This window comes from Schistocerca serialis, chromosome 10, assembly GCF_023864345.2.
Source record: "Schistocerca serialis cubense isolate TAMUIC-IGC-003099 chromosome 10, iqSchSeri2.2, whole genome shotgun sequence".
Lineage (NCBI taxonomy): Eukaryota > Metazoa > Arthropoda > Insecta > Orthoptera > Acrididae > Schistocerca > Schistocerca serialis.
In genome coordinates, this window is record NC_064647.1 from 162279586 (window position 1) to 162423764 (window position 144179).

The window sequence follows — 144179 nt, forward strand, 5'->3', positions numbered from 1 at the left end:
CACATACTCGTCAACAGTGGTCATCCGAAGGAGTGCAGAACTGCAATTCATTGCTATTCGTCAGCTGTCCATGCTTTGTGCTCACACCACCGTTCCAAGCACAGCTATTTGTGTTGGGCTGTTCCTGGCAGCCTACACAGGGGATGGCAATTCCACTGTCCGGTTGCTGCTGGTCTCATACCAATAGTGTGGGATGACACAGTATGAGGCAGGGAGTTCATTTGTATGTAACACAGCTGTAGTGGAAATGTTTGTATCAGGATTCTATACTTCTGTACAACCTGACATGTCTAATACCATTCTGTTAAATGACAAGACCAATAAATATTATTATCACCACCACTGCTACTACTATTACATCCAGGTAACAAAGAAAACACACACAACAGTATATAAATATTTATTTATAAAAAAAATCTGTAAATACAGAAGCAAACTGGCCTTTCAACACATGCAAAATTATTGCACAGAGCTCACAAATGTGCTCTGTGTAAGCTACATATGCTTCTGGTAAAACTTTACGGATAACAGAAATCACAATTTAAAAAAAAGAAAGAAAACATCACAGATTGTCTTTATGGTAACAGTGGAGAGGCACAAATTTTACATCACAGTTTTGTACACTGGCTTAAAACTGGGTAGCACAGAGTTTCAATTATTCAGTATGTTCCTTAGTAAATACAAGTCAAGACATTTGTACTTTCCTGTGCCTCGTAGTTTTGGTTTCCACTTGTTTTTAACACGCATGGAATGGTCGTCGAGATATGGTGAACTACCGAACTAGTGATTCTGGCCACATCATAAAGAAATAGCTTTTATTACTTAGGAACAAGATACCATCCACAGCACAAAATGCTATTTGGGGTAATTGACACAGACACACTTTCCAGTTGCAGAAAAAGCATCCACTCCTGTCCTTTTTCTGCGCGAATATAGGCTTAGCAGATACCTGGACTGTCGGTGTGTGTGTGGAAGACTGCTATGTCGGGGTCTTCAGTATCGCAGGTAACGAGGACATCACGGAACTTGTCCAGAAGCTGGAGCAGTGTGGATCGGCGCAGGTTCTCCTGGTACATGATCTCTTCCAGGTGGTGTTCTCCACGCAAATAGCCTGCCCTGTCGACAGAAAACAAATTGTGATGTAACTCTGTTGATTTCTCTGCACTTTATGTCAATCTGAGATCAATTGCAAGCATTCCTATTAGGCCTAATCACTGCTCAGATCATATGATCTTTGATCGTGATAGCCTAAACTTTTGTATACTGAAAGTTGGGTTTCATATACCCTAACAGACATTTTTGTTTTCAAATTACCTATCTCAATTCGTATTAGTCAGACCAAGGCAAGCAAAACAAAAAGTCTTAAATGTAAGCAGTGCTCAGTGTTTCTCAGTCCACTAGCAAAATATCCAGTCCATAAGAAATAAAATGAAACAGGCTACTGATAGCTCACTAGTTTGCATAACAGAACAATGGTGTGGGGGATCTCAAATAACACATGTAGCTCCAAACTCATAACATGTCATTATACTAGACATTCTTGAAAAATAAATCACAAATAGCTGTTGTATGATCCTTTTATAGTACTACTGGTTTCCAAATATTCGAACTGCACCTTCAGGTACATCTAAATAAAGAAAGATAGTACATGAGTGATTTAGGATATAAAACTTCCAAATTCCTTTTTAGAAATGGCAAGAATCTACAGAGAATAAAACATGATGCTTGATATATGATGCGTAACTGACAAAAGCAAATATAAATACAGTAGTCAACTTATTTTCAGATGATTTACATGAAAAAGTTGAACGCATTGGATGTCCCATTATTCCCAGTCAAAATGGCTATAAAAGCAGGTCACCTCAGAATGGACAATAAAGTTGTAGAACAAGGGAAATGGGCTTAAAGATGTACAGTGATATTAAATAGTAGTTGCAATCAAACGACAACACAGAGTGAAAAGCACAAAAAAAGCACAACAGAATAAAATCAGAATTGAGAAACGAATGGTAAAGAGATGCAAAATAAATAAAACGACTCATATCGGAACAGAACTGATGCACATCGGTAAAAAGCATCGCAGGTAGCTGCTAGCAGAATACTGAGCATGTGTGCGAGTGACAAGTAAACAGTGGACACGGCTTACCCAGAAGAGAAAGAAAACTAAACAATTTCAATTTGGGGAGGCGTCCTGAAAATACAAATATAATGTTAAAAAGTATGGTAATTACTTGGTGGGCTAGAGGTAGCATCTCTGATTCATAATCAAAACGTCTTCGGTCCCGTGTTCGAATCTTGCTACTGCTTAAATTTTGATTAATAATCAGCATTGGTGGCCGAAGGCTTCCGGCCTAAGAAGTCACCCTCATTCTGCCAACGGCCTTATCAAAGAGGGCGGAAGAGCGGGCAGAGGTTCAGGGCACTCTCTTGTCCTAGCGATAGAAACTGCGCCTAAAGGCGGAAGAATCAGCAATGATCAATAGTATGACGATGCAGAAGGCAATGGAAACAACTGCATAAAAGACATGTAAAGTATCCATAGGACATGTGGCCTGTAACTGAAGAAGTGTCATGATGATCTCTCCATTGGCAAAAGATTCCGGAATAATCCTCCATTCAGATCTCCAGGAGGGAACTGACAACAGGGAGGTTACCACGAGAAAAAGATTGAGTAAGCAACGGAAGTATAATGTTCTAAGAGTTGGGGCATCGAATGTCAGAAGCTTGAAAGTGGTAGGGAAACTAGAAAATCTGAAAAGGGAAATGCAAAGGCTCAATCTAGATATAACAGGGGTCAGTCAAGTGAAGTGGAAAGTAGACAAGGATTTCTGGTGAAACGAGTATAGAGTAGCAGAAAATGGTATAAAAGGAGTAGGATTTGTTATGAATAGGAAGGTAGGGCAGAGAGTGTGTTACTGTGAACAGTTCAGTGACAGGGCTGTTCTTACCGGAATCAACAGCAAACCAACACAGACGACAGTAGTTCAGGTATACATGCCGATGTAGCAAGCTGAAGATGATGAGATAGAGAAAGTGTATGAGGATATTAAAAGGGTAATACAGTAGTTAAGGGGGATGAAAATCGAACAGTAGTGGGAGACTGAAATGCAGTTGTAGGGGAAGGAGTAGAAGAAAAGGTTACAGGAGAATATGGGGTTGGGACAAGGAATGAGAGAGGAGAAAGGCTAATTGAGTTCTGTAACACATTTCAGCTAGTAATAGCAAATACACTGTCCAAGAATCACAAGAGGAGGAGGTATACTTGGAAAAGACCATATGATACGGAAGATTTCAGTTAGATTACATCATGGTCAGACAGAGAATCTGAAACCAGATACTGGATTGTAAGGTGTACCTAGGAGCAGATATAGACTTAGATCATAATATAGTAGTGATGAAGAGTAGGCTCAAGTTGAAGACATCAGTCAGGAACAATCAATACGCAAAGAAGGGGGACACGGAAGTACCACAGAATGACATGATACAGTTGAAGTTCTCTAAGGCTATAGATACAGCAATAAGGAATAGTTCAGTAGGCAGTATAGTTGAAGAGGAATGGACATCTCCAAAAAAGGGCATCACAGAAGTTGGGAAGGAAAACATAGGTACAAAGAAGGTAACTGTGAAGAAACCATGGGTAACAGAAGAACTACTTCAGTTGATTGATGAAAGGAGGAAGTACGAAAAGGTTACTGAGGAATAAAGTAAATAGGAAGTACAGGGGAGCTAAGATGAAATGACTGCAGGAAAAATGTGAAGACATCGAAAAAGAAATAATTGTTGGAAGGACAGACTCAGCTTACAGGAAAGTCAAAACAACATTCGGTGGCATTAAAAGCAAGGGTGGTAACACTGAGAGTGCAACGGGAATTCCACTGTTAAATGCAGAGGAGAGAGAAGAGAGTTGGCAAGAATACACTGAAAAGCCTCTACGAGGGGGAAGATTTGTCTGATGTGATAGAAGAAGAAACAGGAGTTGATTTAGAAGAGATAGGGGATCCAGTATTAGAATCAGAATTTAAGAGAGTTCTGGAGGATTTAAGATCAAATAAGGCAGAAGGAACAGATAACGTTCCCTCAGAATTTCTAAAATCATTGGGGGAAGTGGCAACAAAATGACTATTCAAGTTGGTGTGTAGAATGTATGAGTCTGGCGACATACCATCTGACTTTCGGAAAAGCATCATCCACACAGTTCCGAAGCAGTCAAGAGCTGACAAGTGCGAGAATTATCGCACAATCAGCTTAAAAGCTCATGCATCCAAGTTGCTTACAAGAATAATATACAGGAGAATAGAAAAGAAAATTGGGGATGCACTACATGACAATCAGCTTGGCTTTATGAAAAGTAGAGGCATGAGAGAGGCAATTCTGATGTTGCAGTTAATAATGGAAGTAAGACTAAAGAAAAATCAAGACACGTTAATAGGATTTGTCGACCTGGAAAAAAAGTTCGATAATGGAAAATGGTGCAACATGTTCGAAATTCTGAAAAAAGTAGGGGTAAGCTATAGGGAGAGATGGGTCATATACAATATGTAAAACAGCCAAGAGGCAATAATAAGAGTGGACAACCAAGAATGAAGTGCTCGTATTAAAAAGGATGTAAGACAAGGATGTAGCCTTTCCCCCCTATTGTTCAATTTGTACATTGAGGAAGGAATGATAGAAATAAAAGAAGGGTTCAGGAGTGGAATTAAAATTCAAGATGAAGGGATAGCAATGATACGATTCCCTGACTACATTTCTATCCTGAGTGAAAGTGAAGAATAATTACATGATCTGCTGAATGGAATGAACAGTCTAATGAGTACACAGTATGGATTGACAGTAAATCGAAGAAAGACGAAGGTGATGAGAAGTAGTAGAAATGAGAACACCGAGGAACTTAACATCAGGATTGAGGGTCACAAAGAAGTTGAAGTTACGGAATTCTGCTACCTAGGCAGTAAAATAACCAATGACGGATGGAGCAAGGAGGACATCAAAAGCAGGCTAGCTATGGCAAAAAAGGCATTCCTGGCCAAGAGAAGTCTACTGATATCAAATATTGGCCTTAATCTGAGGAAGAAATTTCTGAGAATGTACGTCTGGAGTACAGCATTGTATGGTAGTGAAACATGGACTGTAGGAAAACCAGAACAGAAGAGAATCGAAGCTTTGAGATGTGGTGCTGCAGGTGAATGTTGAAAATTATGTGGACTGATAAGATAAGGAATGAGAAGGCTCTATCCAGAATCGGAGAGGAAAGGAATATGAGGAAAACACTGATTAAGGAGAAGGGACAGGATGATAGGGCATCTGTTAAGACACGAGGGAATGACTTCCACGGTAACAGAGGGAGCTGTAGAGGGCAAAAACTGTAGAGGAAGACAGACATTGGAATACATTCAGTGAGGATATAGGTTGTAAGTGCTACTCTGAGATGAAGAGGTTGGCACAGGAGAGGAATTAGTGGCAGGTCGCATCTAACCAGTAAGTTTAGTATACATTACAAATGACAATTCCTATTTTGCAAAATTTGAATCTCTTACAATTATTTGAGGTATGATGGCAACTGCCAGTGACAGTTCTCACCAACATGCATCAGATCCATTCCATTAAGTCTTGTTTTATTTGTTTTGGATCTCTTTACCATTCTTTTATCCGTTCTAATTTTCGTCTATCTCACTTTTCTGGCACTTATGACTACTTACGTCTTTTGAGTGCAGCTACTGTTAATATCTCTGTACATCTTTAAGACCCTTTTCCTTGTTTTACAACTTATTGTCCTTTCAGAGCTGACTTGCTTTTATGGTCGTCGTCTTCATTCCACCTGTTTTAAATTATGACTTTCATCACTATTTCAATGAATTTATTATAACCTGAATGGGAATTATGGGACATCCAATGCAATCAACTGTTTCATGTAAAAGATGTGAAAATAAGTAAGCTGACTACTATATGTAAACTAGATTTTGTCACTTCGACATCTTGTATCACATTATAATTTTTTCTCCCTAGATTCTTGCAGTTTAATAAAAAAAAAAGTTAAGTAGTAATTCCTATATACCTTATGTACCACTATCAATCAAACAATGGAAAATCCAAGATTAAATGTAACAATATTATGAAAGGAAAAGTTGCTACTCACGATATAACGGAGATGCTGAGTCACAGATAGGCACAACAAAAGGACTGTCACAAATAAGCTTTCGGCCAGCAAGACCTCCGTATAAAACACACACACACACACACACACACACACACACACACACGGTGTGGTCTTATTTTTGACGAAGGCCTTGCTGGCCGAAAGCTTATTTCTGACAATTTTTTTGTTGTGCCTATCTGCGACTCAGCATCTTGCTATATGGTGGGTAGCAACTTTCCCTTTCATAATATCATAAACTACTCTTCTTTATTTAGATGTATCTGAAGATATTATGAGGGTCACTGCAGAAGTCATGGCAACTATTCTTTGTCACAAAAGTGGCAACATATTAAAAAATTCTGGAATACACAAATGGAAGGTTAGTTCTTATGTAATCATTACACGTAGGAAGATTGATGAACACACACTGCCATAACGACACAGCACGAGAAAAATTATGAAAAAAGTTTGTTGGGGCAAATGTGTCAGTTGCAACAGTAGATTACAAAGTACACTCATTCCATGGCGTCAGGAGTCTCCCCAAGAAGCCACAGTAACATGACATGACATGACATGACACAACATGGCAGTCCTTTCCAGGAGAAAAAGCCATTGTGTGGAATACACTTTGGAACACATGAAGATGTTACCACAGCAGTGATGTGTAAGATGCGACCATTCGCTCATCTTCGACAGGGTTGACAGTGTGTGACGGATTCATTGGGAGACCGTTTTGAGGGACTCTAAGATGTCACAAGCCTGTGATCCTGCCCTGTACTATTGTATACTGTTGCAATTGAGAGTAAAACACATTTGAAATGACAAAATTTGTTTCTTATTTTTCCTTTTCCTATATCTTCATGGCAGTATGTGTTCATCAACTTCCCTACAAGTAATGTTTACATATGAACTAACCTTTTATTCTTATATTTCAGAATTTTTTAATTCGTTAGCATTTTTGAGGCAAAAAATAGTTGTCATAACTTCTGCAATGACCCTCCTATAATGTTTGCATTATGGTAGAAGCATTATGAGACATGATGGATCAAGTATACATGTACAGGAGGAGTTTATGTCCCAATTTACAAGTAATATTATTTCGTTAAGTGAAGAAAAGCATTGCGGTACTAGCTATAGAGATAAGCAAGCCTGTCATGTTCCATAGGCTACCTATACTACGTTAAAGCCACTAAAGCTAATTAGTAATTACTTTCATGGGAGAGTAGTGTGTTCAAGAATATAACTGTACTTTTGCATCATGTCGTCGAACACAGGAACAATAACACAGCCGAGATGTATAAAAAGATATGGCATAGCACTAGAACAAAACCAAAGAATAAACACATCGTAAATAACATTCTTCACAGAATAACATTCTTCACAGATGTCGTTGTGTCACCAAGCGGTTCCTACAGAACCCCCCCCCCCCCCCCCCCTCCTCCCTGTAGAGTGGAGTTCCGGGCACATAAGGATACTTGTATTTTATAATTCTGCCCGCCCTAGAGCACTTCCCTGAGAACGGTGGGTCTTCCCGTGTGGTTTCCTGCTTCTGGCTTGGTATGTTGCTCTCTTCTGGCAACACCTCTTCATCATTTTGTGTAGGCGGCAGTTCTTCACTGGTGTCATGATTTTCTTCGGCAGCTGGTGGCCACATGTGCGCTGGTTTAACTCTCTTAATGGAAACTGTTTGGCGCTTCCCATAATGATTTATCTGCAGCGTATGTTCACCTCTCGTGAGTACTTTATACGGCCCAGTATATGGTGGCTGAAGAGGTGTTCGTACAGCGTCTGTCCTCAGCCACACATAAGGGCAATTGCTAAGCTGCTGGTAAACGAATGGTGTGTTGGTGCCATGTCGAGAACCAGGTATCAATCGTAGCTGTGCCATGTGGTTGCGGACTTCCTTGTAAGAAAATAAGGTATGTCGCCCACTGTCGCTTCCGTCGGTTCAACAAGAAATTCTGCCAGCAGCCTGAGGTTCTCTCTGTAAACCAGTTCAGCCATGGATGCACCTAGGTCTGATTTGCAGGCAGTTCGGAGACCTACAAGCACCACTGACAATGCTGAAGTCCAGCTGTCCTTATGGCACAACAACGCTGTCTTTCATGTCCTGTGCCACCACTCAACCATGCCATTACTCGCTGGGTGATAAGTGGTGGTGCGGTGATGGCAGGATCCACTGAGCTTGGCTAATTGTTGGAACAAAGTGGATTCAAATTGTCGTACTTGATCGGTTGTCACATATAGTGGACATCCAAAATGGGAGATCCAAGAAGCCAAAAATATTCGAGCTGCCGTCTCTGCTGAAATGTCCGATAGTGGAGAACCTTCTACCCATCTTGTATACCGGTCCACCAATGTCGACAAACACTTGTAGCCTTCCAAAGATGGTAGAAGGCCCACAATGTCCAAATGAACGTGGGAGAACCTCTTTGTTACCGAGGGAAAATCTCAAATTGCTTTATGTACATGCCGTCCAATCTTGTTCCTTAGGCACAGCATGCATGTTGTTACCCAACCGCGGCAATCCTTCCTTATACTCGGCCAGACAAAATGTTCCGTGAGTAGTTTGATAGTCGCTCTGCTACCCGGATGACTGAGTCCGTGTATGCTGCCGAAAACCTCTTCTGCTGTCGAACATTTTCACTTATGGAGATTTAAAGATCAACAGGATGAGCTCCAACAGACTCCGCAAAACATTCATGAACATTACGTACAGCTATAAGATATCACTATCGATTAACACTGCTACAAGGGCAACATAGCATTCAGTTTGAATCATTGACCAGTAAACTGCCATAGAGAAAGAAAGTTGTCATATTGTTGCAGGTAACTATGACCTTTCAGAGCATTCCACTAAGATCTTACAATTAAACATTTCTGTATAAAATAAAACTAAAACAAAAAGGATTTTCTCTAAGCTGAAAAGAGTTGAATTTGCCATGACAAACAATGAAACTTGGGAAGAAGTGTACACAGAGACTAGCACATATGGAAAGTTTTCAAAGTTCATATCAATATTTAAATTCAAATTTGAAGAAGTATTTCCAAAAGTACTACGAATCATTAAAGCACAAAGCAAAATACACCACATTACCAAAGCAGGATAAGGAAATCCTATGTAACTCTTAGGAACGTCCATATTCACTTATTATGTACATACAGCAAATGGGAAGTGTCATGTTTCCGTGTCAGTACAAAAGCAGAGCTGCCAACTTGCCTACAGAGCCGTGCCAGCAGCCGCAAGTCCTCGGGGTTGGCAGCTGCCGGACATCGCAGCACGGCGGCTCTCTCGTCGTCGGTCAGCTCTGCGAACGGTGGCTGGTCCACCACGGGGGTCAGGAGGTCGGGGACTAGGCTGCCGATGCCCTCGTCACTCACAGTTGAACTCAGGTCACTCTCGTCCGGAGTCCCGCGGAAGCTCCCTCCTCCGCCTCCACTACTGCTTCCCGCCTTAAACAGAGGGCCGGTCGGTTTGAAAACACTGTCCCTCACTCCCTCCTTCATCTGAGGTTGGTTGCATCTCCTTGGTAAGATATTTAAAACAAAATCTGAATCTAATGATCACGGAAATGACAGTGAAGGATGGTGAGGCTAGGTTGGACATACTACCAGACATCCCTCTGTAACAGAAATACATTTCTACAATATTAGGATGACAGACTGCTCTCACTGTAAAGACAACCTACTGAATTGTAGACAGGCACAACAAAATGACTGTTACACATTACAGCATTCAGCCAAAGCTTTTTTCAGCAAAGAAAACACACATTCACACAAACAAGCACACAAACGCACACATGACCAGCTCTGACCGCAGTGCACTGTCACCCTGCTAGCAATTCAGGGTGGGCCAAGCAAGGGGGAGGGATAGTAGGGTATGGGTGGGGATAGAGAAAAACACTGTCTAGTGTGTGTGTGTGTGGGGGGGGGGGGGGGGGGGGGGGGGGGGGGGGGGGTTGCAGGGACAAGAGACTTCCAGGCGCAGTGTCAGGAGGTGGAGTGTAGGGGGAAAAACCAGGCGCAGCAGAAAAGGAGAAGAGCAGGGAAGTGGAAAGGACAGGCAGCAGGCAGGTACACTGGCAGAGGGTGAGGGAGTCTGAAAAGGGAAGAAAAGCTAGGACGAGAGGAGGAAACTGTTGGGTGGAGTGTGTGGGCTACCATAGGTTTGAGGACGGGATGATTTTGGGATCGGAGGAAGTTTTTTAAGGATACCCTCACCTGCGCAACTCAGAAAAGCTAGTGGTGGAGGTACAGGTCCAGATGGGCTGGGTTGTGAAGCAGCCATTGAAATCAAGCATGTTATGTTCAGCTGCAAGTTGTGCCACGTGGTTGTCTACTTTGCTCCTGGCCACAGTTTGGCTTGGCCATTCGTCATAGTGGACAACTAGTTAGTAGTCATACCAATATAAAAGGTTGTGCAATGGTTACAGCGGAGATGATATACAACATGCTTATTTTCACAGAGGACCCGGCCTTTCACAGGGCAGGATAGGCCTGTAACAGGACTGCTGTCTGGGTGGATTGGGCAGGTCTTGCACCTGGGCCTTCCACAGGGATGTGATCAGTGTGACAAGAGGTGGGGATTGGGACTGCGACTGGGATGGACTAGGATGTTGTGGAGGTTGGGATGGGCGATAGAACACCACTTTAGGAGGGGTGGTAAGGATCTTGGGTAGGGTCCTTATTTCAGGACATCATGATAGATAATAACATTCAGATGAAAGATGTGTTTCAGTTGTTCTAGTCAGAGGTGGTATTGGGTAACAAAGGGGAGACTTTTGTAGCTACTGATGATATGCCATCCCTGGGTGGCAAGGCTGTCTGGGAGAGACTCTTTTGGTGGTGCAGAGATGCCAGCTGTCAAAATGCAGGTGCTATTGATGGCTGGTGGGTTTAATGTGTCCTTAGCTGTGGGCAGAGCCATCAGAGAGGACAAGGTCAAAATTTAGGAAGGTAGCACATTGGGCTGAGGAGGACTAGGTGAAGTGGGCGGAACAGAAGGTGTTGAGGTTTTGAAGGTATGAGGATGGAGTTGTTGTGAGTCCAAATCATGAAGATACCATCAATGAACATGAACCAAAGCAGGGATTTGGGTTTATGGGAGGCTACAAAGGCATCCTCTAGATGGCCCATAAACAGGTTGGCATACGGGGGTGTCATGAGTGCCCACAGCTGTGCTGTGGGTTTATTTGTATACCTTCCCATTGTAGGAGAAGTAGTTATGTCTTAGTATAAATCTAGTTGGGTGGATGGGGAATGAGGTAGCAGGTTTGGAGTCTGAAGGACACTGGGAAAGCAAGACCATGAGTATGAGGGATGCTGGTGTATAGGGAGGTGGCACTGACAGTGACGAGTATGAACTCAGGAAGTAAGAGGGTGGGGGTGGTACAGAGTTGGTGAAGGAAGTGATTGGTATCTTTTATTTGAGAGGCAAAATTACAGGCAACTGGCTGGAGGTGTTGGACAATGAGGGCTGAAATCCTTTCAGTGAGGGCACAATAACCAGCCACAATGGGGCATCGATGATTGTTGGGTTTGCTAATTTTGGGAAGCATGCAGACGGTTGGTGCGCAGGGTGTCACAGGGGTGAGGAAGTAAATGGAGTCATGGGAGAGGTTCTAAGAAGGGCCTAAGACTTTAAGCAGGGATTGGAGGTTATGTTGGATTCAGGGATGGGATCACTCTGGCAGACTTTATATGTGGATGAGACAGGCAGTTGGCAGAAGTCTTCCACCAGGTAGTCACTGCAACTGATCATGGCAGTATTGGAGCCTGTCTGCAAAGACATTTAGGTCTGGATCTGTTTTGAGACTGTGTTTGGGTTTCCTTTATTCTCCTGAAAGGTTGGTGTTCTTAGGAAGGGAACTGAGGAAGGATGGTGAGGCCAGGTTGCAAGTAAGATTGGTTCAAATGGCTCTGAGCACAATGGGACTTAACATCTTAGGTCATCAGTACCCTAGACTTATAACTACTTTAACCCAACTAACCTAAGGACATCACACATATCCATGCCCGAGGCAGGATTCGAACCTGTGACCATAGCAGCAGCAGCGCAGTTCCATACTGAAGCGCCTAGAACCGCTCGGCCACAAAGGCCGGCTGCAAGTAAGAAATTCCCGAATGTTGACCTGGGGGTGGTTAGGTGGGAAGGAATACAGTTGGTTGGTGGTTTGAATTGGGAGAGGCAGGGTTCAATGTTGGAATTAGGTTGGCTTTGGTTAAAGGGATTGCTGGCAAAGAAGTGTTTCCATTGCAGGAATTACAAAGAGTGCAAGTCATTGAAAAGCTGTGTTCTCAGGTTCCACAGTAACTACAACCTCAGAAATAGCAACAACATATTTGGCGGAAACAGTCAAATAATTGTGACAATGAAGATATAATTTTCACTGCTATCTTGTCAGGATGATGACAATGATGATTAAAAGTACTGATACCACAGATGACAGACTAAGTAAACAAAAATGTAGTGAAGGCTGAAAGTGATATAAACAATTTCTTTTTGTTTATTTAATTTCTCCTTGTATTATAAAAACATAGATAATTAATAAAGGGCATAAATTTAGAGCAGGCATAATTTTAATTTTATGGACAGACCCCATACATTTATGTAAGTTTGCAATTTGCATTATTCAGTACATGTTAAAAATAATTTTTTTTCAGGGAGCCTCTAAAATAAAAATAGTAGGGGGAGGGGGGTGATTCAGTGGTAAAGTGCCAGGCTGCAAATCTGAATGTTCAAGGTTTGATCTCCAGTCATTCCTAGTATTTTTATCTGTCACTTATCACTTCTTTCACCTCTGACAACAATTGTTGACGTGAAAAATGTTGAGCTGCTCTGTGGTTTGCAACCCATGTTAAACAGAAGGTCCCCCCTATCATCAGCCGTGCAAGTCAGTGCAAAGGCCAGAGGAAGGCAACGACATACCGCCTCTGACAGGGCTGTGCCTAGTAAAACACTTTGATGTTCAAAAAGATCTTTGGATTGATGACTGCTTTACTTTCATCACATTATTAAAGCCTTCTGCTGACCATATCTTCTTCAAAAAGTTGCCAACAATTTCAAGCAGATCCACAGCTTTCTTTAGGCTTACAGCAACTCTTTGGAGAACTTTGCTGACCTGGTTGACCCTGAACATGACTACATACAGACCACTGTACAACAAAAAAAGTTTTCTTGCAATACATCTACAATTATCAAGCAAGACGGTTTGTTCACCAACATGTTTATTGGACTATTTTTGCTTCTATTATTGTATACTTTATACTATGAAACACACTGTCACAGCAAACATGCAACTATTTGGCACCTGTTGTCTGTTTCTCACACTCAACCTTTCCAAGGTTGCCCAACAAATTCAGACTATACTGGCTTTATTGCTTTAATATAGCAGAGACATGGAAAGCAGTTATAATTCTGTCAAAGCCGCAGTTACCAGTTATGTTAGGTGCTTAGTTAAGAGCTCGTGGGACTTCTTGCTGTAAAATTATGGTTTTGCAGTACTTTAAAAAAAAAGATAAATTCATTAAAACAAAAATAAATTAGAAGTTTTTATTGCAGGCCAGAACTTCATGACACTTGCCATCTGCTACCTGGTTTGATTTCTCCACTTCACTTAATTTCAGCACCAGCTCCTGTAACTGATTGGATGAGAATTTACCACCCAGAGCTTTTTAACTCTCTTGGTTTGCAAATACAAATGAAAGAAGATTAGGTTCTAAGGAAACTCTTGACTTGCATTCATAGATGCAGAGCACAAGTTCACATTTCTTAAAATTTCAAAACAGGGCCAGACTGATTATATGTAATGTACAGTTAACATGTGAGGACATTTAACAAATATTAAGAGAAATAAGAATTTTCATATAAGACAAATAGTTCGTGAATTTTTATGAAAAAGATCACACACTTTATCAGAAATGTGAAATCTGTAAAAGATTTTGATGTTAAATTTTAAATGTTGAAGGATCATAAACAGACACAAAGAAAGTAACAATGAAAGCATGGGATAATGAATGTGTGGCTGAAAACCGCAATTAACAACTTATTATTTCATTAAATACTGACAGCTGTTCTAGTGATCACACAACCAATAGTGAAAGTGATTCAGATATAAGCATTGTGCATCCACTAGTGGTTGTGTGTGTTATGGAAAATTCAATTGATTTATTTGGATAATTTGTTACTTTGCAACATGTGTGTACGTGAACACCCCTGATTACAGTATCGTATGCTTCACAGATACACTGATATTATGACCATTTTATAACACAATTACAGTAAAATGCTTCTTTCATTACAGAAATAAACAGGGTGACTATTAGTGATTCACTCACTTTCAAAACTCTATATTTTACAAAGTGTTACATGTACAGGTATGATTGGTGCATGAAAAGAACTGTAATCTCATCCCAAGTTTGTATTTGGAACACTGCAAACATTCTACGAGTGCCCCTCTGGTCACAGAATACATATCCAAAAAGCAACCAAGTTTGTTCCACACCTAATGTAGCAATGTCCTGTCAATGGTCACCATAGCTGTATTGATGTATTCTCTGAAGTGTTTCAGTGTTCTTCAAAGTGGGGGTACATAAATGTAATCCTTCATGTACCCCCAAACGAAAAAGTGACAGGGGGATAGGTCAGGCAACCTGAGAGGCCAAGCGAACGGAGCCACACTGTCTTTACCACTGTGCCCAATCCGGTGATGTGGAAGTTGTCATTTAGGTAGCGACAAACATCAATGGTCTGGCGAGGCCGTGCCCCATCTTATCGGAGATGAAATTTTTGAAACTGGCTGTCGGTTGTGGAAACAACCACAACTACAATATATCAAGGTAAGAGCTACACTACATGATCAGAAGTGTCCGGATACTCCCCAAAACATATGTTTTTCATGTTTAGGTGCATTGTGCTGCCACCTACTGCCAGGTACTCCATATCAGCAACCTCACTAGTCATTAGACATCGTGAGAGATCATAATGGGGCGCTCTGCGGAACTCACGGACTTCCAATGTGATCAGGTGATTGGGTGTCACTTGTATCATACGTGTGTATGCAATATTTCCACACTCCTCAACATCCCTAGGTCCGTTGTTTCCGATGCGATAGAGAATTGGAAACATGCAGGGGTACGTAGAGCACTAAAGCGTATAGGCCAGCCTCGTCTGTGTCTGTTGACTGACAGAGACTGCCAACAGTTGAAGAGGGTCGTAATGTGTAATAGGCAGACATCTATCCAGACCATCACATAGGAATTCCAAACTGCATCAGGATCCACTGCAAGTACTATGACAGTTAGGCAGGAGGTGAGAAAATTTGGATTTCACGGTTGTGCAGTTGCTCATAAGCCGGTAAATGCCAAACGATGCCTCGCTTGGTGTCAGCAGCATAAACATTGGACGACTGAATAATAGAAAAACATTGTGTGGAGTGACGTATCACGGTACACAATGTGGCAGTCTGATGGCAGGTTGTGGGTATGGCGAATGCCAAGTGAGTGTCATCTGCCAGTGTGTGTAGTGCCAATGGTAAAATTCGAAGGTGGTGGTGTTATGGTGTGGTCGTGTTTTTCATAGAGGGGGGCTTCCATCCCTTGTTGTTTTGTGTGGCACTGTCACAGCACAGGCCTACATTGATGTTTTAAGCACCTTCTTGCTTCCCACTCTTAAAGAGCAATTGGGGGATGGTGATTGCAATTCTCAACAAGATCAAGCACCTGTTCCTAATGCACGGCCTATGGTGAAATGGCTACACGACAATAACATCCCTGTAATGGACTGGCCTGCAGTGAGTCCTGGCCTGCAGTGAGTCCTGACCTGAATCCTATAGAACACCTTTGGGATGTTTTGGAACACTGACTTCGTGCCAGGTCTCACCTACCAACATCAATACCTCTCCTCAGTGCAGCACTCTGGGGACAATGGGCAGCCCTTCCCCAAGAAATCTTCCAGCACCTCATTGAACGTATGCCTGCGAGAGTGGAAGCTGTCATCAAAGCTACGGGTGGGCTAACAACATACTGAATTCCATCATTACCGATGAAGGGTGCACGAACTTTTAAGTCATTTTCAGACAGGTGTCTGGATACTTTTGATCTCACAGAGTACCATCACAGTCTTTTCACAGAAGAAAAAAGAGCCCATACAGCTTTGTCTGTGACATTGCAAGGAAGCATTAACCTCCAATCAATCTCATTTGTGTGCCACAATTTCAGAAGGAAGTACTGGACCCGACCCAACACACACACACACACACACACACACACACACACACACACACACACTGTGGAAATTAACATTTCCAGATAAGAAAGCTGCTTTGTTGCTGAATATCACCTTGAAGGCGAAGTGTTCATACTCGAGTGCTTCCTGCATTGTGACGCAAAACTGAAGAAGTTGGTCATAATCTTCCAGTTTTAGCTATCGCAAAAGCTGGAGACTGTATGGTCTGAAATGTAACCAATATCACAAAATCATCCACACAGTTTGTTGTGGTGGTCCAAGTTTATCGGCCTGCGTGGACCACTGATTTTTGTGGACTGCGTACAAAACTTTCCCTCGCCCTCTTCAACATTGCATCTGGCACATTTGGTCGACCAGTACTTTTCTGTTTACAAGAGACAACCAGTGCTCCTGAACTATCAATACCAACATACAATGCTCTCTTTACATGGTTGTCAAGTTTTGTAATTCCTTCTGAACACACACTCCACTGTTGTAACTGATAAACATCTTGCATATTCCAACATACAAAAAATCTTTTCTTGCTCTGTTGCCATTTTGTCAAGGCACTGCACTTGTAACACCAGCTGTTGGGCACAAAGCAAACCCACTGATTATACGATTCTATTCATACATCAATCACATCTGTACATGTAATACTTTGCAAAATATAGAGCTCTGAAAACAAAACCCTAGAAATTTTAAAATTCAAGTTCTTTAGAAATTGACAAACAAATAAGATTTTTGCCATTTTGTTTAAATATTTTGACACAAAGGATAACAGAAAGAAAAGGCTCCATAGAAATAATGGAAGGAGTCAAAGTAATCAATCACTGTGTATTTGACATATAAATGGCTGACCAGTTCATAAACAATGTTTGAAGCTATTACAAAAAACAGCACTACAATATGATCTCACTCTAACACAGAAAAAAGTTGTTGCATGTGGTACATAAGGAAGAGGAGGAGAGCACCAACAGAAGGAAATTTGAGGGTAATCCCAAAAGTAAAGTGTTCTCTTATTTTTTTTTCTGAAATAAAAAAAAATATATTCTATAATATTTAGATCATGTTCTCTTATTTTTTTCTGAAATAAAAAAAAATATATTCTATAATATTTAGATCATCTTAAGGTTGAAAATTTATTTGTTTATCTACATAACTGCCATTTCAGACAATACTAAGGTTTTGTACCTTAATCAGTAAAAACGGAACCCTTATAGAATCACTTTTATGTCTGCCTGCCTGCCTGTATGACTATTAAAAGAAAACCCTTCTTCTGTTGTTCGTTGTTTGTCTGTCTGTCTGTCTGTCTGCCCATCTGACTATTTAAAAAAAAAAAAAAAAAAAAAAGATCCTCCTTCTGAGGAAAGAGTACATGGATCAAGTTGAAATTTATGTCACACATTAAGGTCTATGGTCCCTTGGTGGTGTACAAAATCAAAGCTTCTAAGTCGATGCAATTAAAAGGTACTGCCATTTATGTTACATATTTTGACACTTGCAAATTCACTTATTAAAACCTATAAGATACTTCCCATTGGCCAAGAATGAGGAAATTTGGCAGGAAGCAAGGCTTTACAGCAAAAGTAAAGGGGAAAAAAACCTGAACACTGTTAATTTGTAATCATATCACATGAAATAAATAGTTCTTCTGAAACTTGTTATCGAACTTCAGGCTTAAAATTAATCAATCCTCGAATGTCTTGGAATTCCCATGATTAGTATCTTGTCAATGTCAATGCTGATAACACGCAAAAATCATTGAGTTTCTCAATTCCCAGTATGGATAACCGGTCTATAAACATAATTAAGTTTGTATAGAAGCCTCAAAGCACGAGTCCTACTCATATCTGGCCAGTTTTTTTTTTTTTTGTAGATGCTGTGACAGTTTTTGTACATCCATGTAATATCACCTTGCTTCCATGTCCTCGAAGGAGCATTGAACCTCACCCATTACCTTGTTGCAGGGACTGAACCGGCTTCTGGCCAAATGTTCTTTCAACTAATGGAACAGGTGGCAGTCACTGGGTGCCAATTCTGCACTATTGGGTGGGTGGCTCACAATGTTCCACTTAAATGTTTACAGGAGAGCAACAGTTCTACATGGGACGTGGGAGGGAGCGATGTTTTGGGGAATGCTTATGCCCTTGCTCAATATTCCTCTTCTCCAGTCCTGAATTGCTGATCTGAGTTTTTTTGGAATTCGACAGTACCTGCCTGGACCTACTGTGGTCCCAGCAGGTATAAAGTCTATCAACAACACCCACTTCCTGTTCCAAAACACAACTGGAGAGACTTCACCAACAGACTTTGTGTGTTTGAGTTTTTGAGGCTCAAGCAAAGAGGAGTGCCACCATTCATGTTATTGTTGTCTGATCTCAGGTGTAAAGTGGAACACTCAGGTTTTGTCACCCTTGAAATAGAGTAAAGCAGTGAAGAAATTTGTGGAAAGGAACAAATCGCTATTTATGGTCTTCCATAACAATCTGTGGTACCCAACACACCTTCAGATACTGCATTTTTTCTGCTAGGCAATGGATTTCAATCAGTACACCCACTTGTGTTTTTTTTAAAAAAAAAAAAAAAAAGAAAAAAAAAAAAAAAAAGAAAAAAAAATTGAGCTCTGACAAGAGTGCCATTCTCAATGGCTGCCAAGCTGAGAATAAGTGTCATGTGAGGCACACGCATATCTGTTTGGAAGTGTGACAAGCAGCAATCACAACTATGTGACCAACAGCTGCACGAACTACTGGGTTGGCACTTAAGTTTGTAAGGTTTTCCATAAGTTAAATAAATATAACTGAGATTTAAGTCAACAATAATATATTCTCCTCACTATTTACAATATTCTATCAAAGCTGATGTACTTTTCTGATTTAGCAACTGTAGAAATCACGTGGTTTGGAGGTGAAGAATTCATCGAGCTATGTTTGGAGCACAATTTTAGTCTGGAAAGAAAGTTTCTCGACAGTTGTTTGATAGAGAGTGGCAAAGGTCAAAACCTGAGGGATCAGGTGAATAAGATGTGTGTGGAACAACTCCTGTATAGTATTTTTTGTCAGTCTAGCAGAGTGTGGGTGGGTGTTATTACTGAATAGCATCACTTCACACAGTCCCTGTGGTCATTGTTCTTGGACTGCGTCTGCAAAACGCCTCAGCTGTTGGCGATAAATGTCAACAGTGATGGCTACACCATGGGTTAGCAATTCGTAGTACACCACAACATCGCTGTTCCACCAGATGTAGAACATTATCTTTTGCGGGTGTGTACAGGTCTTTCGTGTGTACAGGTCTTTCTAGGGAGAGTTGCTACTTTGTTTGGGCATCTATTCCTTTCTTTTCCTTCTGTTAGCATACAGAAACCCTTTCTTGTCACCAGTAACGATACAAGATAGCATGAGCCAACTCGTGGCGTGCAAGCAGAGGTGCACATATGGCCTCTGCTGATTTTTGCTTAGAACATGCCTTATCCATACACCCGATTTTTGAACCTTCCCCATTGCAAGCAAATGTTGCTTCACAGTAGAATGCTCACAGTTCATCACATTTACCAGTTTCTTGAGTACAATGACACAGATCATTTCGGATTAATGTGTTTAAACAATCTTCATCACACCTCGAAGGTATTCCCGAGTATGGAGAGTCACTAATGTGAAAACAATCCTCCTCAAAACAAGACAACCATTTTCTTGCCATGCTCCGTCCAATGACATTATGCCCACGCAGGGTGCAAATGTTTCTGGCTGCCTCCACTGCTGTCACCCCTCTACTGAATTCGAACTGAAGAATACGTCAGAAATGCTCCGACTTCTGTACTTGGTACTCTTGTTTTCTAACATCCAAAGCTCCACTCACTCTCCAAATGACAAAATGACAAGACATAAACTCAAATGGCAACACGCAACTAAAAAAATAAAAAATTACACTCAATAAATAAACTCATAGCAACAGCAATACCAACATAAAAAACAAAAATGCTACGAAAAAACAAGATTGCTATGAAAAAAAAAAAAAAAAACAAGATTGCTATGAAAAAAAAAAAAAAACAAGATTGCTACGAAAAAAAAAAAAAAACAAGACTGCTACAAAAAAACAAGACTGCTACAAAAAATACAAGATTGCTACAAAAAAACAAGATTGCTACAAAAAAACAAGATTGCTACAAAAAAAACAAGATTGCTACAAAAAAAACAAGATTGCTACAAAAAAACAAAAATGCATGTACCTAATATTTTTCTGCATCTCCAATGTTTTGGGAGACCTTTCTTTCAGGATTACCCTCGTGTAACAGAGAAAGAGGGATATTGCAGAATGGACGGTATCAGCGCAGGAAGTGTTAAGTTATGGTCATACGGCAGGTGGGCATGCTGTGCCCAGCAGCGTGTTCTGTCACCAAGTAGTCAACTCTGTTCTCAGACACAGTTTGGCAGTGGCCATCCATTCAGATGGACAGCTGGTTGGTAGTATTGCCCACATGAAAAGATGTGCAGAAGTTACAGCACAACTGGAATATGACTTGAGTGCTTTCATAGGTGGCTCTGCCTCTGATAGGATAGGATAAGCTTGTGATGGGGCTAGAGTACGTTGTGCTTGGTGAGTGCATCCGACAGGTCTCACAAATGGGTGTCCCACAGGGGTGTGGAACATGTGGCAATGTGTCATAAGGAGGTGTATAAATATACAAGCAAGGCTATTTTTTTACATTCAGTGAGCAATGGAATACCACTTTTGGAGGGATGGTACGGATTGTGGGAAGGACACTCCTTGTTTATTCACAATGATAAATAGACAAAACACTAGTGGAGCATATAGTCAAGTTGTTACTAGTGGAGCATATAGTCAAGGTGTTCAGTCCTTATTTTGAGAAAACAGGATTTCAATACCCTAAATCTTGTAGCTGACACTGTCTCAGAACAAGCTAGGTATAACTATAGCCAACAGACATTGCGGTATGGGCAAGTGATGCCTGTAGCTGACCTGATGGAACAGGAATGAAGTCCAATAGTTCTATGACCACTAGGCCGAATACCAGAAAAGTGAAGGGTTGAAGAAGAACAAGAAGATTCAATGAAAGATAAGTGATGGGCTTTGATCCGTTTTGTTTTAGGGAGCAAAACGAACTAAGGTCATAAGCGCTCACGTCAGAACCATAGAACACTAAGACGAAAAAGGAATTAAAAGCTACTACAAGTTGAGCCCAATCAACAGACGGAGAGACAGCTAAAAACAGAGACTTTCTCTTGGATAAAGTTCCACAAAATACACTGTAGAGACAATGGAGGTTCTGAACAAAAGATTAAATGTCTTTCGCCATATTGCTAAGTGGATAAAAAGCAAAATGTGGGCAACAGCCAACACATCGTTCTTCAAAACGACCGATAACTCAAGTCAGACAACATAAATTAGAACATAAGTGCTTAAAAAAGGGGCATTCCATCACGAAATGGTGAACCATCAAAGGTTGATGACAATGAGCACAAAGTGGTGGACGATCAACACTTAACAAATGACAATGGCTAAAATGACAGTGCCCAAAATACGGAGCCTAGCTAAAATGATCTCCTTGCAGCGAGAGAGCCCAGAGGAGGTCGACCAAAATGCTGGGTGAGGTTTACCTCCCTGGAGCTTGTTCCCATGAAGGGAAGACCAATGGTGAGCCCGAAGGGATACTACCTACAGACTGATGGCAATACAGAGATTGTCACAGGGAATGGAAGAACTAGAGGGCCAAGGTACGTGGACTGCAGCCTTGGCAATAGCACCAGCAGCTTTGTTTCCCCATCAGACTGAGATGACCAGGGACCCATATAAACACCACAGTGGCTCCCTCAGAAGCGAGCAAGTGAAAGCTTTCCTGGACCTGTTGCATCACGGAATTGACAGTGTACAGCACACAGAGGCTTTGAAGAGCACTGAGAGAGTCAGAGCTGATGGCACAATTGAAAAGCCTATGTAGCTGGATGTACTGGGTGGCCTGATACAGAGCAAAGAGATCCACTGTAAATACAGAGCAGTGTTCGGAAGCCGATCCCGAAAATTGTCGGTGCCAATGATGAAGGCATACCCAACACCAGGATCAGTCCAAGAGCCATCAGTGTACAGAAAGTTCCGTGCGGAGGTTGAGAAGCTTACGTTGATAAGAGCGAGTTTGCAATAGTGTCCTTAGAAAGTGAATGAAGTGCAAGGTGAACACGGGCTGCTGCACGAAGCCAAGGTGGTGAAAGGTTCACACCCACTGGAGAAGTGGCAGGTAGTGTGAAGTTAACCAGCCAGAGCAATAGAGAAGAGGAACGCACCCCATATTGGCAGTCAAAGGAGTCAACGAAGAAGGATGCACAGTGTGGATGGCCAGGCATGGCTAACAGCATATGTATCTGCTGAGGAGAATGTCATGTCGGTATGACAGCGGTAGTTTGGCAGGTTCTGCATACAGATTCTCAGCCAAGCTGGTGTAAAAGGCACCAGCGGTCAATGGGATGCCACAATGGTGGATTGTGTTGAGACGGTGTAAAATGGATGGACATACAGATGCATAAAGGAAACACTCACTCTAGTTTTGAATGGACAAGCAATCAGTACAAACTGAAGAGGTGGTTCGCTCCGCTCTGCGGAAAGCACTGCTGAGGACATGTAGGACACTGACGGACCAGATACAGTGGGTGGCAAGGTAAGACACATGGGAGGACCAAGAAAGTTTCCTGTCTAGCATGAGCTCCAGGAATTTTGTAGTTTCAGTGAACAGAAGAGCAACAAGCCCAAGATGTAAAGACAATGGAAGAAACCCGCTGCACCACCAGAAATTCATACAAATGGTTTTGTCAGTGGGAAAGCGAAAGCCATTGCTGATGCTCCCCAATTAAAGACAATCAAGACAACACTGCACAAGGAGACAAGTCTGTGAAGAACTGCAACAGCTCAAAATATCATGAATGAAAAGGGAGCTGGAGATACCCGGTGGAAGAAGCCATAATAGGATTAATGGCAACAGTAGGACCACGCTCAGAACGGAACCCTGAGGCACATAATTTTCATGGATAACGACGTCCAACAAAGCAGAACTCACATGTACCTTGAAAACTTGGTCTTTTAAAAATTTCAAAAAGAAACAGGGTAGGCGGCCATGGAAGCACCACGTACAAAGAGAACAGAGGACACCAGTCCTCCAACAGGTGTTGTAGGCTTTCTCCAATTCAAAAAACACTGTCACAGCCTGGTATTTCTACAAAAAACCATACATGACATGGGCTGACAAAGTGACAATACGGTCAACTGCAGAACGGCACGTTCATAAATCCACCTTGTGCAGTGGCCAGTAAATTGCGAGACTCTAGCCACCATACCAGCTGGGCGTGAATCGCCTTGCAAACACGGCTGGTAAGAGAAATGAGGTGGCAGTTAGAAGGAAGGTGTTAGTCCACACCGGACTTACGTATGGGTACGATAATGGCTTCATGTCACTGTCTGGGAAACGTGGCCTCTGCCCAGGTGTGATTGTATGTATGAAGGAGAAAGTGCTTGCCTGCAAGAGAAAGGTGCTGCAACAGCTGAATGTGAACACCATCCAGACCTGGAGTAGAGGATTGGGATGAAGTGAGGGCATGATCTAGCTCCCTCATAGTAAAAGTGGCATTGTAGCACTCATGATTCTGAGAAGAGAAGGGTATCGTCTGAGCCTCCTCCACTCCTTTCCAATGGAGGAAGGCAGGGTGATAGTGGGTGGAGTTTGAAATCTCCGCAAATTAGTGGCCCGGGGTTGTTGGAGATAGCAATAGGGTCCATTATGACATCATCTGCTATGGTCAGGCCAGGAATTGGGAATGGACTTCGGTCCCAGAGAGCCGTAACAGGCTAGTCCACATGACAGAAGAGGGAGTGGAACTGTTGAAAGAACCAGTAAATGAAATCCAGCTAGCTTTTTTGCTAATCGGAAGATCACGACGACACTGCTCATGCAATTTTTATAATGAATACAGTTCACCATCGCAGGATGACAGTTAAAAACACGGAGAGCACATCTCTGCATGTGAATCGCGTCACGGTACACCTCAGTCCACCAAGAGACCGGGACATGGCACAGTAAAGATGAAGTGCAACAAATGGAATGTTTTGTGGCGGTAAGGATAATGTTTGTAAGACATTCTACCTGTCCATCACAACTGATGAATAGTTGTTTGTCAAAGGTCACCTCCAGTTGGCCTTAGAAAGCTACCATTTGTGTTTACATGTAGGTGGGGTAGGAGTCAGCAAATGGACAGCATATGGGAAATGGTCACTCGAGTGTGTGTCAGAGAGAACGGACCACTCAAGACAATGGGCAAGCTGGGCAGTGCAGAAGGAGAAGTTCAAATGGGAATAGGTGTGCATGGAGTCTGAAAGGAACGCGGGTGCTCCAGTGTGAAGGCAGATGAGGTTGAGTTGATTGTAAAGTCAGCCAAGAGGACACCTCTCTGACAGGTTCCAGGAGCACCCCAGGCGATGGCACACACTTAAGTCACTAAGCAGTAGAAAGGGGTGAGGGAGGTGTGCAATAAGCTGGAGGAAGTCTGCTCAGGTGACTTCGAATGACGGAGGGATGTAAATGGTACACAGAGAAAAACTGAAGCGAGGAAGGAAAATGCAGACTTCAACAGGGCAACTTTTAACATTGCAGCGCATCAGCAATCGTGAATAATTTTATGATTATAAAGAGAACCCGTGGCCCACCAAACATTGGCTGGAGTGAGGAAGCATGCTTCTGACATTTGAGCTACGTATAGCTATTGACATGGTGCACACATACTGTTTATTTTACATTTTATGCGAGTCTTTTGCACTTTTGGGCATTCTGTATTAATGTTGGACCATGCCTCTTTAGACAGTTTGTAGTTTTAGTGTGTTTCGGAGAAGGCGTGGTTATCCGCGCCGAAACCTAGGTCAACATCTGGTTTCTATTTGCAATCGAGACGGATTCTTTATAAACATTAGACCGCAACAGCTTGCAACCGGGTGTTCAGCAAGAGGGTCTGACTATGAATGTCACCCTGATGAGCATCGTGACTTCCCCATGAGATGGAAGGTCAAAGCGGACTGGAAAGAAATGTGAGAGGTCAAAGCGGTCGTGAGGACACAATTTTGATTCCTGGTGGCAGAGAACAAGTGGACACTGCGGTTCCAAAAGCAGCCATAGTTCCTCTTTGTTGGCTCTAAGGCTGCGAACGTTCCATTGGACGAGTGTCATGACCGGGAAGGGGAGGAGGGAAAAAATGAAGGGGTGTCACCTCAGCGACTGCCGAGTGCCAACCTTCGAAATCTCTCTGCTACAGGGCGCAGAGGGTGGAGGATCCTGCTCCATGACATGTACAGAAGTGTCAGTATTCTCCCTCAGTCAGTCTGCGGAGTCAGAACAACAGCTAACTGTGTGGACTGGCTCACAGAGGTCAGCCAGGTGAGGGTATCACACGGTAACACAACTGAAGAGGATTGTCGAATCGCCGAAGGAGAAGACCAATTGTCTTTATTAGATTTCTTGGAGCCTTTGCGGTTGGCAGATGAAGACTCAGATGTTTGTTGGCTAGAGGGAGTGTCCAACCTGCTGGTTGTGTAGCAGCTGATTTCGTCATAAGAGATGAAAATTTAGTGGCTTGTTTCACTGCTGGAGGAGGAGGAGATGGGGATGCTACCATGAAACTAGGCGACTTTACAATCGCAGTGCTGAATCTGAGGATGCAAGTCTGCATGGCCACGTCCTTCATGTAGCGAAATGTAGCAACAATGGTGCTGTAAGTGCTGCAGGGTTTTTGACTAGCCAACAACTTGCTAGTAAGAGGGTAAGGCACTTTTTCCTTCACCCTGATCTCCTGGATGGCCTGTTCGTCGAGATACACACAACATTCTCGGGAGGAGGCTGCATGGTCGCCAATGCAATTGATACAGCAGGGAGAAGGAGTCCCGACAATCTGCCTCACGAGCATCCCTAGCACAGATTAAATATTTGGCCAGGTGTGGACAGAACATTCGATTGTGGTGAATGTACGGTCGGACTGTGATGACTTCATGGCTTGGTTTGATCTTAGATGGAAACACTACTCTATCAAATGTGAGAAAAAGAGTTTGTGTGACCACTAAGGATGTATCTACCATTTTCATCATCCAGTGGTCTGCAATGACGCCCTGATCAGAAATAAGTCTGGATTTCTGCCTTGATCAGACCATCGAGAAGCCCAGTGTAAATAACACCATGTGAAGAATTCAGTATTCCATGGGCCTCGAGACAAACAGGATAGCTGTGGAGGAGCAAAGCTGGAAGCAGTTGTTGTGGATGAGACTCACAAGTAGTCTCCAAAAGCAAAGTGCCATTGTGTAAACGAGAGCAGGATTTCACAGGGCCAGCAACTGCATCAACGCCTTTCTGAATAATAAATGGATTAACTGTAGCAAAGGATGGATCACCTTCAGTACCTGAAACCATGAAGAACCGAGGTGCGGCCATGAAGGTCTTTGAATCGTTAGCTTCATTCCATTTACATTTAGTAGACAGACTGAGATGATGTTTGGCTCATTGTGAGAAAATCTCCCACGACTTTCAGAGCCTCCAACAGCATGCTCCTTGTTGGGGGACCCCCCTCAGATGGGGATGCACCTGCCTTAGGGGAAGGTAAGCTCAGCAATCAACCCATCCTGGACATGGCCTGTACCAGGGGTATGTGTGAATACTACCTGTAGACCCAGGGCTGGGAATTACACATTACCCTGGCACCTGTTATGCGTCGGACAAGTGGGCTCGCCTTCAGGAGCGCATAGGGGAGAAAAAAAAAGACGAACCTCAAATGCCAAAGAGGAGGAGGGAAATTAAGAAAGAGAGGAAAAAAGAAAAAGAACGTAAAAACAGTGGAGGAACTGTCCTGATGTGAGGTTACTGAAAATTCCCAAAAATATCCCAGACTTATTCCACAAGAGAGGGGAAAAAAAGAGTAGCATGAGGATAGACATGCAGTACAGAACGGAAAAGTGCTCCAAAGGCTAAGGCCCCACCGTAGCCAAGCATGAACTCACGAAAACGTGGTGTGCCCCTAAGGGGTGTGATTTGTCTGTCACTGCACTTCCTGGAGACAGCAAAGGTAAAGAATGTACAGAGAAACTAGGTACACTCGTGTGTGTGTGTGTGTGTGTGTGTGGGGGGGGGGGGGGGGGGGGGGGGGTGTTACTCGCAAGCATGTCAAACAGGCACGAGAAACAGTGAAGCTAAACAGTATGCTACTTAACTGTTCTCCGAGGGTCAGAGACCCTTACATTATCGTAAATACTCATAGTAGAAATATTTGTATTAGCGTAGAGAAAACAAGGAGGTGCCAGCAGCAATAGGGGCTTTTTGCAGTACCAGTATTTGCTGTTGTAATAGTACCAAGAGTAGTAGTTCATAAAGATAACTGTGTAATTAGTCACAATAGATTGAAGTAATGAAAATCTATGGCTCTTTTCTGTCACAGTAAAGGAACATCTGAGAGTGGGAAAGATGGTGTCAGGGAACTAAACGTAGAGTAGCTTATATGTACCCATATACAGTAAATGTTAGAGCTATAGTAGTAGAAAAAAAAGAAGATAACTAGTAAAATACTATGACAGGTGCTGTAAACTTAGTTAAATTTTTAGGGAAAAAAATATCATAGATTCACATAAATGTGACAGCCCATTGCTGTTGTCAAGAAAGTGGATTACAACAAATAAATAAAATAATTAGTTGGTTCAAATGACTCTGAGCACAATGGGACTTAACATCTGTGGTCATCAGCCCCCTAGAACTTACAACTACTTAAAACTAACTAACCTAAGGACATCACACATATCCATGCCTGAGGCAGGATTCGAACCTGCGACCATAGCAGTCATGCGGTTCCAGACTGAAGCACCTAGAACTGCACGGCCACACCAGCCGGCCAAAATAATTAGTTCAGAGTGATATTAGATAATGAAGGTGTGTCCATTAGCATTTGGTTTATTGAGATATTAAGAGTGTGTGCAGATATGGTGGTGTAGATTCGGGGGAAGAGGGTAATGCCTGTCTGTAAAGCTCCCCAACATACTGGGCAAAGGACTGCTTGTCACTGCAGATGCACTGTCCACTTTGACAGAAGTAGTGTATTACCTGATTTCTTAACGGAGGGCCCCTCGCCGTTGGCATGAAGTAGACATATGTGTGCAACTGCAGCAGCATTTTGTGCTGCAGCAGCCAAACAACTACCTTCACCAGCTGCGACTGCTGCTGCGGGTGGTGTAGGGGGTTCTTCTTCTGCCCCAAGGGAGTTGGCAGTGAGAAGTCGCTCATCACCTGGAGGAGACAGTTTGACAAATGGTAATCGTTATGACCAAATTGTGTTATGATTTAAAAAGCTGTTCAGTATTAAAGAAGTAACAATTATTTGTACGTGGGCATGCTGCAAAGTAATGTCACTGAATTTATGTGAAAACTCTTAAAGCTTTTTAAATAAAACAAACTTTATTAACATTCTATATCTGCGTGATTCCTGAAATTTTCCTGGTGAAAAGAGTATTCTGTGATGTTTCAGGACTGTAGCTGGATGACATCGACTTCCTGCCACAGTATTTCAGCTGACAACCAATGAGCCATCTTCAGGTGAGTGTTTTGCACTGACGGTTACTAGTTCACATCGTTGACTTTGTACCAAAAATTGGTGTGGAGTTGCACGCACAAAGGTAGTTGCTATGTGAGCGACCTATGTCAAATTTCATGCCCTCTTCCATTATAATGTATAATGCTGATACTACACGCATGCTCTCTCAGGGTGTATACGTAGACAAGAAAAAAAGCTTTCTCATCAAAAATACACTTTCCCCTCGGTGAAAACACACTATACCCTGGGTGGTTGCACATTTTTCTTTGTTAAGTGACAATATACTTTCTCTTGGAGCTGTAAAACATATCAATCCTTTGAATGGTAAAGGTTTTATACAACAGGTATAGAAGTTCACAGCTTTTTAGGAAATGAGATCCAGCAATAAAATAAAGCGTTTTGGTGAACTGCTGCAACTATATACACTCCTGGAATTTGAAATAAGAACACCGTGAATTCATTGTCCCAGGAAGGGGAAACTTTATTGACACATTCCTGGGGTCAGATACATCACATGATCACACTGACAGAACCACAGGCACATAGACACAGGCAACAGAGCATGCACAATGTTGGCACTAGTACAGTGTATATCCACCTTTCGCAGCAATGCAGGCTGCTATTCTCCCATGGAGACGATCGTAGAGATGCTGGATGTAGTCCTGTGGAACGGCTTGCCATGCCATTTCCACCTGGTGCCTCAGTTGGACCAGCGTTCGTGCTGGACGTGCAGACCACGTGAGACGACGCTTCATCCAGTCCCAAACATGCTCAATGGGGGACAGATCCGGAGATCTTGCTGGCCAGGGTAGTTGACTTACACCTTCTAGAGCACGTTGAGTGGCACGGGATACATGCGGACGTGCATTGTCCTGTTGGAACAGCAAGTTCCCTTGCCAGTCTAGGAATGGTAGAACGATGGGTTCGATGACGGTTTGGATGTACCGTGCACTATTCAGTGTCCCCTCGACGATCACCAGTGGTGTACGGCCAGTGTAGGAGATCGCTCCCCACACCATGATGCCGGGTGTTGGCCCTGTGTGCCTCAGTCATATGCAGTCCTGATTGTGGCGCTCACCTGCACGGCGCCAAACACGCATACGACCATCATTGGCACCAAGGCAGAAGCGACTCTCATCGCTGAAGACGACACGTCTCCATTCGTCCCTCCATTCACGCCTGTCGCGACACCACTGGAGGCGGGCTGCATGATGTTGGGGCGTGAGCGGGACCGTAGCCCAGCTTCATGGAGACGGTTGCGAATGGTCCTCGCCGATACCCCAGGAGCAACAGTGTCCCTAATTTGCTGGGAAGTGGCGGTGCGGTCCCCTACGGCACTGCGTAGGATCCTACGGTCTTGGCGTGCATCCGTGCGTCGCTGCGGTCCGGTCCCAGGTCGACAGGCACGTGCACCTTCCGCCGACCACTGGCGACAACATCGATGTACTGTGGAGACCTCACGCCCCACGTGTTGAGCATTTCGGCGGTACGTCCACCCGGCCTCCCGCATGCCCACTATACGCCCTCGCTCAAAGTCCGTCAACTGCACATACGGTTCACGTCCACGCTGTCGCGGCATGCTACCAGTGTTAAAGACTGCGATGGAGCTCTGTATGCCACGGCAAACTGGCTAACACTGACGGCGGCGGTACACAAATGCTGCGCAGCTAGCGCCATTCGACGGCCAACACCGCGGTTCCTGGTGTGTCCGCTGTGCCGTGCGTGTGATCATTGCTTGTACAGCCCTCTCGCAGTGTCCGGAGCAAGTATGGTGGGTCTGACACACCGGTGTCAATGTGTTCTTTTTTCCATTTCCAGGAGTGTATGTCTTACAAGAACGATTATAAATTCGCTGTTGTGCACTGAACATTTTATGGGATACCTGGCTGAATACATGTTCCGTCAAGCACTTTGACTTTTCCATAGAAAAGCCATTTATGTGTGAAATCACTGAAGAACTCACCTCACACTTTTTTTTTTAAGGATAATTATACTTTTCACCATCACTGATGCACAATTTGTAGTTTATGAAATCAGTAAAATAAATATGAAAACTAACCTTGAAGCTTGGTCTTTTTTAGTTACACGTTAGGATATATAACAAACAAAAATTTTAAATAATGGCACAAATGGCTGGTCTTCTGAACCCGAAGTTTTACTAAGTGGCTGGTCCTCAAACTTTTGGCACAAGTCAAATGCTCCTTGATTTAAATGGCACATTCTCACATGCAATATAATTCAGCTCATGTAAAAGGAAATTTACTTTGAAACTAATACTTTACAAACCACCATTCACATTACTTTCCTGCATCCTGTTAGACATGTAAACAGTTGTGACATCACAGTTACTGAAAGTAGTTTGTTGTTACGACATATTACATAGTCTTTATCCTACAGCCTCTGACACATTTTGCCGATAAAAGACACTTACGCAGTCACTGTGTTTTGTTATTGCAAATGGCAAATTTTCTTTGAAACTTAAGTTTTAATTTAGGATTATTCTCTCGTTTGTGTGTTATTGCTGCAGTATTATTCTGCTAGACTGAAATTATTTGTTAGAGTGGCAGGTCTTACCAGTCAAAATTACAAAAATTTAACTGAAATCCAAAACAATGAAAAATTCCTGAACTTTTCTTGAATGAAATAATTCCAGTGTTTTTCCCAGATTTCGCGATTCTCTTGGGGCACGTAACACCCCTGTCTCTTTCAGAGTGCGGACTGAGAGATAAATTCACTGTTGAATATAATTTTGAGCAAATTAACAGTGTTGCCATGGGTAGTCCTCTCTCCCCTCTGGTATTAAAATTTTCATGGTACACTTTCAGGAAACAGCACTTGATTCGCGAAAACTTAAACCAAAAGTTTTCTGGCAATATGTCAGTGGTATCTCTGTAGTGTGGTCCCACAGTGAAGAAGAACTGTCATGCTTTCTGCAGCACCTGAATCCAATCCATGAGAATATCAAATTTAAGATGGAAGCAGATAAGGGCAGTTGCCAGCTGTTTCTGGATGCTTGGTCAGTTGGAAAGTGGATAGATCAGTGTGGCATTCTGTTTATTGTACGAACACACATACAATTGCAAGTATCTAGTTGCCACCACGCATCACATGCTATGGGAATCCTTTGAACATTGGTGCACTGGGCACATCTTGTGTCTGGTGAAGACAGCCTTGCAAAGGATTTGGAACACCTACAATGTGTGTTCAAAGATAATGGGTATTCTCATCTGATCAACACAGCTTTAGAATCTTAAGGAAACATGTAAAACAATCTTCCACCCACCTACAAAGTCGTGTGCTCCACTTGATTTGGTGAAGGACAATCTGGAATTATGGAGGGTTGGAATCTACAAAATACTTTGCCAGTGTGGCAAACCCTCTATTGGTCACACAACACACACTGCGTGTGAAATGTGCACTGAACATAATTGGCACATGTGCCTTTCTCAGACCAGTAAGTCAGCCATACCTGAGAATTGTTATCTCCACATGACATTCCATGGATTATACAGCTACAGAAATCTTTGCCTTGACTAGATCCTTCTGGGCTTCAATAATTAAGGAGTCAATGGAAGTACGTTTGGCATAAGATCTGATGAATCACAATGGTGGTTTTCAACTGGATAAGACATGGAACCCAGTGATTTCTTTAATATACTCAGAAAAAAAAACATTTTATGATTAATGACATGTCTGATGATTGTTAATTTTATTAATCTGACATCTGAATTTCACCTCTGTGAGCCTGCAATCCGACAGAGCATGCATTTAGTATCACCAATAAGCATGGGCCTGCACACCAGAGATGGAGCAATATTGGAAGAAGGAGTGAAACTCGATAGAGGTCACTCACGTAGCAGTTGCTACGGACTAATTTCTGCTATAATGTGAGCAATGTGAACTTATAATCTCCAGTGCAAAACACTCACCTGAGGATGGCTAAAAGGTTGTCAGCCAAAATACTTTGGTGAGAACCCTGGCAATGAACACGTCTCCTCAGACCAGATTGTTGATACAGTCACTATAGAATGTCCGACTTTGTTGACGGAGCTACAACCTCACTTCCACTTCCATGGCATCACCACCATCAAAATGAAGCTCTCAAAGGTGTACTTTAAGTTTTGGGAACAGATGAAAATCAGAGAGGTCCAAGTGGGGACTATAAAGAGGATGATCAATGATAGTGAACCTCAAGCAACAGATTGTTGTAAATCACCATACAGCGGCGATGCTGAGTCGTAGACAGGCACAACAAAAAGACTATCACAAATAAAGCTTTCGGCCAGTAAGGCCTTCGTCAAAAGTACACCACACACACACACACACACACACACACACACACACACACACACACACACACACACACACAAAATTCACACACAACTGCAGTCTCAGGCAACTGAACGCACACTCAGGAGACTTCAGCTGCCTGAGATTGCAGTTGTGTCTGCGAGTTGCATTTGCGAACACGTGTGTGTGTGTGTGTGTGTGTGTGTGTGTGTGTGTTGTCTATTCTTGACGAAGGTGTTATTGGCCAAAAGCTTTCTTTGCGACGGTATTTTGTTGTGTCTATCTGTGACTTAGCATCGCCGCTATATGGTGAATAGCAACTTTCCTTTTCATAATATTGTTACATTCCATCCTGGATTTTCCATTGTTAGGTTGTTGTAAATGTCGCAATACTCGTGTGGTCTGGCATTGTCATGCTGAAGATGATGGTGCTCCGTGTGTGGAAGAACTCTTTGAATTCATGTTTTCAGTTTTTTGAGGGTCTCACGGTACCTTTATCATGCCCTGACACAGTTCCATTACACACTGTCACACTGCACGCTGCCATGCTACAATTTGGAGCCCTGTAGCAGCGGAGGGTTGCAACTTGGGTCAGTAACATGCATGGCTTGTAATAGCTGAATCAATATTGAGAACAGAATAAAAAATTCAGAGGCATTACTTTTCAGCAAACATATTGAAAAACATCCAAGAGGATGAATGGTGTATTGATAAGCATTAGGCATGAAGGTAACACACAGAACATCCCAACTGCAATATTTAACATTTTTAATGCTACATTAACAAAGCTTTTTACAAAATCTATGCAAAATTATTAACAGTAGAATGATAAAGATAGCTAATGTCCAGCTAATGGAAGAAAAAAATAGGTTTAGAAAGTGATGATCTTGCAATGATAATGTTGCTACTGCACACCCGTTGATTGAAAAGTGACATGAATACAACCTGGAAACAAATTGCATTTGTAGATTATGAAAAGGTTTTCAAGAGGGTGAACAGGAAATAGAGTATCCAAGACATTTAACATAATAAAAACATTGTATCGATACACAGGAATTACAAGAAATACAGTGAAACAGGAAGTTAAACAGAATCAGATTAACACCAGAACACGTGCGCGCGCGCATGCACTCGCTCGTACGCACGCATGCACACGCGCGCGCCCACACACACACACACACACACACACACACACACACACACACACACACTTGCCTCTGAAGAATCAAAATGACCTCCACTTTGCTGCATATCACCTAAATTAAATACGTAAGAACTAACCTCTAAGAATTTCAGAAAATGAACAATAATTAATATTAGGAAAAGGATGGATTGCTACTGACCATAAAAATGATATGTTGATCTGCATACTTACAAAATTAAAAGACATTTACACTTAGCTTTCCAACAAAGCCTTCTAATTTTTTAAAACTGCCATCTCTTGCAGTTCAGACCGGAATAAAATTGTCATGCTGAACAGCAATCTGGAGTGGTGGCAGGGAAGGGGAATGGCAGACAGAAAAGGAGAGAAGCAGGGAAGGGGAAAGACAGGCATGACAGGCATGACAGGCATGTGCACTGGCAGAGGGCGGCACACAAAGAGGGTGAGGGGTTGTAAATAGAGTAGATGATACAACAGAGAGGGTGGAAACTGGTGGGTGGAGGGTGTGGGGACAGTGGGTTACTGTAGGTTAAGACAGGGATAATTTTGGGAAATGCGAAATGAAAAGAGCACCTGCAAACTAGATTTACCAAAGTTCTTATTAGTAAGTCCTGCCATATGGTAGGTATGATAGGCGATAATGTCTCTATCAACAAAACTTTCAAGTCCAGGAACACTAGGTACTCCTGTACCTCCACGTACTATGGCTACAGTGAGCCAACCATTACCGTGATCGAAAGTATCGTTAATGTCAATACTAAAATTAAGTCTGCAACCACAGAAAACATAAGGTCCGTCAACAAGTGCAGTAGCAGCAACACTCTTAAATGGTATGCGATTCTTCTTGTGGCCTGCTGTTGTGGCGAACTCGATGTTCTCGATTGTTTTATAAACTGTGTGTTTAGAACGGCGACGAATTCTCCTGTAAGGCATCGTGTCTCCTTCTGCATTGTCTTTGTATACTCGTAATAAGAGAAAAATATCTGTTAACGAGTCTATATTTATTTGGGTTAAAGGTAAAGGAGTATGTGAGTATGTAAAGTTTGTTGGTGACTGTATTTTCATAAATAAAATTATCTCTATGCAAACTGATCTGTAGCGTCAGCCATTAACTGGACACGGGTACATCACGAACAAACTACTGATATGAGTGTGCTGGTGCCTATGGAAATGACAAATAACGACCTGTCTTTTTCAAATACTCATGGTACGGATAGGAAACTAAGACGGAATCTACAGGAAAAAATCAGTCTTAGTCTTTGTTACTCAGCCCTCCTAATTAATCTTAGACCCGAAAAGTGCCACTACAAAACGGCTGAAATATCAGTCTTGGAAATTTGTGGTAAGGTCTTATGGGACCAAACTGCTGAGGTCATCAGTCCCTAAGCTTACACACTACTTAATCTAACTTAAATTAACTTACACTAGGACAAAACACACACCCATGCTCGAGGGAGGACTCGAACCTCTGACAGAGGAAGCTGCATGGACCGTGACAAGGTGCCTAAGACCACGCGGCTACCCAGTGCAGTGAAATATCAGTCTATTTCAGTATTTTAAGTAATTTATAAGATGATGTGGCAGTGCATCCAGAAGGATTTTAATGAAATTATTAGACAGTTCAGTAATGAAGTGGTCTTCAATGAATATATTACAAGAGTATTACTAAACATTGGCTAATGTGTTCATATTAGCAATATACAAATTTTCCGTGCTTGTAATAAAAATTTTGTTGAAACTTGTGAGGTGAGGCAGGAAACAAAACATGCTAACCTGCAGCAGATTGAGCCCTGGGAAGCTTTCTGAGAACCTCTCAACCAGAGGACTGTTGATACCAGTTGGAGCGTCAGGTGAAACCACATACACATTGTTCTCACACAGTGGGAAAATCACAGTTGCCTTTGCCCAGTACACCAAATGTCCTGTTAGCTGGAACACCTGTAAAAAATTAACAGAAACAATTTAACATACATTTACAACTGCAGTTTTCATTCACGTGTGTTATCTGGGCAAAACCTAACTGCACTCTGATACATCAGGAAAGACACACCAGATTGACGTGACAAAACTTTAGATACTAGAAGTCTCGATCATAAATTTTCAGACTTCTTGTGCATTGTCTTTGTGCACCCACACAGCACTACACACGACACATCTTTTACTAGCCAACTGCAATAACTGGAATTCCATTCTTCTGGGATTTCATTCTTCTCCTCTGTAAACAACATCCTAAATTTCTCCAGAACGTAGTTTACAGCACTTAACAAAGTGCTCTATGCCCTGTTTCTATACCATAATGAAACATGTACTTTGAAAGAGACTGGACTTCATTACTTTTTTGAGCCAATATCATTGTTCTTGTTGACACACAATAGATGTTGTTCTGTACAGGTACAATTATGTTTGTCAATAAGAACAAAGCATTGAGTGAAGAAGGTGAGGGCGAGGGGGAGGAGGGGAAAGGAAGCAATAATAGACTGGCAAACTATCGAGATGTCCAAAATTTTTTGTGGGAGCAAATCTAGAACACTAAAGACACATAGCTGACACTCTTTACAAAGCCTCTGTTCAGCTATTTTTATCCATATGCAGCTGCTGATTTTGGCAACAGATTGTGACACAGCCACCACAGAGAATGGGGAGTACATAAGACAATTAGCCCAGTTTCATATCAATAACATCCCTGTACTTTTCTGTTGTTTCAGTCAGTTTGGCAGTTACTGACTTTATTCTGTATAGCCAAATCCTCTCAGAAACAAAAAATATATATTTTTAATCATAAAAAATGGTGAAATAAGAAGTGATTGACTTCTATCCTGACTGTGTGACTACTTGGGTGAAAAATAGATAGGAAACGTGCCATTGCTGTACTGACAAAAATAAATCATCCTCTTCAGTTACGTAACTGAAACAGATGTTCTTGTTCAGGTATCATTGTTTTCTGAATTTTATAGGATTTACAGTTGTTGCCAATTTCTAGAGAACAATTAAAATGCCACTGCTCTTATGGAAAGGTAAAAGTTTTACACTGGCAGCTGAGGATGTTAAAAGAACTACCAGAACATTAGCCTGATTCATCTAATCTCATTCATTAGTGTAATGTGGAATAAAATTTTAGTTAAGGTCTTAAATTACACAGAAGATATTATTTACATAAAAATGTGAAAATAGAGTAACAGCAAGAAGTAGGCCTTGACACTCTTCTATGTTGCAAAATAATTATGCAACCAGCGATAGTTTTAACAGCCTCACAACACAATTACTTCCATGAGAAATTTATTAACTATTCAAAAACTGACAAAAATACAATTCATTAGTATAACATTAGGAATAAAAATGATCTCCACTACACATGACTTAAATTTCCATCTACAAAGGTGGCAGGAAAAATAAAATAAAATAAAATAAAATTATGATTTGTCATCGGCCATGTTTATGTGAGAGAGAACTTCCAGAAGATGGAGCCAGAATTTCGACATGTTTTTCACTCTCCTATCTACAGGTTACGACTTCAGTTGGTTTTGCTAGACTAGTCAAATATTAGTTTTCCGATCATTAATTTTTTTTTTTTTTTTTTTACATGAATGTCCTCTGGAAATCAGCTGTCCTGGTTTCAGATTTAGTCAGCATGATGATTGTTTCTCTTCAGTTAAGAGTCACTCTGTACGGAGTAGCCGAAAATGTTTAAAAGCAATACGTACCTGACAACACACGCAAGTTTCAAAAACAGTTGTGCATTTACACAGGAAAAAAAATAAACTGTGGGAAAGGAAATCTGCCAGCTAAAATAGCATTACCAGAACCAACATTGGAGTGTTTATATGACCAACCAGAAGTAGTATTGGGAAACTGGTTTACAAAATACGGTTTTGGGAGCCCCATGTTAATGTAATGGCAACATATGACGAGGCTCAAACTGGGAAAGGAAATCGGCCATGTCCTTTCCAAAATGGCCTTTCTAAATCACCTGCCCCAACATTTACCTTTAGCAGTTTAAGAAAAATATGGGAAACCTAAGTCTGGACAGTCAGGCAGGGATTTGAAGTGTTGGCTTCCAGACTGTGAGTCCAGTGCCCTACAGCACCGCCTTGTTTGGTAATTATGAAGTTGCAAAAAACGTTCACTGACTTCTTAGTAAATGAAATATGCTGGCACGTAACTTACTTTTATAAACAAACTGAAATAAATTCTGTTGGACAATTTATTCTCTTCCATACAGGAGTTAATAATAGGTGATGGAGTTGCACTCACATGCGCACATTCGTTGAAGTCTCGTCCAAATGAAAAACCAAATTATTTTGAATTTGCTGCCATTCCATATCATCACATCATTATGGATTAAGTTATGTCTGATCCATGTAACACACAAACTACTAATTTATATCATCTACTGCACATCGATACCTACAAAGTTACTGTGCAATTCACACATAACTCGCAGAGAGTTTGTAGAACCATTTTCAGTTTATTTTTCGATTGTTCCATTTTTGAATAGCATGTGGGAAGAATTAACAGCTAAATCTTTCAGTATGAGATCTGATTTCTCTTATTTTGTTATGATAGAAAATTCAGGATGGAATAACGACAATATTATGAAAAGGACATATTGGTCATTTCTCCTCCTGTAGGAGGGTGTGAACAAATTAATTTTGCATTTGGAGGAGGAAGTTAGTGATTGAAATTTCATGAAAAGATCTCACCACAATGAAAAACAGCTTTGGTTTAGTGACTGCTGTCCCCACTCACATATCATATCCATGATAATCTCTCCTATATTTAGTGATAGTTCAAAACAAGATGCCCTTCTCTGAGCTTTTCAGATACCCTCTGTCAATCTTATCAGGTAAGGATCCCATAAAGTGCAGCACTGTTCCAGAAGCAGACCGACAAGCATAGTATAGGCGTCTCTTCAGTAGATTCACTGCAGCTTCCAAGTTTTCTGCCAATAAAGTGTAAACTTTCATTCACCTTCCCCACAACCTTTTCTGCGTGACAGTTCCAATTGAAGTTACTCATAACTGTAATCGTTAAATCTCCAATGTTTAAACTTGTGTGATTTATTGTGTAATTGAAAGAAGAAAACAGTACCGTACCACAAAATTTCCAGAATACCTATCAATACAGTTCACCTACAACATACAAATTTCAGGTACGTTCTATCTGGACATTAAAAAACAACGCAAAGATATAGGGGTGACTTCAGCCAAGCCTCATCAAATAAAAAGAATGTTTCAGGATCAAGTAGCCAGCTGCAGTATCGAATTCAAATAACAGTATCTGTCAAGTTGCTGGATCCAACCCAGAACACTTTGTCTCTTAATTAGAATAAAGTAGCTTGCTGAAATATTAACTTTATTTATTCAGTTGTATTTTTCACTAGACATCACTTTTTTCATATGTGGTGTTAGTGTTTAACAGTGTGGAATGAAAACATAGCATATTCTGCAGCACACTCCATATGACTGTTATTCACATCTTTCACTTAAAACTTTTTTTATTTAATTTGGCAAAGCAGTACTATTAATAGCAACCTTATATTTAACTGTTTCCATGCAGTCTTTAGTATTACTCTTGCCTTTATATGCAACAGAAAGTTCTCCAATACACAGTGTGCAATGGACATCTTCACCGTTACTGTCATCACACAATTTCAAAAATTTCTATTGCTGTTGCAGCTTAACATTAAAGACACTTTCTTTTGTCCACAGCTCACTGATCAGACAAAAATCAGAGACAAAATTACCAAAACTGTGTAGACGAGTTTCTTCACACATGAAAACAACATTAACAAATTGGCCCTGATGTGTTGGGAAATGACAGAGTGAGAAGTTGTGGCAGAACCTTCACCCATGCCTCCCCCATCAACATCAGCACCTGCTACTTTCTCAAAAGTCATCTGAAAGAGACATGGCCATGATAGAATGTTTAAAAACACAATGTCGAACATAAAAGTCTAAGAGTTAAAAAAAAAATTCTCCCCAGTTACAAAATTCTCAAACCCCTTTACTTTTTGCAACCCTGGATATCACCCAGGACAGGATTAAAAACCCAGCACTGTCCAGGCTAATCCCGGACATGTAGTAAGCCTACTCAGACTGCATGCGAGTGGTAATGATTTGATTTAATTAGGGAGACAAAATGACAGTGGTCCTAGTCTCCTGTTAATCACTGGGAAAATGAGTTTATAGTGGGGTATTTCTCCCTGGCATCTTTGTAATATCAGTCAGTGCCCACGAAGAATAGTAGGAGACCATTCATTAGGCTTTTGTTAGACACGATCTCTTCAGGAAGTAACAACCCAAATACTTTCAAGACACAAAGGAACTGAAGACATTAGCTGCCAGTGGGCATTGATTTAAATTGATGGAGAAAGTTTAGAAAACGTAACTCAGGGGGAAAAACACGTTTTGAAAAACCTTTGATATGCAGCAACATGTATGCTGCATATTTTCGTATTACGAAGGTATAAATTCGAATTCCACCAAACACTGCCATGTCACTTTCCGAAGCACTGAAATCGAGATTGCGATGCGCTTTTGTAAGCCAGTCATAGCTCATGTCACGTGATCTTGCCAGCTGATGACCGCATAGGACACGTGATGTAGTCAGCCAACAGCAAGATCACTCTTAAGTAGCGCGAACACACAAATAAGAAAAGGTAAGGGGTAAAATTAATATATACATACCATTCACCTATAATATTGGTCTCGAACATTAATAAGCTGGAAGAGAAGCTAAGCTTCCACATATAATGTTGATCTTTTTTGCGCTTGTTACACTTTAAGATACATCACACAGATGTGCCAGTAAAATTTTTAATAATGACGTAAATGTCTGATCTTCTGGGCTCTAAATTCTTTTAAATGGTCGTCCTCAAAGAGTTGATTTTTAAATGAGAGTCAAACGCTTTGTGATTTAAGAAATTCATCATACATTCTCGCAAATAGCTCACCTTACGTAAAAGGAAATCTCCTTTGAATGTAACGATTTTCAAACCACCATTCGCAATATTTTCCAGCGACCTGTTAGAAATAAGTTCGTTTCAGTAATTACAAGAGAGCGTCAGATAACAAGCGCCACCGCGCTTGCGCAGCTACGATGAAGCAGGAAGCCCATATGTTCGTACGTGTAAAACATTAAAAGATCTTACATTATGTCATAAAAGAAACAAGACATCAGAGGATACTTCATGAGCGTCGGAATTTCGTGAACCATACTAAAACGCATAATTCGTCTTAAAATGCACATTCCTATGCAAATTTTCTTGGAGTACCAGTACTGTATTATCTCATGTTTGGTTCTTTATTGTGGCTTAATGCCATACGTGCAGTTGAAATGCAGCAAACAGTTGAAACTAGCCAATAGTGCGAAATTAAACACTTCATTTCAAATAAATTGACAGCCTCAACAGAAAAGATTAATAAAAGCCAAACCTCTCCAGCAAAGCGGCCAAAATAACTTCATTGTTCTGTAAGGCGATTAATGTTTGACTATCATAAAGGTGGAAAGAAAATCTAAAACTAATAACATATTTTAGCTTTCCGTAATTACGTGAACGTATTTTAATTCATTTGATAGCTCCCGGCCACAAAAATCCGTTTTGCTATCATTTAACGTGAGAGCAATAAACGAAGAGGAAACAACAGAATCACTAAACGTAAACACAGGTCACGTGGAGATGACCCACCTCCCCACAACAACTCAGACTGCTCTGTGCATCAGCTCCAGATTTACTAATTTCCGAATTGGGGCAATATTAAGTAGTGGCACCCAGCCACACATCTGTAACGAGAAGTGGGAGAAAGTAATACTCATACGCGACTCAACTGCACATGTGCAAGAGCCAGCCCGCAACTGCTCAAACGAATCTAGTTTAAACAGTTGTCACGCCATGCTCATCGGAGGCAATTTGTTGTTACAAAGCATTGCATAGTCTTCCTAAAGCGTTTGACACACTTTGCTATTGGCAGACGGTTGTACGAGTACTGTTTGGTTGTTGTATACGGCGCATTTCCTTTGCAACTTTAGTTTTATTTTCTTTATTTTTCTTCTCCTGTTCATGTTTTGTTGCTGCAGTATTATTCTGCAGTAGCGGGATACAGAGTATTGGTTCTTACCAGTCAAAATCACAAAAATTTAACTGAAAACCAAAACAATAAAAAATTCCCGAAATTCTAAACAATTCCCATGTCTTTCCCAGATCTCCCAGTTGTCCCGGGTCGTATACACCCTGATACAGTTTATAGTAGAACCTCATCAATCCGTCTCCTACAGGAAAGAAGGGGGGGGGGGGTGTCAGATTATCAGAAAAATACTTTTATTGACCCTTAACATCACAACACTGCATGGAAAAACTTTTATTTTCAACTGTAAACGAACTCAGTGTCTCTTCTTTTATGATTGGTTCAGACAGAGACTTTTTCCTTCTATTCTTCTCAAACCACAACCAGAGCACTGGCTAGGATTTCACTTTCAGGCTTCTTTAAAAACCCTACATATTTTCAGTTCTTTCTTGTCATCAATCATCATTGTGTGATTTTCAAGGGTTTTCTAATTTTTCTCCTGTCTTTAACAGTTGTTACATTGCAGTTTTTTTTAAAGAGATTTACCTTTGTCTAACCTTACAAGTACTTTCAGTATCTCCACTAAAGACAGTGTCACATATATACATTTAGTTGATGCCATAATTTGGTTTTACAAACTTTAATATATAAGAATACTGTCACTTATCTATAAAATGTGTGTGCACAATAACACAAGTTATTTCACAATAAAACTGATCGAACTGTAGTACCTATCATTGGTCAACCGCTTACCGATCCTTACCGCAGATGATGAGTCACTGATATGTTGAAACAAACACTAGAAATAGGATGGTTGGACAGAGCCAGACCATCCGAGGTCAGATTAGCAAGATTCTACTGTATTTGTATTTTTAAGTGCTTCTATTAGCAAGGGCACAGAACTCTACATCTTGAAGGTAAGTACTGATCAGCCATTTTGTCTTCCAATAATTTTTAAGTCTCATTTTCCCTTTCATAAAACTAGAAAATACGAGTCATTTATGACAAAACAATTTGTAAAATCACTGCTAAAATTTTTTACAGCAATAAAGGGACATCCACTTACACCTTCTAGAAAAAAAGCAACTAAACCAAGTGTGACAAGTATACAAATTTAAACATACAATCAAATCCATACACGATACAGTGTCAGTTGGATAAGATATAAAACCCAACAAATAATTCAGGATACTGAAACGAGGATCTCTGACAAATGATAGCATGCAGAGCGGCATCTAATTTTGTTGTCAGGGTGAGCATTAAGTCTTTCCACAATTACAAAAATTTATTTCTAAAGAACTACGCCAGATGCAGCTAAGTTATTTTTTGCAAATGGTAGTTTAACTCCTAGAGTTTTTATGGAAGACATCTACATGTGCCCAGGCATCTCAGTTACAGGAATTTCCAACCATGCATAGTCTTTCAACAAAGTGGTACCCTACCACACTTTGAGTTATTTGATTGTCAGTTCTTAGATGAAACCTTTCTGGAGGTGTGGATCAGTAGAGATGGCCCAACATGGCCACCACATTCACCAGACAATGACCCTTCTCGATTTTTTTGTGGATTTATGTTAAGGATAAAGTGTTCAGTTCACCAGTTCCTGATGTCCGAGCTCTTACGGCATGAATACAAGTTGCTGTACAGGCAATGACGGAAGAGATGATGGCAGAGGCAGGGAGAGAAATTGAGTATTGCCTAAAAGTACTAAGGGCAACAAACAGAGCGCCATAGAAATGTATCCATAACAAACTTTGTGAGTTAAGGTAGCGTTTGCAAGAAACCACATAGCTGTATCTAGCACAGTACCTTAGAAATACATTTTTGTACCTGGGGAAATATTTTATGCTCATCCTGTATGTTTAATCGTCTGAACTCATGTAGTAACTGAGATAATGAAGCAAGGTTTTTTCCCCCTTTTTGGGGTTCTGTACCTTCACTGGTAAAAATGGAACCCTTACAGGATCACCCTGTTATCTGTCTGTCAGTCTGTCTGTCGATCCAATTGTTAAAAATCTTTTTCCTCAGGAATGGATAGACATATCAAGTTGGAATTTATGTGACCCATTGAAGTCTACGGTTCTTTGGAAGTGCTACAAATTGAAGCTTCAAAGTCACTGCAATCAAAAAATACAGTCATTTATGTAACATACACTCCTGGAAATGGAAAAAAGAACACATTGACACCGGTGTGTCAGACCCACCATACTTGCTCCGGACACTGCGAGAGGGCTGTACAAGCAATGATCACACGCACGGCACAGCGGACACACCAGGAACCGCGGTGTTGGCCGTCGAATGGCGCTAGCTGCGCAGCATTTGTGCACCGCCGCCGTCAGTGTCAGCCAGTTTGCCGTGGCATACGGAGCTCCATCGCAGTCTTTAACACTGGTAGCATGCCGCGACAGCGTGGACGTGAACCGTATGTGCAGTTGACGGACTTTGAGCGAGGGCGTATAGTGGGCATGCGGGAGGCCGGGTGGACGTACCACCGAATTGCTCAACACGTGGGGCGTGAGGTCTCCACAGTACATCGATGTTGTCGCCAGTGGTCGACGGAAGGTGCACGTGCCCGTCGACCTGGGACCTGACCGCAGCGACGCACGGATGCACGCCAAGACCGTAGGATCCTACGCAGTGCCGTAGGGGACCGCACCGCCACTTCCCAGCAAATTAGGGACACTGTTGCTCCTGGGGTATCGGCGAGGACCATTCGCAACCGTCTCCATGAAGCTGGGCTACGGTCCCGCACACCGTTAGGCCGTCTTCCGCTCACGCCCCAACATCGTGCAGCCCGCCTCCAGTGGTGTCGCGACAGGCGTGAATGGAGGGACGAATGGAGACGTGTCGTCTTCAGCGATGAGAGTCGCTTCTGCCTTGGTGCCAATGATGGTCGTATGCGTGTTTGGCGCCGTGCAGGTGAGCGCCACGATCAGGACTGCATACGACCGAGGCACACAGGGCCAACACCCGGCATCATGGTGTGGGGAGCGATCTCCTACACTGGCCGTACACCACTGGTGATCGCCGAGGGGACACTGAATAGTGCACGGTACATCCAAACCGTCATCGAACCCATCGTTCTACCATTCCTAGACCGGCAAGGGAACTTGCTGTTCCAACAGGACAATGCACGTCCGCATGTATCCCGTGCCACCCAACGTGCTCTAGAAGGTGTAAGTCAACTACCCTGGCCAGCAAGATCTCCGGATCTGTCCCCCATAGAGCATGTTTGGGACTGGATGAAGCGTCGTCTCACGCGGTCTGCACGTCCAGCACGAACGCTGGTCCAACTGAGGCGCCAGGTGGAAATGGCATGGCAAGCCGTTCCACAGGACTACATCCAGCATCTCTACGATCGTCTCCATGGGAGAATAGCAGCCTGCATTGCTGCGAAAGGTGGATATACACTGTACTAGTGCCGACATTGTGCATGCTCTGTTGCCTGTGTCTATGTGCCTGTGGTTCTGTCAGTGTGATCATGTGATGTATCTGACCCCAGGAATGTGTCAATAAAGTTTCCCCTTCCTGGGGCAATGAATTCACGGTGTTCTTATTTCAATTTCCAGGAGTGTATTTTCATACTCGCAAACTCAATCATCAAAACCTATAGGATACTTCCCTTTGACCTAGAATCAAGGTATTTGGCAAGAAACAAGGTTTGAACAGTACAGGTATTATTAATTTATAATTATATCACATGATAAAAAATATTTTTTTGTCATATGCTATCCAACTTCCAACTTCAAACTTAAAACATACTCTAAACTCTTGGAATTCCCGGGAATGATATCTTACTACTGTCCCAATGATGTGCTTTTTTAATGGCATTCAGAAACTCTTTAAAAGACAAGTAAAATGTTGTAACAACTGTTCATGATGGCATAGTGTACAAGATATATGAGGCAGGAGAAATATTCTCAAGACTTCAGGGGCAATGTAATAATTACAATTCCAAACAAAGCGGGTGTTGACAGGTGTGAATATTACCAAACTACCAGTTTAACAAGTCACTATTGCAAAATACTAACACATTTTCTTACAGAAGAATTGAAAAACTGGTAGAAATCGACCTTGGGGGCAAGCTGTGAAGGAAACCAAGGAGAAATTTACACAAGGGATTAATGTTCAGAGAGAAGAAAGAAAAGCATTACGAATTTGCCAGTTACACTGTAATTCTGTCAATGACAGCAAAGGGCTTTGCAGAGTAGTGAAATGGAAAGAAGAGTGTCTTGAAAAGAGTTTATAAGATGAATATCAAGATCTGATTTCTCTTATTTTATCATGATGATCATTTCTCCTTATGTATGTTGGTGACAAAAAATATTTTCACATCCAGAGGAGGAAGTTGTCAAATTTCACAAAAAAGCTCCCATGATAATGGAAAACGCTTTTGTTTTAATGAGTGCCACCCCAGTTTGCGTATCGTATTTGTGATACTCTTGCCGTTATTTCATGATAAAACAGAATGAGCTGCCTTCTTTGGATTTTTTTAACAGTCTCCGTCAATCCTATCCCCAACAGTATTCTTACTAGAGGACAAACAAGTCTAGTGAAGGCAGTCTCTTTAGTGGACCTGTTGCATCTTCTAAGTGTTCTGCCAATAAAATGTAGTCACTGGTTTGTCTTCACAACAACATTTTCTACATGGTTGTTTGAATGTAAGTTGTTTCTAATTGTAATCCTAAGGTATTTAGTTGAATCAAAATCAACAACCTTTAAATTTGTGTGGTTTATCATGTAACTAAAATTTAATAGATTTCTTTTTGTGCTCATGTAAATGACCTCAAACTTTTCCTCATTCAGGGACAATGGAACTTTTTGCACCATACGGATATAGTGTCTAAGTCATTCTGCAATTGGCCTTCATCTTGGCAATAGCATGAAAAGTGTTTCTGAAGAAAAGCACTCTGGTAACTTCTAATATAAATTTAAGTTTAAGGAAGTATTCCTTTTTTAAGTTATTTATCTGGTGTGCAGCCTTGTACAGAAGTGAAACATGGATGATAAGGTGATCATATAATAAGAGAATACCTCTGTAAAGTCAGTACCATCATTAGACTGTTGTTTATTTACAGTGTTACATTTACACTTACACAATCGTGATTTCGGCTTCAAAGTGCCATTATCAAGTGTTTTAAGTGTTATAAATTGCCTGAGATGGCATACTGTCATATTAAAAAATTGTGTAAGTGTAAATGTAACACTGTAAATAAACAACAGTCTTATGGCAGTTCTGACTTTAAAGAAATATATTATGACTGTGGCCCCGCATTATGAAAAAATTAATACGAGAATAGAAGCACCTGAAATGTCATGCTACAGAAGAATGCTGAAGATTAAATGGGCAGACTGACTGACTAGTGAAGAGATACCAGACCAAAACACTGAGAAAATAAATTTGGGGCACAACTTTACTAAAACAAAGGATCAATTTATAGGACACAGCCTGATGCATGAAGAAACCATGAGTTTGGTAATGGAAGTAAGTGTGGTGGAAAAATTATAGTGGAAGACCAATGTACGAAATCAAGGAAGTTAAAATGGATGTAGGTTGCCGTAGTTATATGGAGATGAAGAGGCTTGCTCAGATAGGTTAGCATAAAACCAGTCTTCCTTAGACCAGAACAACAACAACAACAACAAATTGGCATTAAACTTCTTGTAAAGATATCCACAAAAGCTGCTAAAATTGAAAGACAAGGTGGCAGGAATCGGCTATTGCAGTGTAGTACCACCAAGTGGGGTTCTTGTGCCTGGCCCTGTCATCGTATCAAGCCTTTCGATGGTTTGCTCGCTTCACCAAATGCTGTCCACTTAAAACACGAGCATATACTAGAGGTCTGCACCTGATGTTTATGTGCACTAAAATTGCTCAGCGCATGTACAGCCGCTTTGGATTAAGGGGGCAACCGCACTTGACTTCCATGAAACTCATTCCAGTGCCGCATGCTCAAACTGCCCGGCCATCTGCTAATAGTTACCCGAGCACCATTCAGTTGCCCACAGTAGCATCGTGGTGCGTGAACTTGGGATGAAGGAGAGTGTGAAAGAAAAACCGATTTGAAATAATATATCCCCAGTGTGAAGGACACTGGTTATATCAATGTTTCGGAGAGATTTTCATTAGTGACTGACGAGGATGTCGGCTATATCTACCGTACCAAGTGTTCTGCCCTCCTGTCTTACAGATCCGCCACCACGTATCTGAAGGCATATCTCTGCACAACATGACAAGATGTTTGGAAACATTAGCAGTTTCACTGAAAGCTGCAGCAATTGAAAACATGTGTAGAAATGTGTGTCAGAGACCTTTGCTCATTTGCATTAACATTAGATGTACGATTTAACGTTTTATGTTACGAGAAAGACTTGGAAGATGTAGACATTTCCAACATTTTGCGTCACACTATGATGGCAGCACAAAACAATGAAAGACAAGCCGATGAAATATGATCGAGTATGATGTCCAGCATTATCCAGGCCATAGGTGTGAATGCATGAGGATGTACAGCACATATATGAACCGATGCGTATCAGAAAATGTGTTATCTGTCTTTTACTGTGCAATTTGCTTACCAAGATTAGGCAGTTGTTAGGAGTAAAGCCCCAGAATTTTAATAGGATTTCATTTGTCACTGACCAAGGAGCTGCAATCGTTTCAGCATTATGCATGCTTTGCATTTTGAACACAGTCAAGAAACATACGTTGGATGACAGTTACTTGATAAATGGGCTTGGAATGGTTTATTCCATGACTTATGCTGCAAAAGATAGTGTCCGTTTCATAAAGAAAACTGGTGATGTGAATTTGATGTAGACAAGCTTGGAGCAAGAAATGGATGGTTTGTGGAACATCTCGTTTAGAATGCTACAGTATGTAGTAAGGCCATATGACAAAATCATGGAACTGCTTTCAGAGAGAAGTGTCTCTGAGAAACTAACTGGTTATGACAACAACACTGCAAAAGAACTCATAACATTTTTAGAGACATTTAAAGATGCAATAAAAATGCTGGAAGGTGACCAGTTTCCAACAATTCAGTTTGTTTTGTTATGGATGCACAAACTAAAAAGTCACTGTAATACGGGGCCCTAAGACACAGAGGTACATACGTTTAAATTACTGAAGACATACTGCATTTCCTGCAAATGAAAGTATGCTTATTTGCGATACGTTAGTTTCCGTGTCACCAGTATTTTGGCAGTAAAGTACAATGGTCATATTACCATCTATTAACTGTAGATACTACAAGTGCCGAAGCATCACTGTCTCTGTCTTGCAAATGAGAAAATAAAAATTCCAAAATTGCACAGAATAGAAACAATTATGTGGTTGCCCTTCTGGTTACTGGGAAAAAAATGATGTCTGTTTCTGATTGAGATGACACATTAAATACTGTGCATCAAATTTGTGATGAAATATCAGTTTCTGATAAGCTAGAACAAAATTATAATGTGGAAGTAATATCTTACTCTGTTTTTGTTATATGTGTAAATATTTATTTATGACTGATGAGATTATGTCAGCTGCATCCACCCAGAGGCCAAAAAAATGAAGTCCTGTTTTCAGTTTGACTAGGTTGTGAGCTACATCACACTCAATCTACTGACGAGGTCAAATTGTATTTAATCGGAATGGATAGTAGTAAAACAAAGAGCTGCTTGCAAGGAGGATGCATAACTTTCCCAAGCTATCACATTTAGTGAACAACATTTTGTGTTCCAGCCTCAAATGTAAATAGTGAAAAAAATTTCAGTGCTGTTTGGAATGTTATGCCTGACAGAAATAGCACACCTGATTTGAAACAAGTCAATTCATTGTAATTACGCCAACAGGGAAAAATCTGGAGACAATTTTGTTCTTGTTTCGTATCTGTTGGGTGGTGAAGTGCACAGATGTACACTCAAATCAATAAAGCAGATGGTGTTGTAAAAAACAATAAGGTGATTTTTCATTATGAGACCAGCAAAAGTTGGTAGTTACACAGTTTTCATGTGAAACTCCAAACTGTTTCCAAATTTTTGTTACTGCGTAAAGCACAATATTTTCTCTTAAGGATCATAATGGTGTCATCATCAGACACTACCACACAGGTAACCAAATTGACCTGAGTGTATTTCCATTAGCTGGTGAAAGTATGTCAGAAGCAACACGAGCCTACAGACACACAGAGCTGCTACCAAAAAGGCCGCAACAGCAGCGCTGTGAGCACACCAGACCGCGTGGCCTCTGCCCTCCATGTGGTGCCTCATTTGACCAAAGCCTGTCCGCTTGGAGTGTTCATATTCGGGGAAGCTGTGACTGAGTACAGTGAGCTTGAGTGAGCAAAATGCCCTATTTGCAGACCTCTTGTACATGCAAATATTTGAAAAAGTTTTCCTTCAGTTCTTAGCATATGGTTCCATTACAACAGTCTTTGCTGCCCCATACCTACATCAAAAGTTTCAGTGTCAACATTAACAAGTGTTAGATCATTGCACTCGTCTCCTCAAAGGATTTCAAGAATTGTCTAAAAATATTATATCATTAAAAAAAAAAAAAAAAAAAAGGCCACGAAGAAATTAACTTGGATCAACAAGCCAGTGGTGTGCTGCCTGACAGTCACGTGAAATACCTACAGGTAACATTGAAAAGTTAGATGAAATGGAACAAGCACATAAAGTCAACTTTGGTTTATTGGAGGACTTCCAGGAAAGTGAAGCTTTTCTATAGAGGACACTGAATACAAACCTTATGTGACCAATTTTTGAGTACTGCTCGATGTTCAGGTTCCCCACCAGGTCAGGTTAAAGACAGACATCAAAGTAATTCAGAGGTTTGCAACTAGATTTGTTACGGGAAGGTTTGATCGACATGCAAGTATTACAGAGAGGCTCCGTGAATTCAAACAGGAGTCTCTGGAGGGAAGAAGATGTTCTTTGCCTGAAACAATATTGACGATGTTTAGACAACTGACAGACTGCAGAATGATCCTAATGCCACCAATGTACATCTCTTGAAAGAATATAGACAGTCTTCATCTCGCTCATTTGTGAGTTGAACAGGAAAGGGAATGACTAACACTGGTACAGTGTACTGTCCAGCATGCATCATATGGTGGCTAAGGAGTTTCTATATAGATCCAGTTACAAGATTAAACATACAACAAAATTATATACCACTGTGTGTACTATGATTTATTGAAAATCTCATTTCGATATCATAAGCCATTTGTGAAAGTTAATTAGTTAGTTATTTACTTGTTTCACAGATCGTTTGAACAATTATTTTACTGAAATCATGTGAAATGGGTCAGCTTATAGGAAATGTATACATATTGATTAGTTTTAACATCCGTAAATGTGGTTTTTGCATTTAAAAACTACGGATTTTTTGTATGCAGGCTACCAGTTTTTAAATAAAAATTTGGCCATGGAATGGAAGATTGTTGAGGAGAAATAATTTTACGTTAGATTCAAAACTCGCTTCACTATCTTTACTACATCTTACGTTACTGAGCAAATGGTCAAATATTATTTGTTTCTGCTTTCTCAGCCTCTAACAGCTTTAATAATGGATACAAAGAGGTCATTTTTCCTTTATTATTGTAGATGTGTACATCTACTATTCTTCTCAAATTGTGATGGATTATTTATGACCAATTTCATTAGCAAATCCATGTATCATGATGGCAAAGTTAAACTTCCTAACTCCTTATACGATGCTCTTCTGTGAACACCACATATTCCTATTGCTCGCTTTTGTTCAGTCAATACTTTCTTCCTCGAGTTGTCCCAGAAAGATATTACCGAGTGGAAACACGAAAAATACAAGGGTTATTCAAAAAGTAAGGTCTGAATTGCACTGGCTAGTTGAATGTCACACGAACATGGAACCGCACGTGTGCACCTACTCCCAACATGCCTTGCTCACCAAACGATGTCATTTGCATTGGTACTGCTTCAGTGTGCTGTCAACACTGTTCGTTCAAAATGTTTAAAACAATTGATCAGTCCACCAAGTGTGAAATAATTTTGAATAATTTTGACAGCAAGGAATATTGCAACAGTGGCAATTCATCAACAGATAAGTGAGGTCTATGGCCCCAGTGCAACAAGTGACAATAAACTGCATAAAAGGGTGAGATCTAGCTTTCAGGAACAGGTGGGTAAATATCCAGGACAAAGCGCGATCAAGCCAACCATTGGTGTTCTCAGCAGGTTTGGTCAAAGCTGTGGACAAAAAGATTTGTGAAGAGTAGTGATTCACAATTTCAACTTAAGCACTAGAATTTTTCAAATGTGGGTAAAACAACTCTGTTCAAAACTGTCTCTGAGAAGTTGTAATTTCACAAATTATGCACACATTGAGTTCCCAGGTTGTTTACCGAGAAGTACAAAATGGAAATAATGGCTAGCGTTCTTGATTTTTTTGACCAATATCATAATGAGGAAGATGATTCATTTTAGAGAATATTCTGACAGAGGATAAGGGGTGGATTTCTCACATGACCTCAGAATCTAAATGTCAGTCAAAGGAATGGCATCACATGGTATCACCAGTCAAAGTCAAGAATAAACAGACAATCTTTGTAGTCGAGTTTACGCAGCAAGCGATAACAATAAACAATACAGAATAAATGTAGTGGCCTTCTGATGTCTGGCATTTTGCTGCTCCATGACAATACCAGACCCCATTCTGCCATTCACACCCAAAAACTGATCAGATCTTTTGATGGGAGCAATCTAAGACTTGGCACTGAGTGATTTTTCACTTCTCCTGCAACCTAAAGGAGTTTCTTCGAGGCAAGCACTTTGCAACAGAAGATGGGGTGAAAGAAGCAGTTAAAGACAGGTTATCCTCAGAGGCAGCAGGCGTCTGTGACCTACGGATACCAAAGCTTGTAGAATGTTGTGGCAAATCTGTAAACAAATATGGAAACTACGTAGAAAAACAGAGGAACATGTAAGATATTAAATAAAAACAGATTTCTGAAAAAATCTGTGATAAGAAGTCGCACATTATTTTCTGAATAACCCTTGTGTATCAGGAGGATGATCCATTTGCTTCCAAGACAAGCAATTATAGAAGGAGCAAAAGTACCTGACCTTAATTTTTCAGCAGCTCGGTAATACTCTTCTTTCAGTGCAAGATGTCTTCAGTATGTACACTCAAAAATTTCAAGTATTCTACCCTGCTTACTGACTCCTGTTTATGTCCTACATCAGTTGTTGGTATGACTATCTGTCGCACAGAACTGAACATAGTATGTTTTCTCAAAATTTAGCGGGAGTACAGTTTCACAGAACTGTTAAGTAATTCTTTGAAAAAACATGAGTAACAATCACTTCCATTGTTTTCTACCCAATGGAATTCATTATCACACTAGTTTCATCTCTAAAAAAGTACCAGTTTTGCTTGATGAATGTTAAGAGGTAGATCAATCAGATATATAAGGACTAGCAGTGGACCCAAAATTGAAGCTTATGGCGCACTCTTCATGATCTCTTCAAAGCTCTAATATTTTCTCTCCTTAAGACACTGAATTATTTCATGCAACTTTTGGCATTCTGTTTGTTGAGTATTATTCAAACTAGTTGTGTGTAAAGCCATCAATTCCATAAAACTTAGGTTTTCCCAGGAGAGTAACATGATCTATACAATGAAAACACTCTGAGAAATTAAAAAAATGGCAATATTATATAATTTACAATTTGTAATATTTGGGGAATGAATTTAAAAATAGCATTCTCAGTTAGGCAACCCTTCTCAAATCCAAACCACGACATGCTAAGTAAATTGCTCCTGCTTCAATGTGAGATTATGTTTGAGTACATTACTTTTTCAAATTTTTTTTGGAGAAATGTCTCAGTAAGGATATTGGACAATAATTATTTATGTTTTTCTTGTCACCTTTCTTGTAATGAGATCTAACAATAACTTATTTTAATCTGCCCGTAAATAAATGGGGTGTTACATCTTACACCATACACTCAGTTTATTTTAAAAATTATCCCTTGAAATTTACGTATAACAGAATCTGCAGCATTCTTCAACTTTTAAGGCAGTGTCATCAATATAGAAGGCACTCATACAAAGGCACTAACCTGCCGAAGTGTTAAGTCCGCATCGGCAGCAAGTGTCTGCAGCGACTTTATGGGGGAGTAGATCTGCACGAGGCGCACGAGTGCTGGCGATGAGTCTGGAGAAAGAGTCTCCAGCAGCTCCGAGGGCTCCACCAGCAGCAGCAGGCCATGGTACGGCTTCAGGGATTGCAAACACCTGCACGAAATTGAGGGCAGTGTAAAACATCCACTAAAAATATGTAGTGAGTCAAAATAATGTATACACTCTTTGGAACTTAATACGCTAAAAATGTGTGGTGTGTCAAAATAATGTATACACTCTTTGGACCTTAATACCCCTTTAATTAAAGCAGACAGAAATGAAAAGCTTTTGGTGTCATATACATTAAGGTGAAATTTAAGAAGGTGATTGTTGTTGTTGTTGTCTTCAGTCCTGAGACTGGTTTGATGCAGCTCTCCATGCTACTCTATCCTGTGCAAGCTTCTTCATCTCCCAGTACTTACTGCAACCTACACCCTTCTGAATCTGATTAGTGTATTCATCTCTTGGTCTCCCTCTACGATTTTTACCCTCCATGCTGCCCTCCAACGCTAAATTTGTGATCCCTTGATGCCTCAGAACATGTCCTACCAACCGGTCCCTTCTTCTAGTCAAGTTGTGCCAAAAGCTCCTCTTCTCCCCAATCCTATTCAATACCTCCTCATTAGTTATGTGATCTACCCACCAAATCTTCAGCATTCTTCTGTAGCACCACATTTCGAAAGCTTCTATTCTCTTCTTGTCCAAACTAGTTATCGTCCATGTTTCACTTCCACACATGGCTACACTCCATACAAATACTTTCAGAAACAACATCCTGACACTTAAATCTATACTCGATGTTAACAAATTTCTCTTCTTCAGAAACGCTTTCCTGGCCATTGCCAGTCTACATTTTATATCCTCTCTACTTCGACCATCATCAGTTATTTTGCTCCCCAAATAGCAAAACTCCTTTACTATTTTAAGTGTCTCATTTCCTAATCTAATACCCTCAGCATCACCCGACTTAATTCGACTACATTCCATTATCCTCATTTTGCTTTTGTTGATGATCATCTTATATCTTCCTTTCAAGACACTGTCCATTCTGTTCAACTGCTCTTCCAAGTCCTTTGCTGTCTCTGACAGAATTACAATGTCATCGGCGAACCTCAAAGTTTTTATTTCTTCTCCATGGACTTTAATACCTACTCCGAATTTTTCTTTTGTTTCCTTTACTGCTTGCTCAATATACAGATTGAATAACATCGAGGAGAGGCTACAACCCTGTCTCACTCCCTTCCCAACCACTGCTTCCCTTTCATGCCCCTCGACTCTTATAACGGCCACCTGGTTTCTGTACAAATTGTAAATAGCCTTTCGCTCCCTGTATTTTACCCCCGCCACCTTTAGAATTTGAAAGAGAGTGTTCCAGTCAACATTGTCAAAACCTTTCTCTAAGTCTACAAATGCTAGAAATGTAGGTTTGCCTTTCCTTAATCTATTTTCTAAGTAAGTCGTAGGGTTAGTATTGCCTCAAGTGTTCCAACATTTCTGCGGAATCCAAACTGATCTTCTCCGAGGTCGGCTTCTACCAGTTTTTCCATTCGTCTGTACAGAATTCGCGTTAGTATTTTGCAGCTGTGACTTATTAAACTGATAGTTCGGTAATTTTCACATCTGTCAACACCTGCTTTCTTTGGGATTGGAATTATTATATTCTTCTTGAAGTCTGAGGGTATTTCACCTGTCTCATACATCTTGCTCACCAGGTGGTAGAGTTTTGTCAGGACTGGCTCTCCCAAGGCTGTCAGTAGTTCCAATGGAATGTTGTCTACTCCCGGGGCCTTGTTTCGACTCAGGTCTTTCAGTGCTCTGTCAAACTCTTCACGCAGTATCATATCTCCCATTTCATCTTCATCTACATCCTCTTCCATTTCCATAATATTGTCCTCAAGTACATTGCCCTTGTATAAGCCGTCTATATACTCCTTCCACCTTTCTGCTTTCCCTTCTTTGCTTAGAACTGGGTTTCCATCTGAGCTCTTGATATTCATACAAGTGGCTCTCTTTTCTCCAAAGCTCTCTTTAATTTTCCTGTAGGCAGTATCTATCTTAACCCTAGTGAGATAAGCCTCTACATCCTTACATTTGTCCTCTAGCCATCCCTGCTTAGCCATTTTGCACTTCCTGTCGATCTCATTTTTGAGATGTTTGTATTCCTTTTTGCCTGCTTCATTTACTGCATTTTTATATTGTCTCCTTTCATCAATTAAATTCAATATTTCTTCTGTTACCCAAGGATTTCTACTAGCCCTCATCTTTTTACCTACTTGATCCTCTGCTGCCTTCACTACTTCATCCCTCAGAGCTACCCATTCTTCTTCTACTGTATTTCTTTCTCCCATTCCTGTCAATTGTTCCCTTACACTCTCCCTGGAACTCTGTACAAGCTCTGGTTTAGTCAGTTTATCCAGGTCCCATCTCCTTAAATTCCCACCTTTTTGCAGTTTCTTCAGTTTTAATCTACAATTCATAACTAATAGATTGTGGTCAGAGCCCACATCTCCCCTGGAAATGTCTTACAATTTAAAACCTGGTTCCTAAATCTCTGTCTTACCATTATATATTCTATCTGATACCTTCTAGTACCTCCAGGATTCTTCCATGTATACAACCTTCTTTTATGATTCTTGAACCAAGCGTTAGCTATGATTAAGTTATGCTCTGTGCAAAATTCTACCAGACGGCTTCCTCTTCCATTTCTCTCCCCCAATCAATATTCACCCACTATGTTTCCTTCTCTCCCTTTTCCTACTCTCAAAATCCAGTCACCCATGACTATTAAATTTTCGTCTCCCTTCACTACCTGAATAATTTCTTTAATCTATTCATACATTTTATCAATTTCTTCATCATCTACAGAGCTAGTTGGCATATAAACTTGTACTACTGTAGTAGACATGGGCCTCGTGTCTATCTTGGCCACAATAATGCGTTCACTATGCTGTTTGTAGTAGCTTACCCGCATTCCTATTTTCCTATTCATTATTAAACCTACTCCTGCATTACCCCTATTTGATTTTGTATTTATAACCCTGTATTCACCTGACCAAAAGTCTTGTTCCTCCTGCCACCGAACTTCACTAATTCCCACTATATGTAATTTTAACCTATCCATTTCCCTTTATAAATTTTCTAACTTGCCTGCCTGATTAAGGGATCTGACATTCCACACTCGGATTTATAGAACGCCAGTTTTCTTTCTCCTGATAATGACGTTCTCCTGAGTAGTCCACACCCGGAGATCCGAATGGAATATTTTATCCAAGAGGACACCATCATCATTTAACCATACAGTAAAGCTGCATGCCCTCGGGAAAAATTAGGGCTGTAGTTTCCCCTTGCTTTAGCCGTTCGCAGTACCAGCATAGGAAGGCCGTTTTGGTTAGTGTTACAAGGCCAGATCAGTCAATCATCCAGACTTGCCCCTGCAACTACTGAAAAGGCTGCTGCCCCTCTTCAGAAACCACATGTTTGTCTGGCCTCTCAACAGATACCCCTCCGTTGTGGTTGCACCTACAGTACGGCCATCTGTATTGCTGAGGCACGCAAGCCTCCCCACCAACGGCAAGGTCCATGGTTCATGGGGGTAGGTATATGCCCAAAATGACCACCTCTGACCACAATGCATCATAGATGAAAACTTAGAATGGATACCAGCTGTACTGTTTCTAATGGAACAGTATTACTGCTTGGCCAATTAGATCAACCACTGTTTGTGGTTTTGAAGTGTACTGTGTTTTTGGCAGAAACCCAACAACAAAAGTCTAAAAGGTTACAAATGGTGATTGAGATGGATTCTTCACAGCACTTTCCCTTTGTCCTATCCATTTTGAAGGCACTGTGCTAAAGAGAAATTCCCCCCACTTCGAGCTGAAGGTGAGGAGGTGCCTCATCCCATTGAAAGTAATATTATTCATCATCAAAAATACTGTTAAGTCCTAGAGTTACCACAGATAATTTCTAGGTGTCAGTCTCTTCACAGAAGTACAGTCCGATTAACCTTCAAGGCGGCGGACCACAACGGCCTGATACTCACGACAGATTAATAGGCCTTTCTTCAGTTACTTATAGATTTTTATTAGCCTAGTACACACAAATATAGCCAACAGCCTTGCCACAGTGGTAACACCAGTACCCAACAGATCACAAAAGTCAAGCACTGTCGGGCTAGGCTGGCACTACGATGGGTGACCGTCCAGTCTGCCAAGCGCTGGTGTCAAGCGGGGTGCACGGTGCACTCAGCCTTGTGAAGTGAACTGATGAGCTACTCGATTGAGAAGTAGCAGCTATGGTCTTGTAAACTGAAATATGGGCGGGAGAGCAGTGTAATGACCACATACCCCTCCATACCTGCATCTAGTGACACCTATAGACTGAGGATGGCACAGCAGCTGATTGGTATTGTCAGGCCTTCATGGCATGTTCAGTGGGAGTTTAGTTCTGTACACACAAATATGGAGATCAATTTTCCTTTTAGGCTTAAAGGTAACTTCATGTAACCAAAGATACATTCATCTTTCTCACCCATTTTGATGAACTGCTCACAAAATTCAATTCACCTACTGGAATCATCCTCGTTCACAGCATGGATAAGTGTTGGGAGTGTGAATCTTCTATCTCTCTGAGACAGCAGAATTCTGTGAATACAGTTTTGCTGCTCCCAGTCTCATGAGAAGATTTCCTCACAGACTTTTTCAGGTATTGCGTGTACATCTAAATTGCTGCGTCACTACTTCTGCTATCTGCTGAATGTCTCTTTCTTCTGCTATGTCCATTTTGCACATCATGCACCATTCCATCAACTTCAAACTTGTCTCAGATTCCTATAATTGCTAGTCGTGAGGGAGGTGGTGCTCCTAATTCAACTCTCCAGCATCATCGAACATTCACACACTGTTTGCAGTAACACTAACATCCACTTCCATTCTCCAAACAATAATGGTAAACATTTATTTCCAATCCTGCAACATAAGGAAGCATGGCTATGTCTTTCCATTGCCTTCTGAATCATTATACACCAAAAATTATTTCTATCTGGTTTAATCAAAGAGAGATTCTGTTTCAAAGCGTGTATATATTACTTTAGACAACCTGTAGATAAGACAGTGCGAGCATCATATCAGCAGAGTTAGAGAGGTGGTGCATAGCCCAGATGTGTACCTGCTCAGGTGTTAGAGTTTCCCAGTATTCAACTTTTGAATTGTGTCCCCATTTTCTCTGTTAGTTTAGCAGCCATGACCTTCACTAGTTGTCTCAAGAAGCCATATCAATTGCAATGAAATATAATATCAATGACACCGAGTTGCAGACAGGCGCAATGGAAAGACTGAAAGCATTCAGCCGAAGTCTTCTTTATAAAGGAAATGCGTGCATGCGCGCCCCCACACACGCACACACCCACACAAAAAAGCAAGCAAGCACACCTCACACACACATGATCGCTATCTCTGGCCACTATGGCAAGAATTTTGGCATTCTAGAGTGGTCGGAAGCAGAGGTCGTGTTTGTGAGGTGTGCTTGCTTGTATGAATGTGTGTGTGTGTGTGTGTGTGTCTTTTCTGAAGAAGGCTTTGGCTGAAAGCTTATATGTAACAGTCTTTTCGTTATGCCTGTCTATAGCTCAACGTATCACCTTTACCGCGAGTAGCAACCTACCCTTTTCATAATACTGTTGATATTCCAACTTGGACATTCCATGCAAACATTATCATTAGTAAAGAGCCATTATCACCAAATTAAAACAACTGCAATAAGCTTTTAATCTTTTATCATTAATTATTTTGAGATAATTTTACATTAATTGAGGCACTGGAAAGGGATAGCGTGTAGGGGAGGAGGGGGGGGGGGGGGGGAGGATGGGAATTTACACTTTAAAAATGGTGAACAGTGTATGAAGAACCCATACAAGTGGTATAGAGAAGTCAGTAAGTCCCTACAAGGAGCAATTCATTTTCAGCAGCTTTCCAGAGAGAGCATTAATGTATAATGACCCGCAGACTGTCAAAATTATATTGGACAATACACTGATGGTTGTCTCCAGACAGCAAAGTGATTTCAGTATTAAATAATCTTGATGGGGCAATATGACTAATATAGGTGCCAGCTTTTACTTGGCCATTGGGTTCATTTCGCACTCATAGACGGAAAAGAGGAAGTGTACATGGGTTAAGGAGTGGTGCAAGAAGAGGGAAGACTGATACATAAAAATTTACTGACTCAAGGAGAAGCAAGCCAAATGATTATCAGAACTTTCTGAGGATGGACACTCACTCATTTGATGTACTGTTGCAAATGATTACACCTATAATTAAGAAAAACGGCCATCATTTGCAAGATGCCACTCTTACATCTCAGCACCTGTTAATATCTTACATTATTTGGCTACAGGAAATTAATTTAAAGACCTAAAAATAATGAGTCCAATATCACTCACTACAGTCAATAAGATCAATCATGATGGAAATACGCATGGTCATTATGAGAAGCTTGAAACATTACATTAAGGTAAGGATAGATGTATGTACTTCTTTAAAGCTGAATTTATGGTTGTATTTAAATTAGAAGGGGTTTCTTGTCTTTGCAAAAAGTTCACAGAATCAAAACTACCAAAGCATTTGCTATAGTAGCTCAACAGCTATAGCTATGATTTTCGTCGCACTTCCCATAACTAGTCTGCAATGAATTTAATTTCTTTACCAATTGCAGATTGTCTGATTTTGGATAAGTTTCTCTGTATTTTGACAATGATTGAGTGTCTCACTCAGTTTTCTTCCAACTATTGCTGTACTCATTTGATTTTACACATCATAAGGCTGGCAACCCAAATAAAACTCCAGTAATTCTAAAACGAATGTGCATTCCACGTATTTTGAGCTGTTTCCCGAAATGATTCAAACTTTTTTTCAAAAATTATTGCAGGTGACGAAACTTGGTGCTATGCTTATGATCTGAATCAAAGCAACAATCAAGCCAGTAGAAGATTCCAAGTAAGTCTCACCCCAAGAAATCTCACCTGGTAAAATCAAACATTTAAACAATGCTGACTTGTTTTTTCAATGTGAGAGGAGTTGTCAATTCAGTGTTCTTTTTTCAAGGTCAGACAGTTAACCAGGCTTTCCACTTGGAAGTTTTGAATAGCCTGCAAAACTGTGTGTGGCAAAAGCAGTCAGGTGACTGGTTTTTCCATCATGATAATGTCCTTGCTTACACAGCCCTGTCCGTATGACGACTCTCAAGTGAAAAAGGTATGTCTGACCCCTGTTCCTCAACCCTCGATACTCACCTGACCTTGCCCCGTAGACATGTTTTTGTTTCCTACAATGTAAAGTGAAATGAGATGAAAGTGTTTTGCTGATGTTACTGAGGTGAAGACAAAAAAGATGGAGATGCTGTCAAGCATCACGGAAGATAAATTTAAATACTGTTTTGAAAAATGGAATATAAGATTAGACAAGTGTAATACTGCACGTGAAGATTACTTTGAAGGTTTGTGATTAAAATTTGAATACATAAGTTAAAAATTTTGGTTTCTTTTGGGTACCCCCTCGTACTGTACCAGTCATATACCATCAGCCAGATGAAAACCAGAGAAGATTTAAATCTCAGCAACGCTTTGATCTTTTAAAAAAGACTAGAGCTGATTTTGCATTCTGATTAGTTAATATCAATAAGCCACAATTCCATCACTCCATGCCAAAATGAAACAGCATTCAAAGCAGTGAGAAGAAACTGGTGTCTCAGCATCAGAATAGGGGATGTGGACTCCATCTGCCACAAATATAGAGACCAGTATTTTCTGAAGTTCATTACTTTGCAAAAAGTATGACAACTAGTCAGTAATACACAATTCTTGTAAGGAAACGAGATGAAAAATGAGAGAGAAGATGCTAGAAAGCTTCTTTATGAGAGGTACCAAAGTTTTAATTATCACCTAAAAATAAGTTGATTAATAATTTTTTGTTTGTCTGCAAGTAAATGTCGGAAGACATGTTATACATCGAAATCCCCAGGTTTGAAATCACAGGAATGTAGCACACCGCTAGATGAGCCAAGAGAAATGAGACTGCTGATAAAGTGAAGTATTGTGCGGCAATTCATTTTCTGCGTCTCAAGGGGAGCAACACTGCAACAATCCATTCCAAGCTGGAAATGTATGGTAACAGTACACAATCAAGTGACACAGTAAGTGGATGGTGCAGACATTTACAGTATGGTCAAACAAGTACGAATGCCAAAGAACAAAGTGCCACACCTGATCTCTAAGAAGAAGCAGGAACAATTACAGATATGGAGACCCAGTGCTAAGTAGGATTATCACAATCAATGTGATGGGGGGCGAAATGAAAATCAGTCAAGGATTAATCATTTTCACTATCCTACACGTAACAACAATATGAGGGCTGTGGATCCACTTTGCTGCAAAACACTTTTGTTTTATTTATCTGATTTCCCAAACTAGTTTCAGCGGCAATATCACCCTCACCAGTGGGTTTTTCATTAGTCTGTAATGCAAAATCAGCTCTATTACGTACATTACAAAACACTATTATACATGTACTTTTTGGTTCCAAATATTGTAGTCCGTGAATAGTTTTATAATGTCTTTACTTTAAATCAGAGCAGGGTTTCCATGCTCGTTGCTACTATTTCAGTGTATTTTGTGTGCCTGGTTGTCATTTCTTTGGCATGCAGCATGTCATGTCATCGGCAACTGTATGAGTGGTTGTTACTAACAAATATGAAAAACTGAACTTGTTTATGTCAACGTTAGTGATGTGGATACAGTTTTGGTGTGCACTACGATATTACATAATTTGTCACGTACTCTAGTTTGCTGGTCAGCTTGTAGTTTCTTTTAAATGCAGACAAACATTACTTTTACACCTTGATCATAATTCAAAAATATTGCACCATTTTGCTGTTTTTGTGTGGGGCAAGAATCTATTGCATACTGTGGGGAGGTTTTGAAAATTGTAGCACGGGTTCCGACGACTTCTGTTCCTTATTTATGACTCTGTGTGATATGTGGGAATTTGAGAGAGATAGTAATAATGCTGGCAGATATAAATGCTCTTTTTTCATATTTGTTAATAACACCTGCTCATACAGCTGCAGATGGCATGCTGTATGCTGAAGAAATGGCAACAAAACACAGAAAATATGGCAGAAAGAAAGGCAACAAAAACAGAAACCATACTGATATTTAAAGTTAATAAGTGATTATAAAACTATTAACAGGCTACAAAACAGCACACAAGTAATTAATGTTTTGTAGTGTTTATATCAATGTTAATTTTGCATGTTCTAGTATGATGGTGATATTGTCACTAAAACTAGTTTGGAGAAGAAAATAAATGAAACAAAAGTGTTTTGCATAAAAGCAGATCCACAACGCCATCTTGTTGTTTTTATGCAAACACCAACCTTAGGGAGAGCTTCCTTATAAAGTGATTGATCCTGTATATTGTTTTGAATATGACAAAAAGGTGACTGCCTGCTGGGTTTCATGATCGTTCACTTCCTTTCAAAGAGCCTGGTGAATGGAGGCGGCAGTGAAAATTTTGTTGCTGTGTCGGGACTTCTTTAGTGTTCTAATCGCCTTGGACAAATGACAGACATGTGACTACAGCCCCATGACAAAGGAGCATAGCAAGCAATGAATATGTTGATTTACTTCTGGACATCATCGAACAAGGCGACACTGAGTGCTTTTTGGGACTACCATTATGCTTTAACTGTCACAGAGCAAATTATTAATGTCTCCTGAGAAGATTACTGGAGGCTTGCACGAAGACAAAGGGTCACAGGAAGCTGTCTGGGAGGGGGCGGGGGGTGGGGGTTTGCTCCCTGGGAGTGGTGTCCAACCCACAGCAGGCAGCCCAAAGCAAGTATCAATGCAGCCCATCCAGTGAGCATCTATCTCACAATCAGGTAAAAAAAATTCACACAATACTAACACATATTCCTTACAGAACAACAGAAAAGGTGGTAGAGATCGACCTTGAGAAACATCAGTTTGGATTCCAGAGAAATGTAGGAACAAGTGAGTCAATACCTCTTCCCACACTCCATATGTGAATGGAACAGGAAGAAACCCTAGGAACTGGTACAACGGGATTTACCCCTCTGCCATGCAGCTCATGGTGGTTGGCAGAGTATAAATTTAGATGTAGATGTAGGAGTGAGACAGGATCATAGCCTATCACAAATGTTATTCAATCTATATACTGAATAAGCAGTATAGAAAACCAAGTAAAAATTTGGAGCAGGAATTAAAGTTCTGTCAGGCACAGCAAAGGACTTGGGAGAGCAGTTGAATGGAATTGACGGTGTCTTGAAAGGAGGATATAAGATGAAGTACAACAAAAGCAAAGCAACAATATCGAATAACGAGATAAGGGAATTAGTAAACGAGACACAAAGAAGTAGATGAGTTTCTAGTATTAGGGCAGCAAAATAACTGACGATGGCAGAAGTAGAGTGGATATAAAATGTAGTTAGAATGGCAATACTTTAGACAAGAAGAGAGAAGCTTTTGGAATGTGGTGCTGCAGAAGAATGCTGAAGATTGAGTTGGTAGATCATGTAACTAATGCGGTGGTACTGTATAGAATTGGGGAGAAAATTAATTTGCGGAACAACCTGAAAAGAAGAAGGGATCGGTTGACAGGACACATTCTGAGACATCAAGGGGTCACCAATTTAGTACTGGAAGGAATTGTGTGGGGTAAATATTGTAGAGGGAGACCAAAAGATGAATACAGTAAGCAAATTCAGAAGGCTGTTGGTTGCAGTAGTTATTTAGAGATGAAGAGGCTTGCAAACAATAGAGTAGAATGGAGTGTTGCATGAAACCAGTTTTCAGACTGAAGACAAAGAAACGATGAATTGAATATTTTCAATTTGAAACTCATGCAAATCATGATGATGCTCTCTGTTCCTCCATCCCTTATTCTGTACCCTGTTGTTGCATATTCAGATGAAGAAACCATTGCATGGCAGGAATGTCAGAATGACTATGAGGGATTTTCAAGCTGGAATGTTTCCTGGATTGCCAAAATGAAAACTTCAAAACCAGGGTCTCAGTCCACATTCGCGAGAGTCAGAGAGAGCAACAGGTCAGAGGCATTGGTAAGCACTATCCCAGCTTCAACCGGGAGATTTTCAAAATGTTTGGTGAAATTGTTGCAGTTAATGAAGTAAATAAAATCTATTTATTTCTAAATGTCTCGCCAACAAACTACAACTGTGCACTACAACTTCAACCTGATAAATAATGTCAGAGATTGCAATGTGTGTGACTAGTATACTATTTGACCCTTCAATTTGAATGTAAAAATTTCCCCGCATTATTTCAGTCTGAAGCACATGTCATCAAGAAGTCTGTCAAATTAACACTAAACTTAAAGAATGCAGTGATATTATCTCTGTTATATGGGAGAGAAACCATAAGCACTAAAAAAACTGAAGAGAACATGTTGATGTTTAAATGGAAAATTCTGAGAAACATCTTTGATCTACGAAGGTGGTTTGAAAGTTCTCGGAATCACCACAAAAGGTCAGCGTTGATTTGATTTAGTCTGATTTTAATAGGGAAGCTAAAACAGCTTAGGTCTAACCCACCACTGTCCGCACCGAAACTAAGTTTACTGAGGTCAGTGTTAGCACAACAAGTTGTTTACATGATATTCATTGGACTGTTGCCTGTAAACACATGCCGCATTAGTGCTCTTGGAAGAGGGCTGTGGCGGTCACGTGGTTCTGCTGCTGTTCCTGCATAGTGATTTGCGAATATGGGAAAAAAAAATCAAGATTCAAGCAGTGATTAAGTACTTTGTAAAGAAAGGTATGAAAGCAAAGGACATTAATGCTGATTTCCAGAATACCCTGGGGGACTCTGCTCCTTCATGTTCAACTGTTGCCAAGTGGACAAATTAATTTAAATTTTGTCGAGAAAGCTTAGATGATGATCCGTGCAGTGGTTGGCCAAGATGTGTCACTACTCCAGAAATCATTGCAAAAGTGCACAAAATGGTCATGGAGGATTGCTGATTAAAAGTGTGTGAAATTGCTCACAGTTGCCAGATGTCATCTGATAGGGTATATCACATTTTAACTGAAGAATTAGAAATGAAAAAATTATCTGCAAGATAATGACGCTGGATCAAAAACGCATGAGAATGGGCATTACACAAACTAAGGTATGAATTGTTGCCACACCCACCTTATTCACCTGATATGGCTCCATCAGACTTCCACCTCTTCCCAACACTAAAAATTTTTCTTGATGGATGAACATTCATTTCAAACTAAGAACTGACAGCCAGAATTGACAATTATTTTGCAGGCCTGGAGGAAACTCATTTTTGAGATAGGATCAAGGCACTGGAACATCGTTGGACCAAGCGCATTAATCTACGAGGAGCCTACGTTGAAAAATAAAAAAAGTTTCAGTGATGAAAGTACTTTTTTCTATTCCATTCCAATAACTTTTCAAACCACCCTCGTAATCCATAAAGAGAACAATGGGAAACATAGAAAGAACCAGGAACTGTATGACCTGATGAAACAATCGAATGTCGTGCAGAAAATCAAAGTGTGGAGAGTAAGTCCCGCAGGGTACACTGCCAGGAGGTAACACACTGCGCCAAAGCTGTGCTTACGGGAAAGTCTGACGGTACCCGTCAAACTGGAAGACATGGGAGCACTGGGAGGATGAACTGCAGAAGGACCTTCAGGAGATGGGTGTCCGTGAGAACTGGTTCCAAAGTGCACTAGAATGCCATCTATGGAAGGTCATCATGAGGTCAACACATGATCGATATATATTTATGAATGTAGGTTAAATGTAAAACCTGATAAACAGCTTGAAGAAATGATTATGTTTGAAATTACTGTTAACTTTTCTCATACATAATTTTGATGTTTTGTTAGCTTGTAAATGTAGCTAAACTTAATGAACGTACTGCTGGATGCCACAATATTATTATTTCATACAAACCATCTACGAATCCAACTTTACATATAACCAGCTTAAAAATGTGTGAAAAAGTATTAAACAAATATCTGACTGTAATGATTTATTCAGCTTTAGTCCAAAATTTAGGGAACATTTAGTGCCAAAAATTATTAAGCAATTAAAATATAATTTAGATTCATTTCAAGACAACTGATTGAAAAAACTACTTTATTAATTTTTAATTATACATTTAAATATGTACGCATATCAATAATGGATCATAATACGGTAATTTTTGTATGTTATTTGTGCTCTGGCATCAGTCCCACCAATTTAGTCAAAGTTTCTTGTTGTCACACTGCAGTACCAGTCTCTGCTACGTCACGTGAATTTAAGCCATGGTTGGTTGGTACGAGGGGTGGAGGGGACCAAACATTGAGGCCATCGGTCCCATCGGATTAAGGAAGGATGGGGAAGGCAGTCGGCCATGTCCTTTCAGAGGAACCATCCTGGCATTTGCCTGAAGCGATTTAAGGAAATCACAAAAAACCTAATCAGGATGGTCGGAGGTGAGTTTGAACCGTCATCATCCCAAATGAGAGTCCAGTGTGCTAACCACTGTGCCACCTCGCTTGTTTGAAGCTATGTAAAAGTTCATCAGCACATAATGTTTACTGTATAAAGTTTTGTTAAAAGTTGGTGCAAATGCAAGTAATTGAGAGAAGAACATGAATGCAAAAAGTTGTCTGGTTATTAATTTATGCAACAACCCACACAAACATTTTAGTTAAAGCACCCAAAGCTAAGTAAATTTTCAAAATTCATAATTAGTCATTTGTTAACATTTGTTATATTTGTCGCTTGATATATAATGGCAATGTATTCCAATCTAATCATCTGCCATTTCTTAAAGTCAAACAATTCTTATAATTTTGTATAAATTATCATATCACATAAGGTACAGGTAATACATCAATATTACAAATCAATAAACAAAGGCATGGCATTTTCAATATCGTAAATGCATACAAGGTGTGGTTTAACAGGATTTTTTTTAATTTCATAGGCTTTAAACACCTGATTTTCAAATTTTTTGTCTTCCTGGAACATACGTTCTTTATGTATGTTTGAATTTTCAGCTGTTTTGAATATTTAGTTCATTGTAGACAATTGAAAATATTGTGTGTGTTTTCACGTGCTCAGCATATTTTTATTTTTGAAAAAGATGGATCACAGAATTTGCATTACATTTTCCTTGAAAAAATGGAATAAAGTGCTGCAGCACATTCAAAATGTTGACTGTGGATTTTGGTAAATCTACAATGAGTAAGATTGATAATTGGCAACAATATGGAAGAAGTTACGAAAACTGCTGAATCACCATCAGAGGTTGCTGATGGTATCGACATATCCTTTGGCTCATACCAAGCAATTTTTTTGAATGTTTTGGGTATGAAATGTACAGCAACAAAATTTGTTCCAAAACTGTTGAATTTTGACCAAAAACAATGTTGCACGAAACATCGCTCAGGAATGCTAAATGAAGTCAACAATGATCCAGAACTTCTAAAGAAGGCTATAACAAGTGACAAAATGTGGGTACATGGGTATGACATCAAAACCAAGGCCCAATCATCACAATGGAAACTGCCTGAAGAGCTAAGACCAAAAATAATTCGAGAAGTTTTTTCTCACTGTTTTCTTTGATCGTAATGATTATGGTCGTACAGTCAACAGGTATGCTACTGGAAGTTACGCGTTATTTGCTTGAAGAAATCTGAAGAAAATGATCAGAATTGTGGCAAAACCACTTCTGCAAATTACATCACGATAAAACTCCCGCTCACACTTCAATACTTGTTCGTGATTACTTTGATAGAAAACAAAACCATTATGTTGCCTCAGTCACCATATTCACTGGGCTTGGCCCCCTGGGACTTTTTCGTATTCCCGAGGCTGAACAGAACCACGAAAGATTATCAATTTTCCGCCACTGATGAGATAAAAACAGAATCATTGAAGGAGTTAAACAACTTAATAATGAGCGAGTTCCAGAGGTGCTTCCAAGATAGGAAAAAATGATGGCACAAGTGTATTATATCTGAGGAGTATTACTTTGATGGGGACAAAGCTGATGATGATGATGAATAAATAAAATTCTTCTTAAACAAAAATCCCATTACTTTGTGATCAAACCTCATATGCAACTGAAATCTACAATTTCCCTTTATTAAAGTTTTTATTTTTAGAAGTAGTACTGAACTTCTGTACATTGAGAGGTTTTGAAATTAGTTCACCAAAAAAAGTCTGGTATTCCCTTGCAAGATGTTTACGTACTAAAGCATGAGGCACCTTTTTTTTAAAGTGAGTACAGTTTTGAAATAAAAATAAAGCAAACAGACTTTTCTTAGCAATTTTTTTGGTACACAGATTGTACCATTAAACCAGCTTTCAATACCATCCTTGTAGGAATCTGCTGCCTCAGCATAACTTTCGATAATTTAGATGTTCTTTAACAATTTCATAAGGTGCTCTATATATAAGCCTGAAAGTTTTGTTTTGGCTGCAGAGTTCTATGTGGATGGTATTCAAAGTTGGTTGTACAATATGGTAAGTGCCGTAATATTGATGCGAATTACGTTGAAACATAGATTAAAGTACAGACTTTCATGTAAAAAATAAAACTGCTGAGAAGAGTCTACTTGTTTTATTTTTATTCCAAAACAGTACCTACTTAAAACACACACACACACACACACACACACACACACACACACACACACCTTGTAAATGTGTTATCAAATAAAATAACTCTGCTATGTATACTAAATCAATAGTTATTTCTTGTATCCTACTCCATAGGGCAAAGAGAAATGTAAAAATGAGTGGATTAATGCAAATTTATAAAACATCAAAAATTGTGAACTCACATATTCTAACTGTTCTCCAATACATAAATATATCAGATCCTCACCAGTTCAGATAGCAGCTTGTCATAAGAGAACTACTTGTCGTAACAGAACTACAAATTCGGAAGTACGTATTTACAATTACGCTATCTAAGCTACACACTAGTTTTAAAACTGAAGGGTCTGCAGTGGAACAAAAAGCAAGAACGATTTTGTCTACTATGGCAGTGTCAGTACATGCTTGTTGTGAGTGCTGAGGAAAAGCAAGGGGGGTGAGTTGGAGATTGGTTGTAAGCAGCCAATGAAATAGTATCAGACAGGCATAGCAATTCCTAGCAATTAGTTGAAGCAGTTCTACCACCTCCTTATTTTAATATCACCACATACACTGCAATTTGTTATAAGAACAAGACGATCAAAAAAGTAGACACAGAAGCTCCAAATGCAGTAATTCTATGTAATTTTTCACGTTCCAATGTAACTAAAAGGTTAAGGCAATGTATTCGAAGAAACTGTAATCAGCAATCCACAGAAGACATTTAAAATGTCAAGGTAAAGAAACAAAACATGAAAGTTAAAGCAATTCCATACATTAGTATAATAAATGTAAACAGCTGACCAAATGAAGTGATTGAATTAAGACTACATTGTGCCACTGTTTACTCCACATGTATTCCAAGTATTATGGTAAGAGTTACACAGTCATCACGAAGATGCAGAGGAACGGCCAACACCTGTCACCCAGTGTGTTGAAAACCACCGATCAACCAAAACATTTAACCACCTGCTTAACAGTGAGCTGATCCACCTTTCAAATGCAAAACATCAGCAATTCTGTGTGGCACTGATTCTGAGCTGTGTACCAGCTCGTATCGACAAGCTGCGAGACATTGCTACTCACAGACTTGCTGACAGATATCACGGCTTCCCAACAGGTGCAGACGGCACACAAAGAGGCAGAGAAGGAAACTTGATGGTGAGCTTGCTGATGTGACTTTTGTCTCTGTAGGCTTTGCAGTGCTTACTGGGCCTCGGTTCTGAAGCAGCAGGTTGTGCGTTTGAGAGATTGAAACCACTGTTTATATTCCACGGGAAATGGGGTGACGGCTGAGGTGATGCAACATTCCCTGTGTGTAGTGCACAGCCCAATCAATGGAAGTATACAGCCGAGTGGGCCTCAAACTCTTCATCGCAAGTTCTGGAGGCAGGCCTCAGTGCGTTCGACATCCCGTGTGGTGAGCGATGGAGGACATCAGTTTCTGTGAAGGTATTATAGAAGTTTCATCCACTTTCTTACTGAATCTGGTGATCTTGAACTTCATTAAATTTCAACTATTGATTAGTGATCCATTAAAGATCCACTGTCTTGTAATACCACTGGAAGGGTTTTGGAGCTGTAAAATAAAAGTAACGGGGATCTAAGGCAACAACACATTTTTATAGAGGTACTTTTTGTACGGTAAGAACATTCTTATTTTAGATAAGCTATTTAAGGCATTGTTCTGCAGAAAGTTGTAGGTATTTTTTAAGACCTGCATGCCAAGTCTTGCTGTGATACGACTCCTTTGGTGAACATTTATCTTTTAATATACATAATAATTAACAGGCCAGTTGTGTGCTGCACGCAAAGTTTGGACCATAATTATTTCTTGTATGAATTTCAATGTTCATTCCTAATAAGTTGTGTGCATTTCCCTTGGTTTAACCATTTATATTGCTTGTTGTAACTCTGCTCTCTTACACTGTAGTAAATTGAGCTGCTAGTGTGGCTTTTTGTAACTGAATTTAATTACTCCTTAACTATGACGGACCATCTCTCAGACTGCTACAATTTTTTGCATTGTGATATTTCGACCCTCCTCTGCGAAGTGAAATAGACTCCTCTGTGTACCTTCCTATTGGTTGGCAAGCTACACATGCCAGAAATCTTGCATTGTTGCTGTTCTTTGTTTCTTATTTATGGGCCCTGAGAGGTCCCACAGATGTACCAGTGTTCTGTTGAATGCTACTGTTTTTTCATTGCAGGGAAACGGGAAAGCTGGGCTGGGCCTTCTATGGAACACGTTTTATGTAAGACAGATGCGGATGTTCAAAGACATCTCAGTGAATCTTCAGATGAGTCTTTGATTACAGTGATAATGATCCAGATTTCAAGATCTTTAGTGATCACAAAACAAATTCAGAACAGGAAACAGATTATGACCTATCCTATCTATGAGATGTTGATGCCAATGAAGTAAAAGCATTAATTTGTCTGTTAACATATTCATGCATTTTCAAATTGGGAAACAAATGGGTTTACAGCTTGTTTGCAACCAATTGGACAGGCAGAGATGTTTTCAGATGCACAGTTAGTAAAAAGAGATTTCTGTTTTTGTTATCTGTCTTACAATTTTACGGCCCAAATGACTGGGAGGAGACAAAGAAAGTAGACAAGTCAGCAGCAATTTCACAAATCTCCTGTGTTTCATCGAAAATAGTCAACTTTGCTACTCTTCTGGTGCAACAATGTGTGTCAATGAAATCTTTGTACCTTTCTGGGAAGGTGTGGGTTTAGAATGTATATGCCAAACAAACTTGCAAAATATCATAGGAAAATTCAGTGTTTGAATGAGTTGCCGCATGAGAAGACGGTCTTTGGTCGTTTGTGGTACATCAAGCTTATCCAGAGGCACACGTAATGATGAGATTGATCTTCACGTAGACTCTAGCATGAGATATTGCTGGGCCTCATATGCAGTGCAGACTTTCTGTTGGATACTTGCCTCGAGAACTGAGTGACACCATAATCATTATTTTAAAAATTATAAGCTATCAAAGAACCAAAGTAAATATGAAAAATAAATCTTGAGGCTTGGTCCTTGTATTGCTATATAAGTTACATCAATGACATATGTGCCAGTAACACTTTAAATAATAGCATAAATGGCCAGTCTTCTTGGTCCGATATTCCTATAAGTGCCAACTTCAAAGTGTTAATGGGGTGACTAATACTTTTCTTGAAGTTTCAACAAAGGCTGCATAGAGGATCAAAGCGCTATCGTTGCTGCAACAGGTGTCCTGGTTGCAAATGTAACAGTATGTGTCTTACACTCATTGGAAAATGGCACTGGAACAGTTAGGTAACATCAAGTTTTGTGTTGAAGTTACGCACATCAGCCGATCACTAATATTTGCAACTGCCTTACCTATAGATTAAGATTTATACTATTTGGCTGAATTAGTCACACCAATCATATATTCATCTAAAAACAAAGATGATTTGACTTACCAAATGAAAGTGCTGGCAGGTCGACCTGCCAGCACTTTCATTTGGTAAGTCAAATCATCTTTATTTTTAGATATATATTTCCTACGTGGAATGTTTCCCTCTATTATAACCAATCATATATTCACATACAGTAAATTGTTTGAAAAAGTGTTTACTGCAGTGAATGTTTAAGTCATCCAAATTTTTTTCATGGTATGCTTTGTTTCATGACGGCAGGGAGGACATTAAGGAGACGCCAAGAGCATCAAAGCCACAAATAAGATGTACAGATGAAAATATGTAAAAAGAAGCCAATATCATTGCATCAGATACATGTTTTTCTCCATTGCTAATCAAGGAGCTGTCAGGAATACCGAAAACTTTCATGCACAGAATTTTGCCTGAGGGTTTGGGCAATTTGAGTGTGGTTTGTGCTGCATGCAATCTGAGGCGATGAAAAATATGGCAGAGTCCAACTCTGCAATGACCTGTTACAAGCAGCTCAAAGTGTGATACTGTAATTGGTAATGAGACAAGATGTTTCCAACAGGAACCCCTTAAAAAGCGGCAGAGTGTAGTGTGGTTTAGCCCACAAAAGCTGAAACCCAAGAAAGTGCACTTGCGAGAAGAGGCATGCAAAGACAAATCTGACACTTTTATTCCATTCCAAAGGAATGATTCACACGGCATTTGTACCACATGTGCAAACCATTGATTCTGAGTATTATCTCAACATCCTCCAAATGTTTGAGGGTGAAAATTTGTCGAATTTAACTTGACTTCCGTAAGGTAGGTTCCCAGTCACTCCCCCACAATGCCCCAGCCCACAAAGAAAAGACTGTGGACGAGTTTCTTGCCGGCAAATGGATCACATTCCTTGGTCAACAGATATCTGGTTGTTCCCTAAATTGAAGTTAGCATTGAAGGAACATAGTTACAATGCAGTTACAGACACCCAAGAAAATTGCACTGCAGCACTAAATGCAGTTCAAAAAAATAACTACAGTGATTGTTTCAAAACACTTCTAAAATGTTTTCAGCTGTGTATTGATTCAGGGAGAGGCTATTTTGAATGAATACAGTGATTTTGTGAACATAATAAATTATTTTTCCTACCCATCATCCTAATGGAACTGGGACACGTCTACATCTGCATACACCATATGGTCCGTGGTGGAGGGTACTCTGTACCACCAATAGTCATTTCCTTTTCTGTTCAACTCACAAACAGAGTGAGGGGAAGAAGGCTGTCGACACACCTCTGTACAAGCCCTAATCTTATCTTCACATACACTGGTGGCAGTAGAACCATTCAGCAGTCAGCCCCAAATTCTGGTTCTCTAACTTTTCTCAATAGTGCACCTCAGAAAGAATGCTGCCTTCCCTCCAGTAATTACCATACAAGTTCCGACAGCAACTCCGTAATAGATGTGTGTTGTTTGAACCTACGTAACAAATATGGCAGCCTCCCTTTGAACTGCTTCGACATCTTCCTTTAATTCGACCTGCTGCGGATCCCAAACACTCGATAATAGGTCGCACTAGTACCCTACATGCACTCTCTTTTACAGATGTACCATACTTTCCTAAAATTCTCCAAATACATTAAAGTCAACCAATCACCTCTCCTACTAAAATCCTCACATACTCGTTCCATTCACTTTGCAGTGTTATGCCTAGATATTTAATCGACATGACCGTGTCAAGAAACACACTACTAATGTTGTATTCAAACATGAGTTTGTTTTTCCTAGTCATCTGCATTAACTTACATTTTTCTACATTCAGAGCCAGCTGTCATTCATCACACCGACTACAAACACACATTGCGTGTGATCCTAGAAGATTTTATAAAACATGCTTGTTCTTCGCCCATTGAGCTCCTAACAGAGAAGCCTTGGCTAAAAAAACTACGTGTTAAAATGCCAACTGATTTACAACGATCAGCCAGAACATTATGATCATCAAACCTAACAGCCGGTGTGTCCACCTTTGGTACGGATAACAGCAGTGATGCATTGTGGCATGGAAACAATGAGGCCTTGGTAGGGTGCTAGAGCACCACTCTGCACACACACGAGTCACTTAATTCCTGCAAATTCCGAGGAGGGTGACAATGGGCTCCAATGTCACATTCAATCACATCCCGGATGTGTTCCATTGGGTTCAGATCTGGCGGGTTGTGAGACCAACACATCAGCTGAAACTCACCACTGTGTTCCTTGAGCCACTCCATCACTCTCCTGTCCTCATGACTTGGGGCAATATCTTCCTGAAAAATAATACTGCTGTCGGGAAACACAATCATCATAAAGGGGTGTACATAGTCTGCAACCAGTGTACGATATTCCCTGTCCATAACGGTGCCTTGCATGAGCTTCACTGGACCCATGGATAGCCACGTAAATGTTCCCCCGAGCATAATGAAGCCACTGCCAGCTTGTCTCCATTCCACAGTACAGGTGTCAAGGAGCTGTTCCCATGGAAGACGACGGATTTGTGATCTCTCACGGGCACAATGAAGGAGGTATTGGGATTCATCAGACCATGCTCTGCCACCGTGCCAATATCCAGTGCCGATGGGGTAACATGCCCATTTTTTTTGTTGTTGCCGATGTTGTGGTGTTAAAACTGGCAGATGCATGGGTCATTGGCTGCAGAGGCCCATCATTAGAAGTGTTCGGTGCACCACGAGTTCACTTACACTTATACTCCACCCAGCATTAAAGTCTGATGTTAGTTCCATCGCAATTTGCTACCTGTCCTGTTTTACCAGTCTGCCCAGCTTACGATGTTTGATATCTGTAATGAGGGGTGGCCACCCAACCACACATCTGGACATGGTTTCACCTTGGTTTTTCCACATGTTAAAGACACTCCTTGAACACCCAACAAGTCTTGCAGTTTCCAAAATGCTCATGACGAGCCTCCAGGCCGTCACAATCTGCCCTTGGTCAAACCCAGGCACATCGCACGCATTCCCCATTCCACACACAGACAGCACACTCACTGATAACTACATGCACCATGCATATGTCTGACTAGCAGTCATTCCTCGATTTATACTGACAGGAGGTCGCTGGTCATAATGCTCTGGCTGATCAATGTATAATGCTGCTTCCTTCATTTGAATTTACGTTATTAGTATGTGGACATTTTCTTATCTTCATAATTTAACAAATTATATACATTACTTAATACAACAATTCCACAACCAACAAAGAACAACAAGCATAAGATGAGGCTGAAGAAAAATACAGAAAAGTGCGGTAAGCGGGGTCCAGTGCACAACAGGCATATGTTAGATTGTATATCGCACCTTTCTTCAAACTCAAGGTACCTCTTGATGGATTCTGGCTCCAGCACAATGCCCCTGCAGTGGCACTGGTGCACCTTCTGTGGCAAACAGAAGCTCACTTCTATCCAATTGTTGATGCGGATCTGTACCAGCCCTGTCGTGCTCAAGTCCTCGTACACAGAGCGCAACTTGCGAGCTAGAGCAGAGCGTTGCACTATCAGCTCGAAGGGACACTCAGTATCGTCCAAATGACTCCCACGATCTCGATCCTCCTCCGGCCTGTAAATATACAGTACAGTATCGACCAACAGTAAAAAATGTAGTAAGTGTTATAACAGGATTCGCAACACATAAGAATATAAAAATTGTAAACAGGATTCGCAACACATAAGAACATAAAAAATGTAAACAAGTAGAATCATTGTGAAGATACTGAATTATTTTTGAACGAACTCTCCTGGAAGAATTAAAGGGATCGGTAGAAGAAAGGGCTTACCAAAAACAGTATATTTTGTGTTATTGTAAGTTATATGTTCTGTGGAATTCAAAGAAAAGAACATAAATACAAAAAGCCGAAAGAATTTATATCAACATCTATATTCTGCATACTTCTGTGAAGTGCATGGCAGAGGCTATGACCCATTTTACCAATTATTACGATTTCTTCCCATTCCATTTACGTATGAAGCACAGGAAAAATAACTGACTGAATGCCTTTGTGCATACAGTAATTATTCTAATCTTATCCTCACGGTCTCTAGCTGAGCAATACGTAGGGGGTATATTCCTAGAGTTATCATTTAAAGCCGGTTCTTGAAACTTTGTTAGTAGACTTTCACAGGATAGTTTGCATCCATCTTCAAGAGTCTTCCAGTTCAGTTCCCTCAGTATCTCTGTGATTCACTGCCATGGATCAAACAAAGCTGTGACCTTCTCTGTGCATGTTCAACATTCCTGTTAGTCTTATTTGGTATGGGTCCCACACATTCGAGCAATATTCTAGAACTGGTAACACAAGTGATTTGTAAGCTATCTCCTTTGTAGACTGAATGTATTTCCCCAGTATTCTACCAATAAACTAACATCTACTACCTACTTTACCCTTGACTGAGCCTATGTGATCATTCCTTTTCATATTCCTAAAAAGTGTTACATCCAGGCATTTTTATGGGTTGGCTGATTCTAACAGCGACTTTATTGATTTTATAATCACAGGATACCATGTTGTTGTTGTTGTTGTTGTTGTTTTCCATTTTGTGCAGTGCACAATTTTAAAGTAAATTGCCAATCTTTGCATCACTTTGAAATCTTATCAAGATCGGACTGAAAATTTATGTCACTTCTTTCAGACAATACTTCATTATACATAACCATGTCATCTGCCGGAAGCCTGAGGTTGCTATTGTCTGCAAGGTCATTAATATACAACACGAACATACCAACACACTTCCACACCTAAAGTTCCTTCTAAATCTGTTGATGACTGTCCATCTGAGATAACATGCTGTGTCCTCCCCACCAAAAAGGAGACAGCGCTCTCTAATCTTACATATGAAACAATTAGGTCCCAGCATGTGGTGCATTCAGGAACAAAACCGATAATGTGATTAAGCTAGTAAATACTACACTGAGAGTCTGCAATTTCTACTGCCGATCCCTTCAATTATCAGGTGTGGTGTCACAAGGCTTAGGCCTGTCCCACCCCTCATTAAATCGACCAAGACTTATATGAAAAATTGTAAGAATAGTTAGTATTACTATGTTCTTACGTTTGTCTTTTTGGGTTTTCAGAAATACTGTGTGAAGAAAGTTTATTTATGTTGCAGATAATGTGGAAGATGTTGCCCAACGATCACCACGAAAGTTCGACGTAGCGGCAAGTGGGCAAGGAATAAAAAGAATGCTGCAAACTACCGTGAGCCACGGAAGAGCCTGGGCCGCAAGGGTGTCGAGCTTCCTAGGTCGTTGTTGGACAACGTCAAAGGAAGAGATATTCTTTTCTCTCTTTGTAAACAGATCAATCGAGTCTTGAAAGATTCTTGTAAAATGTTTAGGCGGGTGACACATTAGGTGGGACCCGATGACTGTAATACTTACACAGTTATTAAAAAGGTGTTAAACGGCAAAAGCAATAGTTCATCATTTATACAGATAAAAAGTAGTAAAGATATAGGAAAGGAAGAGTTGCAGCGTCAGAACGAAAAATGATACATCGCTCAGCAATGAAGGAGGATGTAAACCGCGGGTGTTACGAGGTGAAAACAAACCAATTGATGAAGCAGTAATTAAGCATAAAGCCACGTAACACTGCACAGGTAAGTAGAAATCATAATAGACTACAGTTCAAAATGTAGTGGAAGAATCACCACTGGAAAAAAAAACACCCTATCTATCTATTTTGGACACTGAGATATATTAACAAACGCTCATCCATCCACCAACATTTATATTTCCTTTAGTTTCCCTGAGAACGTAAAGGCAAATACTGTGGTGCAAAAGAGTCAAAACTGAAAATACTGAACTTTAGAACAGTCTCCTGTCTGCATTCATCCATGATATTATCGCACTGGTGGGCAATGATATTATCAAATTGGTGGACATAAGCCACTCATTGAAATCCAACATGTGAATGGATGTGTTTAAGAGACAGATTTGGGGGGGGGGGGGGGGGGGGGGGGGGAGAGATAGAGAGATGCATGGTCAGTTTGTTGCCATATTTTCCAATGAGATAAAACAGGAAGGGCCTTCAAAAAGTAAGTTACCCATTTGGTCCCACACTAAGGGTTGGGTTGTTTTGGGGAAGGAGACCAGACAGCGAGGTCATCGGTCTCATCGGATTAGGGAAGAATGGGGAAGGAAGTCGGCCGTGCCATTTCAGAGGAACCATCCCAGTGCATTTGTCTGGAGTCCCACACTAAGGCCATTGTGCAAGAAGAATGGTGACTGAAGGTGTTACCATTAATTCTCATATACCGATCACCCATTGCCCACTCTCCCTCTGTAATAGAAGGTGGATATATGAAAGAGTGGTGCATTGTCAAAAGAGAGTACATACTCAAGGTTCCCTACTTACACAGTTCTGCTGCACTATGGTTAACAGGTGGACTACAATGTGCAAATTAAATGGCTTGGCACTGGGAAACATACTCCCACGTACAGAGCACAGTACAATTCTTACCGGCAAAATGCCTAAATTGCACACAGACCCATGGGGAAATTCTGGCAGTATGTAGACCAAATCCAATGTCATGTTCATCCATAGTGAAACAGCACCAACAATTTAACAGAGGCTGCACATGCATGAGTGATGCTGATCAGAAAGTAAAATCGTCAACTTCGACCACAGATAACAATGCTGATGCAACTGAGGAATCGATTTGAAGCGACTGCAGATTTTCTGATGACGGGGACGTTCACACAGCGGTTCTCAAATGTCTTCTATCGTCGAGGAACTGAATGACTAGTAGAACTTCCTGGCTATGTTGAAAAATACGTGTATCTGCATTATCTTGAAGTGAAGTACAGCATTTAGAGGAAGTTACTTGGCCTGTCATAATAATGTGCTACTTCCATTTGGAAGTCCCTCATAATTGCAGGACTGAACCAGTCCATATCATGATGAGAGGTCACAATTATGATCCACAGAACCTGGGAAAATAACACATCACAACAAGAATTATAGTTCTTCTTGTGGCACCACAACTGCTGCTTTCACCAGCTCATAACCAAACTGTCCATTTCCAATCTCGGGATACACAACAACCCAGTACCCTCTATAACTAAGATTTCATATTCAGATTTGTTGACTTTGTCAACCTACAAGCAAACTGTCACCTTCCAATCTAATCTAGACCTCAGACTACACTACAGATCAGTCTGTCATCTTAAGCTACATTCACTCACAAACCTAACACAGATGCAAATTAAATATATCCTTGCATCCAGACATCCTGGATTTAACCTCTGCAAATACCTCCCCCCCCCCCCCCCCCCCCCCCCCCAAATAGGGTGATTTTGCTAAATGGGGACAAAAGGCAAATAACAATCCCTATGAGGATAAGAAGTAAAAAAGGTCATACGGGCATATGGCAGGAAATGCGTCCCAAGGCAGGTACACCCACTTGAAGGTGGAGATAGAAGATCTCTGACAGTGATCCCACTAGCAGAACCACGCAGGTGGTGTGCCAGCATGGGGTAAGCCAGACAACAGTGTGGAAAATTCTCCACAAGAATTGCCACTATCCACATCACTTACAATGCCTGTGCACCTTATTAACTACGGATCTGCCTCCACAGTAAAAGTTTTGCCACTGGTTTGTCGCGTAAACTGTCACGGTGCTGGCATTTCTGTCATCCATGCTGCTCACAGATGAGGCTACTTTTACAAGGAACAGTACTGACAACCTTCACAACACTCAATCCGCACAGTATTATGGCCGTGAACCATCACCACCAGTTCAGCCTTAATGTGTGGACAGAGATCATTGGTGAGTACCTCGTGGGACCAGTTGTCCTTTCACAACATCCCACAGGCAAGATGTATCTGTACTTCTTGTGGCAGACGCCGCCTCCCAAGGGGAACACGTACCTCTGGTGGTAAGGAGGGTAACGTGACTATTACGTGATAGTGACCCAGCTCACTGCCCTCTTGAATGTCCGGCTAAAAAACTAGTACAGAGAAAATGTTCCCATTTGCCTGGTGTGTTTTCATGTGTGCTTTCAATCACTGAAACCTAACCTACACTGTCAAAGATCTTTTACATCCAACTCTCAAGTGACAGTACCTCCCTTGGAACATATCTCCAGCCTTCCAGTACATGTTGCATACCTATGAAGTTCGATTTACTGATGCAATAGCTACAACTTAACAATATTAATACAACCGCTTGCTTGACAAAAGATCCATACCCAAAGACTGGAAAGTTGCACAGGGCACACTAATATTCAAGAAAGGCAATAAGAGCAATCCACTAAATTATAGGCCCATATCATTAATGCCAATATTATACAGCAGGATTTTGGAACATACACTATGTGATAAAAAGTATCCTGACACCGCCAAAACGATGTGTTTTTCATATTAGGTGCACTGTGCTGCCACCTACTGCCAGGTACTCCATATCATTGAGCTCAGTAGTCATTAGACATCGTGAGAGAGCAGAATGGGGTGTTCCCGCAAAACTTACGGACTTCCAACATGGTCAGGTGATTGGGTGTCACTTGTGTCATATGTCTATACACGAGATTTCCTCACTCCACTGTTCCAGATGTAACAATGAAGTGGAAAGGTGAAGGGACACGTACAGGAAAAAAGTGTACAGGCCGACCTCGTCTGTGTCTGTTGACTGACAGAGACTGCCGACAGTTGAGGAGGGTCATAATGTGTAACAGGCAGACATCTATCCAGACCACCACATAGGAATTCCAAACTGCATCAGGATCCACTGCAAGTACTATGATGGTTATGAGGGAGGTGACAAAACTTCGATTTCATGGTCGAGCGGCTGCTCATAAGCCACACATCATGCCGGTAAATGCCAAACAATGCCTTGCTGCCAGCCGGGGAGGCCGAGCGGTTTTAGGTGTTACAGTCCGGAACCGCGCGACCGCTACAGTCACAGGTCCGAATCCTGGCTCGGGCATGGATGTGTGTGATGTCCTTAGGTTAGTTAGGTTTAAGTAGTTCTAAGTCTAGGGGACTGATGACCTCAGAAGTTGAGTCCCATAGCGCTCAGAGCCATTTGAACACCTCGCTTGGTGTGAGGAGCATAAACATTGGATGATTGAACAGTGGAAAAACATTGTGTGGAGTGATGAAACATGGTACACAATGTGGCGATCCGAGGGCAGGGTGTGGAAATGGCGAAAGTTCAGTGAATGTCATCTGCCAGCGTGTGTAGTGCCAACAGTAAAATTCGGAGGAGGAGGAGGTGGTGGTGGTGGTGGTGGTGGTGTGGTGTGATGGTGTTTTTCACGGAGGGAGCTTACACCCCTTGTTTTGCGTGGCACTATCACAGCACAGGCCTACATTTATGTTTTAAGCACCTTCTTGCTTCCTACTATTGAAGAGAAATTCGGGGACGGTGATTGCATCTTTTAACACAATCAAGCACCTGTTCATAATGCACGGCCTGTGGCGGAGTGGTTACATGACAGTAACATCCCTGTAATGGACTGGCCTGCACAGAGTCCTGACCTGAATCCTATGGAACACCTTTAGGATATTTTGGAACGCCGACTTTGTGCAAGGCCTCACCGTCCGACATCGATACCTCTCTTCGGTGCACCACTCCATGAAGAATGGGCTGCCAGTCCCCAAGGAAGTTTGCAGCACCTGATTGCCTCTGAGAGCGGAAGCTGTCATCAAGGCTAAGGGTGGATGAACACCATACTGAATTCCAGCATTATCGATGGAGGGTGTCAAGAACTTGTAAGTCATTTTCAGCCAGGTGTCCGGATACTTTTGATCAAATAGCGTATACTGTGTTCGAACATTACAAATTACCTCGAAGAGAAAGAGTCTTTTGACACTAAGTCAACACGGATTTAGAAAACACTGTTCTTGTGAAACACAACTAGCTCTTTACTCGCACAAAGTGATGAGTGTTACTGACAAGGGATTTAAGCTGATTCCGTATTTCTAGATTTCCACAAGGCTTTTGACACCATACCTCACAAGTGGTTTGAAATCAAATTGTCTGCTTATGAAATACTGTCTCAGTTATGCGACTGGATTCGTGATTTCCTGTCAGGCACATATCACAGTTCGTAGTAACTCACAGAAAGTCATCGAACAAAACTTATGTGATTTCTGGCAGTCCACAAGGTTTTTGTTATAGGCCCTCTGTTGTTCTTTATCTATATAATCGATTTAGAAGACAATCTTAAGCTGTTTGCGGATGATGCTGCCACTTATCGCCTAGTAAAGTCATCAGAAAAATAATTGTAAAACAATTCAGATATCTGTATGGTGTGAAAACAGGCAATTGACTCTAAATAATGAAAAGTGTGAGGTCAACCACATGAGTGCTAAAAGGGATCCACTAAACTTCATTTACGAGAAATATCAATCAAATCCAAAGGCCATAATTTCAACTAAATACCTACGAATTACAATTACGAACAACTTAAACTGGAAAGAACATGTAGAAAATGTTGTGGGGAAGGTACACCAAAGACTTCACTTCACTGGCAGAACGCTTAGGAGATGAAACAGATCTACTAAAGAGACTGCCTACACTATGCTTGTCCATCCTCTTTTAGAGTACTGCTGGGTGGTGTGGGATTCTTAACAGAGAGGATTAACAGAGTACATTGAGAAAATTCAAAGAAGGGCAGCATGTTCTATATTATTGAGAAACAGGGGAGGAGTGTCACAGATATGATACAGAAATTGGGATGAATATCATTAAAACAAAGGCATTTCTCATGGCAGGATCTTCTCACAAAATTTATATCACCAACTTTTTCCTCCGAATGCGAAAATATTTTGTTGATAATGACCTACATGGGGGAAGTGTGCATTATAATAAAATAAGGGAAATCAGAGCTCACATGGAAACATATAGATGTATGTTTTTTTCCGTGTGCTGTTCGAGAGTGGAGTTATAGAAGATTAGTGTGAAGGCTGTTCGATGAACCCTCTGCCAGGCACTTCAGTGTAATTTGCAGAATAGGCAAATAGATGTAGACTTATGGAGTGACCCTCATAGGCGGGTATCTCTCACCCTGGAGCTAAGCGACTTGCCCTTCCTTTCAACCTTCCCCAAGGAAGAAATTAGTACTTGCAAATGATAGATAGTGTGTAACTTTTATATGTGTGCATCAGTATTCTACACATTTAGCATCCTGAAGGTGGGTACTGGTCAGAAATTCTGCCTTGTGTGTTAAAACCAAAGAATAGTGTCGATAGGTTCTGTGCTTACACTGCTGGTTATTAAAATTAAAAGCTGTTGGCAAAAGTCAATATTGACATCAGAACTTGTTGCTCAAAACAGAGGGAGGACTAGACATAAGAAGAAACATCTTCTACTTCATGACAACTCATCACCAAAAACATTTAACTAAAAGAAACCATTTTATATACTGCTATATTTTTTATTCTTGCAAAGAATTTGTGGAGATGTTACTTTCTAGATAATATTACTACCATTTATTACCATCTATTAATAAACATTCTCCACTCCTTATTGGACTATTAACATAAATCTTACAATATAATACTATATCCAGTAATGAGGGAGGATCAGAAAGCAATGCACAATAACTTTTTCCCCCTAGTATTGCAGCTGGAATGTTGAAATTTGATGATTATATAGTTTAAAGTTTGCACTACAGAAGGAATTTTGTTTTCATGATCAATGAGAGTAGCTTGAACTACGAAACAAACATGGTGCGAAGAACAACAAAGAATAGTTCGATATTTGTGGATCAAAGGTCATAAACCGAATGCAAATCACAGGGACATGTGTGGCCTGTATGGGGATGACTGTATAGACTGTAGCAATGTCTCCAGGTGGTGTTCATTCTTTAGCACTGTGTGAATCTTAGGGATTCACCACACTCCGGGCAGCCGGGAACAGCTGCAGCCCTGCAGAATGTTGGAGCTACTAAGGCAGAAATTTTGAACTGTGAATCTTACCACAGCAGTTCATTGTTCTCTATGGTGTGGCGTATGATATTGTTCATGACACGTGGAAATTTCGTGAAGTTAGTGCTCATAGGTGTCTAAGAACCTGACAGACAACCACAAGGGCCAGCGAACGATGACAGGCTTGGGTCATTTAAAACATTACACTGCAGAAGAGCATGGCTTTCTGAAAGGAGACAAGTCATCGGCATACCACTACACTCCCAAAACCAAGCAGGTCTCATTGGAGTGGAAACATGATGGTTCCCCAGTATGAAAAAATTCAAAGTGACTCAAACAGCCAAGAAAGTTCTTGTGACAGTGTTCTGGGATATGCATGGTGTGTTATTGATGAACTTGGCTGAGCATACAAGCAGTGTGAATGCCACAGCCTACATTAAAACTTTGGTTAAATTGAGTTGTGCCCTTCGTGACAAACACCACAACTTTAATGTTAACGGTGTCAAAAGTCTTCATGACAAAACTCGCCTCCCAAGCTGCTGTTTTTGTTCATGCGAAAATCATCAAATTTGGGTGGGAGATGCTCCAGGATTCACCTTACAATCCAGATCTTGCACCATTAGACTTTCATCTGAGAATGAAAGTGATTAGTCTCATGGAACAAACTTTACACATAATTTCAAACTTTTATGAAACATTTTCTCACTGATCACTGCCACAAAATGAAGAAAAGAGAGAAAGGTTATCGTTCACTACTTTAGGCTGTAAAACTGCCGCACAATGCATGCCGTTTTAATTTATTACATCTGTATTACTGACTAGATTCATGGCACATTTTGATTACAATATTCAGATATATCACTGAAGGCACCAGAAAAAATACATCGCTGTATGACACTTAGTTCAGGAGATATGACTTCAAATACTAAGATGTGTGGAAAAACTGCTACATCATATATGATGTTTTAATTTATTATTTCTTTACTACTAATTCTATTGACAACACATTTCACAGACAGCAGCCTCATATAACAGTGGATGTACCAGCAAAATTATATCATTGTACAGTACACTGTTCACAAGACACATAATCAAAAACAATAAGCTGCATAAAAATGACACTGTAGGGTGAAATTCGCTAGACATACAGATCAAATATATGTACAAATATGCGTGATGTTATATATTTGATGTGTGTAGGTGGGCAAGGCCATGGGTAAACAGCTCACCCTAAAAACCTAGAATGATTTCAGTTACAGTTAGTACACATATTAGTTACAATCAGGAAAGTAATACTGTAGGTGTAAGAACCACCATCCTCCTACTGGATTGAGTGTGGTAATGTGGAGGAAGAAGGCATGAGAAAACACACGGGGGGGGGGGGGGGGGGGGGGAGACAAGCACAGGTGGGATGAGGAGATGATGGACAGAGGTAGGGGAGGGGGAAATGTACAGAGGGGGAGGGGGGTGAGAGGAGAAGGCGGACAGAGATGGGGAGGAAGAGATAGGCAGAGAGAGGGGAGAGGAGATGAACAGACAGAGGGGGAGGAAGAGATGGACAGAAAGATGGAGGAGGAGGAGATAGACACAGAGGGGGGAGGAGCAAACAGAGAGAGGAGGGAAGAGAAGATGTACAGAGAGCTGGGGGGCCAGAGAGGATGTGAAGATGGACTATTGCAAGATTGGATAAAATACATACCTGGGCAACACCAGGTAATCAACTAGCACACAATATAATATAAATACCGTATATCATCAAAACATTGGAAAACCTCATTACTCACTTAAATTATGAAAATCTTCATTACACATTTAAATTAGAAAAGAGCTTCATTACTCATAATTTTACAATACTATCTGGTTAAGCTACACGATCTAGTCTCTCTGCATGAACACTTCGCAACATCAGTAGGGCTACCAAAAAATTCACAAACTGAATATACAAGTTGCAGTCCTGAATTTTTGTTCTGAACATCACACGTTTTCTACTGTGACATATAATAAACATCTTCACTTGTGTGTTTGTTCCTTGTAAACTGTGAATCCTGGCATGAAAAAAAAGTTTCACAAACATGGGAATGAGTTACAGAAAAGATTAATAGTGAGAAAACGCTGATGTTAAGTATCTGTCTACCATTTACAACAAATAAAAGCTTAGCTGTTCAAATGATGTTAATTAAAACTTCAGTTTTCATCTGTTTTAAATATATACACCAAGGAACACTTTATGCATCCCACAGTAAAACTATTGTCCTTTTCAGCCCCTTATTCAGCATCTATTTCTCTACTATTGTTTGCATTTATAAGACTCCCCTTGCATTTTTCAATATGGTACAGATGTAAACATTAGGCTTTGCTACCAGTCAGATTGTTACCACAACCATATTTTCTGATTTCACATTCACTGGCTTTACCAACTCTTAACCAAATTGTCACCCACCAACCATCTAGACATCAAGCTGTGCTATGTATTAGTCTGCCACTAGAACCAAGATTTCAGAGGGAGTCTAATATGTAACTTCTGCCCCTGTAGTAATGACAGGTATGCAATCCCTACAATAAACAATAAGACCAACGTACAATGGGTGTAAAATTGATGTGGCAGTAAAAGACACCGATCAGAGATTCACGAGGATTAAGGTTTCTTCAAAAAGGGTACTGCTGAACACCTATCTACTACTAGTTAAACACATCTATACATGTTTATGTACCTGTATATATGAGTTCTCTTTTTATCTGAAGGAAGTTTACAAACCTTATACCATTGTAAAAGTATTTCTCAATGAATCAATTACTACGCAACACCACTATCCAAGAAACAAGATAATTTTCTGCACGTACAATATCAAATATTGTAATAGCAATTTATGTTAGACTATAATAAGTGCTCTTAAAATGTAATGAGAATGACCATTACAAATCCACTGAAGTCAAAAACAACTATTCTTCATGGTAGTTGCAAAATAAGAGAATCAAAGCAAGAGACAGTCCTATCATTGCAGTGCCCGACCTGATACAGCTTCACAGTGTTTCTTTGCTAAACATACAAATTATTATTATTATTTTACAGCTGACAACACATACCTGGAGGCTACTTCATCATGAGCTGTGACCATTATTCTATTTTCCTGGCTAACATATCCACAACGCTTTTCTTCATGTCTTAACGCCACACCTAACCTTTTGCTGAGATCGTAATAACACTTCACAATTGAGTGGCTAGCAGTTGCTCGCAGTGCAAAAACGATATTTATCAATATAACCGAAGAATTATCTCTTTTTCCACCGTGTACTGACGGCATCAAAGTAGGGTGTCCGACAAAACGCACATCGTTCACTTTGAGTTCAAATTTTCTCTCACATAACTCAGGTTTTACAGCGAACAGCGTTGATAGTACTTCATCTGAAAAACCTGTCAGCCGTCCTTTGGAAATGTTGGAAGTCTGAGGTGGTGGACTCTGAAGCAAATCTTCAGTCACAACGAGTGCATAGGGATTTTTTCGGCGTTTCTGGTGTCCAGACTCGGTGCGCAAGTCATTTGCATAAGGATACCGAAATAGTAAGCGGTCACCTTTACTATCGCTCTTCACAAGAATGACACTTAATGGATCTGGTTCCATCCTCTCTCGGCCTTTACGAAACCGAGAAGCCTACATCAACCTACATCGGCGTTCGGTATGTACAAAGCTTTGCTGCAGTACGAGGCATTGATTGATCTCCTTGCACCAGAATCAGATACAATTCCTGTACTTATTTTGAGAAAACACCACACTCCATTATTCAACCTAAACATCAGTGTGTTACTCGGATATGTAAACACATAACTCGTCCCTCTCTTGACGTTTCTGAAACTAACAAACAAACAAACCTCGTGCGCCAAGGATATTATACACAGCCATAGATATCTAACTTTATAGCACAGTCAACTTCAATTCCGGTTTTTTTTCCAATAGCAGAACGACGCAAAGTATCAATTTAATTAAAAATGATCGACTTTGCTGCGTTAATGTACTTTCATTTTCCCTTTTACACCACAAGGAATGCATTAAACTTATTCTTGAAACATTTCATATTCAAATGACATTTGAAATATATCGTTTGGAGTGTTATTTTTTAGCTCAATTACTACATTTTTTTCCTTACGAAATTCCCCAATATAGCTTGTAGTCTATAACAACAACGTTTATCTTCTGTAGTGGCGCACAGAAGATTATTTTCTCGAGAGAACTTGTCAATTCAGTGCCTAGCTACATTACCTTCACCTGCAACCCATCATAATACGAATCACTAACATGGGTAACGTGACAATGCAGGTTACGGACCTCACGTTATTGATTAAGACCAACAACCGCACACGGCTCAACTTATTAAATGCAGTCATCCAGTATTTAGGGTGGTCCTATAACTTTGCATAGGTGAAATTAAGTTGCTACACGATAATGCCACTACATTATCAAATCCACTTTTACATAACATAATGAGCTCAATATAAAATACTGTATTTAACTAAGTTTCACTGGTATTGTTCCGCACATTACACAAATGATACCCTCCACCTCCACTCTCACCCCAAATTGATCAACAGAAATGTTATCAGTAAGCCTTGGAAATCAGAATACAGTGAATTCAACGCTGAAATTTCTCGTTTTTTATTTCACTCCCGTCTTACCTCACTGCACTGTCAGGTCTGATATGTAATAAGTCAGGCATTCTATAGTCATGTACAACTACTAATCCTAACAATCAATTATCTCTTACGTTTACTTTTTCTTTGTAGACTTCACTTTTCAACCACCTCCACAGGCAAAAATCTAAAGGTGGTTAGGTCAGGGGACCTTGTTGTTGTTGTGGTCTTCAGTCCTGAGACTGGTTTGATGCAGCTCTCCATACTACTCTATCCTGTGCAAGCTTCTTCATCTCCCAGTACCTACTGCAGCCTACATCCTTCTGAATCTGCTTAGTGTATTCATCTCTTGGTCTCCCTCTACAATTTTTACCCTCCACGATGCCCTCCAGTACTAAATTGGTGATCCCTTGATGCCTCAGGACATGTCCTACTAACCGATCCCTTCTTCTAGTTAAGTTGTGCCACAAGCTTCTCTTCTCCCCAATCCTATTCAACACCTCCTCATTAGTTATGTGATCAACCCATCTAATCTTCAGCATTCTTCTGTAGCACCACATTTCGAAAGCTTCTATTCTCTTCTTGTCCAAACCAGTTATCGTCCATGTTTCACATCCATACATGGCTACACTCTATACAAATACTTTCAGAAACGACTTCCTGACACTTAAATCTATACTCGATGTTAACAAATTTCTCTTCTTCAGAAACGCTTTCCTTGCAATTGCCAGTCTACATTTTATATCCTCTCTACTTCGACCATCATCAGTTATTTTGCTCCCCAAATAGCAAAACTCCTTTACTACTTTAAGTGTCTCATTTCCTAATCTAATACCCTCAGCATCACCTGACTTAATTCGACTACAATCCATTATCCTTGTTTTGCTTTTGTTGATGTTCATCTTATATCCTCCCTGCAAGACACCATCCATTCCGTTCAACTGCTCTTCCAAGTCCTTTGCTGTCTCTGACAGAATTACAATGTCATCGGCGAACCTCAAAGTTTTTATTTCTTCTCCATGGATTTTAATACCTACTCCGAATTTTTCTTTTGTTTCCTTCACTGCTTGCTCAATATACAGATTGAATAACATCGAGGAGAGGCTACAACCCTGTCTCACTCCCTTCCCAACCACTGCTTCCCTTTCATGCCCCTCAACTCTTATAACTGCCATTTGGTTTCTATACAGATTGTAAATAGCCCTTCGCTCCCTATATTTTACCACTGCGACTTTCAGAATTTGAAAGAGAGTATTCCAGTCAACATTGTCAAAAGCTTTCTCTAAGTCTACAAATGCTAGAAACATAGGTTTGCCTTTCCTTAATCTAGCTTCTAAGATAAGTCGTAGGGCCAGTATTGCCTCACGTGTTCCAATATTTCTACGGAATCTGAACTGATCTTCCCCAACGTCAGCTTCTACTAGTTTTTCCATTCGTCTGTAAAGAATTCGCGTTAGTATTTTGCAGCCATGACTTATTAAACTGATAGTTCGGTAATTTTCACATCTGTCAACACCTGCTTTCTTCGGGATTGGGATTATTATATTCTTCTTGAAGTCTGAGGATATTTCGCCTGTCTCATACATCTTGGTCACCAGATGGTAGAGTTTTGTCAGGACTGGCTCTCCCAGGGCCGACAGTAGTTCTAATGGAATGTTATCTACTCCCGGGGCCTTGTTTCGACTCAGGTCTTTCAGTGCTCCTTCAAACTCTTCACGCAGTATCATATCTCCCATTTCATCTTCATCTACATCCTCTTCCATTTCCATAATATTGTCCTCAAGTACATCGCCCTTGTATAGACCCTCTATATACTCCTTCCACCTTTCTGCTTTCCCTTCTTTGCTTAGAACTGGGTTGCCATCTGAGCTCTTGATCTTCATACAAGTGGTTCTCTTTTCTCCAAAAGTCTCTTTAATTTTCCTGTAGGCAGTATCTATCTTACCCCTAGTGAGATAAGCCTCTACATCCTTACATTTATCCTCTAGCCATCCCTGCTTAGTCATTTTGCACTTCCTGTCGATCTCATTTTTGAGACGTTTGTATTCCTTTTTGCCTGGTTCATGTACTGCATTTTTATATTTCCTCCTTTCATCAATTAAATTCAATATTTCTTCTGTTACCCAAGGATTTCTACAAGGCCTTGTCTTTTTACCTACTTGATCCTCTGCTGTCTTCACTACTTCATCCCTCAAAGCTACCCATTCTTCTTCTACTGTATTTCTTTCCCCCATTCCTGCCATTTGTTCCCTTACGCTCTCCCTGAAACTCTGTACAACGTCTGGTTTAGTCAGTTTATCGAGGTCCCATTTCCTTAAATTCCCACCTTTTTGCAGTTTCTTCTGTTTTAATCTACAGTTCATAACCAATAGATTGTGGTCAGAGTCCACATCTGCCCCTGGAAATGTCTTACAATTTAAAACCTGGTTCCTAAATCTCTGTCTTACCATTATATAATCTATCTGATACCTTTTAGTATCTCCAGGGTTCTTCCATGTATACAACCTTCTTTCATGATTCTTGAATCAAGTGTTAGCTATGAATAAGTTATGCTCTGCACAAAATTCTACCAGGCGGCTTCCTCTTTCATTTCTTACCCCCAATCCATATTCACCTACTATGTTTCCTTCTCTCCATTTTCCTACTACCGAATTCCAGTCACCCATGACTATTAGATTTTCGTCTCCCTTCACTATCTGAATAATTTCTTTTATTTCATCATACATTTCTTCAATTTCTTCATCATCTGTAGAGCTAGTTGGCATATAAACTTGTACTACTGTAGTAGGCATGGGCTTTGTGTCTATCTTGGCCACAATAATGCGTTCACTATGCTGTTTGTAGTAGCTTACCCACATTCCTATTTTTTTTATTCATTATTAAACTTACTCCTGCATTACCCCTATTTGACTTCGTATTTATAACCCTGTATTCGCCTGACCAAAAGTCTTGTTCCTCCTGCCATTGAACTTCACTAATTCCCACTATATCTAACTTTAACCTATCCATTTCCCTTTTTAAATTTTCTAACCTGCCTGCCCGATTAAGGGATCTGACATTCCACGCTCCTATCCGTAGAACGCCAGTTTTCTTTCTCCTGATAACGATGTCCTCTTGAGTAATCCCCACCCGGAGGTCCGAATGGGGGCCTATTTTACCTCCAGAATATTTTACCCAAGAGGACGCCATCATCATTAACCATACAGTAAAGCTGCATGCCATCGGGAAAAATTAAGGCTGTAGTTTCCCCTTGCTTTCAGCCGTTCACGGTACCAGCACAGCAAGGCCGTTTTGGTTAGTGTTACAAGGCCAGATCAGTCAATCATCCAGACTGTTGCCCCCTCAACTACTGAAAAGGCTGCTGCCCCTCTTCAGGAACCACACGTTTGTCTGGCCTCTCAACAGATACCACTCCGTTGTGGTTGCACCTACGTTATGGCTATCTGTATCACTGAGGCACGCAAGCCTCCCCACCAACAGCAAGGTCCATGGTTCATGGGGGGGGGGGGGGGGGCGACCTTGGTGACCATTTCTGTGGGGGAACATCATTTTTATGTGATATGTCAGCTGACATCTACAAGGTAAACAAGAACTCCACCAACAAACCTTCAGAGGCTGTTCAGGGATACCTTGGTTCAGGGGACCCACAGTCCACAGTAGCTCCTTGCAGAGTAATAATGTAATTATGATTTATTCAACCCTAGACAGAACCTAGCAGTACATGGAGCAGTGTCATCCTCATTTTTCCCGGCTCAGAATACTCACAATTATAAATTTATACTTATATGTGTTTGTGCTCTATGTGAAGAATAACATTTCAGAATTTGATGCTAGGGGAGAAACTCAACACAACGCCAGAGCTAAGGCTAATTTAGATATACCAAGGCACAGGTTAACAAGAAATGGAAACTCTCACAAACTGAACCACTCAAACTTTTCAACAAATTACAAATCTGTTTGGCCTATGGATCTAAATTTTTTTAAATTAAATGGTACAGCCGGCTATCACATCATCCATTTCACCATTTAAAGAATTCTTTGAGATATTAGTAAGTAAAAAAATTTCCAATAGTCTACTGGATCATTATGTGGTAAGTTTATACTTTGGATAATTATGCTTCTATGTTTTGTATAATTATGTCCTGTATACTCTACCAAGTTATTACTGCACAGTGTCTGTACCATACTACATAACAGTATAACTTATGGATATTAGCTCTTAGCAATCTTCCTGCAGCATATATTATTATTGTGATGCTTAATATGTATACTTCAATTAACTGACATTAGTTTATTTTATTACTGTATACCCGTATCTATTTCTACTTCCTGTATTACACAACAATGACAAAGACTATTTCATTGTAAAATGATCAATAGTGAATAAAATTTCTTGATTCTTGAATGCAAATTTGTGAGCAACAAGGTAAGGAGGGAATTACTGTTGTTAACAGCAGGTGCTGTACGATCTGTCACCTTTTGGACGTCTGTGTCAACTTTTACCTTATAACATATCTTTGATCACCGATCTTGAAAATACTCGAAGTAGTGGACGTGTTATGCAGTGCCACTGAACTGTGGTACTGGATTTCATAAGCTTGTTGTGATGTGCAGGGGCTAAAAGAGAGCCTCGATCTATTCAAGCTACCAAATGGCAAACTCACATCTGCATGAACTCTTCTTTATGTATAACAGAATCTTAATTGTTTACAACCTTGATTACAATTTGTAGTGAAGGTATTTCTTAACGTGTAGCTATCAATAGGTCATGTATGTGTATCAACATGACATTTCAAAGTGCGAAACAGATCTCTACATGAATGAAATTGTCTCTCTACAGCAGAGTGTGTGCTGATATGAAACTTCCTGGCAGATTAAAACTGTGTGCCGGACCGAGACTCGAACTCGGGACCTTTGCCTTTCATGGGCAAGTGCTCTACCGACTGAGCTACCCAAGCACGACTCACGCCCCATCCTCACAGCTTTACTTCTGCCAGTACCTCGTCTCCTACCTTCCAGTCGGTAGAGCACTTGCCTGCAAAAGGCAAAAGTCCCGAGTTCGAGTCTCGGTCTGGCACATAGTTTTAATCTGCCAGGAAGTTTCATATCAGTGCACACTCCACTGTAGAGTGAAACTTTCATTCTAGAAACATCCCCCAGGCTGTGGCTAAGCCATGTCTCCGCAATATCCTTTCTTTCAGGAGTGCTAGTTCTGCAATTTTCTCAGGAGAGCTTCTGTAAAGTTCGGAAGGTAGGAGACAAGGTACTGGCAGAAGTAAAGCTGTGAGGACGGGGCGTGAGTCATGCTTGGGTAGTTCAGCCGGTAGAGCACTTGCCTGCGAAAGGCAAAGGTCCCGAGTTCGAGCCTCGGTCCGGCACACAGTTTTAATCTGCCAGGAAGTTTCAGATCTCTACATCTTCAACTATTTGGGTGTTTATGTTGTCGACTCCACCCTTTGCCTCATGACCTGTAAGGAACCACCAAACTGTGACACCCAAAGAACAAGTGCTCCACCAAGCAGATGCAGATGTTTATTCCCCTTTGCACTTTGTTGATGCTTGGAGCTAACGTCTTTTTCACATCCCGTCTGCACATTTAACAAAGCAGATCACATACAGTGGGATATTCCACACTTATCAAGTACATTAAACAATGTTCCTGGTTTGCATGAACATCTTTCTTTGGCCTGAATGGTTACACCACAAGAACCCTGTCAGCTGACTGCCATACCACACCATTGTCAGCTGACTGCCATACCACACCATACATTTACAGAGGTGCGTTCTTGAAAATGCATCTCCACAAAGGAGTGCAGGTTTCTATCAGACCACTGATGTGAGGGAGTTTTATCATAGATGAAAGTGGCTTCATTAGTAAATGGTATTAATGGGATTACACAGCAATTTGCAATTAACCAGAAACAAAATTCCAATTGTCTACATTCATGTCCTTTTCAAAGATGTTGAATTTGCTATAAATTGCGGAGGTTCACACCGTGCCTATGTAATGACCACTGTACTCTTGTATGTGAAACACCAGTACAGTAGAAATTCTATGCGTACTTGCTGAAGGGCTCTGTTTTGCCTACAGAATAATGTCATCTACTTCATCCACACTTTGTTAATTGTCCCACACATATGAGGTATGACTGCTCGACATGTCACCATTCCCCACAGTTTAGCGGAAACACAATTAAACACTCTCGAAACTCATTCTCCATGGTTAAGAAACTGTGCTGTTGTCTGAGGAATGAGGTCCCAAGGCAAAGTTGTTAACTTGCAATGGAACCACAAGTAAGCATAGTCGCTGCCGTACGCAGCAACAAATGAGGAAAGTCGGTATGGATACACCCTCAAGAGTTATGCAGGCCACTGCTGCAGCATGCTTACTTACACCAAAGTGGAGTGCCAGTCAGCTCCTGTCTGCCATCACTGCTGAAGATGACAGCACCATCTCACTACAGCCAGCAGTGCGAAAGTAGTCTTAGACAGAATCACACAGTAAAGTTCAAGTCAACTGTACTCTAAGAGAAGAGACTATTACTTTGTACTGTGCCCAGTGGTATGTTAGTGTCCATTGACAGTAACAAAAATATATGACATTCCTGTGGCAATAGATTGTTTCAAAGTTAAGAATTTCATCTTGTCCTATTTATAATACAGTGATCTTTTTAGCATTTGTAAAAATATGGAACATGCTTAAACAGTACAGTAGATTCAATTATGTATACTCCAGCACAGCTTCACAACTTTAACTTCAAAACAAAAATGTCAGTTGGTAAATAAACCCAGAAATTGGAATATCAACATACAAAATGATAACATATATCTGTAAGCAGATATCTCTTTCTGTAAGCATAAAAAAACTGGATACATGTTACATGAAAAGTTTAATTCAAATTACTCTATACAAACATCTCCTAAAAGATATACCCTGTATAGATGTCATAGAGTATGGAAGAATATGCCAAAAGAATGATGAGTTCTTCCTTATAACGAGAGAGAGAGAATGAGAGAGAGAGAGAGAGAGAGAGAGAGAGAAAAGACTTATTATTTTCGCATACTGTATTTTTATTGGTCCTCTTTATCTTCATAAGTAGTTTGTGTGTCAGGTAATGGACAACAAGAAAGGTGCATTCATGAAGACAAAGATGAGATGATAAAACATATTACACATACAACTACATTTCTAAGCATGAATGTTTATTCAATAATTACTAGCTAATTGAGAAGTTGCATACTAAAATTAAGGAGTCTCACACTTACAGTACCGTACTGATAAGAGACAGGAAAGGTCATGGGAGGGAATGGCCAAAGTAAAATGTTAATGTGTACAAATAGAGATCTGCCAATGTGTACAGCTGGAGTTTCCATTATACAGGGGTATGAAGTAATGCTTCACAATATTTTGTGTGAAAACTCTTAAAGCTTTTAAATAAAACAATGTTATTAACATACTACATCTTTATTCTTCGTGTCTACATATTTATTTCTCAACAAACTCACCCTTGTGACAAACAGAGACTAGTTTGTCGATACCCTCACTGTAGAATGTTTGTTTCTGTTGATGAAGCTGTAACCTCACCTTTGCTTTCCCCGCTTCATTGCTATTAAAATTGTTCTTTAAGTTTTTAAATCAACTGAAAATCGGATGGGGTATGCAGGACGATCAATGACAGTGAACCCTGGCATCAGCATTGTCATGCTGAATGGGAGGGTGCTCCATTTGCAGACAAACTATTCGGATTCGAAACTATATTACAGAACACTGTAACTCACCCACTAACACAGTTCCTTTACACACTACAATGTTACTCAATACAATTTGGAACCCTAAAATTACAGAGGGCTGCAAATGTGTAGACATGAAGAATAAAGCTGTGTGTTTTACTTAAAAAGCTTTAAGAGTTTCACATAATACATTCGGAGGCATTTACTTTTCTGCATGTCACCATGTAATAATTTCATACATTCAGATATTCATCAATAAGGCATAAACATTATGCTTTAAATATGATGCTAAATAATTTCTAAAAGTTTTTACCTCAGTAACTTTCTTATGTTCAGGGGGTTTGTGATAAAGTTTGAAATTTTCTGATGCTGGGGTGTGTATATATGGGTCAAACACAAGTTTTTGTTAAGCCTGATATGATAACAATGGATATAACCTTTTTTCAGTCAGGTGTGCTTATCTGTAACATTTACCTTAAAGAACATGAGAGTTTCAGTTATGTAGTTACATGGTAAATGAGGAATATCTGAGATTTTTAAAAACTGGTTTACTTTACATTTGCATCCACTCATGTCTGTAATGTCCTCCCTTTTTTGCATTGCTGTGTTTTAGCTTCGCCAAAATATGACTTCATAAAATTTGGGAATAAAAGTAACCATGGTAAGTACATTTTATTGTTTTCTCACTACAGCAGGATTCATTGTGAAGGGTAAATGTCTGCATTTTCTTCTTTTGGAAAAACTGAGAAGTCATCAGCAAATATTATGTACCCTAATGGCATGCTTCTGAGTGTCCTGCCAAGTATTAGTTGTTTCCATTCCATTCATACTATCAGCCCAGGCAGCGAGTACACAGAACAAAAAAGTTCGCATCACGTGAAGAAGACAGCTGGATCAGTCGCCAAAATATTGTGCACAAAATGGAAACAACAACTGACTAAAACACCTGGAAGCATATTATTAACCAATCACATTGAGAAAACCGAAGTGATGCACCCTTATAAATATTCTGTATTACTTTTAAGGTTTACATTAGTGTGCTTCATGCTTGTTTATGATTACTGAGCAAAGGAACTGACCCAACTGCTGAACAGGCAATGAATACAATACTGCTCGAGTTTTGACATCATAATTTTATTATGATCCACAATGTAGAAAAAAACAGATTGCTACTTATCATAAAGAAGACACATCAAGTTGCAGACAGGCACAAGTAAAAGACACTTACATAGAGCTTTTGGGCACAGCTTCATTTCTTATACCTTTCGTTTTATTTTAGACACAATCACAGAATATGATTACACTCATTGTAACAGCCACAGCCACATGTGGGCCCATGTGGAAGAAGACAGAAATGGAACCACTCTCAGGGACTGCATGTAAGTGAACAATCCCCACCTCATCTTGAATGCTGAGCATTCAGGTATGTTTAGATCTGAGAGACACCAAAAGGTTTTTCTCCTTATCTCTGTATAATGTTCTTACAAACCTCCAGCAATGAAAGACTGACATATTAAAGTTGTCAAGTCATTGCCATTCAGCCAACAGTCTAGACATCATGCAATATCGTACGAGTCGGGTTCGGTAAGTACTTCAACACTTTTTTTCCTCAGCCAACTTTGGTTGAAAACATGCAGAATTTGTTGTGGGACATCATTGAGTATTCCCACTTCGGCCCTTTTAGTTTTATTAAGTACCAATAGATGGCAGTGCTATCCATAGTCTTGAAAATAGTGTCTGTAACAGAGGTGTGTTCCAAGCACAGAGCTGTCATTAAAGTTTCTTTTAGTGGAAAACCTGAGCATTGCAGATATTCATAGCCACTTGCAGCATGCCTACGGAGACCCAACAGTGTGCAAAAGCACAGTGAGTTGTTGGGCAAGGAATCTGTCATCATTGGAATGAGGTCGTGCAAACCTGTCCGACCTCCTGCTAAACTGTACAACACACATAAAAAATTGTGAAGAGAAAGCTATACTCAAACAGACTGAAGCCCTCAGAGTATTTGTGATTTTCATATACATGAATCTAACTTGGCCCTGACGACTCTACAGGTTAAAGTTGCTGGATTTGAAATGGTCTATTCAGGGTTCCTTTTTGAAACTGATGGCTTAATGTGACATACAAAAATGGATATTTGTTTGTTCATCTTCTATACGCTCCTATACCATTCATACAATTAGAATCAAACTTTTGTAAGTAATTGTTCTCATGCTCATGAAGGTTTCTGTGGGAGTAAGAACCACTACCTACAGGTGTGGATTTGAAGAGGGGAGGGCACAGAAGCTTCACTCAGGAATATCTGCAGTAGTTTCAATCAAGTTTAATATATACATGACTTATTATTTGTATAACAATATTGTGGACGTAATGTACACAAACAATCTCTAGGGGTAGTTGTGGGTATGAGAAGAAATGACATGTAAAAATATTCAATACTGGCCAATGTTAGTATCAAATCCATAGTTTTCGGGGTCGTTACACTTATTGGTTACAGTCACAATGACCTTTCACCCCAGCCGTTGGGGTAGGGAAGGTGCACAGACAGTGACGTATCCACATCTCTCTGTAATGACTCAAGGAATTTCTACAAAAATTGGCATTAGCTATCTGGAAAAATTTATTGTGGCAATAACATACCCCTAACAGCCATAGTGCTTAGGGTTCCGGGTAAAAACACATTACATGCACTGAGGTTACAAAACTCATGGGATAACTTTCTAAATATCATGTCGGGGTGCCTTTAGCCTGGTGAAGTGCAGCAACTCAATGTGGCATGGACTCAAGAAGTCATTTGAAGCCCCTGCAGAAATATTGAGCCATGCTGCCCCTGTGGCCATCCACAAATCCAGCAGTGTCACCAGTGTAGGACTTTATCCATGAACTGACCTCTCGATTATGTCACATAAATGCTTCATGGAATTCATGTCAAGCAATTTGGGTGGCTAAATCATTTACCTGAATTGTCCAGAATGTTCTTGTGGCCTGGTGACATAGCACATTCTCATCCACAAAAGTTCCATAATTGTTTGGGAACATGAAGTCCACAAATGGCTGCAAATGGTCTACTCCAGTCAATGACCAATTCACTTGGACAGAGGAATCAGTCCATTCATGTAAACTCAGCCAACACCATTATGGAGCCACCACCAGCTTGCATAGTGCCTAGTTGAAATCTGAGTGCATTGCTTCACGTGGTCTGCGCCACCCTCAAACCTTACCATCAAGTGTTACAAACTCAAATCAGGACTCATCTGACCAGGACATGGTTTTCCAGTTGTCTACGGTCCAACTGATTCGGTCACAAGCACAGAAGAGGTGCTACAGGTGATGATGTGCTGTTAGCAAAGGCACATACGTCGGTTATCTGCTGCCATGCGATTGAGATTTTAAATTACCTAATGTGTTTTTTTAAACTCATTGGCTCTTTGTTGTGTGCCACTTCACATATTGTCATTCAAAACTGGCTCACCAATAATTCTTTTGCACAACATTAATCCAACAAGATTGTACAATGGAACCAGGCAAAAAAATAAAAAAAATAAAAAATAAAAAAAATAAAAAAAAGAAGCGAAATGTCACTGAAGCGACAATCTGGAAAAATATGTCAAAAGGAAAATAGGTGCTGATTCTATGTATTCCCATAATCCCCACCAAAGACCATTTATTTTCAGATGACTGCAATCCCATTCACCGTGTATTCCAATGACCATCAACAAGACTGAAGGTCAACCACTTCAAGTATGTGGATTGAATCTCAAAAATCCATGCTTTTTGTATGGTCAGTTAGATGTTACATGCTCGTGAGTAGGGCCGCAGAAAAATTTGTTTGTTTTGTAGAAGGCGGAAAGACAGAAAGTACTGTATACCTAACGCTCTTGAATAAACTTATCAAATTTAACTTATTACACAAAAATCATTGCCTTACCTTTATTTTGTACCTCTAAATGTGTCTGTTTTGTATATATGTACCTACTTAGAAAAATGCATAAAATGAGATCAACCACTCAACAGAACACCTGAAACACACTGTTAATTAATGATGCTGAGAGATCACAAGAAAAAGAGCACTGCAACGCATGCCGGGCACAACTAGTATACCAACAAAGACGTTGGGAGTTTTTCATTAATGTTTTTTTTTATTTCCTTTGTTTTTGCAATCTGTTGAAATGGTCTATGTTATCCTGACTACAGCATTTACTTTTTCTTATTAAATAAATGTTATTTCTGACATTTCTTTTTACTTTTATGCTTAGTATTTGAGCCAGATGGTCTCCAGTGGTATGGCATATAAACTCTTGTTGTCCAGGAAGTGATCGAGTGCTGTTTTACACATTGTTAGATAGAAACATTTTACTTGTACTTTTAAATTGTAGGTTGTTGCAAGGTTTCAAAGTCCATCTTCATTCCTACTTTAATAAGAAAGTCAGTGTTAAAGTCTCCACAAATTATCAAACGAGATTTCATTTTACAATCTTTACAGCTGCAGTCTCACAGTTCTCTTCGACATTCATTTAAGTTGTCATGCAGAGTAACATAGTCTATATCTTCCCTCCTCTAAATCATTAGCCCAATCTGCTTGCTACTATTTCTGCAATACTAGGTGCACAGAATGAAATTTGTTATTATGAGTTAGAGGGCTTTCATATTTATTATGTCAAACAGAATTACCGGAAGTTGTGCAGATAAAATTTTCTGAGTGTCACAAATGAGATTTGACATTTCCTGACCACATCTTTTCAAAATAATGCAGCAAAATTTGCCACCAGTTATACACCTATGTATCACACAAAGGAAATTTACCAGCTCAATGAAAACAAAAATTCAACAGCACTTGGTTTGCCCTATAAAAATTCATCCACTTTGTTACTCAGCTGCATATTTTGCACTAATTTGTGTTAATTTAAGCTACATCTGAAAGTCTATCTTCACAGTGATACAAAAAAAAATGGTTCAAATGGCTCTGAGCACTATGGGACTTAACATCTGTGGTCATCAGTCCCCTAGAACTTAGAAGTACTTAAACCTAACTAACCTAAGGACATCACACACATCCATGCCTGAGGCAGGATTCGAACCTGCAACCGTAGCGGTCACGCGGTTCCAGACTGAAGCGCCTAGAACCGCACGGTCACAATGGCCGGCCACAGTGATACAAAAAAATATATACAACATACTGGTTTCAAGTGAGGCTTATCATTTAATAAAGCAATTTTGACAATGTAATGCTGCTAAACAAATGACAGCATTATTAAACCAAATGAAAATCATCCAGTCTCATTAACACGCAAGGAAACTGAAAGTTCTAGCATCTGACTGGGAGACTAGAGTTTCCCACCACTGTTTTTTTAACCAATTCTTTTATTAATATACATAATTCAGTTACCAGTGTCTAGACAGCATCAAAGCCATTTTACATATCCATAATAATAACTTAATTATTTCAGGCTCGTGCCACAAAATGAATAACAAAATTACAAATTATAACTGGAGGGAATCAGTTCCTGGTGTCTATACTAGAATAAATAAAAGTCGATAAAATGCTGCACTGGACTATGTACTTGCAGTGAGACAGTTGCAATTCCTGAAATCCATCGCCCGTCACCTCTGGCCTGCCAAGGAGCACTGCAGTCCTGGGTCCTTGGATAAACCATGAAAATCCACCACATTATGCCACACACAAACGGACGCAGCCTGTGGCCAGTTCAGTGAGACCAGATTTGACGGGCAGGGCTTGCACATTAGTGGGAAATGATGGGCTTCAAGACTGGCAGTCCCAATCCATTAGACATACCTGCAGAAAAGGCCTGCAGTTTTAGCCCATCATGGAAGGCCACTCATGTGGCCAGCTATTCAAGTGTCACAGACACCATGTTGATTAAATGAGACCTTGGTGATCAATCCATGCAACAGATAACTTGTGCAAATACACTGAGAATCAATACTAATGAGGAAAGGTAGCAACTCACCATAAACATGATTGCTGAGCAGCAGACAGGCACGTAGAAAAGATAATCACACTCTCACAACTAAATTTTCGGTCATAGCCTTTCATCAGAAAACAAGAGCACACACAAATTCACACAATCACTCAGACACAACTCATGCACACATAGTCACCACTGTGGCCGCTGTATCAACAATCTCTGAGAATCAGATCCAAACAAAACCACTCCTCAACACCTCCCTGCCTCTCGTTGGCAGCTGCTAGACTAGCAGGAATAAGTGGTGGCAGCACTGACTGCAAGCTGAGGTGAGAAGTAGGAAGTGGAGGAGCAGTAAGAGTAAAGGATAGGGAAGCTGTGCAGATACTCGGCTGCACCCAGCCAGTGACAATGCGTGACATCTCAGCAAACAAACCATTTCATTTACTGAGACAAAACAAGATTTTTCCAGTGTTTCTTGTTTTTCCAAATTTCCCTCATACGTTTCAAATACCCTGATATTCCCTGATTTTCAGTACTTATGGCAACCCTGCAGACTGACAACAGATGGCAAATTTTTGGACTTCGAACGCGGTCAAGTGGTTTGGTGTCATACGAGCTCCTAGACATCCTTAGGCCCATCGTTTCCCATGTGACAGTGAAGTGGAAATGTGAAGGGACATGTTCAGCACAAAAGCGTACAGGCCGGCCTCGTCTGTTGACTGACAGAGACCGCCGACAGTTGAAGAGGGTCGTAATGTGTAATAGGCAGACATCTATCCAGACCATCACATAGGAATTCCAAACTGCATCAGGATCCACAGCAAGTACTATGACAGTTAGGCAGGAGGTGAGAAAACTTGGATTTCATGGTTGGGAGGCTGTTCATAAGCCACACATCACACCAGTAAATGCCAAATGACGACTCGCTTGGTGTAAGGAGCATAACATTGGATGATTGAATAGTGGAAAAACATTGGGTGGAGTGACAAATCACGGTACAAAATGTGGCAATCCAATGGCAGGGTGTGGGTATGGTGAATGCCGGGTGAACGTCATCTGCCAGCACATGTAGTGGCAACAGTAAAATTCGGAGGCGGTGGTGTTATGGTGTGGTCACGTTTTTCATGTAGGGAGCATTGCACCCCTTGTTGTTTTCCGTGGCACTATCACAGCGCAGGCCAACATTGATGTTTTAAGCACTTTCTTGCTTCCCAATGTTGAAGAGCAATTTGGGGATGGTGATTGCATCTTGCAATACGATTGAGCACCTGTTCATAATGCCTGTGGCAGAGTGGTTACATGACAATAACATCCCTGTAATTGACTGGCCTGTACAGAGTCCTGACCTGAATCTTACAGAAAACCTTTGGGATGTTTTGGAACGCCGAGTTTGTGCCAGGCCTCACGGACCGACATTGATACCTCTCCTCAGTGCAGCACTCCATGAAGAATGGGCTGCCATTCTCCAAGAAACCTTCCAGCACCTGACTGAATGTATGCCTGGGAGAGTGGAAGCTGTCATCAAGGCTAAGGGTGAGCCAACACAATATTGAATTCCAGCATTACAGGTGGAGGGCGCAACGAACTTGTAAGTCATTTTCAGCCAGGTGTCCGGATACTTTTGATCACATAATGTAACGTTCTCACAAATATGGCTGACGCAAAGGTGGTGAACATGACATTTGTGCATCACACAATTGCATTACATGCCTAGTATTTTTATACAATAATTTACTATACAATATGCAAATCTAAATTTATCCTTATCCTATTGTCCCCAACCTTTAATATTTTGCTGTTGTCAAGCCAGGTATTTAAATTTAGTTACAGTTTCTGGATATTTAATTAGCTGTCTACTGGAAAAAGATTTTGATACTGCCCCCTCCAAAAGATTTTGATACTGCCCCTCCTGAATGCGAGTCCATACTGACCACAGCACAAATACCTCAGTGTGACACACCTGAGCTGGTTTTGTTTGCATGATGCGGACTTTCAGATTTTGTTAGCAACACACAAAATTACATTTTTGCACACTGTTTAGTAAATGACACTTTGTATATAATGTTGCACAAACACTCAGCCATAGGTGGGGGGAGGAGGGGACAGGGGGTAAGGTGGGTGAGGGGGTATGCTTAGAGAAACTCAGTTCGGTCACAAAAGATGCTCTAACAACAGGACTTTATTAACTCCTCTAACCTCTTCTTTCTTAATAGTTATAAGACGTGTTCATCAGTGCCCGGACACCAGTTATTTATTTCCTAAAGCATTACGACATAATTCTCAAAAACACTCAAAACTCTCAATTCTGAAATTTTCCAGATACTATTAAATACATGACATTTCAACTTATGTAATTACATTGACCAGAGCTTAGTACATAGTGCTCTAGTCACACAATCATTAGGTCAGTGGTTTAATTTCCATTTGATGCAGACTTTCTAAACGATTATTTGAATTACTGAGAAAGGTAAATTAACAAATATGTATATGTGAATCATGATTTTTAAAGCAAAATAGCATTTTCATTATTAATTAATAACTAAATGAAATGGTGAGTATTCAAAAATGGTTCAAATGGCTCTCAGCACTATGGGACTCAACATCTGAGGTCATCATTCCCACAGAACTTAGAACTACTTAAACCTAACTAACCTAAGGACATCACACACATCCATGCCCGAGGCAGGATTTGAACCTGCGACCATAGCGGTCGCGCAGTTTCAGACTGGAGCGCCTAGAACGCTCGGCCACACCGGCCAGCTGGTGAGTATTCCTAAAGAATTAAAATTCGGTACAAAAATGGGAAATATAAAACAATAATTAACATACTCCGAAAAGTGCACGTACAATGTACCGTAACTTCTCTGCCGCGTGCTACTATTGCTAACTATTAGCATGATAAATGATGGAGAGAGTTGGTTGTCAGTACATCAAAATGATTTTTTGTAATTCCCTAATTATGATACATCCAGTATACAACTTTTGCACTTCAAACAGTCATTTCCGTTGCTTGGGCCTTAAACTACCCTTGAATTCCACTGTTGTAAATGAAGTCTGGCACATCCTTTACAAACATTCCTTAGCTGCTACCCATCACTTTATCTGCTAATTCTACGTAGTTTCTTTGTGATGGATGGTGAACCTACTTCTACACACACACACACACACACACACACACACACACACACACACACACACACACACACAGAGGATGGCCGTACGTGGGATTGAACCGTCGTCCTCCAGAATGCGAGTCCCGTGTCTAACCACTGCGCCACCTCGCTCGGTCTACACCTGATAGTGCTAAAATGCACACTTCCAGGTCATGGGGAGACAGATCAAATCTGCCGCGCCGATTCATGAGGGATGTCCAGTTTAGATGTGGTTTTTAGACGGTTTTCCACATCCAGCTAAGTAAAGAACTGGCTGGTCCCCATGTCCTACTTCAGCCACATGCTACATGAACATTTAGAAAACAGATCTGTGGCAGATGTAGACAACTGGGGTACACAGATCTTCCTGGAGGGGTTGGTGGCTTCAAGAAGGCAATTGGCCACCATATGACACAAACATTGCCAACCCTATAGGAAAACAGGAAATTTCCAAATAATGAAGATTTGGGGGAAAAAGTTAAAAATAAAATAAATTTATAGCATTGACAGAATATGTGCATAGGCACAAAATAAATTATCAACAACATTGCATCTCATGTCAGTTTACATGTAGGACTGCACATACCATTCTGTGAAATATTCTCTCCTGGACAGATGGAGGATTGGGAATCCAATGGTGAGCGACCACTTTATGATGCTATGCTCACATACAAGTGTTTTCTTTTCAACTTTTTTATTTAATTTAACAACAACGTACACAGCCAAGCTGTAGAACTGGAATCTGCCATCAACACTGTTCACCTGTGAACTTTCATTCCTACTGTGACATACTAAATACCCATGCTTGGCTTCATTATAATAATTTTATGCATAAATTGATTTATATGTAAATTATATCTAAAAACAAAGAAGATGTGACTACCAAACGAAAGTGCTGGCAGGTCGATAGACACACAAACATACACACAAAATTCAAGCTTTTGCAACCAACTGTTGCTTCATCAGGAAAGAGGGAAGGAGAGGGAAAGACGAAAGGATGTGGGTTTTAAGGGGGAGGGTAAGGAGTCGTTCCAATCCCGGGAGCGGAAAGACTTACCTTAGGGGGAAAAAAGGACAGGTATACACTCGCACACACACACATATCCATCCACACATACACAGACACAAGCAGACATTTGTAAAGGCAAAGAGTTTGGGCAGAGATGTCAGTCGAGGCGGAAGTACATCTCTGCCCAAACTCTTTGCCTTTACAAATGTCTGCTTGTGTCTGTGTATGTGTGGATGGATATGTGTGTGTGTGCGAGTGTATACCTGTCCTTTTTTCCCCCTAAGGTAAGTCTTTCCGCTCCCGGGGTTGGAATGACTCCTTACCCTCTCTCTTAAAACCCACATCCTTTTGTCTTTCCCTCCCCTTCCCTCTTTCCTGACGACGCAACCGTTGGTTGCGAAAGCTTGAATTTTGTGTGTATGTTTGTGTTTGTTTGTGTGTCTATCGACCTGCCAGCACTTTCGTTTGGTAGTCACATCTTCTTTGTTTTTAGATATATTTTTCCCACGTGGAATGTTTCCCTCTATTATATTTATATGTAAATTGTGTGAATTTCTGCTTTCATTTAACACAGACAGAAAAATTTTGCAGTTAATGAAGGAAAAACATAAATATGTTAATTTTATAAAGTTAAAGTATAATGTTCTCACTAAATTTTGTAATATTTACATTAAAAATTTGTTTAAAGAAAAATTTAAATACTTTAATTGCCAGCTTTGTAAAGGATTAGATCCTTTGCTTTAGTTGCAGCATCTATCTCGTGCCTGGTGGGAAGAAATGTTGTAAACATGGGTCATTTGGAATCGCAGGGAAATGTATTTCTGCGAAAGTTGGTTTATTGTTGTGAGTCACACTGCTTACTTACTAACACAAATACAGTAGAACAAAAACTTATTGGAAGTCTTGTTATATTCAAGCAGGAGCTACACTGGTAATCGGAATTAAACTTTGTAAGTAATTTCTTCCAACTGACAAAGCCTGTGCCAATACTCATACTCCGAAAAAGGAAATAAAGCCAATGTGTTGCTTTGTCTTGACTGGTAGAAAGGGAGTTGGCATTACACCACTCTTCGATTTTAACCATTGTCCACTCTTAATTCAACCACAGTATCTCGTTGTTTCTGGTGTTACACAAACAAGATCACCTGAAAGTTGTTAATACCAGATTTATAATCCATCAATGTAGGCAGGGCTACTGTCAATTTTACACAAAGTGACAAATATCTGTAAAAATTTATTTGTCATTTGTAAATATAATCCCTATTAAAAGAGCACGTCATACTATGAAAGTATAACTGTGATCAATGTTTGCACTCCTTTAGTGACCCAAACAAATTTCACAAGATGGTTTAGGACTGCATATCAAGGCATAATAAGCAAAATTGAGAACAGGAAGACTAACACAGAGGTCTAGTTTCCTCAGAGAGAGTTACCCTTATTCATTTTCCACATCACTTCCTCGTTACAATTATCTCAAAATAGTTTGGAATCAATTGTTATCCCAAGGACATTAATAGCACTTACATCCTTTTCCATTTGCATGTTACAATACCACACAAACACTTTGTACACTTTGTCTTTACTGGTAGAAAGGGAGTTCAACTTTAACAGATGTTCATTCTTAATTCATATCACAGTTCCCCCGTTGTTTCTGGTGTTACACAGGCAACAAGATCACGTGAAAGTATCTGGTTCAGTTAAGTTATACAGCAAGTCATTAACGTATACAGGCAAGACTGGACCGAGGACAGACTTGTGAGGAGAGACACCAACTTGCACTGGTAGGTACTAAGAATGTGCCATTAACTTATGGCATCTGCATTTTATTACTTAAATAAAACTGCATTAATTAAATAGAATCTCCTCTAAATTCATAGATGGAGATCTGTGCAGTTCATGACATAAGTTCATGGCTTGTAGAAAATAAACTAACTCTTCATACAGTAAGACTCAGTTTTACAGTTCACACAATTCAACAAAACCTGACATTTTAAATTTCACAGAATGGGCATTTGATCAGTGAAACTGAACAGTTCAAATTTATAGGTGTTCACATGGATAGTCAACTGTCATGGAAAACTCATATTCCAGGTCTTGTTGACAGGTTTAATGTTGCCATTTTTACTATTCAAACAGTATCTGAAGTAAGTGATCGTTCGACACGAAAATTAGTCCACTTTGCTTATTTTCATTCGCTTATGTCATATGGTATTATATTTTGGGATAACTTTCTATTCTAAAAGGATATTTTTGGCTCAGAAGTGGGCAGTTTGGTCAAGAAGTGGTGTAAGTTCGCAAATCTCTAGTCGACACCTGTACCATAGTCTGGGTATTCTGACACTGCCATATCAATATTCTTTACTGTCGTTTCTTGTTACCAATATCAGTTTATTCCCAAGAATTATCAGCTTTCACTCAGTTAATACTCGGCAGAAATCTAATCTGCATTTGAATCGCACTTCCTTAACTCTTTTTCATAAAGGTGTGTAGAACGCTGCTGCATTCATTTTCAATACGCTACCACAAGAATTCAAAAATCTTAGCAGTAATCCATGCACTTTCAAATCGAAACTGAAGAGTTTCCTCATGGGACACTCCTCCTATTATGTTGACAAGTTCCTTGAAAAATTAAGCTGATTATTGTGTTTTACTGTTGAGTGCATTTACTTACTTATGGCTTGACTTTTTTTAGGTTCATAAACATTTTATTTTATCTGCTATACTTTTATGTTTTAATTTCATGTACGGACACAGTCCATCATCTTAGAAATTTGCTCCTCAGTTTGGTCCTACAGAACTAGACATGTAAATAAAATAAAATAAAAATAAGGGAAATGAGATTTGTACATATCCTCAAGTCCTTTATCCCATATCTGCACTTACACCTACAAGTCTTTTAACCACATATGTGAATATTAAAATGTCATAAAACATTTTAACCTGTTTGGAATGTTGGAAGTCTGGCAATAGAATTGAACCTGGTCTGAAGTTTTAGTGAACTTGCCAGTGATAATTTAAATTCCATAGATTAAGACGTCAATTATGAATACATTTTAAAACAACATAGCCTGTCGTATTCTTGATACATTTCATAAGTTAGAAATTTCTGTTGTACAAAGGGCATTTAAAAAGTTTTGAACTCTCCTCTCTAATTTTTTTTTATTTTTTACAGGAGGAGAATGAATTTTTTTGTGAACACTGTTGGAACTTTTAGCTAGAAGGTGGTATATAAAAGAATTTTTGTTTATTTACAGGTGAGCCATAACGGACCATGAAGTAGATGTCAGGTTGTGACAATGGTCGGTGATGGAGTTCCTCTTGAAGACTGGCGATGACTCTGCCACCTCGATTCACAGGAAGTTGCTCCCTGTTTATGGGGAGGACACAGTGGATCGCAGCAGTATTCAGCAGTGGTTGCAGAGGTTTAAAGAAGGTGATTTTTCTCTACTGGACAATCCACAATGTGGTAGGCCATCGATGGCAGTGAGAGATGTGAATAAGGAGACCATTGATCAAATCATCCACAATGACAGACGTGTGACGACACGACAGCTTACTGAAATAACTTGTTTGTCACTGGGTAGTGTGGTATCACTGGTACAGTCACTAAGATACAGAAAAATCTGTGCAGGTTGGGTGCCTAGATTATTGACAAGAGAAATGAAAATGATGAGGAAAAATGTGTGCAAGGGTCTCATGAAGACCTTTACTGAAGAGTGGAAACCGTGTTTTGATGTCATTATCCAGGATGCAACATGGTTTTTTTGTCCAAACCTGAGAGCAAAACCCAATCCATGGAGTGGCTCATCTGGGTTCCTCAAGAAGAAGAAACCAAGACTTTCACGAACAGTGGGCCAAAAGGTGATCACCTCCTTCATTGTCTTTTTGGAACCTGGCTCCACAATTAACCAGGACCATTACCGTTTGTCACTGGACAAGCTGCGACGTGCCATCAAGACCCACAGACTACAGCTTCAGGGTCATCTCATCAGACTACACCATGACAATGCCAAACCCCTCACAGCCCTTATGACACAGGAGAAAATCAGGAAAATGGGTGGGAAAATTGTTCCTCATCCTCCTTACAGTCCAGACTTGGCTCCATCTGATTTTTACCTCTTTGGTCGTCTGAAGGCCCACCTGCACGGTAAAACATTTGATAGTAAGAAAGACTTTATTTCCTGCGTCAAGCAATGGTGTAAGAGTCAATCCCCAGAATTTTACCACAAAGCATTTACATCATGGAAAGAACATTGGGCCAGATGTGTCACAGTTGATGGAGGCTACATTGAGTATGCTCAATGTATAGCTAAATGTTCCAAGTATGTTCACAAAAAATTTCATTCTCTTCCTGCAAAAAATAAAAAAATTAGAGACAACTGTGCAAAACTTTTTGAACGTCTTTTGTAATTACTGAAATCAGTTTTGTGAAATTTCCTGCCGAACATTTCTTTAACATTGAGAAGCCAAATGGAGTTGTGTTAGAAGTTGTCATTGTATATGGCATACAATTACAAGTTATTCATATATTATTCATGTAGTGTGTTTACCAAATTCACCACAATGTTACATCAAGTTAATGCGCTACACTTCTCAACATAATAAGCACTGCTTTGTATACTTCTAAACATGTTTAAGAAGTATTTTGATAGATTTACTGATTTTACGCTGAATATTATTTGTAATATATGTGATGCACAAACAGGGATCAGACTATGATACAAAGATTCCATTGGATGGATAGTCCTCAGACAGCCTTCATGGCCATTCATGAAAAAATTTTCGGTAACTGCATAAGTGATCTCTGTTAACTAAAAACAAACTGACAGATCTAAAGCAGCTGCTGGTATGACAGAAGCAGGATGCAAGTCTGACTGTGTGAAAAGTCAGGAATAGAGTGTGTCTCCATCTTCAGTGTTTGCCAACATAAACAAAAAATCTATTATCTCATGGGCACCGCTCAGTCAAGCAATACAGCTATGGCGAAAAATAAAAAATAAATATCCATTTGGGTTTTGTTCGTGTTAGTTCAGTTTAGTTTGGTATCATAGGTACTATTTCACTTGCATCCTGTAATGTGAGTCACGGTGTTCTGTTAAAGGATTACCTCTTTTCCAGTGAATCTGGCTTGTACATAATTGCAGTCGCCGTGTAGAATTTTGTGGACCAGCTGTGCTGTGCCATGCCCATGCAAACTCCTCCGAAGCATCTTCTCTGCTGCAGGAAATTGCTAACAACTTACACCACATTACAAATGAAGACTGAACATGTATTTTCACTTTTAACTTCCGTTTCCAGAAGTTTAGTGCATAACTGCATTTACAATTCAGTCCATTAACTTGATGTTAATACAATCTTTCTCTATGGGAACTCAAACAAGAGTGCTGCTGATCTAACAGCAATACAAAAACTTTCTTACATTACAATCAAAAAACATATTTTTGTTTTTCTCCTAAGAGATTCAATAATCCCGTTTCTTCTGTGTGCGTCTTCTGGGTCCATGGACCACATACCAGATGCCCAGCAAGTAATCAACATTCTCCTGGCTTCCACACACTGTAGCTATATCTTTCCTCATACGCCCTCTCTGTAGGAACAGATACGGTACACACAGTAGGTCTGTGATATTTAACTCCCCTACTCTACTTAAACATCTCGAACATCTTTAGCTGACACAATAATTGTTCATATAGCAAACAAGAATTTACCCACATCGTCCTGTTCACTACGCAGTGTCACTCCTCCCCAAATGGATAATAATAGTGAGTTATTCCTATCGATGGAATGCAACACAGACGAAAATCATAATACCTACCTTAACTTTTAACTACAAAGAATTATCATGGGGGATGTTTGCATGTATTTGCATCGGCACATGTTTTTATCCATGGATATCAGCATCAGGGCAGACACATATCCATAGAAATATAGCCTATTCAATAGTATTTCATGGGTCCCACTCTTGAAAGCTTTGGTAATTTAAAAAGGTGTCTCTGAGCCGCTGTTTCTTCATGTTGCTTGATGTACTGTGTCAGAGCAGCCTTAGTCTTCACCACCGCTTAATCATGCATCTTATTAAATCTGCCTGTTTACCTTTACTTAAACTTGTCCTGGGAAAGGAATGAGTGGCTAGGAGGTCTTAAACTTTCTTTGCCATGGAATGTTCTCTATATATTTGCAACCAGTTACCAATTTCATGACAATATATATACAGGGTGAACATTAATAGAACTGGCAAACTGGTTGGACAGATTCCTGACTGAAATTGGAAGAAAGGAGCTATTATGAACATGTGTCCGGAAATGCATAGTTGTCACGGTAGATGGCACTAACGAATTACAGTTCCCCTGACCATGTACCATATGTTCCTGAGTGTTGCCGGCTGCATGATAGATGCAGCATACTGTAAGCAGCACAATAGTGTGGTATTCACATTGGGGAAAAAGCTGAGAAAAGGGGCTTGAAATGATGTGTGATAGCGTTGGCATCTTTGGAGTACTTGTTTTGATACAGCTGAGCTGCCTCTCAATTGTTTCCATCTGCTTAGTCGTACACAAACATCATCTCAGCTTGTTCCTGACAGGAATAATGGACCATTCTGCTGCTTACAATAAGCTGCGTTTATTACACAGCCTGCAACCCACAAGGAACACATTGCGCGTAGTCAGACGAACTGTCGCTCATCAGCACCATCTAGTGTGGCAACAATGCATTTCCAGACACATGCTCATAGGATCTTCTTTCCTCCATTTCCAGTCAGGAAAAAAAGGAAAAAAGGAATCTATCCCTGCAGTTCATTGGTTTTATTAACGCTCAACCAGTATATTCCAGGTTTGCTCCTTTAACATGTATTTTTTATTGACTGCCATATGGACCAAGTCAGTTATTCAGTCCTCCCACCGAGAGGCCCAAGTCTTAATAAGCCAACCTTCAGACATTACAAGTATAATGAAACACAATTACAGTACCTATACAATTACCTCTACCTTTTGCCTGAGGCTTTTTTATTTCATCAATTGTAATATGAAAAGAGTTAAATATATTGTTTACAAAACAACTGCAGCAGAAAAGAATGTCAAAGGAATATTTGCAAAGACTCCTATAAACTACTATTAAAGATCTAAAAATAATTCCTCTGTCTTGATTTTCATCTATGAAATGATTTGATTTTCATCTATGAAATGCTAGTCTATAATAAGCAGTGTCTCTTAGGAGGAGGAAAATATGTTAAAACATAATTCTCACTTGTATGTAACCAGGTAGATGCTTAATCAATCTACCTTCTTATGTAATGACTTTACATACATCAAAAGGTGTACACGATCAAAGGCAGAGCCACGTGTAACAGCACCCACATGATTTACCAACTGACCTGCCTACACTGTGAAGCTTTCTATGTGGGAATGACCAGCAACAAACTGTCCATTCGCATGAACGGACACAGGCAGACAGTGTTTGTTGGTAATGAGGATCACCCTGTGGCTAAACATGCCTTGGTGCACAGCCAGCACATCTTGGCACAGTGTTACACCGTCTGAGTTATCTGGATACTTCCCACTGACACCAACCTATCAGAACTCCGGAGATGGGAACTTGCCCTTCAATATATCCTCTCTTCCCATTACCCACCAGGCTGCAACCTCTGCTAATTTCAAGTTGCCGCCGCTCATACCTCACCTGTCATTCAACATCTTTGCCTCTGCACTTCCGCCTCGACTGACACCTCTCCCCAAACTCTTTGCCTTTACATAGGTCTGCTTGTGTGTGTGTGTGTGTGTGTGTGTGTGTGTGTGTGTGTGTGTGTGTGTGTGTGTGTGTGTGTGTGTGTGTGTGTGTGTGTGTGTGTGGAATGACTCCTTATCCTCTCCCTTAAAACCCACAACCTTTCGTCTTTCCATCTCCTTCCCTCTTTCCTGATGAAGCAACCATTATCCTCTCCCTTAAAACCCACAACCTTTCGTCTTTCCCTCTCTTTCCTGATGAAGCAACCACACATATATATATATATATATATATATCAGCACATAGCTTTCTGAAAGAGGCAAGATCTTGTTGAATATCCTGCCACCAGAATACATCTCTTCATTCTGATCCCAAGACAATGTGACACAGTCCACATGAATGGCTCCTTTTTTGAAACTGAATTTAACTTTTTTGAAAGTATCAGCTTGTTAGCACTGAAGCACGAATGTGTGGACAGAAGATTGGGATCAGTAGTTGTACACGCAAAATGATCCATGGAACATGTAACTAACTAGCTAGCTACAAAAAGATTCCTTAACACCACTTATACTTACACTACTGTCATCAGAGAACAGCATGATATTGGTTTCAGTGTCCGAGGTCTGGAGGTTGTACCATCTGTTTAAATGGAATTTGAAATAATTGTATCACAAGATAGTGTGGTATTTATATAATGTGGTAAGACTTTTTACCTATCTTAATGTTATCTGTGCTTTCCCAATCTCTTGGCATAATGACAGTGCCAAGCATGTACATATATAACTGTCTAATATATGCCAGAGAAAATCTGAAAAAAATGAACATGAGATGTGATGTGCATGCACACAGTACAAGAAACGGTCATCTGCTCGACTTGCCTTCCACAAGACTTGCTGTAGTCCATAATAACTATAAGTACTTAAGCATAAAATTTTTCAATAAGTTACCATGCTGAGCTCGTACAGTACCACTAAATAAATATAAGAATACATTGCAAACCTGGCTAAAAAACAACGAATTCTATACAACTGAAGAATTCTTAGAAACTAATCATCAAAATATATGTTTTACCTAAATTATGAAAAAAATGTTTTGATATTATATAAGCAAGTTATTTACTGTGATTCTTTTCTTATGTGTCTATTTCATTACTGTATAAAACATTGTTTTACATAATGCTGAAGAAAAGGTCTTTAGTTCCTTTTCTCCCTTTTCTGCAACTATTTGAATATCGTACTGAAACTAATACCCTCTGTAAACTTTGACGAAGCCAATTGTATGAAAAATACTGAAAGGCTAGTAAAAATATTATATTCTATTCCAACCTTCACATCTCTCATCTCTTCCACTTTTTACAATTTCTCAGGGAGATTTTCATTTGTTGTCTGATGGTTTTATTACGCTATCGTTCCTCAAGATATTGCCTTTGCTAGTATCCTTCTGTGCATATTTTTATATGTCTTTACTTATTCTACAAAGGTGAGACTACATTGACTTTTTCGTCAGAGAAGTCGTTTTTGAGCATCTCAAGAATTTTTAAAGCTGTTGTAATCTCGATTCATGATTTGGTGACACTACATTTAGGTGGATAAGGTGTATCTCCCACTCAAGTCTTCCTAATACATATACCAAAAATTTGTGTGTCACTGTGCAGTTTTCTTCCTTGCCAATTTGTAAAAACAGGCATGAAGACTCTAGTTTTTGTCAAGGACACTAGACCTACATAAATGTCACAGTTCTTCCACAGTTTATTATGCCCTATTAATTCTGGACAACTCTATCAACCTTTACATTACCAGTGTTTTCTGCAGATTATGTTCGTCAAGGATTTAATAACATTTGTGTCGCCTGGCAAAGGTACGGTATTGAAATATCATTAACGGCAATTTTGGTGTCCTTTTGGATACCAGCGCTGATTAAAAAGCGCAATGGTTGTTCCACTACAACAGTCTCTAAGCATAAGAAAAATGGGGATAACTCGGGATATGAATGTATATACTGAAACACAATCCATGATGCCAACATAATTAACACTATTGCGGCTGAAAATGAATATATTCGTAGTGACTTAATTTACTACACCAGCTTCTTAAACTAATCACATTATGTGCGAGAGTAGCGATAATGAATCGGGAAACATGTGTCCGATGCTAAATTAATTGGGCGCTAATAACTTCGGTGTGAGCGCCCTAACCTCAAATGAACCAGCCAATACATTAGTTACTGGGAGCAAATTAACAGCATGAAACTGTAAGCCCAGACGCACCACTGACTATAACGATCTTTGTCATAATTCCACACACCATCAATAACTTATTAATTAAAAATACAAGATATTCATTCATTCCAGCAGACGATAGTTTTCTAAACCCGTTTAATTCCGGGAAATGACGCAAGCGCCTCTTCCGTATTGTCACTGAATCACGACTGCAATAGTACAGTTTGCTTCACCAGATGGCAGGACACACCGCAGCAACATTGGTCTCTATTCATTCCCTTATAGTTTATTGTTTACAAACTTAAATTTCATTTTAGGAAATTAAAAACGATTATTTTCCAAAAGCTTACGAGCTGAGATGGTTTTATAATCCTCGTTGCATATTTCCAACAAATTTCTGAATACTGTACTCGTCAAAAATAGGTATTGCCTTAGGTCATAAGTAGTGGGCAGCAGACTGCTTGAATTACCTTTGCGCAGTGGCAATATCGTAACCAATGAGGTTTATCCGAGGTGCGATTATTGCTAGTTGAAAACTTTTACCAATACCCCGCCTAGTGGACGTGAAATACCGTCCGCTACGGCAATTTTTGCACACTCCTCCGGGAGTATAAATACAATTCGAACATATGATATAACGCTATGCATTGCTATAGTGTAATACGAAAATGGAACTACCCAAAGTAAGGTAATAGAGATGTGATAACACAGAGGAAAAATTCTGTGCCTACTTTCAGTTATTAAGACTGATCGCCTTGTGGAAACGCTTAAAAGAAATGATTTGACTTTTCATTACTCTACAGTCGAAACATAAATGATCATTTTAATCCAACACATTATGCTACTTAAAACGCCTTATTCTGTTATTAATAACGATCATCAGTTAGGGGTAATTAATTACAAATACGCTACCGTATGTCACAATAGCACGACCTCTCTGTTAAAACAACTAAGACTGCGGTGACCAAAGCAAGACACAGGAGGGTCTTATCATTTCTTTCTAATATGTTGTCGTTTAAGATGCGTCCAAGCGATGCCTTTTTTCTGTTCGACGTTGCGCGTACGCATTCATTTCTAACAGCTCAACTACGCATGCGCATTTGTGTATGCGTTGTTTCCTCTAATTGTAGGCAGTGCGTAAGGGCCTCCGTTCTAGTGGAGACTGGAGTCTGTGGCATTACCGCATTTGATGGGTACGAGGATGTTAATTACTAAACAACTTTTTATAAAATAAAATACCAATGAAATAACCTTTACAGAACGACTAGGCGCCTCACGCAAGTATTTCTATTCCAGGAATAATCACCGAGATGCTTTATTTCGAGAAACTTATCAAATAGGTCCACCTCGTATACAGGGAAATTTTGAACAGGAACCAATGTCGGTACAATGGTTTCCATTCAGATGTTTAACTCATCCACTTTTGCTTGAAGAACTGAATTAGGTGTAACGCAGTACAATTATTAGTTATTAATTCAAAGGGAAACATAACGAAACAGCCATTTATCAAGTGTTTCGTTATGTTTCCCTTTGAATTAATAACTAATAATTGTACTGCGTTACACCTAATTCAGTTCTTCAAGCAAAAGTGGATGAGTTAAACATCTGAATGGAAACCATTGTACCGACATTGGTTCCTGTTCAAAATTTCCCTGTATACGAGGTGGACCTATTTGATAAGTTTCTCGAAATAAAGCATCTCGGTGATTATTCCTGGAATAGAAATACTTGCGTGAGGCGCCTAGTCGTTCTGTAAAGGTTATTTCATTGGTATTTTATTTTATAAAAAGTTGTTTAGTTATTAACATCCTCGTACCCATCAAATGCGGTAATGCCACAGACTCCAGTCTCCACTAGAACACGATCTGTTTAAGTGTATTAACACTTAAACAGATCGTGTTTACATTATTCCAAAACAAAAAAGGGCCCAGCGTACTGTACGTGCAGAACAGCACTAATGCATTAGATCAAGTGACTGTGTGACGTAGTGCGCGTCAATTTGTCTACCCTACTGCATACCAGGACATGCAACTTCTCTTTTTCTCTCAACAGACGCGTGACACATCTGAACTGAGACATGCGTTCCTATTCAAAATATTATATACTCGCTCCTCTTTACAAGTCCTAGAAGTTTGTAACGGAAATTTCCGAACACCCTGTATAAGTCGCCGGTTGCTAGCTAGCGAATTGTTATGGCCAGCCATATCGTTGCAGTTCCCTAAGGAGTAAATATACAATATCGCAGTGAATTACACCTGAAATTTGGAAACTAAACGTCACCATCACTTTTCGTTTGTCGTATATTTGTTGTTTTGATACAGTTTTACACATAGCCACATTCTGTTTTCTTTTCTGGCCTTTCTCATCACAATAAACGCAGCACAAATTGCGGAGCAAAGAAATAGATACATATCACACTGCTTGAACAATGAGCAACGTGTAAATACGAATACCCAACTCGCGTTCATTCTACAATTTTTGTGCCTGCTCTTGCGTTCATGTGCGTCAGCGATTGCTCACAAGGAAAGGGGCAGCATGTTGAATACGATTGTAACTTTGCACCCGACCTCATTTACTAGAATTCTATCATCGGAGCACGCAGTCAGTCATAATTTAACTTTTAAACAGGCAAAATACGGCGCTGCGATCGACAACGCCTATGTAAGATGATAGATCGGTTACTGCTACTACAATGGCAGATTATCAAGATTTAAGTGAATTCTATCATCGGAGCACGCAGTCAGTCATAATTTAATTTTTAAACAGGCAGAATACGCCGCTGCGATCGGCAACACCTATATAAGATGTTAGATCGGTTACTGCTGCTACAATGGCAGATTATCAAGATTTAAGTGAATTTGAACGTGGCGTTATAGTCGGCGCACGACCGATGGGACACAGCATCTCCGAGGTAGCGATGAAGTGGGGATTTTTCCCGTACGACCATATCAGGAATCAGGAAAAACACCAAATCTCCGGCATCGCTGCAGCCGGAAAAGATCCTGCAAGAATGGGACCAACGACGATTGAAGAGAATTGTTCAACGTGACAGAAGTGCAACTCTTTCGCAAATTGCTGCAGATTTCAATGCTGGGCCATCAATAAGTGTCAGTGGGCGAACAATTCAACGAACATCATCCACATGTGCTTTCGGAGCCGAAGACCCATTCGCGTACCCTTGATGACTGCACCACACAAGACTTTGCACATTACCTTGGCTCGTCACACCGACATTGGACTGTGATGACTCAAAACATGTTGCCTGGTCGGACGAGTCTCGTTTCAAATTGTATCGAACGGATGGACATGTGCAGGTATGGAGACAACCTCATGAATCCATGGACCCTGCATGTCAGCAGGGAACTGTTCAAGATGGTGGAGGCTCTGTAATGGTGTGGGACGTGTGCTGTTGCAGTGATATGGGTCCCTTGATATGTCTAGATGCAACTCTGATAGGTGACACGTACGCAAGCATCCTGTCTGATCACCTGGGCCCATTCATGTTTAGTGTGCTTTCCGACGGACGTGAACAATTCCAGCAGGACAATGGGACATCCCACACGTCCAGAATTGCTAGAGGGTTGTTCCAGAAACACTCTTGTGAGTCTCTAAACTCTTCCGCTGGCCACCAAACTCCCCAGATATGAACATTATTGAGCATATCAGGGATGCCCTGCAACGTGCTGTTCAGAAGAGATCTCCACCCTGTCGTAGCCTTGCGGATTTATGGACAGCCCTGCAGAATCCGTGATGTCAATTCCCTCCCGCATTACTTCAGACATTAGTCGAATCCATGCCGCGTCATGTTGCGGCATTTCGGCGTGCTCGCGGGGGCCCTACAAGATATTAGGCAGGTGTACCAGTTTCTTTGGCCTTAAGTGCTTCGATAAGGGCCGAGGTTATAAGGAATACCACTCAATCCATGATAAGAAGATTGCAGCACTGCGTTGATACCAGTGGTCATCACTCCGAACACTTTCTGTAAATGAACGTTCATGCCACCTTTTTGATCTTCGTTGACCTTCAAAGGCCTTACTGTTACACATCACTGGATTCGTCTCGATAGTCGCTATCAGAAAATAGGTACCAAACTATAGCATCCCATTTATAGAAACAAAGTTGACCTTCATACCTCTGAAGTGACCCCATCAAGCAACGAAAAACCAACGTCATATTATGGCCCCCGTTGTCCCATGCAACTTTGTCAGCTCCTATCACACTTTCGGAGTTATTCTTGGTGGCAATAGTTAGTGACTCACACTGTACAACAAATTTGAAACTGTTCCAACAAACTTGTACTGGGTCCATTTATTTCAAGAGTGATGATGTTAGGATGTCCTTTGTGCACTGGGGAGCATGTGTGGTCGTGCATATATATCATAGACTCGCTGTACAGAAAAATGCTACCGTCTTTCGGGGTTACTTGATAAACTTTTAAACTTGGAAGCCTTCCTGCATCACAATGAATGTAAACACAATAAAATGTACTCCAAACTTTGAGGCATGCTCCCAATTGAGCTTTCTAATTGGTAGTAGAATTTTAGTTCAATATTAATGATTACGAAAAAAAGGGAAATAAGAGCGTTTCTTTCAAGTTAACCTTGGTAGGGAATTTCATGTTTCTGACGTTAGAGCACACGGTAAAAACAGTCACGTGTACCTAATAACGTTGTAGAAACTTTTTGAAAACTTACACAAATATTTAGCTGTAAAGTTATTAATTACTGTACTTGAAAGTTTGAGAAATCTAAGAAAGTAGCGATCGCACACTTCCGTAATTCTGTCGTATGTGGTGGTACGGCTCTTTAAACTGCTCCATACCGCTGAAGACAAGAAAGTGGGAAGTTCTAGTCCGCAAATGTTATGAAAGACAGCAATACTCTTGTCTGAGGAGTACCTGATCCACATCCTGATCTGATTCTGCGACCAGCAGTAAGTCTTATTTCTGTATCCTACTACCATTTCGCTTGTCAATCGCAAATAATGAAGTAAAAGACTTCTACCGAGTTTCACTAGAATCTTGCAGTAATAGTAAAGCGATTGCCTCTGGTCAGTGTCAGCGGGGAGAGGGTGTGAAATGCGTAAATTCGTGTCCAGTATGAGAAATCTGTATATTGTTTCAATGTCCAGCCATACTGGTTCGGATCGGTAGAGGCCGGAAAAAGTGTCTACGTTCGTACTGTTTACAGGTTCCCGGTTAAAACTGACAGTGTCATAATTTTATAATATTTTAAACTTTTTTTTTTTTCAAAATAACCACATCATGTATAACTTACGTAATACGGAGTGTTTTTGAATACATAAAACAGTTAAGTTTATCCATGATTAATTCCGATTTATAGAATATAATGAACCCTCCTCCTTGTGCGACGACGCGCACAGAGTGGAAATATTCATGGCTGACTAGAAATACCTATACTTCGTTCATCATAAGAATAAACCTAATGTAAATACACACAAACGCGATGATGGTCAACAGCCGTAGCTCTCGTGCACAGATGATGTTCCGTTCATGGAAGTAGGTCCAACTTTATGTATTGGATATCTTATTACTACGTCACTGTGAAAGAACCTTTCAAAGACACGCCATCAACGTGTTTCTTAATCATACTTTAGCTATGTAATTTATACTTAAAAAATCCCGTACAGTCACAATCTCTGTAAACGCTACTTCTGCTCTGATTGTCTCGCTGTTCGTGAAAATGATGACACTACTTCCTGCTGCGTACTGAAACACGCGCGCCGAACACTGTTAATGGCGAGAAACAAGGTGTTGTTTATGTTTTTCACAAGATTGCAGCGAAAGATCAGCGTTGTTTTTAAGCGGCATACGTCCGGAGTAGAAGTGCGGTTCTAGGCGCTACAGTCTGGAACCGCGTGACCGCTACGGTCGCAGGTTCGAATCCTGCCTCGGGCATGGATGTGTGTGATGTCCTTAGGTTAGTTAGGATTAAGTAGTTCTAAGTTCTGGGGGACTGATGACCACAGCAGTTAAGTCCCATAGTGCTCAGAACCATTTGAACCATTTAAGCGGCATAACTGGTAGCGTCGTAGAGCGATATTCGTATATGCTGGCGGGCTGCGGTTCGAAGCTCGCTATGATCTATAATTTTTGTTTATTCGGTTTGAATACCTATATCATTTAAATATGAAATTCATCAAATACTTGTTAACTCACTTTACCATCATTTTTGAAGAAAAATCCATGTTTTCTAGTTTCTAATTACATATCGCACGCGAAATTCTGGTTTTCATTGCAAACATACATTCTTAAAAATCGATATTTTATGAAAGATTATTAACATTACACAACATTACACAATTAATTGTTTTGGAGAAAAATGAAGAATCAAATACTCTTTATCTGAATATGCACATTGTTCTTCGACAGACATGGTCTCGAGGAGCCAAAGTGATACGCGTCTAGAAACATGGAAACAATTTTCGCGGCGTCACTGTACAAATACTGCATTTTTACAGTTGTCGCCGTAACACTACAATCTGAACCCAACAGAATTGATCTGGAACCAAATTAAGGGATTTGTCGCGAGAAATAACAAGACACTTAAGCTGCCAAACGTACTGGAACTAACGCGCGAAGCTTCGTCGCACGTCACTGCCGAACGATGACGACATGCAGATCAGCACATCATGAAAGAGGAGGAAATGTGGATTTTTTTTAGTGGCAGCTGCTGATTGACTCGTTATCAACGTAGCTGTACTGAAATGTACCCTATACATCGGAGTCCGATATGGAATGATTTATGAGATTACCAGACGGCTGACTGTAGTACCTTCATGGCTTCAATATTTAACTACATGGGAAATCTGCAGTGCGGTTTTACGCTATACATACCTCACGCAGAAAAATTACCCTTGTTAAAATCAGGAATTTTCATCACTCTTGCTTTTAGTTTACTATGTTAGCTATGATCGACAGCATGTTATGTTTTCCGTCCGGTCACCTATCGTAACGCCTGTTTTGCCATTTATTATTTCCTTCTGTTTGACAATTAAATGACATTTAAAGCTATATTGTTTCTCGGTTCGTCTCTTTTCGCGTCTTTACTGCAGCTGTTCACATCGTTGCAGGTTAGGTGAATCACTTGCCCGGCTAGCGCTGTTCAAGTTAAATGCGCCGGTAAAGCTGTTGTCCCGTATCATCGCTGAGTCGATGCACGCGTAACGGACAGACTAAAAAGGATTCTCATTTTGTACTTACTCGAGACAGCTTGGCTTCCGCTCCACGTGAAACGAAATCCAATGAGGTTTCAGCAAACGCGGTAGAATGCATAGAGTAACGTTTACATGAGGTTTAGTCTTACGATGAACGGAGTATAGTCGGACAATGGGAAATATCCATGTGATGCTATAGCTACCCGTGTGGAAGTAGTATCCGCTGCCAAAACTGATGGCAACACTCAACGCTGTGGCTGATGGGAGCGACCATAAAGACATTTCCCAGTGTTCTTTTAAGTGCAAAACAAGTGAACTGGCTTTTTTATTATATTTCTGAAATTTTTAGTGCAGAATCCCTAGTGCTTTACTTCGTATAGGATTAATGTCTATTTCTGCTACCTGTACGAATATATTATTTGAATCAGCGTAATGTTTCTGTGAAGTTGTCAACGTGTTCAGCTACCTTATTTATTACTCTAGGACGGTTTAGTTCGCGTTCTGTGGCACAAACATTCACTCTTTTTCTTAATGTCTCTGTATACCCAGTTGCGTAGATACAAATGTGGTGTCACCGCCAGACACCACACTTGCTAGGTGGTAGCTTAAATCGGCCGCGGTCCATTTAGTACATGTCGGACCCGCGTGTCGCCACTGTGTGATCGCAGACCGAGTGCCACCACAAGGCAGGTCTCGAGATACGGGATAGCACTCGCCCCAGTTGTACGACGACTTTGCTAGCGACTACACTGACGAAGCCTTTCTCTCATTTGCCGAGAGACAGATAGCCTTCAGCTGAGTCAATGGCTACGACCTAGCAAGGCGCCATTAGCCTTACATAGTTTGATAGTTATCGTATGAAATGTCTCATCAAGAACGATGTATACAACAAAGGACGGTATAAAAGTTAAGTATAATAGCAGCTACGTACTTTTCTTGCTACCATTTAATACGTATCCTGTTTCAGACTTCAAGATATTCTGCGTGAGCTTATAGCGTGCCTATCGGCCCCCTCAAAATAACACTGTGTCGGCACTTCTGTCGACACATCAACTATAGTCGTGGACATGGAACGGAAAGTCTGGACTTTTAATTTAAAATCCTAGATAAATGATCTGCAAATGTATTCCTGCCATTCCATGGCGATAATACAGCCTGCAATAAGGACTAATTGGCTGTTGTAACTCATTGCTTTTTAGCCGTGTCTTGTAGGACTACTCTCAATACACCTAACTGCGTGAAGTATCTCGTATCCTGTCAATGTCATGCTATGAACTATTACTAATTTAGCCTAAATCAAATAACACATTTATGGCTATTTTGGGTCCACGTATACCACAGACGCCTCAGTGCTGCAGCAGCAAAAAAGTTGCTACTACCAGACAACAATATAATGCAACACTTTTCTGCACTACATAATCGAAAGAAAGTCAGTTTGCTGCTTACAAGGGAACCTCCCCATCGCACCCCTCTCAGATTTAGTTGTAAGTTGGCACAGTGGATAGGCCTTGATAAACTGAACACAGATCAATTGAGAAAACAGGAAGAAGTTGTGTGGGACTGTGACAAAATAAGCAAAATATACAAACTGAGCAGTCCATGGGCGACATAGGCAACATCATGGACAATGTGATCTCAGGAGCGCCGTGGTCCTGTGGTAGCGTGAGCAGCTGCAGGACGAGAGGAGGTCCTTGGTTCAAGTCTTCCCTCGAGTGAAAATTTTACTTTCTTTATTTTTGCATAGTTATTATCTGTCCGTTCGTTCATTGATGTCTCTGTTCACTGTAATAAGTTTAGTGTCTGTGTTTTGCGACCGCATTGCAAAACCGTGCGATTAGTAGACGAAAGGACGTGCCTCTCCAACGGGAACCGAAAACATTTGATCGCAAGGTCATAGGGCAACAGATTCCTCCACAGGAAAACACACCTGATATATTCTATACGACACTGATGACGGTATGTGCGTCACATGACAGGAATATGTTGTCGACCCACCTAACTTGTATAATTGGTGAATGGGTAAAAAGATTCTTCTACCTTGCCCGATTTAGGTTTTCTTGTGGATGTGATAATCACTCCCAAAAAAGTGATGAAAACATAAGAGTTTGTCACATAAACTGAAAATAAAAAATTAAACTTTTCACTCGATGGAAGATTTGAACCAAGGACCTTTCGTTCCGCAGCTACTCACGAGACCACGGCGCTCTTGCGGTCCCAGTGTCCTTGATGTTGCTTATCTTCCCATGAACTACTCAGTTTGTAGATTTTGCTTATTTTTTCACAGTTCCACACAACTTCTTCCTCTTTTCTCAATTGATCTGTGTTCAGTTTTTCAAGGCCTGTCCACTGTGCCAACTTATAACTAAACCTGAGGGGGGTGCGATGGGGAGGTTCCCTTGTTAGATGCGCAATATAACTTTTGAATGCCCTGTTAAATAATCGTATTATTTACACCGTTCTTTGTGGTGCTACAATTTAGGAAGGAATGTGAGGTTTTAAGATCTGGACTACATTGAGGTCATTTGTTTGCAGATTAATACAAGGAAGTTCTAAATTTGGGTATAGGGTGCAGACACATTCTAACATTCGATGAGGTTTTGGGATTGCAGCCGGAACATGTTGACTTCTTGGCAATCGTCCAGCCATCTTCAGGTGAATGTCCGCCAACAGAAATATTGTGGCAAGAAGTCAACATGATCCGGCTTCAATCCCGAAACCTCGTCGAATCACAGTGTCTAACATATATGATTTCTGATTGCGGTGCAGATTTGACCTAGGTACGTAAGATGATCCACGATAATTACAACATCGACAATGCGTATAGTTATGACGTTATGAAGCATAGTAAAATCGACGTTGAAAACAACGTAAGGGCCATGAATGTAAAAAAAAAAATAAAAATTAAATAAATAAATAAACTTATTACGACAGACAACTATTATAACTGAATAATTAACCTAGTTCACAAATGGCAAATACCCAATACTACGGAAATGCAGATAATTAGTTACGAGTTTAGGAATGAGTAATAGAAATTAGTTAAAAGTGTAAATGCGAAGTGTTGTAAAAATAGTACAACTGGCGCCCCTATTATAAACTGAGATGTTCAGCACCTGGTAAATATATACATGCAGCCTGAAGAGTAACACGATTACAAACTTATTCACTGAATACTCTGTGGTCCCACATTAATGATAGGGTGGTGCACTGCATACTTAATAATTAGTTTAGCTTCGAAATTGATGCCGAACGCTATACTGTATTTAATATCACGTTTCTTCTTTGAATCTTACCTCAAACTGACGGCCGACACAACACCAGGGTATGTTAGCGTACTAAATTGAGATAAATGTGGCCGCCCAGGGCACGTTCCTTTTGTTATGTGCTATGAAACTTACCTCAACCTGACGACCGACGCAGCATCCGAGTACGTTGACCCAATAAACTTAGGTAAATGTGGCTTGTTCTTGAGCAAGTTCTTTAGAAACAACTGTGCTGTCTAACTCTCACGATACCAAATCCGCAACAATAAACGCCAATCAAAACATTACGCATTAGCCGCAACAATAATCACAACTCCCGTTTGCATCCAGTTGTTTGCTGTACTTTTTACTGATCAGGCTTACCAACCACCACGAAATTATTAGCAACGCGTGCAATTGTAAGGCGAAAGATACTAACTCCGGCCCGACGCTCGAGAATTTAAAATCAGCAGTATACTGAGGTATCGTCAGCAGAAGAAATTTCAGTACTGCTCAGTTAGGAAAATAAAGAAAATCACAGAACGTGCGGTAACTACTGTGAATGTCGTGACAGAAAAATAATTTCTTTATGTTCGAGTTAGTGCTTCTTTGCCTGTGGGCACCGGCTTCACTAGAGAATAAAACTGAAAATTCATTTCGAAATTTTTGAAAGGAAATACGCACAATGAAACCTGTGGACCTTTCCAACGCTAATTTGTGGCGTTGAGGGCAAGTGAGTGCATTATCTTTCACGTTGTCGATTTACTGTTTGCCCTATTTGGAAGAAACGCATCGTTTTTACGTAGCTTGCTGTGTTAATGGTTTCGTCCTGAGACGTTTATTGTACCTATAACTTACATGTATTTTTCTCAACTGGTAGCCCAACTTACGAACAAAACTGTACATCTGCATGTGTATCCTGTGAATTCAGAATAATTCAGGTAACTCCGCCCATCGGAGGGTTGTAGCTCCTAGTTTTTCTCTAGGAGTGGTTAGCCTAACTGCTCTCAGATTGCTTTCATTGTTTGGGTAAAGTTTTTGCGTTCCCAATTTTCCTCTGTCGTCTTTCGTGCCACCGCCGTCATTGCACGTGTCATCAGTTCAGTTGCCGCTTCTAACGTCTCCAATGGCGTAATCGTTAGCTGCAGTCTGCACTGTATAGCGGTACCGAGATCTTGTCACAGTCATTGCTTCTGATCACCAAGTACCTTCAACACTATTTTCCACCAAATCTTTCAACAACTATACCTCATCGCCATAATTGAGCCTTCTCCATTGTCAAATCACCAGCCTATCAACAACCACTGTAACACCGTATCCCTTTATCCACCTATTCCCTCTCCCGTTAGTTTTTCCGCCTTTTTAACCTATCTCACTGCAGTGAACACTTCATGCTGTCACGCGACAACTACTCAGACATCATCCACCATCAGTCATACTCCTCATACAATACGGGAATGGAATGGGAAGAAACCTTTACAACTTTTACAATGGGATATACCCTCTGCCACTTACTTCATGGTGGATTGCAGAGTATGGTGGATAAAAATGAAACTAGCAGCTTCCTACTGCAAAAGCAATGTGGAGAAGGAAGGAGTTGTGATGTCTGTGAACAATAATCACAAATTTAAGACTATAGAGACAGACAGCTTGGGTTAATGAAGCCTGCAATTGTGCTTTGCCAACTTGTGTCAGTGACCTTTCAACCTAAATTAGACATGGGGCTACCGGTACACTATGCATTAGTTATTCTTTATGTCTCAGGATGTGTCCTAGGAATGTATCCATTCCTTTAGTCAAAATGTGATATAAAGCCCTTTTCTCATCAATTTGTTTCGGCGCCTCTTCCTGGTTCACATTTGTGTGCAGGCTAACTGGGTATCATCCTAGAAGTCTGCACCACAGAAATATGAAATAAAAGGTCTTTGTCTTGAAACTGTAATTTGTGTTCTCTTACAATCGTGAAAAAGTAAAACAACAAGAAAGATATGAATGTTCAGTTAACACAACTAGACAACCAGAAAGATTTGTAAGTTCCGTAAACTAGATAAAAAAATAGATAGTGTCGTATGTCAATGAGAGAATTAAAACTTTCAGCACAGAGCAGGAGCATGTAGAAGAACTATGGCTTAGTTGAGCAGTGACTGGACAGATATGTACACAGTAGAACTGTTCGTAATGGTAGGGACCCTCCATGGTATACAGTCACTGTAAAGAAATTTCTAAAGGAATAGAGATTACTGTGTAATACATGTGAAACCAAGCTGTAGGACTATTTACAGAGAGATGCTGAATGAAACACATGGGCTGTCAAGAGAGCAATGTGTGGTGTCTTCAGTGATTACTGTAGCAGAATATTGTCAAAATGATATTTCACAAAATCGAAAGAGGTTCTGGTCATAGGCCTATGTAAAGGATGTAGGTAGCACCAAAGTTAGTTCCCAGTCCTTATCCAATAAAACAGGAACTGAAATTGAGGGTAGCAAAGCAAAAGCTGAAATGCTTTACTCTGTTTCAAATGCTCTTTGGCAAAGGAAAATCCAGGAGAATTGCTCCATTTTGATCCTCATACCACTGCAGAGATGAATGAAATAAGAATTAGTGTCAGTGGTGTTGAGAAACAGCTGAAATTGTTAAAATTGAACAAAGCTCCAGGGCACAATTGGGTCCCTATCAGGTTCTATACTGAATTTGTAGCTCAGTATCCCCTCTTCTAGCTATAATCTATCATAGATCCCTTGAACAAAAAAAAAAAACAGTGCTTAGTTCATGGAAAAAAAGCATAGGTCACACCTGTCTGTTAGAAGGGTAGTAGAAGTGATCCACAAAACTACTGTCCAGTATCCTTGACATCAATTTGTTGTAGACTGTTAGACCATATTCTGAGCTCAAATATAATGAGGTATATTGAACAGAATCACCTCCTTAATGCCAACCAGCTCTGAAAATATCAATCATGTGAAACCCAACTTGCACTTTTTCTCATATAATGTACTGAAAGCTTTGGATCAAGGCAGTCGGGTAGAAGCAGTATTTCTTGGTTTCTGAAAAGCATTTGACTCAGTACCACACTAACATTTATTGTCAAAAGGATGATCATATGGGGTACCAAGTGAAATTTATGACTGGAGGACATTTCAGTAGGAGGACGCAGCAGACGGTGAGTCATCGTCAGATGTAGAAGTAACTAAAGATGTGCCACAGGGAAGTGTGTTGGGACCCTTGATGTTCACTTTGTGTATCAGTGACCTCGCAGACAGTGGTAATAGTAGATTCTAGGAATATACACTCATAAACTAAGGATAACTGCAGAATGTGGTGCCACACAACGTGGCACAACACCAAACTGGCACTAACAGCATAGGCGCATAAGGAACACACGACACAGATCTGTAAGTCTACAGTATTGGTGATAAGTTGAGAAAACCGTCCTGAAACGCATGTGCTACAAAACGCCACTGTTTCCTGTGCATTTACCCTGACATCAATATGGTATACGATCACCATGCACACATACACAGACCTCACAACGGGTTGGCATACTCTGAATCTGGTGGTTGAGCAGCTGCTAGGGTATAGACTCCCATTCTTGCACCAGTGCCTGTCAGAGCTGAAGTGTCCTAGGGGTTTGAAGATGTGCAGCGATACGTCGACCAAGAGCATCACAGACGTGCTCGATGGGGTTTAGATCTGGAGCACAAGCATTCGCCTGATATCTTCTGCTTCAAGATACACCTCCACAATGGCAGCTCGGTGGGGCTGTGTGTTATCATTCATCAGGAGGAAGATGGGACCCACTGAACCCCTGGAAAGGCAGACATACTGGTGCAAAATGACGTCCCGATACACCTGACCTGTTACAGTTCCTCTGTCAAAGACATGCAGTGGTGTACATGTACCAATCATAATCCCACCCCACACCATCAAACGATGACCTCCATACAGGTCCCTTTCAAGGACATTAAGGGATTGGTATCTGGTTCCTGGTTCATGCCAGATGAAAACCTGACTAGAATCACTGTTCGGACTATACGTGGACTCATCCGTGAACATAGCCTGGGACCACTGTTCCAATGACCATGTACTGTGTTCTTGACACCAGGATTTATGGACTCTCCTGTGATGAGGGTCAGTGGAATGCACTTTGCAGGTCTACGTGCGAATAAACCATGTCTGTTCAGTCATCTGTAGACTGTGTGTCTGGAGACAACTGTTCCAGTGGCTGCGGTAGGTCCCGAGCAAGGCTACCTGCAGTACTCCATGGCCATCTGTGGGCACTGATGGTGAGATATCGGTCTTCTGGTGGTGTTGTACACTGTGGACGTCCCGTACTATAGTGCTTGGACACATTTCCTGTCTGCTGGGATCGTTGCCATAATCTTGAGATCACACTTTGTGGCACACGGAGGGCCCGTGCTACGACCTGCAGACCTGCTGTGTTTGACCAGCCTCCAGCCGCCTTAGTATTATACCCCTCATAACGTCATCAATATGTGTTCTTTCAGCCATTTTCAACACACAGTCACCATTAGCACATCTGAAAGCATCTGTACACTCACTCGCTGCACCGTACTCAGACATGCACCAACACACCTCTGCGTATGTTGACTGCTGCCAGCACCACCGTGCGATGACCGCAGGTCAAATACACCACATGGTCATACCTCGAGCTGATTTAAATGTGCAAACCACCCACCAGAGCGTTGTTTCACCATGTATCAGCATTATCCTTAATTTATGAGCATAGTGTACTACAATCTCCTATGTATCATGCACAAACGAATCTTGAAGGTAAGAGGCACGCAGTCATTCTTCCACACTCCATAGGTGAATGGAATGGGAAGAAATACATTGGCACATACCCTATGCCATGCACCTCACAGTGGTTTGCAGAATATAGATGTAGGTGTAGGTGTAGGTGTAGACAATTGTTTTCTGTGGGTGTATTCAGCTGGGTTTGTCAGTGAGAAGCTGATGCGAATTATGCCAGCACTCACCTCTCATCCTCATGTTCCCTTCCATCAATTTTTTTAAAGGAATGATGCATGGAACTGATTTTAAGGAAAGTTTTATCCATCCATGATTCAATCCAAACCAATAGTAATAACATCTTTTACTCCCTGTAGCCACACAAGGATTCTTGAGTACTTGGAGCTGGGTAAAATTGCACTCTCTGATCAAAAGTATCTAGACACATGCTAGTAGACATTAACACAGAGTGTGTCCACCCTTTGCCTTTATGATGGAGGTGAGGACACTCAGTGAGGTGTCTGAATGTCTTTGGGCGTAAGGCAACCCATTCTTCCAAAACCAGAGATGGTAGTGATATTGGACTCTGCTGTCTGGGGTGAAGCTGATGTTCTAGCTCAGGGCTTCCCAACCTTCCCAGCTGGCAGACCCCTTCTTCAGTTGAAAATCCATGGCGGACCCCTAGTCAGTCAAGAGTACAGTAACTTTAAATTTCAGAGCGAAACCCATGGGAACTGAAAGCTCTTAATGCAAGTGCCATGTTCCGAATGACCCCCCCCCCCCCCTCCCCCGTCTCACGAAGTATCAATAGTCTTTGGTTTAGAGATGAATGAAAACAACTTGAAATTAACGATCCAATTATGAGATTTTCTGTAATGGTATGAGCTTTGCTTGTTTTTGCCATCCGATAACTAACCAAGAAAGAAGCTTTTAATGAATTTTCATTAATTGTTTTTGCAAGAGTTTTCATGCAATGCTGAGAAGCAGTTAGTTCAGCACTCTTCCTTTTAAATAAATTGATGTCTTTAGCCTGGAAGCCCGGGTGAGTACCTTCAAAATGACGGCGCAATTTAACTGGAACCATTGAACTGTTCGGAAGGACAGGTGCACAAATTACACACTGAGCTTTACCCTCCTTTGTCTCCATAAAGTCCATTTATAAATAGCTTTCATTGTACTTACGCTTCTTGGTTATCCCACTTCCACAGGATATTGCAACCAATGGAGTACTTGCAGCATTTTCACATAATAAATCCGGCTGTGGAGCTTCTTGTGATCGTTCTTCTTTTGGTCGTCCTCCCTCCTCATTCATTTCAACTGGAAACTCCTTGTTGTCAAGGCAATGGAGAAACTGCACCCTTCTTCAATGCTCCTGACTTCAGCCACCGATCCATGTTATAAGTAATAAACTGGTCAAAAATCGACTTACGAAATAGGTAGTGCACTGACAAAGCAAGTTTAACATTCAATGATGCCTGTGGCCGCATACGTGCCAGCGAGCGCTGTGATTGGTCGACAAAGCTCGCTCCGCGCATGCGTAAAAGATTTCAGTGCATCTAGCGCCGTGAGCCGGCGCACAAACGACTCCCGTATTCCTGTGAAACAGTAGATCAGAGAAGCCACATTCTTCGGCACTAAACTGTGTATGCGTTCTCACTTAGGAACCACAGAGGCTGCTTGGGAATACGACCTGAAGTAAAAGTACACGTTTTTCACACGAAAAAAAAAAAAAAAAAATAGTGATGAATTTGATTTTCACATTTTTATTCAATAATTTTACTCATTATTTTACACGATTTTGTGAAAGGTGGCTGCGGAGCCCCTAGAAAGAAATGGCGGACCCCTAAGGGGTCCACGGACCACACGTTGGGAAGCCCTGTTCTAGCTCATCCCAAAGGCGTTCCATTGGGTTCAGGTCAGTCCTCTAGGCAGGCCTCACCATTACAGGTCAGGGTGCATTGTCAAGGTGATACAATCAACCATTTTCTCTAAACCATTACTCTGCTGCACACATTACACAGTAGTGCATAATGTTTTCATATATTTTACATGTAGTACAGGATGTTTATAAATGAATATCAGGGTTTTAATGCTTTATAATATTTATTGCATTAAAAATGTTATAAATGATATGTCAAATGAAAGAGCAACTAAAACAGTTGTGTTGAGCACCAGTGTGCATGTGCAGCATGCAATGTTTCCGTCGCAGTCCGCTAGACAGCTGTAGTAGCGAAGATGATGTGCGTTCCGGCTGAAGTTCAGTTGAGATCCTCCAAGTGATAATAACATTTATAGATGGTATCATCAATTTGAAGATACCGGCAGCCTTTGTAAAGGGAAGAGCACAGGATGACCAAGAGTTAGTGAAGAGACTGTTGAGCGACTGAGAGAATCGTTCACCATAGCCCAAAGAAATCAGTCTGGAAGGCTAGTCGTGAATTACAAGTTCCCGCGTTGACTGTTTGGAAAGTTTTAAGAGAACGCATACAACTACGTCCGTACCGTTTACAGTTATTACAGGCTCTAAAGCCAGCAGACCATGGATTATGTGCCAACTTTGCAAACGAAATGTTGTTTCGTGACGAAGATTTTCTGGATCATGTTATCTTCAGTGATGAATCGACCTTTCACCTTAGTAGACATGTTAACACTCACAACGTGTGCATCTGGGGCTCAGAAAGTCCTCACGAGGTGGTACAAATGCAACGACATTCCCATAAAGTGACTGTTTTTTGTGCCCTATCCCGGCGGAAGGTTTATGGGTCTTTCTTTTTTGGTGAACCTACTCTAACTGGCACTTCTTACCTTGATACACTAGAGAAATAGCTCTTCCCTCAGTTGGAAGAAGATGAGCCAGAGAACTTCATTTTCCAGCAATATGGTGCGCCACCTCACTGGCATAGCACAATACGCAATTGGTTGACCTTCACTGTACCCAAGCGCTGGATAGGCCGCAAGGGGCCCAATGACAGGGCTTGCTTTGCACGGCGTCCACATTCACCTGACCTAACGCCATGTGATTTTTTCCTTTGGGGCTTCATCAAGGATCGTGTGTACATGCCTCTGCTACCAGCAGACTTCCCTGAATTAAGAAATTGGATTGAAGCAGCTGTTGCTACAATCACTGAAGACACACTTATAAACAATTGGGAAAAACTCGGCTATAGACTTTATGTGTGCCTTGTGACAAATGGTGCTTACATTGAACATTTATAAGGTTCTTGGTAAAACTGTTTGACTTGCTCTTTCATTTGACATATCATTTATAACTGTAAGTTTAATATAATAAATATTATAAAGCATTAAAACCTCGATATTCATTTATAAACGCAGTCATTCAGTGTGGATAGTTTCGTTCAGTCCATGTTGCAGACATGTTTAGTGTTCCAGTTTAGTGTCTAGTGGACTATTTTATATGACTGTATTTTATTTGTTTACTTTAGTCTCTTAGTGTATTGTGAATTAAGTTTGCAATGGATAAATTTGTTACCAAGAAGCCATGCTTGGAAGTTGATGATACTGCAAGTCAACCTCCAACAATTATTGTGTTGTCAATTGCTTCGTCGTCTTCAGGCAAGAACCACTCACAGCTGAAACCTGGACAATCCAGTTAGGGAAGATCATTTCTGAAGTCTTGGTTGCTCAAATATACATGGCTAGAATATGAAGCATCTACTGTAAAAGTTTTTTGCAAAACCCTCAAAGAGGCAGATGCTAAAAATCTATTACAATTTTCTTCAAAAAAAGAAGATGCATTTACTTCTGTAGGGTTTTCTAACTGGAAAAATGTTTTGGAAAAATTCTATCTTCGTGAAAATACATTTACGCATAAAGGAGGTGTTTTGAAACTAAATTCTATCACTATCCGAAGTGTGGCTTCCCAATTGAATGAACAGTTAGGTAGTGATATGAAGAAAGGCCGTTTAGCTCTTGAGACAGTTTTTACTACCGTGCAGTTTCTGTGCTGACTAGGACTAGCAATTAGGGCACAAAGATGTAAAGTAAAATTTTTTTCGATTGTTGGAACTTCAAAAGAATGACATACCTGAGTTTAAAGATTGGATTGGACATTTGGGGTATAACTAGACATGCCACGATATTCAAAACTAGATCGTTGATCTACTAGGAAAGTCTGTGTTGAGAAAGGTATTGGCTTCAGTCAAGAAGACTGAATATTTTTCTATTATGGTTGACAAAACAAGTGATTCTTCGACTGACGAACAAGTGTCATTTTGTATTTGTACTGTCGATGATTCCTTAATCATCAACAAAAACTTTATTGACTTATACGAGACCCCCCAACACTGAATCACAAACTCTGTTTAGTATTTTAAAAGGCGTTTTTGCTCATCTTCATTTGTCAATGGATAACTTAAGAGGACAGTGCTATGATGGTGCCTCGAATAGGAGAGGTAAGTTCAAAGGACTAAAAAAGTTATTTCTGGATATACAACCAAAAGCACATCATGTGCACTGCACTGCTCACAGTTTAGACTTGGCAGTTGTGGACAGTCTTCGCCATCTTATGACTATGAGGGATATTATAGCTTTAGCCAAGACGTAATAAACGCCGTAAGGAAATCCAACAAAAGGATAGAACTTTTCAGAAGCATTCGCTGTGAGAGCACCAGCCACCAAGTTGGTCTACGACCCCTTTGCCCGGCTCGATGGACTATGTGAGCATCTAGTATCTTGAGAATATTGAAAAACTTTGAAGAACTTGTAGAGGTTTTTGAAATATTTTCTGCAGATGACAAAACAGAGGCAGGTTACAAATGTTCAGGCTACCTTGAGTCAATGTTACAATTCAAGACTTATTTCAACAACCCAGTAGAGGATGTCAGTGAAAAAATTCAATGCCCTCATCTAAGTGTTGCTGATTTGGAAAAAAATATATGAGGACTTGGTTTGCATATTGAATGGAAAGCGTGACAGTTTTGAACACTTTTGGGAATCATGTTTAAAAGAAAAACCTTCAGAAGTTGATGATCCTTTGCTTCCTCGGAGGAAGTATACCAAAGAAGTATGAAAACAATGAAGCCAGCTCATCGCACACCTTCAAAACCCCAAAGGAATACTACAAAGCTATTTACATTGAAGTTTTGAAACAGTTTGCTTCAACTGGACTTACAAAGGTCATTGCAGTTGAACAATAGTGCTTGCTTTTAGTAAACAGAGGTGAAACAAATTTGGAAAAATCAACTGAGTTTTTCAAAAATGATCTAGACATTGAGAGACAACTTACATTAGTATATGTTGGCCAATATTGTTAATAAAAAATAACTGGTCTTAAAAAACATGCATGATGTAAAAAAAGTATGTTACACAAGAGCCTGCAGTTGGAGAAATGTTATGTGAAGTAGTGAAGTGCATTAAGCTTCTCCAAGTAGTCCCAATTACGACAGCAACAGCAGAACGGTCATTTAGCGCCCTTAGATGTCTGAAGTCATACCTCCGATCAACAATGGGACAGAAGCGACTGGACAGCTTGGCTGTTCTTCATGCCCACCGAGTTGTTTTGGATGAATTGGATATCCGACTAGTCATCAATGACTTCATATTGAGTAATCCAGTCATATGGTCGACGTTTGCACCTATCTAAAGACACTCTAGCCCTAATAGTGGCATTTAGAGCAATATTAAAAATCTTTATAAAATAGAGAATTAAATACATACATAATGTTAAATTTTCAATTTTGAAATATTGGTACTAGTGTAGTACTGTATTACTATATTACTATAGCACTGTATTAGTTATTTTCAAATACTTAAATATTTTTAGGTCGTAAGACCCAGTTGAAACCTGCTGTTTACATACTTTTTGACTGAAAGTATTAGGCATACTGTATTAACTTTATTAACTGTATTAAAGCACTAACTTTGAGATATAGTTTTTATTTAATGAACCGTGAGCCTCATTCAAAGTAAGCTTAATTTAGTTATTTCACTTATTAATCAAAGTGCTATTACTGTGCAACAGCAATATTTTATGTTTTAGTCTTTTAATGATACTTTAGGATTTATTTAAATATAATTTCAGTCTTTTCAGAGCTATATATTCACTGTTTTGTAATAGTCTATAAGTATGATCATTAGTGTAAATGAAATTAGGTTTTTACAAAAATACCATCTGTGTTTACGTTTTGTTTCTTTTTTTCAAAGCCAAAAAATGTGTCAGGCTTCTCGAGTTTCCCGGAGTGTCGAGTTATCGAGAGACCAGTTTTCTGGGTTCTTATGTTGATCATATGACCCTAAAATGCTTAAAAATACTTTAAAACTCACTATTTTTCATCTAAAATTTAGAAAATTACCTGGATCGAGACCCCCAGTTTGCTCCTTGCTCCCCCCCCCCCCCCCCCCCACAATAGTTTTCATAAGGACATACATCTGCATACCAGATTTCATCTAAATTGGTTGAACAGTTTAGTCGTGAAAAGGAAACAGACAAACACACTTTTGCATTTACAGTATGGACTTACAGTTCAGTATGTGAACTCTACAACATATTTATTTATGTAATACACATTGTATTTGAAAGAGTGTGTTGAATGGGAAAAGTTCAGGCTTACCATGGTATTTTGCCTGAAAATAAATAACACAAATGGCAGGAAATTTTTAAAACAAGTTGAGCATTAAACATTGCTCTTTGATTGAATAAATGATGTAGCACAAAGCTAGCTTACACTTAAAATGGGGCAAAACAGAATATGGCTATAACTACTGTTAATGTCAAATCTTAGTGAATGAAACCATCATCAAAAACAATGAGACTCCAGAATGTTCTGTCAGCAAAAGTGTGGGAGAGAATGGAACTATCCCTTTCTGCTTTGACTTTTCACAAATAAGATATATCCTTTTAGTCTCTCTGGTATTTTCATTATTGCCCAATATGAAATGCAACTAAAAAAAAAAAACAACTTATGTATATCACAAAGCTCTGGAGTTTGAGTAACAGTGCTTCTTCCAGTTGTAACACTACTTAAAAAGCAATAAATATTAACACAGGTATAACTTTACTTTTTAATATTAGAACACTTTCCCACGTGTTCTGACATTACACTTTACAAAGGTTGTTCAGGTTGTTAATTATATACAAAAATATAAAATGAATTTGTGGAAGGTTAAAATCTCCAAACATTGTCCAATCATTTATATTTGTTATTTATGGTCCACAGATTTTAATTTTCCACAGCACTGACATAAGTGAACCCTGTCAAATCATTTCTAAACCACTTTGAGATGTAAATTATATTATTCAAATATCCTATAGTACCAAGGGACACACTGGCTTGGCTTGGGCGACTGAAAAAGAAAACAATTTTTCCATTATTTGTACATTCTGTAATTGTATGAAATGAGTATTTATCAAAAACAAACACACACATACACACACACACACACACACACACACACACACACACACACACACACACAAACAAACAAACAAACTTGCTGTTAACCCCCTTTTAACATGCTAAATATACCTAGTATTTCAATAACAATAATAAAATAAATAAAATGTTTAATGTTATAATAATAATAACAACAATTACTTTATTTGCATCAGTGCTTAATACATCACTTTAGCATAATTTCCAAGGAAATCCAATTCAGAGAAATACATCCCAAAATTTCAGAGGTAATGTTTCAGGCTCTTCATTTAATGCAGGGTGTGCATAAAGTGCGGGAACACTTTCAATTATTTATTGCACAAGAACCAAATGTTGTACAGATATCATACATATGTCATTTTGAAGTATACCCCCACAGCATAGTTTGGTAATTTGCTGACAGTCAGCGCTAGTCGCAAACATGGTGAGATCAGGGTGCAGAGCAAGCTTTTTGTGTGTCAGAGTTCGACAAAAGCAAGTGTGCTACAGCTGTTCAACAGATGTTTAGAACCAAGTACGGTAAGAAGCCACCAACAAAGAAGGCCATTTACCACTGGCACAACAAATTCGTTATGACAGGTTGCTTGTGCCCGGCAAAGAGAAGTGGACACCCCAGTGTGAGTGAAGTGAATGTGGAGCACGTACAAGAGACATTCATAAGGATATTCTTACTTGGATATGTTGCAGCAATGGCTGATACCTCAAATACAATCAGACTTTCTATTCATCTTACAGCAGGATGGGGCTCCACCCCACTTTCATCGTGAAGCTCATGGCTACCTGAACACAGAGCTGCCGCATAGATGGCTCGGCCATGCTACAGAAAGGGAGAGCTATTTCATGAAATGGCCTCCCCGATCACCAGATTCCACTCCGTGTGACTTTTTTCTGTAGGGGAACAGTAAAGATCTGGTGTATGTACCGCCTCTACCACGTGATGTAGCAGAGCTCCGGGAGAGAATACGGGAAGTGACTGCCACAGTCGACGATGCCATGTTGGGATGGGTATGGCAAGAATCTGATTACTGTATTGATGTCTGTCGGGTCACTCGTGGTTTGCACATTGAATGTTTGTAAAAAAAACTTTCATAGTTTCCATTCAAAATGCAATATGTATGACATCTGTACAATGTTTAGTTCTTGTGCAATAAATAATTGAAATTGTTCCCGGACTTTATGTACACCCTGTATTTACAGTTGTGAATACAAACAACCTTCAGCTGTGTCAAGGAATGACGAAAATCCAAATTGTGCTGGAATTGGACTCAAACCCAGATTTCTCACTTTGTGTGAGTGATCACCTTAAACGCTTCGGCTATCAATGCATGGCTAATGACAAGACCCAAGACAATCATCAATCTTGCATCACAACCTGTACTCGTACACACGTTATGTAATTCCCATGCATGGGAGGACATTTTAATTGAAAGTCACTGCATGATATCACTGCATGATATTGGCAGATGCATTCATGTCCAAAGGAACGTTGTGTCATCCTCCTTAACACAGGCACTGCAGTATCGTATTTATCCACTGATACCAGGCAGCGACTTTCAATTAAAATGTCCTCCCTTGTACAGAAATTACATAATGTGTTTACTAGTACATGTCATAATGCAGGAACAATGACATATGGAAGTTTAGGTATGGCCAGGAGTCATGCACAGATAGGCCAACCATTTGAGGCAACAGCTTGCGTAAAGCAGGAAATCCTGGTTTGAGTCTTGGTACGACACAAATTTTCAGTGTCTTAATTCCCTTATACAGCTGTTGGTTGTTCATATTCGCAACTCCAAATACATTTCATGTAAGCATGCATGTCTGAAGGTGCATTCCATTATTCTTCTTAACAACACAGGCACTGCAATATTGTTCTGATTTAATAAATACAGTGGCAACAAACTCTCACAAATTTATCATCATAATAAGCATGATATGAAATCAAAGTGTGCACATATCATTATCAGTAAGTCTTTTAGTACTATGCTTGTGAATACAGGCCTGTAGTCTATGAGTATGCAAACATATAAGAAGTGGGGGAGGAATGACATTTCTTTCTGTGGATAGTCATTCCCTTTTCATATTGCTTTTTTCAGCTTACTGTGATTTGCTTATTCTACCTGTGGGCTTATGACCCTTGTTGGATTTGTTATTGACATCAGATACAGTTAGTCTGCAAATGGGCATCTTTATCTGCCTTGTATCTTTTCTGCAGGCAGTCAGGCCACAAACCTGTACACATCCTCAGACAAGCAACTGAAAAATATCCTGTGCAAAACTTTAAGCTTGTAATTTTTTAGTTGGTCCAGTGTGTGGAGCAACAAAATAGCATTGGCCTCAATGTTGGTACATCTCTTGCTTGTGGGTATTTTGACTGTATATCAAAGGACATTGGGCCCAATATCGATATGTCGACCACACATTTGTAGGATGGATTTTTGAGATCACATTGTCTCAGGAACTGTGGAGTAACGTGGAAATTTTTCAGTTATTGCAACTTTACCAGCAAGAGGTACATTTGTGGAATCCTGTTACAAGGAACCACAAAAATCGCAATGCCACTGTGGACACATGGAATGCATCCAGCAAAAATTCAGTATGGCATGTGCTATAGTCAAATGAAAAAAAAGAGAAAGACAGATAGAAATAAACAGTCTTTATGTCAGCTTATCAACCATAACAGAAGAGGACAAAAGACTGTCAGTTCAGGGGCCTCAACTGATAAAATATATATATAACTATATGGTTTGTCTTCAGTCTCATACCTTATTTAAAACTTACTGGTTTTGAAATATGTGAAGTGTTATAGTCCAGTATCTTATTTTACATTTTTTTTCTTTTTGCAATGATAAATCAATTATTCACACTCAGAAACGCAACTGCACCTACTTCGATCTGTGCGTCAGACATGTTTAAATTGTCTCTACATGAATTCAACTGGATGTTGGCTTGAATGTGTGGATGCTGTTCTATAAACATTGGTACCAATGTATGGATGAAGGGTAATGGCAGAATAAGCAGCACACACACTGTTGGGTTGGAGACCATGCCCCCATTGCACCCGTGGATCAAAATGGAGGCAGTGGCAGGAGCATGCAGGTTCAAAACTGGGAATCTTTAGGATATCTACGTGAGATGGAAAGTTAAAAGGGACCTCATGTCAAAACTTTTGGATTTTGAGTTGCGGTAATTTATACATTCAGACTTAAACTCTGAATGTTTGTAAAAAAAGTAAAAAATTAGATTTCTATCTCTAAATTGAAGTGAGTTACAGGTGGAATATTGGTGTGCATGCACACACCCACCAAAGTGCGCCACCCCCCCCTCCCCTCCCCCCCCCGACAAACACACACACACACACACACACACACACACACACACACACACACACACACACACAACCTATCGCACAATGCAGTGTACATCAATTTAAAACCAAGTAAACTTGTCGCAAATTGAGAGAAATGAGTGAATCATGTGCGGTTTTCTTTTGGCAAAGTATTGGCATTTGTATTCCATGTTATGGCCAACTGCAAATTGGCAACATCAGTAGATAGTTATAACTCTCATATAAAAAGGGACCACTTGTCTC

The 144179-nt window shown here is 40.3% G+C and overlaps 2 protein-coding genes and 1 non-coding gene across 5 annotated transcripts in view; 1 reads left to right on the forward strand and 2 right to left on the reverse strand.

Moving 5' to 3' along the window:
• Positions 1–383: 383 nt before the first annotated feature.
• LOC126425168 (GATOR complex protein NPRL3) lies at positions 384–89513 on the reverse strand. Of its 2 annotated transcripts, none has more exons than XM_050088120.1 (7): positions 88731–89513; positions 77099–77335; positions 54575–54749; positions 36195–36359; positions 28483–28665; positions 9354–9586; positions 384–1116 (listed from the first exon to the last, which is right to left on the reverse strand). In XM_050088120.1, exons 1-7 carry the CDS (start codon positions 89264–89266, stop codon positions 939–941), a joined length of 1707 nt encoding a protein of 568 aa, XP_049944077.1. In that variant the 5' UTR covers positions 89267–89513; the 3' UTR covers positions 384–938. The 2 variants fall into 2 exon arrangements, with proteins under 2 accessions (XP_049944077.1, XP_049944076.1); XM_050088119.1 differs by having other exon boundaries at positions 77078–77335.
• Positions 89514–118497: 28984 nt separating this feature from the next.
• LOC126425430 (U4 spliceosomal RNA) lies at positions 118498–118638 on the forward strand. The gene has a single exon (XR_007576295.1). It is a non-coding gene; the product is annotated as a U4 spliceosomal RNA (small nuclear RNA).
• Positions 118639–140242: 21604 nt separating this feature from the next.
• LOC126425049 (GILT-like protein 1) overlaps positions 140243–144179 on the reverse strand; it is a 94717-nt gene continuing 90780 nt past the window's right edge. For both annotated transcript variants that reach the window (XM_050087958.1, XM_050087959.1), the window contains one exon: positions 140243–140498. In XM_050087958.1, coding sequence (XP_049943915.1) covers positions 140448–140498 — 51 coding nt within the window. In that variant the 3' untranslated portion in view covers positions 140243–140447. The remainder of the gene's footprint in view (positions 140499–144179) is intronic.

Bases quoted from the DNA above. Each gene is read 5' to 3' on its own strand.
- LOC126425168 (XM_050088119.1), bottom strand. From the start codon at position 89,266: ATGGAACCAGATCCATTAAGTGTCATTCTTGTGAAGAGCGATAGTAAA. The intron at 36,360-54,574 runs GTTAGTGCCTTT...AATTTTTTACAG, and splicing joins CGGACTTAACACTTCGGCAG to GTGTTCCAGCTAACAGGACA. The intron at 1,117-9,353 runs GCAAGTTGGCAG...TTCTGTCGACAG, and splicing joins CTGCTGGCACGGCTCTGTAG to GGCAGGCTATTTGCGTGGAG.